Source organism: Nipponia nippon, unplaced genomic scaffold, assembly GCF_047370975.1.
Source record: "Nipponia nippon isolate SJK-2023a ecotype South Korea unplaced genomic scaffold, ASM4737097v1 scaffold_1, whole genome shotgun sequence".
NCBI lineage: Eukaryota > Metazoa > Chordata > Aves > Pelecaniformes > Threskiornithidae > Nipponia > Nipponia nippon.
In genome coordinates this window covers 76,362,608-76,506,786 of record NW_028262290.1, presented here as the reverse complement: position 1 = coordinate 76,506,786, position 144,179 = coordinate 76,362,608, and the positions used below count along the sequence as shown (strand labels likewise).

The window sequence follows — 144,179 nt, the reverse complement described above, 5'->3', positions numbered from 1 at the left end:
ACTCATTAATTTAGGATTTTGCCATGAATTTCTTCAGCATTCTCAGGATTGGAATACAAAATGAAATTTCCAGGACTTCCTAATAAAGATCTAAACCACACAAGTAGCAGTATGAAGGAATTCAATGGAACTATTCACATGAATACAATTACATTTGTGCAGCTTCTCTCATCTTTCATGTGGCCCTTTGATTCAAGAAATTATCCCTGTATAACAAAGTACTTACTTACAGACAAAGCTGAGCACAAGCACCTTGCTGGCTGTCAATTTTAGAACAGCATACACCTTGCTAAATCCTGTGGTGTAAACCTTCTCCTTTATATCAATGACCACTAAAAAACCTATAGATCACTCGCTTAACACCACTTAAACTAGTTAACTGTTTCGTTGCTGATAGGAAATCTAACAATATGCAAATATTGCAGTTTTTCAGTAAAGCAAAGATGTATCTATTAAATCCAGACATATCCTTCAACAAGAACCTTTGAGTATTCAGTTAGTCCATTACTTTTAGTTAAAAAAAAAAAAATGTTAGACTTACTCCCTAAAAACTGAACTAAGTTTCTTACAGGACCTCTATGCTTTTTGAAGAAAGAATGTCCAATGTATTCTGCAGAGGGTGAAAGTAAAACTCTCAGCTGATAAAATTACTTGCAGCTTTCTGTCATTTTCCGTTCACCAGTGACTGCCCGTCAATTCAGGATAAAAAGCCTACCCAAGATCGGAAAGAAGTCCAGTCCAGTTAACCAGGCACAGACCTGAGAGTTAGGGCTTTCCAATTTACCTACATCATGCTCTCAGTTCTCTTTACCTTCATCTCCTCCACGCACACACTCTTTTAGTATGGGGATAAGAACACCTTGTTTTGTAAAGAAGGATAAGAGCACCTTGCTTTGTAAAGAAGTAAGAAAAGCAAGGAGGAAAAGGGATAGACATAACCTAAGTGCTCCTACTATTATTCTGTATTGATATTAAAATGCGAGCTGATTTCTTTTCCTGCAAGCTCCACATTGCTCTTGCTGTTTCTCCGTTTGTCTAATTCCAGCCCTAACCTGAAGAGTTGTTAGTGTGAAATCTCACAGAACTTCCTAGCTCATTTCCATATTTTTTTGCTGACAGCCTTGCGTGGGACAATTAAATAATTTGGGTAAGCAGTCACCCCAATCAAAATATTTTCCAGTTAATTAGCAGATCAGATATCAGTGAAAAAAGCATATAATTGTATTAGCCACCATCAGTTTGACACAGTAAATATGCTAGTAGGTACACATCTCAAATAATGACACAGTCAGCAGGCTGTAAATCAAACTAATTTACGCTTAAAATAATTAGAGAACAAAGGAGAAATGACTGGAATGACTGAAGATTTCATAGAAGGCAAGCCACATCACAAATGTAAGTGATTAAAAATAAAAGTCTTAATGGCAGCCTTGATAAAGCTGCCTAAATGCAAGGTAACTCAAACTATTTACCTTATGAGTAAACTGGACAATCTCCAAGCAAAAAACAAAAAATACAAAAATTAAAAAGCGTCCACTAACCTCAGTGCTATGTAAATCAGGCTGCAGCTTTCTAATGGCTAAGGATTAGGTGCATGGAGGACAATATATGCCTAAAGCAGAAGTCATGTGGGACTTAATTACTCAAATCAAAAACTGAGATTAATTGTCCTCCCCACAATATACATCAAGCTGCACAACTGCCAGCGCATCCTGAAGTTGACCCTTTGGCCTGAAAGTTCCCTAGACACTGAGGTTGTGTCCCCACTGCTGAATTAAAACACATCAAGGGCCACTTGATGGCACTTGGGTCAAGTGAATGGCCAGTATTTGTACTGGTAACTCAACAAGACTCCAAAACAAGGATGCCACCAGTAAGAACTGGTAACTCCTGCGAATTTCTGAATTTATATCTGAGATGGTTTTGGGTGGGTGGAGAAGAATGCTGTTTGGCATGAAGCAAAAATATGCCAGACACCATGCTAAAAATCGAGTAGTAGAGCTGGTCCAGTTGTACAGTCAGGAACAGTCCCCAGTGGTGTTTAATTTGCTCACATAGACACAGCTGCAGAAATTTGCTTCAGAGCTTGCACAGAATTACCTGACACAGTGCACACATAAGCCAGATCAAGTTCCAGAAACCAACAGTAGCAGTAAAGAAACAGTTTCCCCAAGCAGCCTGTCCCCTGTGAATTAGGATATGTCCTTGGGAAGAAGAGATATGGGTAGGATTCACAACTGCAGCGGGAATAAGATGGCCATAAGCCTCAGAAAAGAATCATGGAGTCATAAAAAAATGTAGTTTGGAGTGGAGCTCTGGAGGTCGTCTGTATAAACCCCCTGTTCAAACTGAGGGCGACGGTGAAGGCAAGCTACTGGTTCTGGGCCTTGCTCAGCTGGATTCTGAAAAATCTCCACGAATGGAGACTCCGCAGCCTCTCTGGGCAACACAGTCCCAGTGCTTCCCAGCTCTCCCTGTGGGCATCTTTTCCCTGTATTGTCTTTGTTACAGTTTGTGACCATTGCTTCATGTCACTTGGCTTTGCACCTCACAGAAACCTCTGGCTCTTCTGTAACCTTTACCTGTTAGTTGAAGACTGCAATTACACCCTCCCATCTGACTCCTTCATGCTAAAGTAACCCAGTTCCCTGGTCCTCAGGCGGTGGGAGGACTCCAGCCCCACGACCATCTCTGTGGCCCTCCCCTGGGCACTCTCCAGTTTGTCAGTAGCAACCTCCCCTATCTCCAGGCATCTTCTGTCTCTTATGGTTTGTCCAGCCTTGTTGAATCCTGGAAGCCAGGAGACTACTGAACTTCCATACTACATAAAGGAGAGGTGGGAAAGAGGGAGGAAAGAAGGGAAAGGAGCTTCCACAGTTTGTTTTTGATTAGAAAGTCCCTTGCAGACTTTTTTTTTTTTGTTGTTGTACACACTATACTCCTCAGTAAACAATAGGGTTTTATACAAAGACAGTAAATATGCTGGTACGTGTGTGCATGTGCGTGTTTATATATATGGATACATATGTGTGTATCTCCCACTGGCTGGGTTAAAGTGGCTACACACCAAGTGTTTCAGACAGCCCAGCTGCAGGGTTTTCACCCGCGCCTGCGGCTCCTGCCTCTCCTTAGGCACTCTTTCCCGCATTCCCTTTTTCTAAATTAGGGTTGTGGTTTACCCTATGAGATGGGGATACCTCAAAATTTTACCCTGTGCTACCTTTAGGGCACTTTCGCTCTTTTTCTGGTTTGGCCCCAAGTGACTGCTCATTATAAGAGAATTTACATACATATTCGTTTTTGCACTGCCCTGGGAGCAGTATGTTACCTTGCAACCCTAAACCCCCCTCCCCAGCGGCAGTTCTGTAGCATGGATGCTATTTTTCAGCCCAGGACAGGGTATCAATTGACTTGCAACAACTAACCTCCTTCCGTACACTGCTCGCTGGCAGTGTGCTATGAATTTCCTTTGTATCAGCTATGCCTCGCTGTAATTTACCTTTCAAGTGGGCTAATGAAATGCAGTGCTACAGTCCAGCTGAATTAAAAAAAAAAAAACAAAAAACAAAAAAACCCAACCACCACCCCAACCACCCCAACTCTGGAGTACTGAATAGCAGAGAAGAAGAATCTAATATGACAGAGACAGGCTCCTATCGTATTTGTAAAAGTTTACCAGGAAGGAAATCCTGTCAACTTTCAAAAGTTCCTCATCTATCCAGACATTTCAGTTAGAGCTGTGTTTTTGTGTATAATAAATTGCTTCTAGTTGGCTGAAAATCATTTTTTAGCTCTTATCTCTGTGATCAGTTACCTCTGCTGTTCTTTAATGGCCTTCACCTCATTATGCAACTAGTCATTAAAAGCTTAGTATCCAGTACAATGGTAGCTTATGTAAAGTGATCTATGAGAGCTTTATATAGGCTTACCAGCCGCAGCCTTAATTTTACTCATTCGTCTTAATTTTTTGTAATCATTTTTTGTAAAGAGGGTATAATGTCAGGCATGCTTCCCTGCTACTGACAGATCCAATCTAGCAGATAATTACCATAAGGAAATTGATGCTTTAGTGTGCAGGGGAGAATTTAATTTACTCAGACATCCTACAGTACAATGCATTCCAAAAGATATGAGGATTTAAGTTTTTAAGAAATTAAATTTCACTATTTAACATGATTACTTATGTTGAACATCATTAACTAGCTTTTTTTTTAACTGTTTGATATAATTACAAGAACAGTTATTTGGTCTAAAATCCAGAGTCATCTTTAAATAAGGGTTAAGGATCCATGAAATACAAAAAAGAAGGTTGCATTCTTTCTCTACCCCTGTCCAACACCAGCCTTCCAGCAACAGCATTAAAAAATCTATAGAGATTAACTGAGCCAATGCATGAACCATAGAGCTTTTTCCAATGATGTTTTAATAGATCCTTTGTTATCAGCCCATTCCACCTCAATTCCATCAGTCAGGAAAGACTCTTTAGTCCTATTCACAAATACAAATTGCTTATAATGTTTCAAAAATGATAGAACCATGAAGGAGTTGCTGAGATCCCAATTAAGCAAGGTGATTAACTTATGTTTAATTTGGGGCATTTCATTACTTCAAGAGAAATCCATGGGATTTAGAATTAGATTAATTTAATTAAAACTGTTTACTCTCCATGAGAAAGCATTCTTTCTAACCTACAGCACATATATCTTGCAAGCAGAACACACAGAGCACAACTAGGAAGGCCCAAAAGGTTGGGTCTTTTGAAAAACAAAATTTTTAAATCCTGAAAAGCTTTCCTCTATGAAGTCCAGAAGCTTTGCTTTGATCACTGGACTTCCTTATTAAAATATTTCAACCAGAGAACTAGAGCAATGGAATTTTGTAAGCCTGCTCTTTTTTCTTCTTTGTTTGAAGTTTTGCTAAATATTTTAAGACAACTTTTCCTTCTTTCTGTTTGTCATGAGGTTGTACAGTCAGAGAACAAAAAATACAAAACTGTCAAGAGTGTATGACAAGTGTCTGCAAGTTGCAGGATCTACCAATAGAATTTGAACAGCATCTGCAGGTACCTCATCCTCATTAACTGTTGCACAAACAGAGCTAATGCTGGTCTAAAATATTCTCTTAGGACATGTTTTTCATTCCGGATTAAAGTGCCCTCTCCAAGGATAGGAAGCCCCTATCACCTGACACTCTAGAAATTATGCTGGCCAGAACCTTGACTGGCACCCCATTAGGAGTGCAGTCAGGACAGGGGGGGTCTTTGCTTTAGGCTGGAACTGGAGAAAGCCCACGGGCTCCTGACCACTCACAGTCCGACGAGCATTTCTAGATGGTACAGAGGACTTCTGATCAGACAGTGTTTTCTCTTATTCTTTATTATTTAAATAAAAGACATTTAAAAGAAAGAAAGAATTATTTCAGTAGGGATAGAATAAGGCCAACCATTGGTGCTTCAGATAATCTACTTGAAAATAGCTTCTGTCTGTCTTTTCTTAAAACATATTTGTCAAAGGCACACTTTTCATATTTGCAGAAGAGAAGCTAAGAAACTGTAAATAGGAGGAGGGAATTATATGACTCAGTATTATTTCTAAAATAAAAGGTAAAACCGTGCCATTTTTAGTTACAGCCATAGATACACGATGTAAAATGGAAAGATCATAATGTCAGCAATGACATCAGTGCTTACTTCGAAGCAGTTGTTTTTTAGAAGAACTGCACTTGTAAGAATGCTCCAAAATGCAGAAAAGGGCCAGTCAATAACAGCGGAAGCACAAAGGATATGATGATGTGCTCTTATGCAGCCTGAAGGGACTGCACATCACTGGCATCAACATCTCTCTCAGGTCACGGCTTACCTGGGGGGAGCAGCTAACAGGGATGGAAGAAGCAAGAGGGAAAGTCAGTGGCTACAGCAGACATTGCCTGCTGCGGTGCTCTGGTCAGGTTATTTCTCTTCCAAGTGAGTAGATCCACTTACACTGGAAAATATTTTCTTCTCACTTTTTAACTATGATCAAGCTTCTGCTAGCAAAATTATTCTACAGAATTTCTTAAGAAATTAAAACTATCAAAACCCCAATACTTTAAAAGGAATTATTTCACTTTCTGAAGCTTGCCATAAGTCCACCAGCTTACATAGAAGTCCCTTGCTCTGAGAAGAGATCCTGCCTGGTAGATATCTGCCTAAACACTGAGCTTGTCTCGTCTGTGCTTCAGAAAGGGGGGCCTGGGCAGCTGAGGAGATGAGCAGTTGGGGGAGGTACCTTTATCATCTGTGCAGACACACCAAGGCTTCTCTCCCACAGGTGTTTACAGACTTTAAGAAATCCCAGACCTAAAACTTTCACAATAAGTAGAGGAAAAACTATGAAATTCAATGGGCCCTCAATTGGTATCCCTAATTGTACTTCCTGAATTGTTTTCTACCTTAGAGGGTCTGGACAGGAACTCGTCTAGTGCATGGCATCCTAGCTGTGCCTTTGCCAGGCACTGTATTGCCTGCTCTCAAACATGTGATTCTCTATAGGCACCTTACAAACTTACATATACAGTATCTGTATGGAGCACAGTGCACACTTCTACACACTTAGACACATTTTTACTATATATATGTATAAACATATATATAAAACTATACATAGTGTAAAAAGTATGTACTTTATACACTAGATATATAAAAAAGTATTTAAACACACACTTCAGCTGTTCACTACAGCATGCACAGACGCAGGTTGCTGTCAAGTCCAACCCAGCAGCCTTTGAGCCTAGGAAATATTCTGCTCCTTTATAAGACTCCTTTTGCGATGATTTTTTTTTCATCTTACACCATCCCCAGAGCTGTGAAAAAGCGGTAAGGTTTTTTTAGTCCGTTTTAGGTTTTTTTTTGACAGAGAGAGGTGTGTTTTGCTTTCCCCTTATACTCAGAAGACAGTTTTACCTCACATTTCCAAAAAGTTGTAGCTTCACACAGAGGCCAGGCATGGAAATTTTTAACCTGAAGGGTGAAAGTTTGAGCGAGCAGTTTAGGTGGGTGACTGAGAAGAGTGGGTTAGAGTGGAAATTATTGCACAACATTAACAGAGACATGTAGGGGGATACCACTCCTGTAATAGACTGGTTTATTAATGAGAATATGTAACGGGGTATGCTATACCCTTTCAGCATCTAACAAAAACACTAACTTCCACCAAAAGATAATCAGAGACCATTTTTTAACTTGGTGGGTGCCCTTGTCATCTTTCTTCCTTTTTTCTTTTTTTTGGCTAAAAGAGCGAGCAGTTTGATGTCACTTTTTTTAGTCAGAGAAGGAAAGATGACATCCCCTACACCTGCACAGAGCTAGGACAGGACTCCCAGGGATTTCCATGGCAGAGCTGAGTCTCACCTCTCTGCCTGAGGTCTTTGGGCTGCTGGTGTTCAGAAGACATCATGATATCGTTCACAAAACAATCCAACAAAGTAAAAACCTGTGGTGCAGGGATATCTTCGGCTAGAGCCATGTGAGGCAGAGCCTGTCACTGCATGCTGCAGGCAGCCAGGGTCATGTCAGAGGGAGCGCTGTTTTGGGTGGAATATGGATTTGAAAGGCAGATTTGGCAACTATGAGAAAGAGAGCTGCCTCTCACTCAGGGGAGATGGGCAGACAGCTTCTTATCTTGCTTCTGTGTAAGGAGACAGCAAATATGCTGGCTCTAGGATAAGCTCCCTCCTGCCTTTCTGCTACGCTGCAGCCACACAACTCACCCTGCAGGCCCCTGGCTCCTGGGGAGGTGTTGGGACAAGCGCACAGCCGTGGCAGTGACGTTTCACCGCTGCCGCCTCTGGGTCAGTACCACAACTGGGGCACTGTGAGACCACCTGGGCTCTCCTGCTGCCCTGGGGGGAGGCCATTTTGCAGCAGTTACAAATCCCATGCTGATCCCTGCTCCCCTCAGCGGAGTCCCTGTAAAATGATGTCAGGGCCCCGAAAGCACTAATGGGTCTTAATGGCCCTGAGCAGCCTCATCTGGAGCCTTCACCCACCCCTATGCCCACAGGCTGGGGCTCCATTGCAGGCACCCAGCCTGCCCTGCGCTTCTGCCCCACAGTGAGCTCAGGCCTGTGGGGCCTGGCTTCCCTCTGTAGCAGGCCCCAGCAGGGCTGCCCCTCGGGGGTCTGTGCCCAGCTCTATCAGGCACAGCCGCCACCAGGCCCTGGGTGGCCTCATCCTCCACAGCTGCGCAAAGCCAAGGCGCAGTTTGGGGGGCAGCAGGTGAGTCCCTGCCAGTCCTCGCTCAGGTGTGGTGGTGCTGGAAAGCAGAGGCTTCATCCCAAGCAGCACAGATCTTCAAGCTGTCCGAAGGTATGTGCTTTATATTGGTTTTTTTTAAAGTATGGGGCTGTGAAAAGGTTGCTTAAAAGTTAATATTAAGTTAGTCTTAAAAAAAAAAAATATTACCCTATAACAGATTTTTCCTTAAGGCTTTCTCTGAGTTAAATTCATTTCAATTCTGGTTTTCTTGTCATTAAGTAAATGAGTTTGTGGCTTTTGATTTAATAATTATGTTTTATTATAGCTGAGGCTGTCTGATATAATAGAGGATGGGCTGGGTCTTTTTTCTTCAACTGCAAACCCTGTGCTTTTCCCGGAGCCTTCTGCAGCAGTTGTGCCAGGGCAGCGCCGCCATTTTCCAAAGAGGCAGCAGTCGCTGGCCCCCATTCTACAAATAATTATGCATGGGCTTACCTTCATGATGTTAGAGGTTTCTGTTAATTGCAACAATGTTGCTTGTTCCAGTAAATATGTACATAAGCAGGCCTAGCAAATGGCTAGATAATGCTCTTTTCTGATATTTTGACTTTGCTGGAGAGGAAGAGGTGAGGGAGAGGGGTGGCCCCAGTGAGGCTGCAGGGTTGCCTGAGGGAAAGGAGCTTTCCCAAGTGCTGGGGAACCTCAAGATTGGGACCCGTTGCTGCTTTTCTCCATGACATTATCAGCACAGCCAGGCTGACAAGCCTTCCCGTGCCATACAGTTGCTCCAGGAAAAACCCCCGGAGCGGAAAATTCAGCTGTGCCCCACATTTGACTTAGCCTTCATCCCTGAACTGCAATTACTTGTCTGCAAATTCCCTACTCAAGGAAGAAGCAGTAAGGGAAGATCGAGGTTTGGGGAAGGACAGGAAATGAGCACGCCGACGGTGTGGGAAAGATTGCAACCAAAGCGGCAAACCTTGTCAACTTTGAGAAAAAGGGAGATGCGGTTGGAAAATACAATGACTGGAGGAAGAAGTGGAGATGAGGATAAAATGACTGGTGAGAGCAGCGGAACGGTAAAGGGAAGGGGTGTAGAGGTGCATATGAGTTAAGGGGCAGAGCACAAGTATCTGTTTGTCAAAGAAGAGAAGCAAGTGCCTGGGTGTGTAAACAGGTAGGAAAGGACAGGTGCATGGGGGTATTAGGTAAAAGTTTCTACTAAGGGCAAAGCCGAAATTTGGGAATTTTCCATGGCTTTATAAATACGTGGTCTTGGGTTTGCAGAAAAAATAAGAAAAGCTATGGAGAAACTTTGCTACTACTGAATTCATTGATAACCAATAAGTGCAGAGTCGGGTAAATACTAACCACCTGAAAATCCCACACACATTATCTAGAGATAACTCTACTGAAAAATTTGAGAGTCCCTCCCCGCCACTCCTCAAACCAAAACAGAAAAAAACCCAAAACCCCAGCCTCACTAAGTTGTCTGAAATGTCAGGAAGCTAGGCACAGGAGCTGGTTTGGGGTTTTGTTTTGTTTTCTACTTTGGACATTAGCCTCAAGAGGTGGAGGAAAAGAATATCATATAAGAACTGAAACTGGAAGAGACTGCTTCTGTCCCAGTAACCACCATACTGTTTGCTATCAACATCTATAGTAACTTGTATGCTTACTGTTCTGAACTCTGACAGTTGATATGAGCAGTGGGTTATTTGATTACCACCTTGCTATTTTTAAGTATTCTTTTTCATGAATCAAAACACAGGCTATTAGAGACTGAGTAGTCTTTTTTTCCAGGCATGCACTGTAGTTAGGAGCTGTAAAAAGAATTGTTCAGATAAACGCTATGACTAATACTTGGATGTAAGGTAGATTTACATTGTTGTGGCCTAAAGTCTTACCTGTTCTTCTTCCAAAGACATGACTTTAAAATGATGACAAAAAAGCCTTATCAAGAGAGGTCTGTCCTTATTTAGCATTCTTATATCCAGATATATATTCCGATTTGTTTGTGTTAGAACTTGATTTAATTCCAATGTGGCCAACCAGCAGAAAGGCTGCTGCTGACTTCAGTGGGCTTGGAACAGGCCCATTTGCTGGCAGGTAGATCAGGTACTTGAACCATGCCTACAATGAAATCAGAGCCAAAAGTATAATATCACACCATGATACCAATTGATAAAGATGACTGCCCAGCTAGTTTCTCACTAAAGTCACAGAATTCAGGCAGTGAAATCCCTGTAGCAGTCAGTCTGCTGCAAGCTGTGCAAGTAAGTGCTGTGGTTTGATATCGAGTGGGGGGAGAAGAATCAAACTAGTGGATTGGTAGCTAGGTGCTGGAGAGTGGACAGATAACTGCTTAGGATAGTTCTTCCAAAGAAAACTCAGTTATTTTTAAAGTAAATCCATCTTTGTAGCAAAATAAAGGAAAAGATAAAAAAACCTACTAAAATTCTCCTTGCTTTCTATTTCTCCTACTACTTCCCTTTTATATGGCAATTCACTCACACTTACATTCACTTTCTTCCTCTTCTATAAGCAATTTGATATCCCAGTGATCTGTTTTTAGATGTCTTGTTTTCTAAGAAATTTCCTGCAAGTGAAGAAATTAAAATGAATCATCATAGTCTTCAGTTTGCAGATACCTAAAAGCACATGGAAAGGTTTCTTGTGTGAACTCAAGTCAATAGTTTAGAGCTTGATAAGAAAGGATCTAGTAAATGAATGTTTAATCATTTTATATTTAGTAGCCATTGAGATTTCTCCCCAACAGAGGCTCCAGGCTGGTGAGACATCTGACCCATTAATATTTCCCTAGTCCATTGAAAATGGAACATGGGATTAAGACAGCTTTAGATACAAACTGACCTATGGTCTGATCAATAAGGGACTTTCACTAGAGAAGCAGGTTCAAGTCCTCACAGATGAAGAAAACTTTCACATTCTGAAAGAATCCTGCAAGCATTTAGTTACAAGTAGGGTTGCTCACCTTCTGCAGAGGTGCTTGGTTTAGATCCCTAATTAACAACTAGGTAATGTATTCTCGAGGTGGCGGGTGGGGGGGGGGGGCAAGGAGGTTTTCTCCTTGTAGGAAAAATGCCTCATGCTCTCCTAGCTGGGGCTGTAGCTGCACTCCCCTCCTTGGCAGTTTTTGCATGTGCATGCTCTAGACAGCTGCTGGTTCTTGGGGAGGTGCCATGCTTGAGCACTTAACTTCTCTGCATGTATTGTGTAGGGATTTTGAGTGCCCAAGTCAGAGCAGTAAACTCTGCTAGATTGCAAGGTGAATGCGTTAGTGCTTTTGTTCTGCAAATTTAGCCTTTTGTCTGTCTGTCCTAATTCTCCATCTAGGGATAGAAGTACTTTCTGGTATCAGGTATTTTTTTGAGAGATCCTGATTCCTTCCTGGGGGCTTTCAAACAAAAACTAGACTACAGATGTAGGATATATGTCCCAGATAGTGACTCATTCCAGTTAGGTACACAGTGAGGACTAGCATGCAGTTTTAAATATCAGTCATTTGTATCTAGCAATGAATATTTCTAGTTTCAAGATGACTAGCATAAGGGCATCTGTGTTTCATTCTAGAGCAGAGAGAATCAAAGAAATATAAAAGAACAAGAAAAAAAAAAGATATATTTAGCCATAACTCATTTGTGTTCATTTGACTATGAAAAAATTACACATTTATGCAAAGCACAAATGGACAGGGCCACCCAGCTTCACAGCTGACCTGAACTGGCAGGGCTTCCCCTGAAGCTGTTTTGATAAGCACCTTGCCTTCACATGGCATGCAAGAAGGGATCATACGGGATCGAGCTGGTTTGCATCCCTCCACACCAGACTGCTGAAGAAAGCCTGCAACTCAGCAGTTCCCTTCACATCAGAGGAAGCCTAGGTTGGAGTGGAGCCAGTAAAGTAGCTCTGTTGTGCTGTCTGTCTGGCAAAAAAGGGGCCATGGCCAGAGAAGTGCTGTATAAAGAAGATTTCTTCCTACTAGCAGAATCAGTCAAGCCCAGAGCAAGCTGTATGGACTCTGTGCGCTGCCCCTGGGACGTGCTGTGCGTGATCACAGCTCTAGCTCTGCCTTGATTCAGTCGAGCTCAAGTACCCAATGCCACTGTAACCAAGTCAGCAAAATGTCAGTCAATGTGGGCTGTACAGATCTGCCTGAAGTCCCAGGGGCAGCCAGAGCCAGCCTGTGCTAGAGGCTGTGCTGTTGTTGCGGCACTTCTAGGCTGAAGCTGTCTTGGTTAGGTCAGTCCATACTAGGGGTCTGTATCTCCATCTGCAAATGCAAACATGCCCTGCGAGTTGTTAGAGGGGCTGAGGAGCTCCCTTATAGCAGCAGATCTGGCCTAATGTCAGTTGTTTCTCCCAGCTGTACTCTAGCACGATTTGACCAAAGGCCAGAGCCTACACTGCAAAATCTCAGGTGTGCTGGAAACATATTGCTGTATCAGAATGAAGTGTACTCTTATGTTTTATGATCCCAGTTTCAGTGTTGAAGAAATCTAAAATTTTTGTTTTATCTCCGAGATTTGTCTTTCTTCTTTGTCATTGTGTTTGTTCTCGGTAAATCATAGGAATAGAAGCTCTTGACGATGAACTTATCCTTCATAGCTTTTAAATACAAGTTTCCTGAAGCTGCCTCTCTTTTTAAGATCAACTTGACATAAATTCAGAGCTCACAGTGAACAGTGTAGTGTTTTCTTTCTGTATATATTGAACGGGAGAGAATTAATGAGGAAAAGCATAGCTAAAAGGCTTGCTGGGACTTTTATCGGAAACTTATCTAAATTTTAATAGTAGAAATCTTTCAAAATCCTGCTACCTACTGAGATTCTCACTACTTCCTTCTTTCAAACAGCCTGATATATTTCTAGAAAAATCCTTCCCACTGTATTTTTCACATACACTTCCTATTCCAAACCGAAAAGAATGTGGCACAGATTTCTTCTTGATAAGTGTATGCACAGGCAAGTTCCTTGGCCTCCCTTTTCAGGGAAATCTCTGCCTTTGTTTAAAAGCACATGTTCTCTGAGCAGATAGTCAATCATGTTTTCAGGGTGCCATCTGCACTTTATCTCATAATTCCAGGAAGGGATGAGGTACACTTAAATATTTCTGTAAAACTTTCAAAACTTTAACATATAAGACTGTCAGGCTCTTCTGTCAGTGAAAATTTGAGATTTTTCCACTTACAGAAAAATGCATTTTATCCTAGGGGTCTGTAATGAAGTTTGATTTTTTTTTTTTGTCATGTAGATAAGTATAAATGATAACCAGAAGTACAACCAAACAAAGAAATAGATTCATATCTCGGCACTCAGAGTACTTGATCTGAATCCAGCAGATTCAAACACCGTGGTCAAGCCTTTGTCCTTGGTTAGACTTACATTTCATCCAGAGTTTCTTGGTGCTCTGTATTTATGACAGAATGGTGATAAGAACCTCTGCCTCTGATACTGACCTACCTCTGCAAAGCAGCTGTTTAAAATAGTTACTCTCACAGCATGTGATTTGGGGGGAAAAAACAAAGAATGGAATCTTATCAGTTGAGAATTTTATTTCTTTTATTTAAAGAAGGCTTTGCTGTTATTGAACCTATATATACATATATAAATGCAATTTCACAATGCTTCAGACAACACATTCGTTGGCTTTAATGCATTAAAAAAATGTAATTTAATTCAAATGGGTTTTCTGTTTATGAAATGAAGTCATATTTCCCTCTTCTGTTTTAATGTCCACCCTTTGCAGCACAGAGGCAGTTTTCAGTATTGTGATTTTCCTATTGTTACCTCTCTCGCTCAACAAAACTACTGTATGTGAGAATGCTTACTGTAAAATAGAGGTTACTGAGCATCGTCATATTCAAGAATTAGGCATGCCTATATAACAAATGTCGTTTAGTGATCTGATGATCGTTACTGTTGCAATGGAGGAAATTACTATATTCCTTACTCAAAACATTCCTACAAAGTGAAGCATGACTATCAACCGTACATTTATTCGTGCAAAAGAAGCCTACAAAATGTAGGTGTTCCCCTTGCATCGGCTTATATCCTGTTGACAACTCAAATGACACTAGGCCCATTTATTAGTTTCTAGTGGTTTAACTGACAACTTTTGGTCTCATAAAATGTACTATAAATACTATCTGTAGCACAGCTTTGCTGTTCAGTGGTACGCCAAGTGTTCAGATGGTTGAGAATGCTGTTTCCCAATGGGAAATGTGGCATTTGGCAATCGCTTATTCCGGTTTCCTTTGAGGATATGAAGGAAAGATTTTACCAAAGTAATCCCTGAGTAAAAAACAAGAAGCAAAATGATTAATACCAAAGCACTGGACTATGGAATGAATGCTAAAGTGCAAACTTTATTATACCTTAAAAGTAGATAGGGTGATTGCATATTTCTGCCTCTACAGGGAAATACATGTTTGTTCTTTCCACACATGAGGCTGGTGGGAAAATTGCATGGGATTGATTTCATGAGTTTGGAAATGAGCCCTGGTGTTGAGAATGACTTCACAGCCCCAACTCTGAACTCACTTGGCAGTGCGGATGTAGGAACCTCTTGCTCCCAGTGAAGTCAGTCCTGCCAGTGGTTTCAACACAAAGAGGGTTTGGCTCGGAAAGGACAAGTTGTGATATAATGAAGTCCCACCGTGGGGTGAAAAAACCTGGATTTGTTTTCCTCTGGAACAGGACAGTTTGCAGAGAGGGAGGAAAAAACAGCCTATGCACTTACTCCTCTTGGTTCCTCTAGAGCTGTGCTGCTCCTATCTTGTCAGCAAAAGCAAGGAAATGAAGAAAGACTGTAAAGTGCAGGTTTAGCCAATGTAAGATTAACACATTTGCTGAACTTTAATATCACTTTTCCAGTACCTAAGTTTACCATGTTCCTCATCTGCAGAGAGTTTATAATTGATCTTTTTTTCTTCTCGGCCTCCTTCTTAAGGACATGAGGGTTATGGGGCTGTGCTCTTACACCACCGTAGGCAGCAGGCAACCTGGGTGGTGACTTTCAGCTAAATTTGACGTGATGTAGGGATCACAAGTATATTAAGTAAGTTCCTACCAGCCTTTCTAGAGAATTCATATCTGTATGGAGAAAAGAGCCTGAACCGAGAGAAAGCAGAGAGAAGCTGGCCCCTGCCTAGCCTAATGGCAGAGGGCAGGTGACCAGCCAGAGTGTGCGTATTGCCAGGCTGCCAACACGTGTGTCTCCTGGAGGCAGCCACCGAGCACACCACCTCCCTCTCGGCTAAGTGTGGAAGGGGTGTAGGAAGAGAGCAGGGGGAGGGGAGAGTGACAGAGAGTCACACGGGAAGGTCAAGGCAGCATATGGGGGGCTGGGGTTTTTAGGAGCAGAGCAAGTGAAGAATGGGGTATTTCATTCCAGAGGAAACAATGCTTCATACGCAAATAACTTTTTTTTTAATCTAAACTAAACATTCTGTTTCTTTTTCACAGTTTCTTTTTTACATGGCCTTTCCCTGCCCACACTCATTAACCAAGCCTGTGACAACATGGAGTTAGCAGTTTGGGTGGGCTGTACATTTTCCTTAGGAAGATTTTAACCATCACTTAGAAAAATGAATTAAATCTCTTACGTGAAGATGCAGATACAATGAACTGAAACAGTTAAATGCTGATCTCAGAATAAGACATGAGACCACAAAACCATTTTTTTCAGCCTCAGAATAATAGCCTTCCTGCTGAAGCAAACAGAAAATGTGTTGTCTGTGCAGATAAGAGAACCTTGGAGTACCTTTGAAACTGTGATTCAGCACACTGAAGTTACTACTGTTTTACAAGAAGGTGCTAACTCATCTACTAATTGCGTCTTGATGGTAAAACAATCAAAAAATGTTACTTTTTTTCTCCAGAAAAATTTAGACATTACTGTTGGTAGCAATCATGAGCAAAGAAGGGCCAGAAATGGCTTTTGGGAAGGCAAATGATTCTGCGCTCTCCAAAGCTGACTGGCCCGTGTTGGGAATTACTGACAACTCACAATAACAAATCTGATCACTGGTAACAGGAGAGGTGCTTGTTCTCTGGTTCTAGATGCTTAGTCTCTTGTAGTGTGCTGAGGAAGGTCTTAATTTGAAGGGGATCGATCAAACTGTGGATTTCATTCTGAGAAACCATTAGAGACAAAGAGAGCAGGCAGTCAGAGACAGGTTCAAAGTTATTCTTTCTGCTGTTTCATGCTTTTTAAGACAAACTGACAGGTTAGATCAATGACCAGCATTTTTTTCCTTCTTCACAGCAGCAAACAGATAGTATGTGTCCCTGCAGAGATCTACTGAATTCAGTAAATGTCTAGAGCAATGTTAAGGTTATTTATGTGAGGCTAATACTTTTCCGTCAAAAATAACACACTAACTGAAAGTTAATTTTGTTGAGAGTTCCTAACAGTGGATGCACTAAAAATCAAGGAAATGCCTGTTAAGCAGTCATTAGTATCTGGACAGTCAGTCCCAGTTGATGTAACATTCAGCATTGCAGTCTGATTTTATCCAGGACAAGTGATACTGCACTTCCCGCATATGACCACCCATACTGCAAACCTCCAGTTACTTCCACACACGTCCAAATTGACTCCAGCTTCAGTAATATGAGATGTCGTATGGAAACATGGGCTTACGCTGTGTGAACACGCAGTGTACCAGGAAGTTTTGAGCTCAGTATTCAAATTGGAAGGCAGTGCTGTGGAGTCCTCCCATCACCTGTGCCTTACTTCCTGCTTTCACACCTCCTCACAGGTTAAATACCTGTTCAGTAATTTTGAAGCCCTCCTGTGGCCTCCTTGTCTTTTCATAGAGAATTTACTAGAATGAATGCCAGAGCAGCACTCTAGAGAGATGCTGGCTACTCATTTCCGGGTTTGTAGAGTTGGTGAGGGCACCTTCTCAAAACTGACATTGTGTCCGTGTGAGACATCTGCGATTCAGTCTCTGTACAAGGATGTGGCCCTAACTAACTCCAAAATTGCTTTGGAGAGAGATGAGCTTGCTTTTATAGATAACTCTTTTGGCTGAAACGCTTCAAGAATCTGAAAGCAAAGACACAGGTTAAACTGGTATTGATATAACCTTAAATCTCTCAAGATGGGAACAGATGGTGAAACTGCCCCATGCTCCTTCTCCAAGAGTTAAACATTTACATCAAAACCACTTCTCTTTCTTGTAAATTAAACCAAGGCAGGGCAGGTATGGAAACCATGAGCAACTACCAATTTGCAAATGTCACTCTCGCTCTTCCTCTAGACCAACATATGTGCCTCACACCCAGGGAAACTGTCTCCTCAGCAGACCTGGGCAGTGGATTCAAAGTGCTTGCTCTGCATTTCTCAAAGTAAGGCCAAAACTTGCATTTTCTGTATTCTGGCTGAGCAATTTATTTAATATGTGGAAAATGATCCTACTACTGCCATTTGTTCTTTTGTATAGGACTCGCTGTACTAAGAGCCGGTGACCTAGAAGTAATATAAATCCCGCCATGGCTTGGCAGGAGTGAAGTGCTTAGCTGCTCAGAGGAATCGGGACTCTAGCAGTTGTATGGTGTGCTTGGAGGTTAGGGATTTGCCTGGAAGAAACAAAAGTACCTGTAGGGTTAGGCAGCTGTTGAGGGAATGGATACCTGTAGCGCATACATGTGGGATTCGTGTGCCCCGGTACCTCTTGTGACTCTGGCCCAAAGCTTTCCTACGTTGCCCCGCCAAAGTGCCTCAAGTCTAACCAACTGAGAGATGAGAATCTGGGTCACTTTTTATGCTTTTTGCTTACGGTTCCCTGAAGGGTTAATTAGTATATAGCAAGAATACCTCCTTAGTCTATTTACAGTACTTCTCATCAATAGAGCCCAACATTAGTTTTAGGGAAACTAAGGCAAAAAGCAGATATTTGCCCAAATTCACACATCTAGTGAGGCTTAACACTAAAGGCAGCTCTGCTTTGTGTATTGACTTTTCTTTCCACATGCCCCCAAAGTCTGACTTTGGAACTCAACACTTAAAATTCGCCTGTATTGCACATTCCTGAAGACTTGTACTAGCTAAAAATGAGAAATACCACAAAATATTGCAGAAAAAAAATCTCTCCATTGAAATTGGAAGGAACTTGGACAGCAAATTCATTGCAGCAGGATTTTAATCAAAAATAAAAACAATGCATACTTTCCCATGAGTATGTATATGATATATAATTGTAGTTGTATAACTGTATGGCATTACACAGCCACATGATACAGTATATAAACACCTAATCCACTATAGAAAATACATAAGCAGAGGACAGTCTCCATTGGAGAGACTCTTATTTCACACTCAGGTATTTTGTAATACAGACGTAGTGGTGTGCGCACTCTCCTCTGCATTTGGTTTTCATGGGGTCTATTACGAGACAAGATAATGGGGAATCATAGCCCTCCTCCATGTGCTCAGGAGAGTCACAGAAATATTAATCTAGTATTAAATCAGTAGCACAGCAACTTAATTTTTTTGGGGGGAGGGAGGGAATAAGGTTGATTTGGAGGTACATTTAATGTCCTCTTTCCGTAATTTATTTTGAGAAAACGTATTAAGCACTGGTTTTTTAATCTGACCTGTAGCTAATTCCTCAGGTGTATGGCTATAATGAAGCTTATTGCATCATGCCCTTGGTCTTGTCTTCCTATGGCAAATTTACTTTTTTTTTTTTAATTCTTTGCCCATCATGTAGCATTTCAATATTGTCTCTTTAAATGCATGAGTCTGTTGTGGTTCTTATGATGCTTTTAATTCTGCTGGCTGCCAGGAACTGCTCTAAACAGCAGCTAAAGCCTGATTTTTTTTGTCTATGCCTTGAAAACAGTTAGTTACAGCTGTGTGGCTTCTGCACATTGTTTTTATCATATAAAGACCTAAAGGTACAGTGTATTTTCTCCTCTAGTGATCTGCTATCTGGCCTTTTCATTCTCTCTTCCTTTGAAAAGCTTCTGCCTCTGCTTCCTCCTGAAGATGCTTCACCCCACGTCCGTGGCACGTAGCTTCCCACTATGCCTTGTAGTATTCAGTCCGGTGCAGGAGGCAGTAAAGCTGCTGTAGGAACAGGAGAAGCTGCTGCCAGCTTCCCGGCTGTAGAGGATCTCTGTGGAGAGGGGGATTCTCTGGGGAGAAACCACAAGCGCTTGTGGCTCCCTCTGTGCCTCACAAGCAGTACCAAAGGATGTAGCTGGATGGAGAACCCCGCTATATTTTATCTTTTTGGAGGGATATCTGTTTGAAGAATAATGTGGTGGTAATTCAGAATGTACCTCACCCTATTGAGCTGCTGCCTCATTGTTGGGTTTTGCTTTCCCTGCTGTTTCACATGGTCTCTGTGTGACACTTACACAGGCAAAAATGAGGTGTTGCTCGCAGAGTTTCCAGAGCAAGAGTAATGGGGGGTTTTGTTTCCTGGAGATTAGTTTATAGTTGGTGTGACTCAACCCTGATAAGATCAGCTTATAGGAGGGTAGCTGATCATGATTTCTGGTTGGGTTTTTTTGTTGTTTTTTTTTTTTTTAAAAAAGGTCTATTTTTGACCCAGAGTGCTATTTTATGGCTTGCATTTGTTCCTAGAGAAGCCAGAACACTATTGCAGTCAACAGCTGAAGGGTTAGATTTTAAAGGATGAGTCTTCATAATCTATGTATTGCCCTGTCTCTGTCACACGGCTTACTGAGGTGCTACTGCCAATGTGCTCTTATATGCTTCAGAGAAAGTCTGTGTCTGAATGTCTCCGGTCTGCAGGTCACTGGATAGGCTTTTGCTTTCTACCTCAAGGAAAAGAGTTGGATTCAGACACAAGGGTGTAGTCTGAAGCTACATAGGACCAGTAGCTGGGTACTCTCAAAATCCAGGCTAGAGCTCCTTCTTCTTCAGTGTCGCTTCACGTAAGGCTGTATGTATGAAGTAAGGGGGTTAAAGGCCCATGTGTAACGCTGAGAGGAGGACTCTTAGACTAGGAAAAGATTCAGTAAAGTTAGTGCAGAACTCTGTTTCAGTGGGAGCACTTTTGGGCTGAAAGGGCTGTGACCGCCAAATTTTGCCTGTATTGCTGCGTTAGTTAAGGGTGAGAAACTAACCACAGCACTGCCACATATATATGCCAGGGTGCTGCAAACAACCACCGCAATCCTTTTTCTGGCAATGTATGAGGTGTTTGAGGAAGGCAGTTTAGGAGTGCTAGCATAAGGGCTCTGTCAGCAGAGACTTTGTAGTGCAGCCAGAGGATTTAAAAAAATTATCAAAAGAATTTTGGAGAAAGTGGTTAAAAAAAGAAAAAATCTGTGGATTTCTGCTGCTGAAAGAAAATACTTACGTGCAAAATGTCCATTTCTGGTGAATATTTGGAGCGTCGAGTAGGTGGGAGAGAATGTCTGAAAAAGGAAAAGCCCAACATATGAAAAATTCCAAATTTTGAGATGTGCTATTAAAAAGCTTTTGGTTTATGGTGGGTTTTTTTGTTTGGTTGGTTTGGGTTTTTTTATTAGTTCCTCAGGAGGAAAACAATTTTCCCAGTAAGGTCTGTAGTTGAGCGGTACTGTGAGAATTGACATTAGTTATATGATATGTATAGTGAAAGATGTTTAAGATATGCTCTAAAAAGCATTTTCAAATTTAGAGCAATATGTAGTTTTTGTTATAACTACCTTTTCCCTTTGGAGATAATAAAACATTGCGTTCATAATTAAAAAACAATTCAGAGATGGATAATGGTTCAAGTTTAAGAGTCGCTCAGTAGATGAGGGTATACTCTGAAGTGTTTACAGTAAAACCATTGATGCTTAGGAAGAGCAACTTTTTCTGTGGCAAGTCTGAATGTGCTCCCTACCCAGCAGGGCACAATGCTCAATGTTCTTTTTTCCCACCTGCTGCCCACCCAGATTATGTGTGAAATGTTTGAGCGCCTTACTATATATAGTCACAACTTTATTCTCTCCTGCCGAGGCCAGTGGGAGGAGCTGAAAGCGAGATGGGGGAGGAAATGAGCCATGTGGGAGTGAGCTGGTGCATCCTGAAACTGGGAGGCACTGGGAGGAGATGGGTCAGCTTCGGCCGTCACATCCAGAAAAGCTGTCAGTGGAAGTGCAAGGCAAAGACACGGCGCAAAAATAAAAGTTGCTAATGGTTGTGTGGAGGTGGAATGGGGCATTTGCTTTAAGTGAGAAGCTTGAGCTGTATGAATGAAGCTGCAGGGGAAAGGTGGGACTGAAAGATGCGGGTTAGAGGAAATTGTGAATATGCTTGCAGCTCCCCTTTGTGAGCTGGCAGAGCATGTGCTGGGACAATCTCCATATGGGTTGTGCAGGAATGACGTAGAAAGAGTCATATATTCTGGTAGCCATATGTGATAGGAAAGTTCCCATGGCTGAAAGCTTTGTCATAGCTGGGTTAATCTGTCACTTGTAATAGGCGTTATTTTTATAACCTATGTAGTTGAACAGGCAATCTTCCTCAACTCTGAGAACTTTCCTCCCCTCAAGTTGAAATCTGGTAATGGAGAAAGACACAAATTTCAAGTGAATGCTTTTTTTTAACAGTTTTTTTTTTGTTTGGTGTTTTATTTGGGTTTTTTTTTTACAAACTAAGTTTTTTTTTTTTTTAATTGAAAGTTTCTACCTGCACTAATGATTGATTCTTACTTGCACTGAGATCTCCTAGCTTGAAGGGCTGAGTGCTTCACAAACAGGTGTAAAGAAGGAGTTCCTGCTCTGAACATCTGTCAGCCTTGGAGGCTCAGAGACAAATGGTGCATCTATTTTGAGGGGAAATGAGTGGCGTGTTAGTATTTTTTTAAATAAGGAGTTTAAATTAAAGACATATTAAACAGTGAAATTGCAGGAGAAAGCTAACGCAGCTTTGAATAGGAACTGCAATTTATTCTCCTGTAGATTATAAGTTAACTTTGATGGCTAACGATGACCACTGAACGAGGATTAAAGCAACTTCTACCTAACTTGGCATGTGCTTTTCAAAAAGAAATTCTTTTTCTCGGGTAGATGGGATTCCTTCTGTGAGGAAGGAATGTGCATCATCTTAATTTTACAATGGGAAAATGCTTGTGGTCACAGAAGAAAAGCTAAGTGAGGAACTGGACACAGGTATTCTTAGCTGAAAAGCCTTTCTTTGCTGGTTTCTTTTAGAATTCAAGGAACATTTGTGAGTTTGTATATGAACCAGGCTCCGTTGGGTTGGATAGCACCCACTTCCAGCTCAAGGAATCTTAAGCAGCTTTAGGATGTCAAACAGGCAAAATTTACATATCATTCATATTTTAGAAGAATACATGTGACTAGTATATTCATTGAGTGAGTTTTCTTTCAAACCCAATGAATGAAAAAAGAGTTGGTGTATTGGACAAGACACTGTGTTTTGGAATTAGAAAAGAAAAAAGGAAAAGTAGGGTGGAAAAGAGGAACTATTTTATTAGGCTGCAACTTGCATTCTTTATTTGGCATCTATTTCATTATCTCCTATTTCCTGACAATAGCGTAATGTCCTCTCTTTTCCTGTTACCCAAGCACTTTGCAGAACATGTGTTGCATGCCTATTGGCAATCATGGACAATTTGACATTCTCAGCTTCTTTTTACATGACTTGACATCAGTTCTTCTTCAAAATACATCCCCCTACCAGCAGAATACCTCTTCCCTTTCCCATCACTGCATTACATGCTGAAGAATGGTAGATGCTGTCTGCAACAAATTTTAAGGCAACAGGTCCGTTTGTGTGCACTTAATCTGAGCTACCGTCCTTGGCTGTTACCCTTTTGGAAGTCAGGGGGCGCTCTTGGTGGTCCTGGGGGCATGGGGCAACCTGCGCCTTTCCAAGTGTTACGAGGAAACGACACTGTTCCAACCTCTTCCCAGGGTGGGTTTTGAACAGCAGATTTAGACAAGATATAAGGTCTTCTGCAATCGCTGTGGGTGTCTCACGGTGTTTCGTGGGCAGTGGACAGGTTCTTTATGTGAGACCAAGAGACATGTTCCCTAGCTCATGTAAGCCATATTTCCATATGTAAATATAACACCGAGCTGACATCTGCTCTTAAACCTCCTGAGATGGTGCCCTCTTCCCCCTGGAGACCCAATTACCTCCCAAGCACAGGTCCAGCCCTGCCAGGCAGCAGGCAGCTCCCTCCATTCAGCAGACATGGACTTTGGAAATGTCATCAGCCCTGAACTGCTCCAACTCTCCTCTCCCACCTGGTGCTTGATCACACCGTCTATCCTGGGCCCTCACTGAGAAACAGAGACATGTTGTCGCAAGATAATACACACACTCTCCTTTTCCACAGCTGACTGTTTCTTCACTGGGAAAGCGTGCCCTGCTCAGAGCATCTGTCATCACCGCTGACTTGGCTTGACATGGCTTTACCCTTGCATCATAGCATTTTTGTTGCAAATGTGTGGGTTGTAGCTGTGTGGATCCATACCACAGGGACTTCTTTACGACACTTTCTCATAGGTGGTGACCCAATGAATCATCACTTCTGAGGTCAAATGCAGGACTGCTGAAACTATTACCTGAATCAATCCCTTCCCTATCTTTTTTTCAGGGTGTGACCAAGCAGATGCTTAGTATCTCATCCTCTCATCTCAGCTTGTCATCTTTGAGGTAACAGGGAAGATACAAGTATCTTATCATCAGCAACAATCAGTGACTTCTTTTCAATAATTGGTGGCTTTGGGTCAATGTAGGTTCATAGTCAACGTCAGTATTTTCTGACTGATGAAAGTTTTCTGAGTTCAGTGACGCATTTTCTTGTCAGGTTTGACAGGTCTTTCTGCAGAGACTCCAGTTCAGGCCGTGAAGTGGTTAGATGTCCTTTGTCACTTCTACTCCTGCCTTACGTCCGGGCATTTTTCTTTCCGTTTTTCTTTATTTGTTCCACAATATATACGCTGGATTGGGATTGTCATGCACGTGTTCTTTGCTGGTCTCCGCTTGTCCTGCTACCAGGGCTTCTTTTTTTTTTGTCTGGACTGAACAAGTAGCTATTAGATTTTGGTTTGCAACTTCTTGATCAGTAAAGATGAACTTGTTACCTGGAGTTTCTCTAGAATAAGGCTTGTTTCTTGTATGACTCTTCATTTTAAGATGAGTCTTTCTGATGTCTCCAGCAATGCTGAGTGAGGATCTGTGTGAATGCTAGCTAGCATCCTCAGGTATCTAACATAAGTATCTAGTCTGCTTTTTTTACTTTGGTTTTCAGGCTAAAATAACAAACCCAAAATCCTGTATTTCTCAGATGTCTAATTCTGCCAGTGGTCACTGCAGTGGTCAAACACAGCTACCAGGATTTCCTGCTTTTCAGGCACTAATACTGGCAGCGTTCACTACAAAACTGCTATGGTGGTTATTTAACTAACTGCCAGCATGCCCTGAGTGAGCTGCTGAAGACCACACTTCCTGCAAAAATGTGTTAAAGAACTAATATATGGCTATCAGATATTACTATGCAGAGCAAGAAGCTGATGTACCCATAGCCAGAGAAAACTGATATTTTATCTGTTATGTATAGAGCATCTATTAATCAGCAGTGGTTCCTGAATTGCTAGTAGGTGGAATTTAAACATAATTAAGTATACAGTGGGTTCTACTATATCCCCCAAATTCCCCCTCTTTTAAGCTACTTTCAGAGAGGAACTGCAGTATACACTTACTTGGGTAATTCCATACTTTTATTTTGTTTATGTAGATATTAATACATACCTTCTCACTTATGTTTCTTATTAAAGGAGGTGATCAGATGTGAGAAACACTTGTGCGGGATGACTTATGATCTTGACTGTTTTGCAGGCAGAATTCTAGGGAAAAAATTGTTATATTCCATAGATGATATCACTTTACAATATCACATTATGTATCAGCTAAACTAGCAAACCTCCCTTTAAAGTGCCTTATATGCATACGGTTGGTTTGTTTTTTTTTTTATTAAACACCATCTCGGATAGAAATTTTGTAGAGAAACAATTCTTCCACCTTATGATTGTAGAGTTTGTAAGATTCCTCTCGTAATCTTGCTGCACATGAAATCTGCAGTGTTTCAAGGGCATGGGCCTTAGCTGAGGGAGATTAATGTCATGATGGTAAGGGTGATAGAAGTGGCCCTCTAAGAGTACATCCAAACCTTGCAGCCAGGGCGGCTTTCACGTGTGAATCCTCCATTAGTTCCTAAAGCAGCAAGTGGGCATGAGTTTGAGAAGATCTGGTCTAAGAATAGAGACTGAAGAACAAGAAATTCCTGTTCATCGGAGTTTTCTGTCTCATCTGGAACATCTAGTGCTTCAGAGGGGGGGAAATACTGTGGCAATAGGCAGGTGGAGGAGGAGGGCTCTAGCTGCCTCTGCTTTTCCCCATAAAAGTACACCAGCCGAGTGCAATGATAGGAATGCGGGAGACCTGAATAAAAGAACCTCTCTTGTCCCTTTTGAACTGTGTAAGCATGGATCTTTGGCTAGAGCACCTATTGTATTGAACAGTGAGCAGCTGCTGCTGATTTGCAATTGAGAACTGAAATCTATTTAGAGAAATAATTGCTTTAGTTTCCAAGATGCTCCTGGAAATAAGATCTAAATTTCTCATTATAGTCTTACCTGGCAAAATACAGTATGTTCTAAACAATAATTAAAAATTCTTAAATGAAAAATTCTTAAATAAGCTGGGTTAGTCTTCCAGGTTTGTAATGGAGAAAAAAGTAGGAACAAACAATTCTCTTGTAAAGGGGAGAATACTAATTGTGTCCTGTTCTCTCATTGGAGTGAGAAATGGAACACCTGCGTTCGTCCTCTCCCAAGTAGTGCTTGGGACTGTATTTTTCACCAGGAGTATTTTTCCTTAAAAAAAAAAAAAAAAAAAGCAACAGCAAAAAAGAAAGAGAAAGAATCTGGATACCTTTGGTTTTTCAGTCCATCCCACAGGATATGATGTAGAGTGCTGATTGATGAAGTTTATTCCAGATTACCTAGTGCATTTGGGTAATTCTTTTTTAAGTTGTCCCTCCTTAAATTGCTTTAAGGGATAGTGCTTTTAAAATGCATGCAAAATGACAAGTAACTCTTAAAAGTGTAGCCAGCTAGCATATTTCTTGCATCTTGCTATTAAGTGCCCTTGTTGCTTTCTTATGCTGATAATCTTCAGGATTTTTCAGAATGGCAGAACTGACAGTGCACACAGCAAAGGAACACAGGTAAGGCCCTAAATACACACACAAAAAATTGTTCATATAAATATCATCTTAGAGTCACTTCCTAAATACTATCTAATACTGGGAATCAGGACATTGGTTAAGAGGTTACTAATTCTGAGAATTCATCTCCTGCATTTTATAGTTAAGAATTTCTTCCCTTTTTTGTACTTCACAACAAAGATTGTAACACTTGCAATCTCCCTTTTAAATGTGGTAGGAGGACTAATAATCTTCTCTAAGGTAGTTCAGTTGAAAAACAAACTTTCCTACATGGCACCCAAGTTCTTAACCAACCTTATATACACTATCATTTCTATATCAAATAAAAACAGATGGCTTAGCATTTTAGGGCTTCACTTCCTACCTTTTTTTTTTTCTTTTTTCTCCCCTGTTCCTACTAGCCCAGATGGGTAAGAACTGAGAACTGCAGGTTTAAACCATCAGCAACAAAAGACTTATTTCCAGAATTTTCATTTTATTTGCACAGCTGTCCTTTTAAAAGTCTTTATTTTTAAATGAAAATCCTACAGCGACTTCCTGACAATCCTATCTTACACTGACTGTTCGCCTGACTTTTTCCAGAAGTATGGATCACTCACAGGTCTCATGGTTCTCAGCTGAAAATCAGCTGAAATCTCAGTGAAAAAACACTGTTTTTGCCGAGTGAGATAATAAATGTTCAGCCTTTATGTCCTAATGCAGTGGCTGATGCCATGCAAAGATGTGAACATCAAGGAAGAGCACCAACTGGGCTTCTGCCTCACAAAGTGCAATCATTCCCTTGGCTGTTTATCACACAGGAGTAGTATGAACCACTGTACCATGTTCCCCTATGCGGTAAGCCTCCTGATGTGCTACCCACTGAACACTGGTGCTGGCGGGGGCCTTTGGGGGCTCCTGTACCATAAAGGCTAACTGTAGAGAAAGCATTAACATCTGCTGCCTGGATCCAGACACTGATCTGAGATTCCTTCAAGTGCAAGGGGGCTAATCCTTCAACCTGGTTTCAAAAAACCCACATCTTCTGAAGGCAAGAAAAATGCAGACAATCTCCAAGTAGACTAGGTGAGGTAAATATATGCCTTACTAATGACATTGGAAAAATAGCCTCCCACTACAATACATCCTGTTCCTGTGACACTGTCTTGGAAAAGGACAGTGACTATTCCTCTTTAGTAGTATAGCATCAATGTTGAGTGTCAGTGGAGCTGAAGAGTTGTTGCTCACCTGTGTTATATCACAAAGCATAATTAAGTTTTTGGAAAAAGAGAGGGAAACAGAATAATTAATAGCACATTTTTATGGGCCATCTCAGTTATGAAATCTGTTTTCATGACTTAACTGGTTTCCACCAATGCAGACAGATGAGATGGATGGCTCACAGCCTGTTTTAAAAATTGCTGGGGAAGTACTTCCTTCTGTGAGTGAAATTAGTCTTCTCAATGACTGAGCAAGTCTAAGTCTAGATAGGACAAACAAGGCAGAAAATGATTTGGAGGCCTGATCAGTTTCCCACCATAGTAGTACCCAGGTCTCCTGTGCCTGAAAGATCTGAAAAGGAAAAATATGCGGACAGTTACAGGGGCTTTGTCCTGAACAGGGAAAATCAAAGAGAAACAGGGTCTTAAACTAGTGACAGGAAGGTAACCTACCAGCTCCCTGATCTCTGGTTAGGTGGAAAATCTGTTAGCTTACCAGGTGTTAAACCTGTTCTGTAATTTATTATTACGCCCCCCTCCACCCCCCAATTTTTCATCTCTCAAACTGTTGGAGCGTATTGCAGGGGTGGCTGCAGGAATGGTGAGTTACATCAGCTAACGGTGAGAAGGGTGGGTGATCAGTGTCAAAGGGTACGTTTGGGCCCTTCTAGCAAGACTTTGATGATTGGAGGCAGAGAGCAGGTGGAAACCACTTTCACCACAACCTGACACGGAGTGCTGACTGCTTTGAGTGACGCTGATAGGGGACAGAAAGCTATAAACCCACGCTGTGCCTCACAACCCTACTAGCAGAATTGCACCAGTTTACCTGTGAGCTAAGAAAGACCCGAGAGCAGTTAATGTATAAGCAAGTTGGTCTATAATTACCCTAAGAACTAGTTTGAGAGCATTATTACTGTTTCAAAATGCAATAGCAGTATTACATAAGCAGAATAGCAATAGTACATCCCTAAATGGTCGCAGACTGCCTCTTTTGACAGCTGTGGTAGAAAATGGATCACTGGATGGTCATGAAATGAATATTTTCCCTAATCAGAATGGAGAGTTTTATTACCCTTATAATTACTTGTTTAGCAGTCACTTATTAATTTTTTTTTTTAGTCCATGAGTAATAAAATCGGCCTGTTTATTAAATAACGTTTTAATTAGGAATCATTTTTAACATGTGCCAAGTTCTTAATGCTTTCTCCTATGCAATTACTTAGATAAATGCTTGTATTTCTGATAACTCCATTGACACCATCAGCCAAACTAAGCCTCCCCTGGTATACAGCTCAAATAAAATAACAGGCTCCAGATGCCTTAGCTTCCTCAAACAGCTAATTTTTAACATATTGCAATAGAATATTTCTTATTTTACTAAATAGCTTTTACATACTCCTGATAGATACTGTGTATTTACAGCTCATTTGAATTCAAATGTACTATTTTTGCTCAGCTAAATTTCCTATTGACTGCACTGGAAAGCTTGCATTTAAACACTGTTTTAGGAAATTTCACATTTTCATAAAAATGTACCTCAGAGGCAATGTTGACAAATTGTTTTGCAAATGTCTACATACTATTTGGCAACACATAAAACTTGTTTAAAACATTATGAATGTTGGTGTAATGTCGAGTAAATATTTTAAGTGTTGATCTCAAAATGAAATAGTCATGATCATTCTGATGAAATGAAAATATCTGTCTTTTGTCTCTTTCACAAAAGCTGAACTTTTTTTTTTTTTTGCTTTTTGCTGCTATTTCTTGAATGAGGATCAGCATCATCAGAGTGCCTGCTTGTTTATACATGAGATATTGACACAGTTTCTTCTCTTGTCCTGAGACTGAAACTCTTGCTCATGTCAAGAAGAGAGATGGCTGTCTTTTCACTGACATGGAATATGAGTAGATCAGATCAAACACCTTCCGCTTGTTTGTGCAAGTAAAGACCTATTTGGCCAGCTAGTACACCTAATTTTGGCATAGGAATTAGGCTAATGAAGTATGAATTCTGGTAATAGCATGGGACCTACGGATTCCTTGCACAGTGCCAGCTGATTTTAGTAAGCTTTGCTGATTTATGCTCACCAACAATTTTGCTCTCTAAGTACATAGTTTCCACATGCTGATCGATTGCTTCCCTAGCTCTTCTGTACAGGTTTGAGGCTAAAACTGGCCATCAAAAATAGCAATACAAATTGTCTTATGAGACTCAGTTTCAAACATGGACTTGTATTTCAGTCCTTTGTCATTTTTAGGAGTTTCAACCTGTGTCCCAGAGCTATCTGGAATACTAGCCATTCAAAAGTCAATGCAATTTCACCAGGACAATTTAGCCACTGTGAGGCATCCCTATATAAAGGATGCCATGTGTTCCCTGCTTTTTCATTAAAAGCTTTTCTTTGGGATTATTCTGGTATATGCTAGTTACCATTTCTCAGTAAACACTGGATGCATAAATCCTTGTTTGTAAGTTTAAACCCGGTTTTGAAGGAAGATTGAACTGGGCTAAGGGTTCAAGATAACTGTAAATGAGAAGCACATTCTGTTCTGAAATTAACATTTCCCTTCATGCACAGGAACAAAGGAAAGAAAAGAAGAAATTGTCCTTTCCTCTGGAAAATTTCTACAGTATTTTTCACGATATGACATTATCAGTGATAAAAACATAAATCTGTGAAAGATCTACTTTTATTTATTTATTTATTTATGGATTTTGGAGGGCTCTAAAGAGAGCAGTCTTAGCTCATGTGTATACCTCAGATTCTATACCTCAGTCACTATGAGAACAGGACTTAAAAAAAAAGTAAAAAAAAAAAAAAACAAACAGAAAACCATCCATGATCACTTCTCCAGGTAGCAAAGAAACTTTGGAGAATGAGGTTTCCCAAAAATGTAAGAACCAGGTAAATTTGACTGAGGACTGGTCTGTAGACCCAGCTGATGCCTTGTCTGCACATCAGATAGATGAAACAATTTGCAAAAATAGAGGGTTTTCCTCGATTTTGTGCTGCAGATCCTTATTCCTGCAGCTTGTTTCTTCTCTGCTTTTACTTGGGTTGGGTTCTAGTCAGTCTTGAGTGATCAGTCTCACCATCCCATATGACCTTGCTCAAGTTTCTTCCGCTTACAGTTGTATACCATACCTGGTAGCAAAGGCTCCGGATCCAATAAAATTACCTGTGATTCTCACAAAAGGATAATCCTTTGACTGGCATCACTTACAAGTGAAGCCTTGATTATGTTGATATTTCTGTGTAGTTTCTTCCAGTTTATCTCATGCTAAAGGATGGTGGAACTAAATGCACGATTTTCATGTGGTTAGAAATGGGATTTGAGATTCATATCTGGATCCTGGGCCTTCTTTGGCCTTTTTGGAAATTCTCTCCAACACAAAGATGTTGCAGTGTTGAATTAGAAGGACAATTCAGAAGTTCCCTAGGCTGCTGCAAGGTAGGGCAAATATTATTGTCTCTGGGTCATATTGCCTAATTCCCAGGAGTAAGGAAAACACCATCATGTTCTGGTATCATCTGGCCTCTTTGGATGATTTCTAAGTTGACTCAGAGGTTAATCAACCTTAGTTTTAGGGGAGAGCTGTAGTGTCACTTGAGTGCAAAAGTCACAGATGACTTGGGCAGTGTTGCTAAACTTCTCAGAACAGGATCCACCCAGGTCAGTGCACGAGGAGGGAAGCACCTCAGCTCTGCTCATGTTGACTAGCTTATGGTCCTTCTCTTAATCAGTCACATATATAACTCTAGCCTGCTGGGAAACACAAGCTGGTACTTGATAGTCACAGCCCTGACATCTCCTTTGATAGTTTAGTTTTACCCTACAGTGTCTGCTTTTTTTCTGACAAAACACAGCAGAAGTTCCTTCTTTCACCCCACTTCCTGCTCTCCCCACACAAGTTTTTATCTGATAGTCCTTGTTATAGCTGTAGGAGACCTGGGTTCAAGTTCCCCATCTGCCTGTAGGAAGAAGCCTATATTATTTGCCATAAGAGAATATTGCCAGCTGATTGAACTGCTGAGGTATTGACCATTTGGGGTAATGCTGTCTCTGTCTTGCCTGTTAGATCCTAACAGCTTTATACAAGTGGAGAAGAGGCTTGAAGTTAGGTTCTGTAGCTCAGTGCTTTTCATTACTTCACAGGAGTGCATGGGAGTTGCAGAGATTCAGCCAGCAGGGTGCACAAGTAAATCTGAGTTTGCTCAGGCAGAGAAGAGATGTCTGTGTGGACGTACAATCTGTGTGCATGGTCTAGCTGCTGGCTTGTGGGGTAAAAGCAGGGTGCTGACTTCACTGGGGAAACACAAACTGAGGGGCTGCCAGATTGAGGTGGCAGATGAGTCTTGGTTTGAGACTCTGGATTGTTCTACCAAGATACGTAAGCATATAACAGCAACATAAATGTCAGTTTAAGACCTTTTGTGCATCAGCTTCCTTGACAGTTGGATCTGAGGCTTGGACCCTGCCTGTATCTCAGCTTCTTCTTCCTCTCTGAAAAAGCCTCCTGATGTGAAGATTGCCTTATCATGACAACCTCAACTCGACTGAGTGTTTGGAAACATTCTTTAGACAAGATAAGTTTCCTTTTTACAAGAAAAAAAAAAAAAAAAGAAGAAAGAAAAATGAGGAACACTGGTGCACTAAGGATTAATAGAAGTTTTTCTACTTAATCAGTTTTAAAGTCTTAGAGGCTGCTACCATGTCTAGATGTTCTGGTTTCAAGGAGAGAGGCAAACAATGCTTGTCAAACTTGACTCTGAAAAGATGCTAGCTTTTTCTGTGGTGGTACCCCTCAGTTTCCATTGCACTGGCTTGTCCTATTTTAAATTTGTAATGAAAGAAAAAATTCTAAAGCTGGTAATCATGCGCCTTCCTTGTATAAAAACACATCTTGTTTTTATCATCAGTAACCTGTACTACACAAGAGCTCTGACACATACATTTCAGGATAGATTAGGAATTGCCTGCTGCATTTACATAACATTAACATCACTGTCTAGATACACAAAATAAAATGAATACCTTCCTGATTCTCTAGTATGGGCTTGCATGAAAACGATTTTACCTTGCTTTCTTTTTTTTTTTTTTTTTCATGAATGCAACAGCCCCTCTCTTTATTTAGTAGGTTGGAAGAGAAGAATTTGATAGCTGAGTGAGGGGACACCTATGTAATTCATTTCTCTGGCAGTCTTGGACAGCATGCTTACTGCATTTAAAAAAAATGGGGGGAAAAAGTGTTGTGAAAAAGCATATGGAGTGTATGACGGCCTGGCCCTATCTGACTCCCCATCATTCCTTGCAGCTGCCGGAAGCCAACCGCTCGTCTTTCCAAACCACAGGCTCATGTGGGTAATGATATGATTTCCTCTGTCTTGTGTTTTGTGTGTGTGCTTCAAGAAAAGTAACCCTCCTCAAAACTCTACACATCCAGTTATTCAAGACAGTACTGGCTTCTCTCATCCTCCTGAAGTGATTCTTGCAGTGCTGGGACAAGCAGCTGGAGTCTTCATCTTCTGTCCCAAGCAGAGTGTTCGTCATCATTCTCATTTTTCTTGACTGCTTTGGGCTTTATCCTTCATCTCACTACTAAATAGTGCCCTCACCAACTGAAAAAAAAAAGGAAGTGAACTTCATATAATCTGGTTTCAGACTACTATAAAATCTTTAGTATTTCACTTTGTTGGGAAAATTATTCACATATTACAAGAAAAAAGGCAAAATCAAGACTTTTTTGTTGCATTTATCATCACTGTTCTCTATTGAAGACCTTTAAAATGCTGCCTATATGTCTATAAATGTTGGAAATAATAGATGTTTTACCAAGAGAAGAAAGGCTACACTAATCTTGTTGGAAGCATCCATATACCGATTTCTTATCATTGAAAATACCATACAGTTTATTCTTCAAACAACAGTCTTGTAGTCCACATGAAGCCTTTCCCAGTATGTTATAACTATAAATTTCAGTGCTTTTATGACTATTAAAAACTGGCTGTTGTTTTTAACTTTAAGAAACAGTAATTTTGGTTTCCCACAAGGCCATAGGTGAGAACTTCAAAATAGTGAAGGAAAGGGTAGAATCAGGAGCTGTTCTCAGTGAGGAGCAACATGGGAGAGAGAACAAAGGTTCTTGTTTGAAAAATAAAATGCTGGATGGTGGAGGCAAGTTTCAAAGGCCCACTGAATGTCAGGACTTACATTTTGATAGGCAATGAGAGATTATAGGCCAGAAAAGACTCAAAAAAACCCCAGATTCCTTCCTTTTTTAGGTGATAGAATGACTCTCTGATGGAGGTATCTAGGAAAAGATCTAATTTTGTCAAAGGGGCAGGCAAGCATAACGATCTCTGTAGCCATATTCTGAATGAACATGACTGCAGCTAGATGTTTTCTGTCATGATTAGAAGAAAGAATATTGCAGTAATCAAGACGCAAGGGGATGAGAAATTGGAGTTAGCTGTTATAACTGTTGGATGTATAACCGAGATCACTTTTAGAAATGTTCTAAAATAGTTTTCAAGTATTGGCAATAGCCTGAACGTGAAAAACATGAGAGAGTTCTGAGTTGAGGATGAGGTTTTTGGGTGACAGTCTGCGTAAAGAGGCAGGATGCTGATTTGGTGTACTATGATTCAGAAGGAGGTCGTGGTTAGAACTCGAGGGAGAGGAATGACACCTATTTTGGCACTGTTGAACTTGGGCTTAGGGAAATATTCACAAAGACATGTTAGAGGAGGCTGAAGCCCCAGTTGTTGAAGAGGTGGCAGTCACCGACCTGCTCCTCCACCTGGATGCACACAAGTCCATGGGGCCAGATGGGATCCACCCGAGGATACTGAGGGAGCTGGCAGAGGAGCTGGCCAAGCCACTCTCTATCATTTATCAGCAGTCCTGGTCAACCGGGGAGGTCCCAGATGACTGGAAGTTAGCAAACATGATGCCCCTCTACAAGAAGGGTCGGAAGGAGGATCCCGGGAACTACAGGCCTGTCAGCCTGACCTCGGTGCCGGGGAAGGTCATGGAGCAGGTCATCTTGAGTGACATTACGTGGCACATGCGGGACAACCGGGGGATCAGGCTCAGCCAGCATGGGTTTATGAAAGGGAGATCCTGTTTCACTAACCTGGTCTCCTTCTATGACAAGGTGACCCGCTTAGTGGATGAGGGGAAGGCTGTGGATGTTGTCTACTTGGACTTTAGTAAGGCCTTTGACACAGTCTCCCACAGCATTCTCCTGGAGAAGCTGGCTGCTCACGGCTTGGATGGGTGCACTCTGCGCTGGGTTAAAAACTGTCTGGACAGCGGAGCCCAGAGAGTGGTGGTGAATGGAGTCAAATCCAGTTGGCGGCCGGTCACGAGTGGTGTTCCCCAGGGCTCAGTACTGGGGGTGGTCCTGTTCAATATCTTCACTGATGATCTGGATGAGGGGATCGAGTGCACCCTCAGTAAGTTTGCAGATGACACCAAGTTGGGTGGAAGTGTCGATCTGCTGGAGGGCAGGAAGGCCCTACAGAGGGACAGGCTGGATCGACGGGCCGGGGCCAACTGCATGAGATTCAACAAGGCTAAAAGCCGGGTCCTGCACTTGGGTCACAACAACCCCATGCAATGCTACAGGCTTGGGGAGGAGTGCCTGGAGAGCTGCCTGGTGGAAAAGGACCTCAGGGTGTTGGTTGACAGCCGCTTGCACATGAGCCAGCAGTGTGCTCAGGTGGCCAAGAAGGCCAATGGCATCCTGGCTTGTATCAGGAATAGCATGGCCAGCAGGAGCAGGGAGGTGATAGTGCCCCTGTACTCAGCACTGGTGAGGCCGCACCTCGAGTACTGTGTTCAGTTTTGGGCCCCTCACTACAAGAAGGACATCGAGGTGCTGGAGCATGTCCGGAGAAGGGCAACAAAGCTGGTGAAGGGTCTAGAGAACAAGTCTTACGAGGAGCGGCTGAAGGAGCTGGGGTTGTTTAGTCTGGAGAAGAGGAGGCTGAGGGGAGACCTTATTGCTCTCTACAACTACCTGAAAGGAGGTTGTAGCAAAGTAGGGGTCGGTCTTTTCTCCCTAGTAACAAGCAACAGGACGAGAGGAAACGGCCTCAAGCTGTGCCAGGGGAGGTTTAGGTTGGATATTAGGAAAAACTTCTTCACCGAAAGGGTAGTCAGACAGTGGAACAGGCTGCCCAGGGAAGTGGTGGAGTCTCCATCCCTGGAGGTATTTAAAAGACGGGTAGATGTGGTGCTTGAGGACATGGTTTAGGGGTGGACTTGGCAGTGCTAGGTTAACGGTTGGACTCAATGAGCTTAAGGGTCTTTTCCAACCTTAAAGATTCTATGATTCTATGAAATTTCAGTTTGAACAGAAAATGACAGAAACCAGACAGGAAAGTCTGGTTGATAAGTCTGTCAATACACAATATGGAATTGTTAGCTGAAATTGTAATTGCAAAAGCACCTTGCATCTTCTTATATTGGAGGTATAGGACAGAGCCCAGAAGCCTCCCCAGAAAAAATGGTTAAATAACAAGAGGGGCTTCCAAAAAGCTTGATGAAGCTAGGAGGAGGACCAAAAATCAGCACTGGTTTTGAAGTCATCAAGAAAAAGAAGATCATGTAAAAGGATGCAGACAGGACAAGAGGGAATAGAATATGCACATTCTGGCTCTGAAAATCGGCTGGAAAGTGATTATTAGAGATTTTGACCAGAACAGCTCGGGGTGGTGGGGAGAATATCACTATATGCTTGCCCATACTGATAACACTTCACAGGCATCTGGTCTCGTCCACTGTGTAAAACAGTATATTGGGTTAGATGGTCCTCTGTTCTGACCAAGTTCAGCTGTTCTTAATTTCAGTGGAGTAAAAGGTGCAGAAACTAGATTAGACACTTTAGGGTGGAAATGGAATACAGGAAATCTTATCGGTGCTTGCAGACAGTACACTCAACGTGTTCAGATATGAAGGGGCAATGTAGGAGGTAACTGGACAGGCAAGGGAAGTCAAGGATGGGAGAGAATGGTGCAGAATTGGCATGGGAACAGGGAAGATGGATTATACAGAAAAGTAATGAAGGGAGTGAGAATGGGTGTGAGGGAGATTGAGGGATGATAGGGTGGATAGGGTTACTGGGGAAACTGGAAGAATTAGAGGAAAATAATTGCAAAATTCCTATGCCTGTGGGAGTGGTGAAGGAAAGTTGCAGGACATGAAGGAGACAAAGTGGTGCTACTGGGAGTGTAGAGGCCATACTGGGCCAATTTGCAACTGTTACACCTTTGCAAATTGTGAACAGGAATAGCACAGTGAAGTGTAATTGAAGTAATCTGTCAGTTTTCATGCTTTTTATTAATAACAATGAAATAATGCATGCAATGTAAGGAATGTTATGCACTTACAACTTGCAGCGCTTTGGTCAAACAGCTGTACACAGAGATGACCAATTGCTGCAGTAGCCTCAGAATAGGTAAAGAAAGTGTGATTCCCTCAATGCTTTCCCACTCACCCTGGGGGCTGCCGGGTGGGCTCCTCTTCCTACGCCCCCACTGCAGCAGAAGCAGCAGCAGCCAGCTTTCCCTCCACTCAGTCTCCACCTCCCTGGTCAGTGGGAGACTGGGCGCGTAATTTGCTTAGTCCTGTGCAGTCTCACTCAGGGCTCAGAAATCCAGGGTATAAAAGGGATTGGCAAGTGCTGGAAGATGTGTATTATATTTTGCTCTTCCACTGGAAAAAAATATTTTGGGGGACTATTTCCCCCAAAAGGGCCTAAGTGATTTAGGAAGGCTGTGCCATGTACACTGGCCTTGCTTTAGACAGTCTGAAAATTCCGTCCTGGCAAAAAATGGCAACCTAATGGCAGACTAGTCCTAGTGAGAGTACCTGCCACGTAGCAGTCAATCAAAACTATGTAAAATCCGATAAGATCACAACTCATTTGGGGAATATGAATTTCAATGTAGTAGCATAAATGTATCAGTTGAACTGGAAGGTGTTTTAACCTGGTAGTACTGGAAACTGAAAATCAAGGTTTTCCCGCAAAAGACAAACTCAGCAGACAGTTTCTGAATTTGGTTACGTATTACTGCAGTAGGAGAGAAATAAGAACCCTAATTGCAGTTCTTTAGAGGGTAAAAGTAGTTTTTTGTTATTTTACTTGGTTATGCATTTATTCATAAGATATATTACAAGGTGTGTATCTTCATGAATCTTTTTACTTCCCCTGCCTTAATGTAGTTAATAATCTTAAGTTACTTTATTTCTGTAAAACATTTCTGTTCTTAAATTTTCAAAATGTAGCAATGTTTCTAGGATTTGTTTCTTTTCCTAATTCTTCATGGAAAAAAAAAAAAAGAGCTGCCAGAATAACCATAAAGAGTTTTTGTTAGTTTGTTTGTTTGGTTTTGTATATTCAAATACTATTCTTAACTTTGTTTCCCTATGCATTTTCCATGAAAAATTACCATTTTCAGACTGAGATCTAATAGGCCAAATTCTCACTTAGTATAGATCTGACTAACACTTTCACAGCTGGCTAGTTTGCCTTACTGAAGTGTGGAATTTATTTATGTGATGGAGTTTGGGAGTGGTGAGTGAGTTTTGGTTTTGCTTTTTTACTAATAATAACATGTAGCAGCAATGACAAGAACAACAAAGTGGCAGAAAAAGATTTTCTGCATGTATTTGGAATAAAGAAGAAGAAAGATGACAATTCCCAGATTCTGAAAATGATGAGGTTCTGGAATAATGGTCAAATTCTCATTTCCTCTCTTATTTCAAAGTCAGGCTATCAGTTGTAACTGAACAATAGTTAGGATGCAGAGCTTGAACATATATAATGACAAAACAGGTTCCAGGATTCCCTGGATGTTCGTACCAGTTGTTTAAACATACACACAAAGAAATACTCCAAGAAGTTAAAAAAAAGAGAGTTAAAAAGCAGAGAGATGTATGTGGAATATTGACTGCTTCAGCTGAGTTCAGCAAGGACCATTGTTTTCTGATTAGAAAACTGGGTCATATATGTGGATGTTTATTATATTAGCTCAGCAGATGTGAGTGATAGTATTTTCTGAACCTCATATGCAGCGTTGTACATGTTCAGTCTGACTGGTTTTTAAAACCCTGAGCCCCACAACTGTTGGAGGTAAGCAAGAAAAATGTTCTCATTTACTGTATACCCATTTTTTTCCAATTATGAGCCAAACTTTTCCTCTATGTAAGAATAAGTACTTATTGATTTAAGAAGAAACAGGCATATTGATCCAAAGGCAAAATACACTGTACATGTTGATCAATATTTACCTTGCAGGACAAAACATCCTGATATTCACTTCAAGGCATCAATATATACATATTACTGCATGTTTGTGTCATTAAGTCAGGTAACTGGGCTAATTTCCATCTAACAGTATAAACTCTCTTAATGATTATTTTTCTAGTCAAATATTAGTCTCTAAAGGGAAAAAGGAGTTAGAGGACCAGAAAAAGAATAATTGTTCACCTCCCTTGAGATAAATAATACTTTTCATTAAACTCAGCTGATGCCTATCAAGAGCCACTAGACTGATTATGTAATATAAGCAGTGAGAAGTCCTCCAAATTCCTCCTAAAAGTATTTGCCTGTACCAAGGTAAAACTGGAAATCTAAGCATATGTGTTTGAAGATATTTAGGTGCCTAGCTTGTAATTAGTTTGATGTCAATGAACTTGTACAAGAAGGAGCTGTTTCCTTTTAATTTCCGAAGACAGAGCACATCTGAGTTCCCAGAATAGCTTTAAAAATTCTGCGCAATCCAGGCATCACCGGCTCTTCTTTTTCAGCCTCGCTGCAGGCCAGGGGTTTCTTCTTGCTGGAATTCATTGACATAGAGCTAACCATAAATTACAAAAGATAAACTAATTATAGTGTAATGGGGCAGTCGTGGTACACATTTTTTTTCTCTGACATTTCTTTTCTGTCCTATAATAGCTCTAACACTGGGTTAATCATTTTTATTTAAATGTTTTCTTTATGGTTAATTTCACCGTAATATCACCCGTCTCCATCTTGAGTCTCCTGAGGCGCTCGGTATGAAGGACACACCCAGGGAAGGAGCAGGCATGGGACAAAGAGAAGCTGTGACAGCTACACAGTTAATATGTATTCTTGACATGATCAACTCCATGATAAAAATGTGTAATACATGTTGCTTCAGACCAGAATAAATAACATGGCCATCCCTTCGAACCACCTTTATTGTCTCCTCTAAAGAATATGCCTGAAAGCTGTGGATCCTTTCTGTATGACTTTGCCCAGGTGGGGCCCTTCCTAAGCCTGCCCATGGCTGAAATTCATGTTTAAATTCTCATCATCTTGTGTCTCAGTCACCTTTCACCTTGTCTCTCACCCTTGGCAGAGACAAGCCTATCTTGTCCTGTCCTGTTCATGTCCATTCAAAATACTGGAAACATCACTGCCTTAGCAAATGGTTTGGGAGTTTGTATCTACTCCTGGGTCTCCATCCTGGGTTTAATCTAAGATTTACTTAGCGTACTTCTGCTGGGAAGCTCTTGTATCCCTGACTGCTCTCCCCAGCCTGCTTGTTCTCTTTTCAAAATGGCACTTTGTCTGGTTACTTGCCAGGATGGGAAGGATGTATCTATACATACCATCCTGGCTACTTCATTTCTTCCCTTGAACCAGCTCATAGCTGTTATCCCTACAAAACTTAATAACAACTACAATGATGTTGTGCTTCAAGCCCCGGCCTATTGATTTGCCTGATAATATCTCACCGTTTCCTTGAGTTCCTCATGTGTAGCTGTTTGTTATCCATTGTCTGATTAAATATAGGTCATGAACTGTTTGCACACTGCCACACATGATGGGCTCCTAGGCCCTGAGTGGCATCTTCTTGTTTTCAGGTAATGCAAATAATAAAAATAATCTGAAGTACAGCTTTTTAGAAGGCCAGGTTGTGAAAGGCTTCTCACCTGCCAAATGGACATGCCTGCACCCGGATGAAGGGAAGAGATATGATGTTCCCTACCTATGCTGTGCATCCGCTGGAGTAAGCAGCTCTACACTGGGAGTCAGACAGCCATGCTGCTATCTTCAGGCTAGCATCAGTGTGGCTATTTGTCTTCCAGCTTATTAGGTTTACATGGCAAGTTTTTGGTAGGAGGGGAGCTGCAGGGTTGCCTTCTGTGGGCTGCCCATGTTGGACAGAGCCAGTTCCAGCCAGCTCTAAGACAGACCTGCTGCTGGCCAAAGCTGAGCCCATCAGTGGTGCTGGTGGCACGTCTGTGATAATGTATTTAAGAAAGGGTAGAAAATGCTGCACAGCAGCTGTGAGCAAATGTGAAAGAAACAGCCCTGCAGATACCAAGGTCAGTGAAGAAAGAGGAGAAGGAGGTGCTCCAGGTGCTGCAGCAGTGATTTCCCTGCAGCCTGTGGAGAAGACCATGGTGAAGCAGGTTGTCCCCCTGCAGCCCATGGAGGACTTCAGTGGAGCAGATACCCACCTGCAGCCCATAGAGGACCCCACACCAGAGCAGGTGCATGTGCCCTGAAGGAGGCTCTAACCCCATGGGAAGCCCATGCTGGAGCAGGCTCCTGGCAGGAATTGCAGTCCGTGGAGAGGAGCCCGCACTGGAGCAGGTTTTCTGGCAGGAACTGTGACCCCATGGGGGACCCAAGCTGGAGTAGTCCATTCCTGAAAGACTGCAGACCACGCGAAGGACCCATGTTGGAGCAGTTCTTGAAGGACTGTAATCCCATGGGAGGGACCTCTCACTGGAGCAGGGAAACAGTGTGAGGAGGAAGGAGTGGCAGAGCTGAATTGCTATGAGCTGACCACAACTCCCATTCCCCATCCTCCTGGACCGCTCAGGGGGGAGGATGTAGAGGAGTCTGGAGTGAAGCTGAGCTTGGGAGGAAGGGGGCTGGAGGGAAGGTGGGTTTCATTTTGTTTTTTTTATTTCTCACTGTCCTATTCTGTTATTAATTGGCAATAAAGTAAATTCATTTCCCCAAGTTGAGTTTGTTTTGCCCATCATGGTAGTTGGTGGGTGATTTCTGTGTCCCTATCTCGATTTAGGAGCTTTTTCATTGTATTTTTCTCCCCCTGTCCTGCCAAGGAAGGGGAGTGAGGGAGCATCTTGGTGGGCACCTGGCAGTCAGCCAAGGTTAATCCACCACAAGCTCACAGCTGGCTTGTCATCTGGCCAGCTCAAAGTGAAGGCAGAGAAGCTTGAGCCTGCCTTGTAGACATGCCCTTATAATGGATTATTTTATCACACTTCCTGGTGTCCTCTGAATACCCTTGTGAAATAAAGAAGTGTTAACATTGCCATTGTCTCCATAGAACTATGATACAAGGAGACCGAATGGTTCACTCAAAACTGCACAACAAACACTGTGTGAGCCTCTTGCTTGTAAACTGTGGCACTAATCTCCAGAGCTTGCTTCATTTCTCTGTTTATTATAGGAGAAAGCTCCCCCTTGGATTCCTTAACAGAAAGTCTTAACTGCTGCTAAACAAAAAAGGTTTCCAACAAGTGATAGAGATCACAACGGCACTCTGACCACAACGGCACTCTGACCACACACCTGTCATCATTAACTATAAATAAGATAATCCAGAAAGGAGGTATACACTCTCAGCTATACTGAAATACATTGGAATAGGAAGGCACAAAGGAATATAGTTTACTTAAAATGCGTTTATTTCTCCAGACTCAGGATATTTGGCACATGTGTGCAGCAAGAATCAGAAGTTATAAGCCATCATTAACTATATCCAGGGATCTTAATGGACAGTCTCCTGAGCAAGGTGGGGCCTGTAGAAGATGGCAGACCTCATAGACACCAGTGTTGTTTTCTAGGGCCAAATGAGTGCCCTTATTGTAAAGCTGAATTGAATTTTATTAATAGAAATGTTCAGTGAAAGCAAATCTCTCACAGAATGAACACTAGATTCAGTAGAATGTGGATGTTCTTGCCACTTTCTAGCAGTTCAGAAACAACATTATATGTTGAACCACCATGCAATGCAAGTGTTCAGAGATCTTCACTGAATAATTATCAGTAATAAATTAACTTGGAAAAATCAGGATTTGTTACTGAAGCTTTTGCAAGCAGAGAAGTGGGATCAATCCTTCAAATATTAACAGTACTACTAGTAGCTTACTCTTTCTGAAAATCGAGTGTAACATACTTCTGAATCTTTCTAATCTGACTTCATTAGAGCTTTGCGATTTGAAAAAATAGCCAAGAGACTTTAAGAGATGGATTTCAAAGAAAATGAAAAAACAGACCTCTATGACCAATACATTGGTTCATTAACACAACTTTCCATTGCTTCCTGCTTCTTAGTAGACAGCATCGAATTGACAGCACACTTGTTTCATTTCACTTTTACCAGAAAATCAGGCAGATATCTACTTTCAAGTTTTTCAGTCTGTCCATATGATTTTTTAGGGAGTAATCATAGGAGTGGTTGTGGAAGAGGGTGAACTATCCATTTGCCAGTCAACTATCATTCTGAATTTCTAGTGTCTTCCTTATCTTATTAAGTCAAGAATAAGGCCATACAAAAATGGACCTATATCTTTTTCCTATTTCCAGTTACCTTTTCAGGTAGGATTAATTTTGGCAGTAGTCTCTCAAGAGAAACTTTTGTCAGCTCTTACACAACTCTGTTAGTGGAGAAATGCCTGATTAACAATGTGGATCTTGGAATAAATCCAGTATCTGACTAGGTTCAGGGACATCTTCATCCCTGCTTGGGTAGATTAGGTCCTAACCACTGTGATCTTCACCCTGTAGACAGACAACCATAGCACCTCCGTGATACAATATGTGTGGAAAAAAAAAAAAAAAATCTTTGAACCTCAGATGCAATGGATAACATGAAGGAAGTGTGATAATCCCTCTTAGTTCTGCCTCTTTTGTATACATAGAAAAGTTTTACCCCTGTTTTCCAAAATGAAAATTACTTGAGAAATTTTAACTGAAGTATAGCTATAGCTATGCTTTATGAATTCACAAGTTTGGAAGGGATCAGTAACAGGAGAATTAACATGATAGGACATTTCCTTTTTTAAATTTATTCATAGATTTAATGATCTCTGAAAAGTAGATGATTGCCTTTTTCTAATCACAGGCTCTTGAGATCATCTTGTCCAACCTCAAGCAGGGTCAGCCAGAGCTAGTTGCCCAGGACCATGTCCAGCTGGGTTTTGAGTATCTCTACAGATGGAGACTCCACAACCTCTCTGGTAAACCTGTTCCAGTGTTTGAACACCCTCACAGTAAAAAAGGTACTTTCTTGTGTTCAGGTGAGATTTCCTGTGCCTGTTGTCTCTTGTCCTACCAGTGAGTACCGCCGAGGAGAGCCTGGCTCCCTCTTCTTCATCCCCTCCCATCAAGTATTTAGACACATTGATAAGATCCCCCTGAGCCTTCTCTTCTCCAGGCTGAACAGTCCCAGGTCTCCCAGCTTTTCCTCAAAGGAGAGATGCTCCAGTTCCTTTGATGCCCTGTGCTGGACTTGGCATGTTTTCCCTCATGTCTGGTCAAAGAGTTCTGGAGACCTTATGGATATGTATTAGTAGAGAAATGATTGTGGTCCTGTTCTGAGGCATTTTAAGTAAGAGAAATATAAAAATTTGTAACTGACTAAAGCATTTCTGTTCTCAGTTTTAACGTTGGAAATCTAGAGTAACTGTTGGACTTCAGTAGCTGTCTCTAGATGTAACTGGATGTTGAATTTTTTGTATATTCTATGTAAACCTAGCTACAGACAAGAAGCATAAACTAGACCTATCTTTTAAAAAAGCTGAAGCAGCAAAACTTTTTTTCCATAGGGGGCATTTCAGAACAGAGAGACAAAACTTTGGCTTCAGTTACATTAGACTAAATCCTACATGCCATGTTTTTATATGCATAGTAATTGCTGGGCGGTCTTTGAAGCAAGAAGTGTGGTTCCTGCAACTCTCTAGTTGTATCCTACCTGAGGCTGCTGTTGCTGAGAGCAGCGCCTTAGTCTTCTGTAGTCAGAACTTTCTTATTGTAGAAGGAAATTCTGTCCTTCCCTCCTCCCCTGACACACAGGTATTACTGTATATAACCAAGTCCCTGACAAGACTGATTAGCCTGTAATCAAGAATGTCCCATTTTGCTAGATAGGCGAGGCAATTCACGTTGCCCGAGAAGACAGCAAATTCCTTGGAACAGCTTGTGGTAAATTGACATGTATTAACTAGCACCTCTGTGCACTGCCTAAACGTAACTACCAATAATTACAGGGTGTCTACCCTATGAAATGGAGTGGTGATGTGGCTGGTTCCTATCTCCACCGTACTTGTCCTGTAGACAGACCCACCGGCCAGTTGTTCCACTGACAGGTTCTTCAGGTTACCAGAGCCGTCTGAGCGAAAATGCCAGAGATCAGGCAGCAAAACAAGGAGATAACAGGCTGGATGCGAGTGAGAGCTCCTGGATTTGTCCTGGGTCCGCGTTTAGCTTTGGTCCAGATCTGACTATGAGCAGCAAGTTTAGAAGGGAAGCTTTTCAACCAGTGATATGATACAATGTGTGGGACCGATGATGTCTTTGGTACGCCCCTTCCCAAGTGTTTTGTGCATGTGTGCATGTATGTGTGCATGTGTACACCTGCAACCAGAGTGTTTAATTCGACTAAAATCACAAGTAAATATAAACTTGAGATGCTCCTTGCTGAATAGCAAATGTCATTCAACTTCACGGTTCCCCGTCAGTCAGTCGGTCACTGGTCATACAATAGGTACCTGTCCTTGATGCCAAAAAATGTCTGCAGTCACATTCAGACTATTCCATTCCCTTACTGTAAAATATTCTTCTACCTTTTTTTAAAAAACAACCCCCCCTCTCTTTTCATTTACTATTCCTAAAACGGAAAGAAGTTAACAAAGGCACTGATGACAAGCTGTTAATTTTTCTCTCTTTTCACCTACATACAGATTAAAATCTCACATATCTGATCAGTTGCCATCCACATTTCCTTGCATTATTACAACAATTATTTATCTTGTGTTTGTGGTAGTGTCCATAAGGCACTAAGAGTTTCTCTGGCCTCTAGATAAGAAGCTCACAAAGAAAGAATTGAGAGGCTGAGGTACAGAAAACAACAAGAAGGGCTTTCTAATTGTACGCAGGTGAATCAAAACCAGTAGTACAGTAGAAGTCAGTGGAAAATGCACAGACTGGAGAGAGCAAGGCACTTGTAGTTGAGTTCAAGGAGGTCAGTCAGTGAAGAAAAGATATGTGGGAAAAAAGCCTAGAGGCAATTGTCTGAAATGCTTATATGTAAATGAGAAATGAGAATGATGGGAGAGATCAAGTAAAGGACAGTGGGAAGCAGATGCAAGATAAGTTAGGAGAGAGGTGAGTATTAAATACGTTGCAACAATGGCTGAGGAGTCAGCACAGCAACGCAAAGAGGAAAATGACATGAACAGACTGAGGGGAAAGAAGGAAGATTTTGGTGGTGATATTTTGTATTTATATGTGAGTAGCACAGGTTGTATCTCCCATGATGTGTAAGGAGAGGAAACCATGGACCTTCAAGATGTTTTTGAGGTGAAAGCATTACAGCTTTGCTAAAAGGTGACCGAGTTCTTTTCTGAAGTTAAAAAAACTGAGACTACAGTTTAATGGATCAAAAATTATAAACTAAGCAAGATCTATTAAATGTTAGACATTATGTGGAATGGGAACAGTGATCTGTATTTCCTAGGTTATATTCAAATAGCTGCCAATCAGCTGTTTATTGTGAGGTCCATGATATCTTCTGAAGCATTTCTGGCACTGCAAAGTATGAAGAGCCATCTGAGAGCAAAATAGCACTGGGGGGGGTTTCTCGGGGCAGGGAGACTAGGTACAACAAGAATTGTAAAACAAAGCTGCTCACAGTATTATAGTAGAAATCATGGTTTGGGGGACATTTCTGGCTGTACAAAACAACATCCATTACCCTTTGGTGCTTCTGGAAATTTACCATGCTTCAGGTGATAAACCTTCACTGTCCTCATCTTGATCAGAACTTCTGTTTTCCAAACTGAATGAGAACTACTTACCTGATAAGTTCACAATCCTGCAAGCAAACCCTCTGGACACTGTGCCCAGGCTATTCTCTGAAGAATTAGGACCACAACATAAATCTTGCAGTGGAAAGGCAAGAGGAGCACCTGCCTGGCACACTCCAACTGTTGTAGAGAATATTCGTCTTCTGTGCTTAGAACTTTTTTGCTGATTCTCAGTTTGCAAAACTTTTCTGTTGTATTTTTGTATTTAATTATCATCACCTGCGTGGTAATGGACTGAAGCAGCATGAATGCGGCATGCTGTCCATTTTGAGGATTCAGAATGGTAAGACTGCTGTAGGAAAGCCATAAATGGGAAACGGTAATTCACAGCAGTAGAAACATTGTACCTCCTGCAATAACAATTACTATTTGTGTTTAAGAACAACTCTGAAGGAAACCATTCACTGTGCAGCCTTGTTAGATGCTTCCCGCAATAGAACTGACAGCAGCAGAAAAGTTTCTTTAGTAGATTTAGTCTGAGATAAGATTTAGCTGGCAATGAATTCGACAGCTGGAACGCCACTTAGGTATTTTTGCTATACATTGCTCTACCCTATATCCTTTACAACCCACTTTGGCTCATCCAGAATTCCCAATAATGTCAGTGGAAACACTGCAAGAAAAGGATGCTAGAATCTGGCTCCTCAGGCGAGTGCCTCAGTGTGTATCTGCAACTATACCTTAACAGATCTGCTCGAACTAGCTCTAGCCTTGGTAAGCATCACTGGGACAGTGGGGCTCTCTCCAGGCTACCCATGGCTGCTCTCCCAGCAAGAAACTTGCTGTACATGAGAGCAGGCTGCCAGCAGTGAGCTCAGTGCTGCCGTGACTATACCGCTAGTAATTCTCAAGGGTGTCAGCCATAGAAGGGTCTTCACAACATCTTCCAAGTCCTGAGAGCTCCTATGAGCTGTTAACAAACCTAAGCGCAGCAAGTTGCAGAAGATGCTTAACATCTCACAAGATTTGACTTCAGCAGGCTCAGCTCACACATGTCCAGCAACTTGATTCTGACTTTAAAACCCTTATCACATGTTTAATGAGAAATCGCGGCTTGCACAGTGTGAAATCTGCCTTTAAAAATACGTGCCAAATCAGCTCCCCCTGGTAGGCTGGAGCACGCTCAGAGGCACTGGCCTGCGGGTCCTGCAGCAGCTGGAGCACGGGAGAGCGCAAACAGCTCCTGAAAGCGCCGCTCCTCGGTGGCGTGTCGGTCCTTTTACTTCACAATATGCAGACAGACGTATCTGTGGAAAGTTGCCGTGTTCCCTCGAGTTCACCAGCTTGTGCTTTTCAAGAAGGTGGCTGGTGAAGCTCTCCCTGCCTGTATTTCCCATGCTCGCTGAGGCAGAGCTCTTTGGGCCTTCCTGGAGAAAGGTACTAACTGCTAAGTGTATGGTGGCACCTTTTTGTGGATCTTTTTTTTCTTTCTTTCTTTTTAATGCTGGGTGTGATTCTACCGATCAAATGCTCTTCTTTCCCTGTATGCAAACCTGCTGGAAAATGTGGGGGTATTCTGGAATAAATAAGAGGAGAATTTGGCTATGGGTTTCATCCCTATCAGATCCATAAGGTCTGCTTATAAGTTGCAGTAAAAGGAGGGTTCTGCATCTCTGTAAAGATGCAGTGAGAAAAATCAAAAAATTGAGAAGCACTAAGTACACCTGGTTCATCTCGAGTGTACCCAGGTATTACCCTAGCTGGTGAAGCACACAGCAATCACATCTGCAGGGCTTCTCCAAGGAAAGGGGTGCCTGAAATAAATCCCCACGTTTCTCGACATTTCTGTTTTAAAAGAAGCCCAACTTAGCGCTGGAGACCTCATTTCATTGTACAGTATAAACTTTTTTTAGTAAGTAGTAGACAATTTCTGTTCCAAAGAGCTTGCATTATAAGGAAGGCCCGGATCTTGCCGATGCTTATGGGTGTGCTTAACTTTGCATCTCTGAATTGACCCTTTTAAGTCAATGAGATTACTCACACGCATAAAGTTATTCGCATGCCTAAATTTTTTGTTAGACGAGAGCGCAGATAAAGATAGGATGTGAGTAAAGGAAGTGTTATTATCCTCATCTTGCAGATGAGGAACTGAAGCACAGCAAAAATGAGATCCTGATCCTCCACGGCGTGTATGTGCGCCTAATCTTTAGGCACACGCGTAATTTCTGTCAGGTTCGCCGTGCCCTCTGGACTGAAGCGTAAGGTCTGCGTTTCAGTGACTGGCTCTGCCGCCGATTTTCAGTAAGTTACTTAAGTTCTGATCCTGCGGCATTAAATTCAAGCGCTTAAAAAGCGTGGGACACGTTTTGCATGGGATGCGACGACCAGGCTGAGATAAAGGAGGACGGCCTGACCCCTTCCACCCTCGCTCCGAGGCGTTACAGGTGGATGCCCGCGTCTGGCGGCGGGCGGCATCCAGCCGCGCCGCTGTGCCTGGGTGCTGCCCGCCGCGCCGGGAGACCTCAGCCTCCCGGCCCCGCCAGCGCCCGGCGGGGCGGCGCGGAGCCCGGCCGCTCTCCCGCGCCCCGAGCCCGGCGCCCCGGTGAACCCCCTCGCCTGGCCAGGTAAAACCCCGCCGCGGAGGCCGCCCCGCCGCCCGCCCGCCGCCGGTCCCAGGCGGCGGCGCCGGCCTGCGCGGGTGCGGAGCGGGCGGCGGTGCGGGGCGGAGGGCGGGCGGGCGGGCGGGAGCGGCGGGGGAGGGACCGGGCGCGGAGCCGCCGCCCGCGGGGCAGCGCCGGCACATGGAGCGGCGCCGCGCCGCGCCGCCACAGCTGCCGCCCGCCCCGGCCCCGGCCCCGGCCCCGGCCCCGGCCCCGGCCCCGGCCCCGGCCCCGGCCCCGGCGTAGCAGGTACCGCGGGGCGGGGGGTCCCGGGCGGGCACCTGCCCCAGCCGCCGGGGGCGGGCGGGGGGTCAGCCCCGAGCGGCTGCGGCGCGGGGTGAGGAGGGGCGGTGCGGAGCCGGCGCTGCCGGGGAGAAGTTGCCGGGAGCGTAAAGTGGGAGACTGCGGAGCCCAGCAGGCAGGTCCTCCCCTCCCGTCCCGTCCCATCCCGTCCCGTCCCGTCCCGTCCCGTCCCGTCCCGTCCATCCCTTTCTTCCCCTCATCCCCGTCCCACCCGCTTTGGTTTTTTTTTTGTTTGTTTGTTTGTTTTTTAATTTGAAAACATTGCGCCGCAGTTTGGGTGTAATCCAGGCGTTTTGGAGCGCTTCCTTAGAGTTTCAGAGATGAGCAGCCATAAGGAGCTGGCCGAGAAGGGATGCTCATTGATTCAAAGGGGAGGGAAGCGGCGGGGCGGTGGAAACCTTGCCCCCACGCCGGAGCGGGTGCGGACCGGTCCCTTCGCCTCCTCGGGTCAGCTACAGCACTTCGGTTCATTCAAAGCCTGAGTGCAAATTGCTTGCGCCTGTAATTTGCAGAGGGGAGGCAGGCAGGGAGGTTGTAAAAGCCATTGGGAACTCGTAAAATTAGCAGCCCCTGCGCGCTTGAGGGGAACGGCGTTAGAGGAGAAGTTGCTGACTTCCGAATAGCGGTGCCACCAGAAGTTTTCCTCCTTGCGATACAGCCTGTCACAGCTAGAGGTTTTTTTTTCGCCCTGCTCCGCAAAGTTACCCTCTCTGTGAAGGGACGGTTTCTCTCTGTAGTCGTTATTAAAGAAGATGCGCGTAGTTAAAAACTGGGTGTGTGAAGAAACGGCTTCCCGCTGCAGCAGTCGATTCTAAGGAAACTTTTAATTTTGTGCTTCAAGAAACCTGATTACTTCTTGGATTACTTTTCTACCTTGGTCTAGAAGGTATGGTAACACTGCCAGTCGTTGTGCAAAGCATTCTGCTTCCAAAATTGTTAAAAGTTAATAATACTGTCTCAGAAAAAAATTGTAGCTTATGATTGCAAATTATCTCAAAAAAGTGATGTTTTGTGGAATGTGAGAATTTTTAGACTGGTATGGCCACTGGCTTAAACTATGTAAATTATATTAGAGGAATATGATGTTATTTCTTTTTTTTTTTTTTCTCTTTTTTCTTTCTTTTTCTCTTTTTTTCTTTCTTTCTTCTTTTTTTTTCCATGCACTGGGTCTGCTTACACGTATAAGTGCAAGCAGTGTTTTCAAAGGACTTTGTGTGGGGATCAGGAGTTAGAATGAGAGCTTCCTGACTAGGTGTTTTTCTTTTCAATAGCTAGGTGCTACCAAGGTTACATCCATATGCATTTATTGTCCAGCCGCCCAAAAAGACCCCAAATGAAATAAACCAGGTATCTAATCCTGATTATATTTCATGCATTCACCTTAACATCCCATGTGCTAGAGTTTAATAGTCTAGTTTTAAAATTGGAAGCTGCAATGCATTGTAAGGGCCAAATCCTTTAAAAGACGCACTCTGTTAGCTTCAGTTGACTGCTCACATCAATTGTAACTCACATGCATACTGGAGTACCATGTACTATGACTCTCTATTAAACATTATAAACGATCATTGAAATGTAAAGAAAAAGCATATTAATATAGTGCATTTAGAAACAAGTAGTAGAATTCCTTCCAAAGACTTGGAAAGACTTTATCTGAATCAGCTAAGCAGGGGCATGTTCCAAGTGGCTTGCGGCACTGCTCTCTCGCCTTGCTAGTGAATCGCATAGTTTAAGGTGTTCAGGGTCTTAGTGAAATAGAAAAATTAAGGATGGGATGGCTTTCTTATATGAAAATGTAGTTGCTTCTGAATTTTCAAACCAAATTTTTGCCCTTAGGTAACTTTGTTTATTCTTCTTTCTCTTCTCTAATGAGGGAAACTGTAAGTCAAAAAAGTGAGAATGGATTTGTTCATGTTACCACGAAAATGTCCAGTACTCCTCTTCATAGGTTAATACAACAGTAGCATACAGTAGTTCATGCTGTGTCCCTTTTCCAAAAGGTGTCATCACTCGCATGCAGAAGCTTCTTTCTAATATTGACATGCTCTGCTTTGATTTTAACTCACAAATGTTTGCTTTCAAACTGAATAAAAAATACAGGATATACTGCTTAGACTGCCATATATTTCCTGCCCCCCCCCCCCCCAAGATACCTCAATACTTAGCAAAGCTTTGCCAAGTTTAGTTTGATGGCTGTATGCCTTATCGCTTTATCAAACCCTTTGAAACTGCTGCACGTGGACATGAGAAACTACGTGTAGACCAAGTGAAAGACCAAGAACTTTTAAAATGATAGCTGTCCTTATGATAGCTGTCCTTAGCAGAACTGCGTGGGGGAAGTGTCCAAAATACTGCAGAGCTCTGCACTTTCTGTAGTTCATGTTTCTATTATCCCAGACTTGCTTCCAACCTTAAAGATTTTCTCACAAATATTAATATTGGTGACTATCCTTTTTTTTTTTTTTTTTGAGTAAAGTAGCCTAAACTCAGGACTTTATATACTGCAAATCTAAAAAAAAAATAAGACATAGAAATCATATCCCTAACAACAAAGTAAATTTAAGATAAAAAGCCAAGGAGAAGGCAGGCTTATCCACCAAGTGAGAAGACTGACCAGACTGAAGTCAATAGAGGTTCAATGCTGGACATCCTCAGGAGCCAGGATTTCAAACCTAATGCACTGATACCTGCAAGAGTCCTCTACCTCCTGGGTACAGCTTCCAGGGGAAGCGACAGGAAGGCAGAGGCATAATGTGGAATTGTACTGACTGTCCTAATTCAGTCAGGCAGGACTGGTGGGTCCTGGTAATTAAAGAGGGATCACCAGTCTCTCTGGCCCAAAGTAATGATGGCAAGACAGGGCAAAGGACTCTCCTCTCTTTGCCCTTCATGCTCCCCGTAACTGGAGAAGCTTAGATGCTGACCTGTGTGCATCATTTATCCCAGCTGAGTACTTCTCAGGGTGACTACCTAGCTCCAAGTGAGCAAAGTGAGTTGGTGTATTTTTAGTTAGGTCCCATACTCAGGAGTTGCAGTAGAGATACAAGCTTGTCATACACCTGTGACTTTCCACCTCGGCTCCCGGCTGCCAGTGCTCACTCCAGTAATGGTCTGGTTGCATGTTTCCTTATATAAGCATGAATGACACCTTTGTCATTTGTGTTACATGCACTGTACAATAAAAAATGCAATAGTCTCCATCTCGGCATTACTGTAGCAGTTTTCCTTTCCCTTGTGGACCTTAATACCAAAAAACCTGGTCTGCTTGCCACTTCCACTGCATAGCAATGCAGAAATGTAAGTGGAGAATCAATCCACAGAGTTTTACAACAATTCAAAACTTGTTTCTCATCATTAAAATTGGATAACTCCAAAATGAAGACAAAAACATTTCCAGACATATTTTATTTGAGCTTAGGTACTTCTTTCACTAACGCCACAGTCTTGCAGAAAACAAGGAAATGAGTCCAGTCTGTATTTCAGCAACAGAAAACAAACAAGGGCATAATGAATCGTATGCTGTTCTGGCAGATCATTTTTGGCAACATTTTCTTAAAAAGTCCAAAGGATATCAAAAGTGATGGATCACAGCCTAATTGTGTGGCTCTTTGTCAGGAAAAAGTTCCACTGAAGACTTGTGGGATTTTTTTTTCTCCTGTTTTATGTGCAAGAAGAGCTGGGTCCATAGTGAATTTTATTGTTTTTCAGTCAAGATTCACATATGTACTTGATTACATTTTGACCAGTCAATACTTTCTACTATTATTAAAAGTAATAGAATTAGACCAAAGAAAACGTAGTAAAGTAGTAAAACATAGTGTAGCAATAATGGGATCTTTGGAAAAAGTTGTCATCCTTATGAGCGTAAGGCGGGATGCGCTGCTGGCACTGTAGTGGGCTCCCCCGGAATTCCCCTCCCAAGCGACAAACCCCACTTTTATAGGAAGTATAAAGTCACACAGAAAGAAAGGTTTGGGAACGATTTTTTCTTCTCAGAATCCTTCCCCCAGAAAAAGAAAGGGAAGGGGAGGAGGCTGGGCTGCTGGACAAACACCGTTGGGTTAAATGCAGTTGCTAGATACCTTCAGAAGGACACCAGGAATACATTATGTCAATTGAGGAGTGGAAGGTAAGGGCTCTCATCAGTTTTTCTGGGACTATGATTTTTTGGGAAGCATTTTAAATGCTTGCAACTCAATGCAAGAGTCAAAAGAGGAAAGACCTATTCCTCAACTGGTATTTTTTTCTGTAATCCAAAGATTTTTTTTTTCTCCTGCTGGAGAGGAACGGCATTTAAAGTGTGAGCTCCATCTGAGGCAAGATAGGCAGCCTCGGTCTTGTCAGCTTCATGGCAATTTTTAAACAGGAGGCTACTTTAAATACCTTCCACTCATCCGAAGTAGCTGCAGGAGTTTTATCTCCCTAGTGGCTCTCCAGCAAAACAGACTGACTTCGGCTGGAAAACTCCCTGCTTCCAAGGTCAACTGTGGTTTGTTGTCCCTACATCTGTAATCTGTACATAAACATAACCACAACTTGGAGTCAACAACAATTTGGTTTGCTCCCTAAATTTAAACAGAATTGTGTTAGCCCCCAAGAGTACGTTGTGATGCATCTTTATTAAAAGCCCAGCAACAACTGCCTCACCCTTCTCCTTTAAGACACACCTTCCTCCCTGCTTTAAGCTGGTGAACAAGAAGAGATTGCAAATTTTTTTGCACTGAGCAAGTCACTACCAACATGGTGTGGTGACTGCAAAGGTAGGTCCTAGTCCTGAAAAGATATATGCATGTTAGCTTTATTTGTGCCATTGCAAAATCACGGGGATGGGACGGTGGGACCTGCATGGCACGCTCGTGCTTCTTGTAGAAATGCCTCGAAACGCAATTCAGACTGCAGTTTCTGAAGAGCAGTCACACTGAAATTGTTATATTTTTAAGCAATGGGAACTGTCCACTTCTTTAGCTTATTTTGAAGTGTATTTTATGTGAAAGATTTACATTTCTTCTTCTGATCCCAGTTGGTCTAGCTTTCTCAGTAAAAGAGAAACTTGCTCTGTAAGATAGATCTGATTCCCCGCTGCATTGCTTCATTTTTCCGCTCGTGTCAACTCACTGAAAACAGTGGAGCAATTGCAACATGAAGCTGGAATTGTCCGTAGTGGATTGGGTCCAAAATATTTGTAAAAGCAGAGTGAGTTAACTGAAACATGTAGTATGGAGAAACTTGCTAATTCATTTCAATTATAGTAATTTTAGGAGTTATTTTTAGGTTTATTTAGGGGGGAAAAATCACACAGATCTCTAATATGCTTATTCAGGCTGATAATGTCCTTTAATAATCCGTAACAGCTTGAACAGTTTGAAGGGAAATTAGGATGCAATTCTGTGATCATGAAGCAGAGTAATTGAAACCTCCTATAATTTGGACAAATCGACTACTGATATATCATTGGGGATACTTGGCAATAACAATTCTAGACATAAAGGGATCCTTTTATGTTTTTTCTGTTGCATATTTAGATATGCTCTGCGAAGGACATCCTATGCTTTTTGAATCATATATGTATATATGGATACAAGAAGTACAGTTTTGCATCTGCTGCTTGCCTTCTCTCGAGTGAGAGTCCTGGAAGAATATCCAAGAGCTCAATTTGGCCACTTGAGAATGTGCTATGTTCTTAGATTGAGTGCCTTAATTTACACACCTCACCTTTTTTCAGTCAGTTTATTTATATGATGGAAATGCGTGCATTTTCTTTGTCATGGTGAATTTATTCCACTTTTCTGCTTGATTTTTAGTGAATAAAGGTGACAGAGTTTAATGAGTTAATAAAATGTGGCCTTAATTAGGAAAATTACCTTCATATTTTTCTCATATTGTGGAAACAATTTATAATGACTCTGGCTGCAATTCAAAAACTTGAAAAAAAGAACCTTTTTCATATTTGCAATGATATCAAGTTCAATAATTTGCACACAAAGTCAATGAAAGAACATATTTTTTTATTATCTCCTTTAACAATGAATTGTTACATGAATATAGCTCAAACACAGTAGAATGCTAAGAAGAGTGCATATGGAAAACACATACGTGCATACAAGATGCACTTTTTATCATTTGTCAGTGCTTTGAAAAAGAATTCCCAAAGAACTGAGAATTATATAGGATCTTTGAGACAACTTTTTTTATGCCCTCACAATTGTTCACTAACACGGAAATTAATTTTACATGTGCCAGACATATAAATGTTCCACATCTGTACTGTTAGCTGAGTTCTTTTCTTAATCTTGTGTGTTGAATTACAGTGCTTCCTTCATTTTGCAGACAGGAGCTCTCCATTGAAATTTGACTGTATGCTCATAATTGTATTGTCAATTCATGTAGTTAACCAGAATTTACACTAGGCAGGAATAGAGAAATGACTGAATAAACTAAACATCTCCCTAGACTTTGTAGAAAACACTGAATATGGAATTAGTGTAGAGGGAGAGAAATTGATCCACTTAGTCTTAACCTTTTTTTCTGTTTTAATGCAGCCCTTTAAAAGAGCTGGAGGGTTTTTTTAAAAACAGAAATGGAAGGACACTGAAGTGCTTATTATGACTCTCAGTTTTCAGAAAGGACCACCCCTCATCTTTGTAGTTATTATTTACGTTGAGCTGTGTGATGAGGCAGAAATTATAAATAGAATTAAAATGGTTCTAAAGTAGAGTAATTCACAGAGATTGTGAAGTCTAGCATATTAAATTACAATAATAAAGCTAATTATCAGCTGCTTGCCGAGATATTGGATGCTTTTAATTAAAACTAGTTTGTAGGATTCTAGCAATTTTCTTCAAGTATTTCCACTGGTTGTGCAATACATACTACCTTTTACCCACGTTTAACAGACTTCCTGTAGTGTGTTCAGTCGTATGTAGCACATTTGTATGTGAAGTTAAAAGTCTATTAAAAAAAAAAAAAAAGATTAGGTCTTTTCTTTAAAAGAATACTAAATGTTGAATGCTTTTACAGGGGTGTCTTTATTCATCTCCTCTCTTGGTTGTTGGTTCAAACTCATCGACTTCAGTGGATGCAAGAGGCTTGGTTCTGCTAGGTCAAGACCCTCTGGTGCAGTTAGAAATGCAGCTGTATTATCATTCTGCAGGTAGATGCAACTCCCAACTTAAAAACAAAAAGACTGATGACACATATTTGATGATACATATGACTCCTAACCTGTTGTTAATGTGCAAATTCTCCTGTTGAGTATGTTAAGGGCTATAGGTGTTCAACTGTACTGTGTTTTTCAGGCTGCAGTCTGGTTTTGCTTTATTAATTTATTTATTAAACTTCTCTTTATATGTCGTGGGTGGTTGAATCTAGGACCCGTTTTAGGAGCTTTTCTTCAATTTAGGTTGTAAAGTGGGCTGGGGTTTTATGTTTTTGGTTGTTGGTTTGGATTTTTAGTTTGCTAAAGCTGCAGCCTGTGTGATGAGGAGCCAATGAGACATGTCAAAGACCACAAAGACGAGACGTGCTCACACACGAGCACCCCGTTAGGGCCAGATGCTCCAATGACCTGTGCGAGTGGTCCCTTTTCCTGCCGCGGGGCTGCTTGCACAAGCGGGGGTTGCGAAATCGGCCCTTTCCCTGCGGTGGCTGTGGAAGCAAGGCTGGGCTTTGCCTCTTTGCTTGTTTGTTTTATCGCAGTTAACCCAGAGCTGCCACCGCTGAGGAAGGCGCGTTCCCCTCTCTTTTTATATTTGCAAAAGCAGCTGCAGAACACCAGGTCCCTTGTAGAAGGTTTCTTCACCCCCCACTCCAGACTTTGTGAGTGCTCATCTTTTCTGCTCTGAGGCTTCGTGGAAAAACGTACCTGCCCCCGCAGGGTGCAATCAAGACAGAAGTGTTCCTTCAGGGACCTTTCTGTCTGCTCAGCAAGGCTACACCTACAAATAGTCAGGAAACATGCAGCTGGACGTGGTGTACGTTCGTGGACTCCTTGAAGCACCAGAAGTAGAGCTATCTGTAGATGTAAGGACAGCTCTGAGTTTAGGTGTGAAGCACGTGTTGTCCCAGAGAAGTCAGTACATACATAGCTTGGGAAACAAAGAAGAAAGCAAAATAGCTAGTCTTTGGCATTGGATTGGGTCATTGCATTGAATTATATCAATGGCCCAATCTTGCGATCTTTTAATATCCTAAGAAAGCAGGGCTTGTAGAAGGACTGACATGCGTGCATGTTTGTTTGAATTGATAAAACACTGTATAAATGCTAAGCATCCATTTTCTTGACAAGGAGGTTTACTTTTGAATTTGCATTGTAAAACAGGAGATGAAATAATAAACCAAGACTTGCAAATAATTAATTTGCAGTATTCTGAAAGATTAGAAAATCTTGACCTTGCAATGACTTCTTCCTATTTACACCCAGAATCCTAAAAGGTCCCAAATCCACTTCTTGTTGTAACTGACACCAGGTATAAATGAAGCAGTACCTCAGTGATTCACGGGGCATATTTTGATATATTCTTAAGACATAGCACAGGTTATATTGCAGAGAGAGTTGCAAGGAGGGAAATCGGTCACATGTAAATTTTCTTTGGGCTCAGAATCGTAACCTGAACAAATGCTGACTAATTTAAATCCAAAATTTTTGTGTGAGCATGGTCGGTTAGGTGCTTCCTTATTTAAAACAAAATCAACATAGCCTTTCAGGGTTTTCGTGTGTTGATTATTAATTAGCTTAAGATTGCAACATTTTATTCTTTTTCCAAAGCATTATGATAGCTTTATCTGTGAATCTGGTATTTGGAGTCTGAAGAAGAAAACATACAGGTTAGAGTTCTGTATCTGAAAAGACTTGAAGAAATAATTTTATCTTTTTTGAAGGCACCTTTGTAGCTCTTTCAATAAGGGGCCAAGCTTTAAAGCTATTTGGATTCCCAAACAGAAGAAACAGCTATATCACCTAGGTGCTGATCCCTTTCCTGCTATAAATGAGAGCTGCACACATTCAGCCTTTGAGAGCAAGATTGCTTTGGTCAGCTGCCCACCCAGCTTTTGATTTCTAACTTCAGGCTCCTAAATTAGCTGCTAACCTAAATAGATGCGGTTGCATTGAAGACGGTGAAGTCATACACACTTCTTATGCTAGTGATAAATTTGATTCTGTAGATACAACATACAATGAAAAATTGCAAAACAATTCTTTTTCTTGCCAAACAGACAGCTATTTAGGGTTTCATGTCATAAACATTTCTAAAATAGTGTTCTTTTATCTAAATCTTTGTAAAGATCTATTAATTTTCAAATTGATATCAAGTAGATACTTTGGTGCAAATCCTTATATCCGTACATAGGGCGCTCTTTCTTTCCCGGAAGTCAGCGACAATGTTTCTGGTGATTCTAGAGCAGAGGACGAAAGGGATGAAAAACAGGGCATAGTTTCCTGTTCATAGATTTACCATACAAAAGGCAAAGAGGTAAATTCTACTCTTAGCACTTAAAATTTAGCCCAAGACATGTTATGCCCAAGTCCAGTGTGAAAAACCTTTCAACAGTCACAGAGCCAAAGCCAACGCTCTGCTGTCATTGCAGAATTGTGTGTGTGTGTCCTGTCATGTATTCTTTGCTGATACAGAGCCTAAACTGAAGTTAGCTGGGATTTCATTAGTATTTACCAGATACCATGGGATACTATAGTGTTAGAGTACAATTTTCCCCTGGGAGGGATTCAAAACACCCTTTATGATTTTTTGAAGTTCTTTTTTTTTGCTTTTTATCAATTTGCTTAGTGCTTGTGGATCTTAATCTGCATTTAGGAACTATGCTTAATTGTTCTAAGTAGTCACTAGGGGGGAAAAAATCTTTCCCTCATCACTTTTCCAGCAGCTCTATTTTCTCTCCTTGTTTCATCCTCAGGAAATGGATCAGCTTTGCTGAACGTCCTAAGATCAGCTAATTCAAGGATAAACCCTGAAGTCATGTCTTTGAGAACTGAGGGCATCTGTTTCAGGACAGGCAGTCACCCAGCCTCACAGAAAGCAAGCCTAGGAGTATTCCACTAAAAAAAAAAAATAAAGCAAACTGTACTTCAATTTACCTCCATTGAAAAAAAAACAAACAACAAAACCCAACAACAATCTGTACTCTAGTTTACCTCTCCATTTAAGAATTGGGAAATTCTGCCTGATGGCAGCAAGAGGCAGGAAGGAGTACAGCTGAGAAGTGTGCTGCTTAAGTTGCAGAAATGCTGAATGCAGGGCTTGTCATGCCAAAGGCAGGTAAATTCAGGAATATGAAAATAGAAGACATTTTCTCCTTTGCCACCTTCTCCCCTTGTTACTCCCAGTCCTGCTGAAGCCCTAGCCATAGGGAGAAGGCAGGTGCAGTCAGAATAAAGTGTCCTTCATGAGCGTGGCTCCCTTCTGGTGGGTATTTTCTTGGGATGTTTTCTTTGGTTGGTTGGGGTTCACTGCACTCTGTAGAAAAATGTGTAGTAATCAACTGATTAATAGTAGCCAGGTGACCGTAGAAGGCAGTAATAGATGCACGGGCATTTCTTTTTTTCTTCCTTTGTGTTCAGTCATGTTTGCAGGAGAAATAAGGGACTATACCAAGCACTGGTACCATACCACCTGCCATAAATACACAACATTTCCAGTAACTGAGCAGGCTACCATTATAGGGTTTTCCCTCCTGCAAGAGAAGCTGCATTTCCCACTGACTACTTCATTAAAAATGCACCTATTGAGAGCTCTTCAGTCCCATAGGAACTGATGCAAATTGTTGAGCCGTAGGTGGCTTTTTGCGTTTTGCATGGCTGTAGTCATTTCTGAGAGCTATATATAGACGTTAAACAAATTGCTTGTCTGGAATTAAAGTTTAAGAGCAGAATAAATCAAGACAGAGCATTATTGGTTATTAAACAGTGCTATGGTACATGTGCAACAGGCAGAATGCTCTACAAGAGTACCAAACTTTTTTTGCAAACTGCATAGACCAAAATCTGTTCCCCAACCTATCTGTCTGCAGTCTTGCAGTCTACACACTCTCTTTTTGCAAGTCTAGCATGGACCTCGTGAGGGAAGCCAGCTTTTGCAAGGCGGGGGGCAGCAGTATATTGGTTCTCAGATGTACTGATGACATTCAGAAGCAAGTGAGGAGACCATAAAGCTTATGAAATGAATAAGTATGACCACAGCTATTATGCTTTCCCACTGCAGCTTGTTGGGTAGCAGGTTGAAGATTTTTTGGGGAAAAAAAAAGTTATGGAAGTTGGGCTAAAAAGGTTAGGATAAGGTTTTAACCCTTTCTGTAGGAACTCAAGCCACATCCTCCTCTGCTTCCAACTCTCAAGAAAATGCATCTTCTTTAATTCCAGGAAACAGGGTTGATGGGGCAGGAATCTCAGTTATAAGGAACAGCAAAGAGCCAGCTCCTCTGCTTGGTAGGATGTGAAGCCAGCCACACCAGCTAAAGACGTGACCTAGCATACCACAGCAGAACAAAGAGCTTGTAGGCTTTTTGCCCTCTCCCCACCTGAGGCTGCCCACGCCATATTTCAAGGTGGGGACCAGGTTGTGCTGGGACTACCTGCTCCAGCAGCACATCTGTTATCCAAGGGGCCACCAGCTGTCTGCAGCCGGCGCTCGAGCCCTGGGACCTGCAGGGTCCCCTTCTGACTGAAAACCTGAATTTTGTTTCTACCCCACTAACCCTCCACACGCTTCTCCCTGGTGCTTGTGGTCACTGGTCACTGGCTCCTCGGAAGATGGTGTGTCGCAAGCGGAGGGCAGGAGCTTCCCGGTATCGCTCAGCACGCCGTGGAGCCAGCCATCTGTCAGCAAAACAGGAAGGCACGGGTTCCCTTTCTCTCCTGGGCTCGTTTCACTATTTTCGGGAGCTGTACTTCTCCCACGCGCAGCACCGGGCCGGTGCGGTCTGAAGGAAGGGCTCCTGGGCGAACGAGGGGCCAAAGCCTGAAGCTGCTGCTCTGCCCATCTGCCGCGGCTGGAGGTGTATTCATTATTAATGGAGGTAGTGGCGGTTGCTGCTCAGATATGCAGCCCTGCCTGGGTAAATGAGACATTCTTCAGCAAATTGCTTCGTTTTTTGATTGCTGATTGTACGCGTGTCACCAAGCTGACTCAAGGTTCATCGATGCATGCTCAGTAAATTAGAAAGAACATAACTATGGATCAACCAAGAGAATGAATTCTGTGCCTACAATGACCCAGGGCCATTTAATTTTCTGCTTAATTTTGTTGCAGTCAGTTTGCATTTTGGGTTATTATGCAGTAGGAAATTAACAATAAATAACAAATTTGGTCCTCCTGTGCTTGTAATGATATTTTTATAAATCTTTGTAATGCTGTTTTTAAAAGGATCAAGGTCTGTGCTAGTCTGATACTCTAGGAAGTATGCAGGGAGGAAATAAAGAGAAAAATACATTATTCTTCCCAGATAATCTTATAGTTAAATAGCAAAGGGTTTTTTTTTTCTTTCCCCTTCTTTCTCCTTCTTTCTCCTTCTGTGTGTGGGGGGGGTTGGGTTTTTTTTCTTTTTGTGTGTGTGTGTATGTGTGTGTTATTTTGCATTAACTTAAGGCTCTTCCTTTCTTCTCAGGTAACTTGAGGAAAATGGAAACAGATGAGGCTCAAGATATGTCCCAGGTTTCAGGTGAGGTCCTTAACGAATACTTCTATAAAGAAAATCCTAAATTCCTGCTCATCTTTCTAGCACAGTACAATGTTTTTCTTGTGGTCAATAAAATTGCTTTGGGTCTTTTTTAAAACCAGAGAGGGAATTGAGATATAATTAATGATATCACTTGATATCAAGCCCAGCAGTGCATGGATTTTTTTAAAAGGAACTGGGTAAATAAAAAAGTCAAGGGAATATAGAAGCATAAATGTAATTTTGCATTAAACCTGTGGTAGCGTATCCCTGAAGCATGGTCAGGTGCACATTTACACTCTTTCTTTTGGGAGCAAAATTCTCATTGTTACAAAATAAATATAGAACAAACAAAGTTCACCAGATGGGAGGGGGCAAATACTAATTAAAAGCAAACAAACGGTATTTACCACATAGGGTTATTTGACTTTTTCCAGAGAGTTCAGTTTTACTTATAAACATTTTAAAAAGAAAAAAAGGAAAAAAAATGACTGATTGACATGAGGCTTTACACTTGTAACTGTTTTTGTCCAAGATGACAATATTTCAAAAAATTTTAAACAGCAGAGAAGTTAGGTTTCTAAAATTTGCCCTATAGTGGCATGGGTAGGATTTTGCAGTCTTACCCCATATTGATATTCCTATGGGGGGTTTTATTCTTAACTTCCTTGGAAATTGGTTCCTTAAAAAATTGGCTTAGCAAGATAATACCTATTCATACCGTTGTGCCTCCACAGTTGAAAAAGGACAAGTTAGTCTCTTTCCTAGTTTCCCTAATATGTTGGCAGCTGCAACGGTTAATGGCTTTCAGTTTTCACTTTTAGTGTTCACCCTGGAGCACGACGGTCCCATCACCTATGCTGCTCCCAGCAGATACCTGGGTGTGTGGCTCTTTCTTAAGAGGCAGCTCTGGGGCACTGCTGGCTCAGGACCTGGAGGCCAGCTATAGGAGATCATGAAGGTCTGGGTACAGTGTGGGTGGCTAGGTCACTGGGTTTTCCTGAAATATATGAACACAATTCTCTTTTTTTTTTTTTTTTTTTCTCCCTCCTTTCTAAAAATGTTGAGGAGTTTTCTCAAAAATTGGAACCCAGAACTTTTAGTGTCATCTGAAAATTGAAAATCAAAGACATTTTCTGTCTGAAAAAACAACAATATAATAATCCTTCATGCCAACAGAAGATTATCAGTTACGTTTAGTATAGGGAAGTCATTCCTAGTCAGCCCTGTAGAGGCATGTTGCACTCCCCTCCTCAGGTAACAGTTTTAAAATTGTAACTGGATATACTTACACATCAGTGTTTTGTCGCATGCTGAAACAATTTATAAATGAAATAAAACCTGTCCTATACATGCTGTTCTTGGAGCATGTGTGGCCCTAGCAGAAAAAGCAGTGGGGTTTTAATCCTTTATGCAGACAAAGCACTGTGGATCTGCTTGGAGCGGTAAGAGGTGCCGTGATTCGAGCCCAGCTCCTCTGCCTGCTGCAGAAGCCCTTTCCTGCTTGCGTGAGCTCCTGGGAGCAGGAGCACTGACCTCCTCTTCTCTGCAGCAGCACAGGCTCCCCTGGATACCTACACCTAACCTCTGTGGTACTTTTTACAACGGTGTTAATCTGAGCTCTACAGCTGCTACATCTTACCAGGGCATTGCTTTTTTTTTCTTTTGACACGGGGAGAAGCAGTGTGGGAAATGCTACCTTGAGTCAAGGAGTGGATTAGAAGGTCACACACTTTGCCTTCCTTATGGTCTGCCTCATCCCTTGAGAGGGAAGATTTGCAAGAAACTTCGTCATTTTGAATGTTTGTGTATATGTAAATATATACATAATATATGGATATCCATGTATAAAATTTGTAGCGCTCAAAGTTTTCCAGGATTTGAACCACTGTAGTACTGTGCCCTTTAGCTTTTCTAGCAAATCATGCTGATGAGAATAGTACTCTTCTGTGATGAGAGAGGGTTCTCTTAAAAAAAAATATATCAGTGTAAGAGGAATTTTACCTCTGACAAGAAGTAGACCTACTTAAACAGATTACAGAAAAAAAGAATCTGCTTTGAACTCTTCCTGCTGTTCCTGTCACTGAGTATCTGATACTTTTCCATGAGCAGAGGCTGTGAATTGGATTGGGTTGTTAGGTGGATTTGTGAACAACTGGCCAAAGAAAGAAATTGCTAATTTACTTTCATTTATGATCTAAGTTGTGTGTGAACTCAGCCTTCTGGAAATAGGAGTTTGTCAGATTAGGTTCCAAAGATATTGGCTTTTCATAAGCTCTTACTAGACCTCAAAAGTAGAGTATCTGAAGGTACAGAGATGTTACCTACTTCTTTCTCATAGGCTGGCAAATTCAGAAAGGAGTTTCCCCCCTCTTCTCTGCCTTCTGGGGTTCTACATTCTCCTAGGATGCTTCCTTGCATGATGAGGGAGCTCTACTATATACTGGGAACAAGTTAGACAATTGCACAGTTTCAGGAGTATGAGATTGTCTTGTCAGCTGAAAAAACCTTTGATTTATTTTTCCTGCTCTGTGAGTAATGCTCATCAGGTGTAGCTTACTCTCTGAGGCTATGGAATTAGGTGACTTGGTTCACTAGCACTCTTGGTTGTTTTAAAAAAAAAAAAAATAAAATTAGTTTGGGGGGTTTCTTTGGGGTTTTTTGTTTTGTTTTTTAACCCAGAAATAAAATAGGTCTCTAGAAACAGTCTTCTCAGCTCAAAAGCGGTGTGTTGCAGCCATGTGCTTTATGCAGCTGTAGCTGACTCAGGTGTAACAGGGGCGAGCCAGGCCAAGAGAGTATAAAACTAGTGTGAGTGAGCCAAACCCTACTTGTGTACAGGCATTCCTGCTTCTGGGAATCCAGGCATGGCTGGCTCCTAGAGGAACTGAAATACTGTGTGATTAGTGCAGAGTTCACACTTTTTATTTTTCTCCTGAAAGTGATATTTCATGAGGCAAGCAGTTGCAGTTCTGAAATGAGGAGAGAGCTGACATACATTTAACCAAACAGTATCCGGCACCCGTACAAGAGAGTCAGAAAACACAGATAATATCTCACTTAACAAGCAGTATTTTTCCTGCCTTTTTTTTTTCTTTTTTTTTTTCTCAGTTCTAGGGCCTAACAGTTAAGGTGAAAAAACAGTACAAATGTTTCCACATCTAACATAAAAAGATCCCCCTAGCACTGACCAGGCTGTGCCATGCTCTGCAAAAGCAGGAAGAAGGGTTTTGCATTTGATGTTCTTGCTAGGTCCTGGGAAGGTGGAAATGAGTGTATCTTGGGCTGGTATTTCCCACCTGAGAGCCTGGCTCCTGTCCCAGAGCAAATCTCTTCCATCACTGGAGGTTTGAGGTTCCACTAGCGAAAAGGGGACTTGAGCTGTGTTGTGACTCTGATCCAGAAAAATGCGTATGTTGCTTTTCTTGCATAACTTCTCCAGTGATTCTAGTGTTTCCATAGGAAACAATCCTCAGGTATTAAATACACCCATCATTAGTTTGTGAAAGGATAGGGAATGAGATTTCTGTAAGAAATCCTGCCCTGGCTTTCTTTTAACAGCCATGGCTCCAGCAGCACCATCCTTGGCATGAACTGAATTGCTCTCAGAACTGAATGGAGATGTTAAAGAAACACCAGGCTACAGACTTTGGTAGGAATAAAGGATGAATGAAACTTTACTGGGCTGGGTAATTTGTTCCCTTCCTCTCTGTGCTCATGTCTTTAACTATATTGCTAGGGCAGAGATGAGGAAACTCAAGTAGAGAGAAGTTGAGGGTCTTACCAGGCACCGTTGATAGGTCAGGCACTTCTCTGACGATTTTCATGCAGAAATGGCAGTGTTTGGAAATCTGAGACCATCTTTCAGAGCTTTCAGGATGAATTGGGGGAATGTATGATACAGCCTGCAGTTGAAATTGTCTCCATGTGTGACTTAACCAAGGGCACCATGAATCAGTGGCAGTGCCAGAAACAGAACTTCAGCTCCACAGCTCCCTTGTCTTTTTTGTTTGACATGTCAGGTGGCTCTTTATAAAAATTTAAAAAAAACCCGAACAACTCCTCCACCCCAAGACTAAATTGCATTGTTTATGCTTCACTTTTTATTTTTGAGCAAAAATATAAAATGGGAATGGAAAAAATCTATGGTACTTTGCTCTGTTATGTGACATTTTAATAATTTACCCCAGTACTTGCCATTAGTAAGGGTTTTTTTAAGCTCCATTTTTTAAGGGTTTTTTTAATCTCCATTTAAGGTTTTTAGCTCCATTTAAGGTTTTTTTAACCTCCGTTTTTTAAAGTATTTTTTTAGCTCCATCCCTTCGACCAGTTATTGTTCTGGACATGCCTGTTAGAAATTAAATGGGAAACTGTTCCCTCCTTTCCCCCACCCCCTTTCTATTTCCAAATTCACTGGCAAAAGGATGTTAGTGAGATTGCATATCTGTAAGATTACCATGCAGTAGTGAACTTATCATGGTGTAACAATTTAGATGTAGTTAAGGCATGAAATACAAATATCATGCTCTAGAATCCAAGACACAGAGCTCAACAAATATATCTATTTTAAATCCACTATTTTTACCTTGCCTTTTTGCATGCAGAGATTTCTCAATCATGTGTAACAGGAAGAAATCAAATGATATGAAATGAGTCATTAAAACCAAGTTTACTAAGTTTTCTTAACTGCATTCTCCTGCAAAGAGGAAAGTGTACCAGATCTCCAGCTTCTGCCCCACCAAGTCCATGAGGCTAGTCTGATTCAGGCCACCTGGGCAAACGGCTATTAATTTAACAAGTACACGATTGATATCTGTTTAGTGAACCATAAACTGCAAAAGTACTGATCTACTAACAGGTTTCTATTCCAAAAGACTGCTTTGACTTATCTCCAAAGCATCCTACTCAGCCTGCTTATTGTAGGATGTCTAATTACATACTAAGAAAGTTCTGATTTTGTTTGCTATCTGTTATCTCATAGGTCTCATATTATGTGTTTATGTTGGTTTGTAGCCAAAAAAACCCTTCAGGTTTTTAGGGTAAGTGTTCTTCTGAATCTAGACTAAATCAAAGCATCAACTTCCGTTGTTGTAACTGGGAGCACAATTTGAACCTTGGAAGATGCAGGTAGTTTTTGATTACTATTATTTTTTAACAGATTTCCTTAACCTACATGTAGTGTCAAGAGAGCTGGTTCTGACCAGACTGCCTCTTGCCCTCTGATTAAACATCTGTTTTTTTGGTTTTGTTCTTGTTTTTCTTTTTGTTTTTGTTTTGTTGGGGGGGAAGTGTTGAAAAAGCTGAAATATTTCAGTTGTCTCTCCTCACCCATGCATCCTACCTGTAAGAGATACCTCAGCTTGGCAGAATAGGACTTGCATTGGAAAGTTGCTGGCAGTTCTTTAAGTTCCTTACATCCCATAAAAATACTGCAGAAAACTACAGGAATAACTAAATAAGGAGCTAAACAGTGAATGGCAAAACCTGTTTTAATGAACTTACTTCCTGCTTTTACTTTCCTCTGCTGTAAAATTCATAGTCCTTCATTTCCATTTACGCAATCCATCTTCACTCTTGCGCTCACATCCAGTGGGTGTGATTTTGCCCATTTGAGAATACCCCGCAGAACCTGGAGATGGGAGGGACCTTACGAAATCATCTAATCCGTCCCTCTGCCAGTGCAGGACTGTTTCTTCGTTATCCTCAAGTCCTCTGGCTGCAGTTTTAGATGGTTCACTTGATGCTGCTCCCACCACTCCTGCTCAGAGATTATTCCACAGTCTGACAGACGCATCATTAAGAAATGCAGTCACCCACTCATTTCGTTCATTTAAACTTAGATTTGTGCAAACAACCCAAACCAGCTAATTTGGAAGATGACTTAAACCTACTTGTCATTTCCCCCATCATGCTCGGTATAGATTGGAAAGCACAATGCTTTGCTCCATCCAGGAGGTTGGGAGGAAACCCTTTTTCTTCTTTCAGGTCAAACCCATAACTGGCATCACCAGACTGTTGTCACTTAAGTAACCTATATTTGTTTTAATTTTTTCCTTTTCTGAGAAGTGATTTCAGAATTAATTAATGTTTGTGTGTTAATGAGGGAATTCTCATTAGAAAAAAACACTAATTTGCTAGGTCTTTGTGCCATGAAATTACTGCCCTTGCTGGTGTGCTGATTGCCACAGGATGTCTAATAGATTGCATCAGTGTAAATTGGTAACATCTCCATTTGGGAGACAAAGGTCTTATGTGAACATTACTGAGTTCAAATCCTGCTCTGGGCCTATTCCATTCTTTGCTATTAATGCAAAGACCAGCCTTTTAGTAATAGTTGATGAAACTAATCACTTAGATAATTCTTTTGGTAGTTGTTTCCAAGGCATGCTTTGGTTACAGATGTGCGAAGTCATTTTAAAAGCTCTGCAAGACAGGGATAGTACTGTGGGCAGGACATGTATGCTGTGACTGAGACCTAAACCAAGAAACCTCACCATATCTGGAAGTGCAATACTTAGCAAGAGAGTAATTTTCCTTATTGTACTGCATTCAGCACTGAAACAGTTTCATACAACTTATAACATGCTAAAGCACCAGGCTGTTTTCTTCTGCAAAACTTTGTGTACACAAGATACTGGGGTTTGTTTCCTCTTTACAAATAAGAGACCATAAAAACCTTGAAGTCATGTTTTGACTGACCTCTGCTAATTGTACATGTTTTAGGAAGTCCCAGGAGCTAGGACCAGCCAAAGTTTGATCTGTGGGTATTAGTGAAGCTTGCTGAAGATGTAGTTGAATTTTTAGTTGGAGATAATGTTTTTTTGGGGGGATAGTTCTGTTAGAGCTCCAGAATACTTGTGGGCTAGACTTCACTATGTCATTGAAGCAAATCCAGATGTGCCTCAAGGAGCATTTGTAGAAGAAGTTTTTACAAAAGATGACCACTTGATAACCTTTGTAATCTGTCAGTCTACATTTGGCTAAACTGGATCTTCTGAGCATAGCAGCTGAAAAATATCCGTGTGTGTTGTAAATATCCAAAAGGGTAAGACTGATAACGGTGTATCCAGACTTTAGTAAATTTGGAAGAGACATTAGCCATGCATTTTTTTCACAAATACAATTCCCCTGTATTCAAAAGAATCTTTCTCTGCAGGACAGCAGGTTTTTGTCCTAAGAACACCATGCTTTTAGTAGTGTTTAGGTTTTTTGTTAAGTTTTATTGGTCTGTTGTTCCTCTTATGGTATTATTTGAAAATGAGGCTATTCTGATGACTCACTGATGCTGCTTTCTTCACTACTAGGAAAGGAAAGTCCTCCAATTAGTGATGTCCCAGATGATGCAGATGAACCTATGCCTGTACCAGAGGACCTTTCAACTAGTACTGGAGGACAACAGAGTGCTAAGAATGAGAGAGTCTTGGGTAAGATGACTAGTCCACTCCGATAAGAAGTATTAGTACATAATAGAATATGCCAATAATGTTAAAGTACTATATAGCAAGCTGGTATACAAGCAGGTCCTGTGCCTTTTCATCTTGTTCAGCACAGGATTACTGAGGTGCTTAGTGGTTTTTGTGCAACATTCTCTTTGGGAAAGGCATTTTGAAGGACAGCAAGCCTTTTCATCCACAGAGAAGTTATAAAGGTCCTACTATTTTTTTTTTTTCTAAAGCATGAGAGATTTCATGAAATTCTCCCCAGGAAAAAGGTTTTTCATTCTGCGTAGGAAATGGAATTAAATATGTGGTTCCAGGTCAAAATTATCTGAACTCAGATTTGATAAAAATTCAGTAAACTCTCAGGTATTTTTGTTATTAGTTGTATTATTAATTTGAATGCTATCTTGAATGTTATCTGCTATTCAGATTTCTCCAGAAATGCCATATTAGAACACACATAGTATTCATATGTTTCAGATTCCAATATCTGATCTTCATTTACCCTTGATGTATTTAGCTGGGGGAACTTTAGAAAACACTTGAAATTTGTTCTTCTATGCAAAAATCCACAATTGATAAAGTCTGTTGGATTAAAATAAATTACTGTCCAGATATGATTCTTCAAAATGCTGCTTCTTCTTAGGGATCCCAGACTCCACACCAAGGACTAGCAATGCTGCTGACTACTGCATGCATCAGCTCGCATGTAGTCCACTAAAAAAGACTAGATGATATTACTTGAGCACAATGCTTGTTTACTAGTAGGGAAAAAAAAGAAAACAAAAGGCAAACAAAAGGCAAAACAAAAGCACAATGACTCCCAGAATGCTGTGATTAATGCCCTATACGCTAAAAAATGTTTCAGGAGATGAGTGACTACCAAAATTTGTTTGTTTTTCCACAAATAAAAATATTTCTCATCATTTTTACATTTCCATTGTAAGAATGAGGGTCAGAGTGGAAGACTATTTGCACAAAGGTTGCAAATGCCTTTAAATGTTTATTGTCTAAGGAAGTCCAGCAAGGGACACTAGATGGAAAGGGAGGCACAGAAGGCAAAATAGACAAGTCAAGGTAATACAGCAGGATGGTGTCAACATTAGGAATAGAGCCTACTCCCAAACTCCAGCACTAGCTAGTAGAGAATGCAGCATCCTATGCATCTTCACTTTGTTTACCACTTGATCCCCTCTTACCAAAAATGTGAGCGTAAAGTTCAGCTCCTACATGCATATTCACATATCTTATGAACAAATTAATTTTTAAAAATGCTTTTTAATAATCTGATCACTTACCTAGTGCTTTGTTTCTCAGTCCAAAGCTCTTTGGACAAAATCTTGCCTTTACTGCTTGTGTCTCAACTCAGTAAAATGAGTTGAGCCTCCTTTCTCCCACAGTAACTAAACCCTACAGAATATTTAAGCCTTGATTTAAAAAATAATAATAATTTAAAAAAAAAAAAATCCCATGTTCAAACCCAAACAAACACACAGGATTTTTCATTGCATTGAATTTACTTCACCTCGCAAATATCATACAGAACCAGCAAAGATGAAATTTACATTTGCTGATGATGTAACGATTCTCCCAATAGTTCAATTATATATCAATATAAACACCTATTAAAAGTTACTGTAATAAATGAAAGAGAAAGTGTTATCTTTGGTGTCCTAAATATGATAAGTTCCATCTGTTGTTCTCATTAGTTTTACTTTGTGCACTCAGCAATAAATTAGATTTTCCATGTCCTGACTTCAACATTTTTTCTACAGCCACTTTCTCTACCCACAACTCTTTGGTTTTGAAGGGTCACATCTTGTAGTGAGACATTTACCACAGTCAACAGAAACAAAGACAATTCATAGTACTCTGTTTTATTGATGATCTTAACTACAGGTATCAACTCCAGCACTTGCAATGTTTGTCTTTTCTGTAAAGCTGCATATACTCTTACCTTTTCTACTGCTTCTTTTTCTAGCTTTAAACTAACTTTTTGATACCAGTATACTCAAAAAATTAATTCTTCTTTTTTACAAAAAGGGTCTGAACACATGCCCCAAACATATCAGGAGCCGTATGATTGCTATGCACATTCTGGATCATCGTCAAAAGAAAATCTGTCAGGGATAAACCAATGCCCGAGGAGTGGTGTTTGGCCTATATGATCCCATAGATGTATTAGTGATGAAGGAGACTGTCTTTCTATGTAGGCAGTGGCATGGCAGTGTAGTGCAAACAGACTTGGTGTTCAGTGCAACACTGTCATCTCTAAGTCCTAAGATCTGTTTCTCACCTCTATTTATCACCAAACTTAGGTAGAAAAGGATAATCTGAAAAAGTAGTTTGAAGAGATAGGCGGGAGAGTATTGTAAAGACCCACTGATATATATATTTCGTAGCTGGGAGATAGACTGTGGCCTATGATAACTGACAGGCGATGCACATGAGCAGATACGACCAGGCAACAATTTTTCTCTATATGACTTTCCTAATGTCCCATCTGCTTCCTTTGTCAAAAGGGAATCCCCTGTGCACTTTGCTGTATTTCAACATATGATTTACAGTGCATTCCACTTAATCTGTAATGCCCTGAGAGATCAGCTGTCCATACAGCATGCACTGAAGAAGGGTAATTTGAGTCAGACGTTTATGGAAGAGGGCCACTAGGCTCTGGGGGACTTTTTTGTACATGTAGTGTTATAGAGGTAACAATGGAAATTGCAGGTTTGTTAAATGAAAAGAGTAAGTATTCACCTCATATTACTAAAATTAGGTGAGAAATCTGTTTTTAATTTTAATCAGCCTGTGAGATAGAAATGTTCAAATGACCATTTGCTTACTCAGATTTGTAGTAACACTTCATGAAACCTTTAACCCTGGAGTCAAAAGATTAATTACATTTTTCATCAATTTAGCATTTTAAAGGTCAAAGATTAGGGGAAATAAACTATTTTTAGAAAAGAAAGATAGGCTCTAGCTCCTCTGCATGTTTTCAAAAATCTCTTTTCTTGCTTCTTCCAACCCTAGACTGAGATGTGTATGTGGTGCTATAGCCCTGATAGAAAGAACTATTTGAAACATCTCTCTTGCTCTGAGAATGGCGGTGTAGTAGACTTCAGAAGTTAAAATACTCAATTCACTTGCCAGATTTCATTGGGTGCCTTCAGATTTTGGTTGTCTCACTTAAAATGACTAGGGAGGGTGCAAATTTCATAAGGGAGGTGTCCAGAGGTTCATGAAATGTATGCTTTGACTTGTGTCCCCAGACAGAGGCACCCAAGAGATGGCTTGCTTCTGACCAGTGCAAAAATGATAAACGGGTGTGAAAAGGTCATTTGTGGAAGTAAAGTCATCAACAGTTTCTAGTAATAACCCCAAGCAGCACAGCAAAGCAGAAACATATTAAAAGACGTGTTCTGGTCACTGCTATGTCTCTTCATTTCCTTGATGAGCTTGCTATGTTTTTAATGTTGTAACTCCCAGAATGCTACTATGTGTTGAGCAGCTTCCTCCTGCAAACTTCATTTCTGCTGCTCTGTCCACTAGATCTTCTTCCTTCCTTGTCCTCTTCTCCACCCCAAATTTCCTTCTCAGGCTGATCTGGCACCTATAACTTCTTTACTATTTTATTTTTTTACTCTGGTCACCCACCTGCTCTACATTTAGTTTTTCTAGAAAACACAGGGAACGTTTTCAGACAAGCAAAGAGCTAGATTTTCACAGCTCTTTAAGGTACTAGAGACTCTGTTTTACTAAGTCTCCTAAATATCCTTTTGAAATTTTGATCTAAGTTATTTAGAAATACACACCCCACTGAAATTCCATTCCATTAAGAATTAGTGCTTTGCACCCTATTTTGGATGGACAGCCCTATTTCCCATGCTAACCTATAACATAGGAGCTGATTTGAAATATCTTCTGCTGATTCTTACTGTCTCTGTTCAAGTTTCAGGTTAAATGTTGCGTGCACCTTTTGTGGATAATCAGTCCTGAACATCCTGTATGTGGCAGACAGCTGCAATTTAAGGCTGTTTCTGTCCTGGGACTGTATCCTAATTCAAGCCATGTGTGGGAAGCTAATGATTCACTGAGCTGTAGGTCGGACCCTACTTCATGCAGAAAAAGCCATTTGCTGCAGTGGTAGCATTTGCCTAGAAAGGCAAGCAGTACCTTCCTTTATCCATAACTGCCCATACTGTAGCTGGCCATCAGTGGGTAAAAAACCAAAAAGCCATCTCACAGTGTTACTGGCCTCAGAAAGAGGCTGTGGGCTCACTATTTCTGCACAGGCAGCTGTCTGATGCTGAAGATGACCATGTAGACTTCCAACACAGAAGTCAAGGGTTTCTCACTGAAAAAAGTGATCACCACCATAGTCACAGATTACAGTCTGGACCTGCAATATATAATGTGTACAGATATGCTTTCTGAGAGGAAGAGGTGGGGAGAACTCATCTCACAAAATCGGGTTGAAACTGTTGGACAACTGACAGAAGATGCCCAAAGTAACAAGTCAAGGTGATCCTAGACATCAATAGAAGACAGATAAGATTTATATTGTTAGAAACTCTCTATTTGTTTAAAGTAAAGGACACTAGTATGGGAAGAGACATTAAAAGGGAAGAGCTTTTTGACATTTTTCTCCTCCAGTGGGAATTGTCAAGTGACTGATGTTACCTCCCTCCCACAAGCCTGCTATTGAAGCAGAAGCCTGTGTAGCTGCAGAGCCTTGGTGCCTGGCATCACTGGGAACCTGGCATTGCCTTCGCATCCTGGGGTCTTCCCTCCCGGCCATGGGCATTCAGAGGTGGTAACCTGCAGAAGTAGCCAGTTACTGGTGCAGGCAAGTGTCCTCACTCTGAGCTGCTTCAGTGCTTTATTTCCTTAAAAGGAGCTCAGCCATTTGAAAGAACGGACACAAGCATTGCTGAGGGGCCACCAGGCCAACCACAACAGCTTGCCATTACATCAATCTGCTGCAACTCACACATAGCTGGGTGGAGGCAGAGTGAAAGGGTGGAAAGGCTGCAGAAGGAGGGGAGAAGGGAGAAAAGCTAAAAGGGGAAGTGCCCCACCCCAGCTTGCAAAATCGGTCCTGTTGCTTGGGACAGGTCCACCTCACTGCTGCCCTGGCACTTCTGTATGGCAGGGAAAGGGGCTGGGGAAAAAGACTGCCAGAGCTAAATATCTTTGCGCGCTCCTCCTGTAGGAGTTCAGTGGCTATGAAGGCAGTGTGTTGTGTATGGGTAATAAAATGCATGTGTGGCATGTGTGCACGTGGACACGTAATCATTCAGAGAACTAAAGTAACCTGGAGGGCTGTGTAATGTGTTCTCCTTGCTCAGGTTTCAGATGGACATCTCTGTTGCTCAAAGGTATGAAAGTGTGTAGGAGCTGATGAGCCGTTGTAAACAATTGCTGATAAGTGCTGTCTCACCTGATGTAGCCCTACTGGCTCTGAGAGCAGAGAGAAAATTTGTTTCAAGATGGTTTGGGCAGCTTTAAGAGTTGTCTTTAACCCTCCACAATGAAACAGGGCTTGAAAGTCTAACTGAGGAGGCTTCTGAAGGAATTGAAAAACTTGTAACTAAGATATTTTAGGAACTTTTAAAAATAGGGAAGTTGGGAATCTCCCCTCTTATTTGGTCCAAAGCCCCTATTTCTAGCCCCAAAGTAGCAGTCCCCAGTATGGACTGGTATTGCATGCCTCGAGACCCTGCCAGTATGACATATCTGTTTTTAAGGGGAAAGCAGGAGATATTTTTGTCAGGATTATTTTCATTTTGTATGCAAAACTCTTCTGGGAATTTGTATAGAGGAGGGTGGGGGTGGTTTAGTGGGAGAAGGCATGTGACGAATTACATTAATGCCCTTATATATGCTGTATGGGATATACAGTATATACCAGCCTTCAGAGGTATGTTTTGCATGTGCATAGTGTGAAACAGTGTGCTAGAGTGAGGTGCAGAATACCCAGGTATACGGGGCCATTGTGAAGCTGAGGAATTAGTCACACTGCCAGAGACAAGCTCTGCTCAATGTAATGACTTAGGACTTTGCAAAATATGCATGAATTTTCACAAGGCCAGTGGAAACCAGCCCTCTTACTGAAGGCAAATTCCTTTCTCAAATTTAAAAATGCTTGCTGCAAGTAATGGAAGGTGAACATTTTCAAAACAAACTTGAAAGTAGTTTCTCGAAGGGAGGGTGAGCCAGTCTGGAAAGGAGAGCCGCCGCAGTCCCAGCCTAGGCTGTGCTGTATTCGCGCAGTTAACTCAGCCCATGCAAAGCCGGGGCAGAGCCACTGTGTAAGCAGGCACATAAAAATTTGTCCTCTGATGCAACCAGAGCGCGTGACAAAATCAAATCCTTGAGAACAAAACTGATGCTAAAAGAGAGTTGTACTTTTCCAGTGATTTCTATGTAGTTTCACGAGGAGTTTTTCCACTCCTGGCCCGTTTGGTAGAAGTATGGTTTCTGTTGCCACTGTGTGGCAACATGACGTTGCAGTGGGTGGTGAAGCTATGGTTTTCTTCCCTTATTTCTCCAGAGCTGTGTAGCTTGTGGAGCTGTGGCCAATTTCACGAGCACCTGCTGGGTACTGCTATGTTTTCAGAGGGGAACATCAGTGCAAAAGCCAGGGAAAGCCTGGGAGCTGTGCAAGTTTTGTTTCTTCAGCGTTGAGAAAGTGGCGAGCGTTGTTTGAAGTGGAGCGATGCAGTGTGTTTAGCTGTGTGGCTTTTAGGTACGGATACTGAGCCTGCTGATCTAATCTGCAGTTAGAGGAAGTTGTCTTTATCTGAGCAGAAGAGATGTGCCTCAGAGATAAACCCTATTCTAGCTCGGGAGTTAAAATTATCTAGCAGGATCTCAGCCGTGGCTGCAGCACAACTCAGAAATACAGGGCTCTGGCTGGAAGGGGGGCATATTTTAAGCTGGGGAGGACCTCTATAATGGCAGCTTGCTAAACCTCAGGTTATTTTAAGGGAATGACTCTGCATCAAAAGGTTGGATGGAGCTCCCAACATCAGCCATCCCTCTATTATCTATTTTTCTTGCCTGCTCTTTGTTGTAGGCTTGCTTTTTCCCTTGAGCAACTTCTCGTTCAACCTGAGTACTCTTCAGGAGTGCACCCTGAGTGAAAAGCTTAACCGCTGGACTGAGGCACCACCTGCCTCTACAGAGGTGCCGTTTTGGAACAAGCTGCTGTTTTGATTTTGTTCAGCCTCTCCTCACATTTCTGTAATTTCAACTCCTGCTACGGTGCCTTCCTGGGAGGAGACGGTTTCTGGCTGCAGAGGACCTGCTCTCCCCTCAGGTGCGAGCTCCCCAGACTCTGTCCCACAGCAAAATGTGCAAACACAGCATCACTGTGACTGCATCCCTTCATTAGAGATTTGCAGGGAAGGATTTACAGCATGGCCACGCCACCACAGGTTTCCCCACTGTAGAAAAAGCCCTTTATGGTAAAGAGCGGGAGAGCTCCTTTTTGGAGATGTAGTCCTAAAGCCAGGAGCAAACACCACTCATTGCAGCAGGACAGAGGTTTGTCCCCGAACCTTTCTCATTGAGTTCACTATGTGAGGTTTCTTGAAGCCTCAAAAGATGGTCTCTCCAGAAGAAGCTTTGCCCCACGTGCAGTAGGTAGGTATGCCATAGCAGCCAGCGCAGGCTCACTCTCAGCGTGTCATTTATGGTGAAGAAGTGTGACCACAACAAGCTGTTAACTTGTGATAGTGGAGCAGCTAGCACCCCAGGATTTTGGCCTCCAGAGACAGCTTGTTGGAAACTCTGTCCTGCCTCATCTAGCTGCCTCCCTGAATAAGCAAGCCAGCAAAGCAGCAGGCCAAAAGCATGTTAGACCTGCAGCCTGCAATGTGAGACACTTTCTGCTGCTCCCTCCCCAGTAAGTGAATTCTGTGTTGTAAAGTAGCACGTGCAGGCAACATAATTCCTAGTAAAGCAACCCATTTGGTGTGTGCTTCTCTTTCTTTGGTTTTACACATTTTTAAGTTAGGAATAGGGCCTAGTTCTTGTATCCATTGCAGTTTAGGGACATGTTCTCCAGAAGCATTTAGGTGTCTAAGTTATAGGCATAAGAAGAGATCCCAAGAAGGTATCTAATCTATCATTCCACCATCAGCCATAGTAACACCACAAGCACCAAATGGGATTTTTGGAAGTGAGTAACTCCTACTCCTTTGATGTAAATAAGATTTCAACCCTAACATACCAAAATCCATACCTAAAAATGGGATTAAGAACCCCACTGAAGGTTTGCAGAGAATTAGTAGATGCAGAGCAAACACAGAATTACTCTCAATTTCCAACCAAAACAGGACTGATCCCCAAAAAAAAGTTAAGGACCATGTTTTGCATTTTGGTTTTCACCTTCCATTTCCCCCATTTCTCCTCCCCCAAAGATAGTCCAAAATTATCTCATTTGAGAAGTGTAATAAATGTAGCAAAAGTGGAGAAATGCGACAGAATGAATTGACTTCCACTCTTCTGAGCCACATATCAGAGTTTAAAGAGAAAAAAAAAGAGAAGAGACTGAAGAGTAAGGAGAACTTTCACATAAGCCAGTTTTTTTTACCCTGGAAATGTTACTTCTAAGGAAGTGGCTCTTACCAGAGTTTTCAGTAACTTCTAGATTATTTTATGGAACGACATAAGAACTCGCCTGCTCCCTGACCCCTCCTTTAAAAAAAAAATAAAATTGAGAGCTTTAAAAGGAATGCTAATTCCTTCATATAACAGAGAGTATCTGCACATGATTTTGCCCTCCCTGCTGATTAAGTAACGTACCAGAAATGTTTAATGCAATGGAAAGGTGGGTTTTGACTGAAGTTGGCGACACTTTCAGCTTGTGTTGCAATTAATAGAAGAGGAAATATTCATTCTCCATATTTCATCATTTAAAAGCATCCTGTATTTGTAAGAAGCTGTGATCAGCCAACATCCCCGCTATGGATTTGAACTTCCCAAATCTTTGGTGGTTTTTGTGTTTTGGTTTTTGTCTAAGCTAAGAGCTTTGCATTCTGATTTTTAATGAGGGCTTAGGGTTTTTTTGGAGGGAGATCAGTCCGTTCTCATTCACAGTATTGTGCACCTCAGCATTATATGAACTGAGTTAGTTATTGAGCCTGTTTTTTCCTGCTATGAATATGTGTTGCAATGCTCGGAAGTGGTGGCAGTGGTTGGTGTTGAAGCTGGATGGTTTCATTAGCACCAAAATGGCGACTGCCAGCTAGAGAACACTGCTGTTTCTGCACTCCTTGTGCTGCATCTGGGTTTTGGAGAAAACTTTCTGGGTCTTTCCTTATAAGAATTTATTTTCAGGGGAGAACAGCACATGCATATATAGAGTTCATTATGAAAAGTTTATTTGCCTTATTGTGGGGCGGACTGAGACCCACTGCTCAGTTTTTGTGCCCAGATTTGCAAAGGGGAAGAAACACGTAGGTGGCTGAGGGAAGTGTCAAATTGTCCATGACCCATTTCTACCCCGACCCCCAGCTGGCTGTATTCACAATTCGGGCTATGAATGTCTCTGTCTTTCCTGAGCAGACCACCCCTCCTGGTTTCCCCAGGCTGAAGCCATGAGCGAAGGGGTGAGAACATCCCTTCCGCACTGACATGGCGCCTTCCTTTCTGAGTCGGGGTTCATCCTTTTTTCTCCCAGAATCCAAATCATTTTGTAACTGGCACCTCCTGTCGCTAGACATTGGAGGGGAGGTGGGGAAGCTCTGATTGCCAGCGTAGTCGCTGGGACTTTGTCTGCTGCAGGTGTGGACCTACAACAATTTATCTAGAAGTCAAATGGGAACTACGCTTTTCTGGGGAGGGGTTGAGATTCCTCCCCATTTGTCCACATAATGGCAAGTAGAAATAAAAATGAGAAATGACAATTGTGCTAGCAAAACACTTCAGTGGCTCTGGAACCCAACACATGTAAAAGACGAGGAAGGTATAATGGTAATGAGGCATTACCACTGGTGTAGCAACACGTTTGTTTAATCTTACCACCACATTCCTAGTAGATCCTAGTAAAACTGGTATCCTACCACAGGCTTATTGTGGTGTTAAGTGGATTTTTTTTTCTCCTTGCAAAACAGACTAGAGAAGTCTGATATTGTTTATTCTGTAATTACACATTAATGAGTCTGTACATTCGCTATACAGTGTAACCATTGTCAATAAGCTCTACCATGAAAGAGACTTATTGATACAATGCATGATTTAGCCCTTGGTGTTAAGGAAACAATGCAAAAACATTTTTCATTTTTAAAACTTTTTGTAATTCATTTCTTCTCTTTAATACTCCCTTTGAAGTTTGAAATGCCAATGTATTTTCCAGCCATCAGGAGCCATTTATTCAATTTTCTCTCTTTCACTTGTGTAAATGCACACACATACACACATGTACATACAAAGATATGTCTGTCAGCACACATAAAATTATATGTCTGCAAAGTCAAATTCTTCTTTGTGTGTGTCTGTGCAAAAACCTAAAAACCAGCACACGTATGCAAAAGAGCATTTATCTTGAAAGCTGAGCTTTTCATTCTTTTTAAGAGCGAAAGAAACGACCTATCAAACATCTACGCTGCAAAATAAATGCATGTCATAAAAATATTTTTTTTTCAAACCTAAAAGAGGAAAAGGTTAGTTCCTGCTAATTTGTCTGTATCCCTATAAGAAACCTAAGTGTAAATTCCATTTGGGAAGTGGGCAGCAGCTGAGGAAGACTGGCTTGTACCCGTTGTGGCTTTGACCGTCTGTGTAGAGGTGGCTGTGAAAGCAGACAGGGTCATGGTACTAAAAGGACCACCAAGGAGTTCATGAAGAAAGGGGGAGCTGGGGAAACGAGAGAGAGACACACACCCCCCCTCTCAATCCTTTCCGCTAGCGTTCCTCATCCGAGGCGATGCCCCAGAGAGCTCTCCTGCCTGCTGCTGCTGGCTCAGCAGTGAAGGGGTACATGGGCTCTCGGGATCCTCCCCCTCAGTTCATAAGTGCTGTTCCTTCCCATGTTCAGATGTTTTATTCACTTAATTTCTTACAGTGTTACTCAGGTAAGGTCTATAATGGAGAGTGAGGGATACTTCGATGAAATGGTTTTTCCAGAACATTCTTTTACAGTCTTACACCAAATCTGGGATTGCACAGCGAAGCTTTGGGGGATGTCTGGTCCTCACAGCAGAGGGATAGATGGCTGACATATTGAAATAATCTAATGGAAAATACAGATATAATATCTTGTATCTCTCATTTGAGATACAGCTTTCCACTAAAAACTGATGCATGCCTAACTCGATAACTTTCTTAGAGATGTTTCAGTAGCTAACTGAATAACGAATGCAAAAGCATAATTAAAAGAACCACTGTAACAGATGTAGTGATGGACCCTTCTGCTCTCCCGTCCCAGAAAGCAACAGTGATATTCAGGGAATCTCCTTATGCACATCTTGGGGAGCTACAGCTGAGTGCAAAATATAACCCCTCATGAAGGCCAGGCTAGTTGAGCAAAATGCAGTCCCTGGCCTTCCTGTGTGAGGACTGGTGTTTGCTGTACAATGGTGGTTTTTTTCACCCCTCTTTTTTACCCTCAGTGAGACAGAGCACAAATAGTTATATTAGTTGCATACTTCCTGAGAACACAGCGATCCACACATTCTGGGCTGTGGGTTGTGTTTTTCACATTCAGGCATAGGATGGGAGTTCATCAGATAGCAATGGGGAGCTCTAGCAAATAGCACATTTGCATCAGCAGAAACAAATTTCACAAGACTTGCTGGGAAGGTTTGCCGCAGCATGCCACAGTCCTGCACTACTAACAGCCACTGCACATTCATTCGATAAAAAGGATGACAACAGAAAATGAAACTTTTAACGTTCTCTTCTACGAACACTTGAGAAGCACGTTACCCTGAAGGTGTGAGCCTGTGGCTCACATCAGCTTCGCTGGGACTCCATGGTGCCTTTGAGGTAAAGGAATTTGAAGCTGTGGATGAGCCATGCTTCATTTGTCCTGGTGGCAAGGAGAGCTCTCAGCACTGCTGTGATGCAAGTGACAATCTTGATGTCTAACAGTTTCCAAGAGTCCAAAGGCCTGCCAGTAGGATACTGGGATCACTGGGATTTGAGTGGCTTATGTGCTCAGAAATACTCAGCCAACATGATTTTTTCTCTTTGTGTTGGACAAGGCAGAAGCAACTTTCCTTGAGATGCTCTCCTCCAAATGAACAAAGCATCATTCATCAGTCCCATGTTTTGTCTCTGGTTGCTGACCAGTTTACCAGGTAAAGGTTAATTTTCTGAAGACGAAGTCTGCACACTTGCTCTGACAAACTTGCCTGGCCATGACCTGGTTCAGCCTGTATAACCCAATAGCCCAAACTGTGTTTCCAGATGTATGTGTTCCTAGGTGGTGGAGTTAGCAGGACTTCATTTGCTTTCTCGACCTCACACTATACTCCACAGTGCAGCATGGCCATGGCACAGATATCAAAGTTTACCTTAGCTAATAAGAAATAGCAACTTCTGTAGAGCTGCTTTGCATTCTAATGGGGAAGATTTCTCACACTTTCCATTTGCCTCACTCTTAGTCCAGCCACACTGTCTGGGTGTTAGTATGAAATGTAGATGCATTATGAATCCTGGATTGAGTAGTACTGATGCACTCTCTCTGGCTTGGTAGCAACAAGCAGTTGCAACTTGGTAGTTCATGGGAAAGAAGAAGGTTTCCTAATGTGTAACAGGTCAAAATGTAACGCAACGTCTGTTCCTTTGCAATATTTGAAAAGTGCTTTAAGCATAAACTGGGCAGATGCTTTAAAAAGCAACAAAAGGATTTCTCCAAGTAAAAGGCACTTACACTGTCTAGGACACGCGACTAGGAGCAGAGAGGAAGTTTGACAGAAACTTTGCCTGCTAGACACTTTCAAATATTCCATAAATGCTGAGAGGGCAGGAAATGCCAATGATGACAGCCTGGACAGATCATCAACACTTATGGGAGGCCAGGTTTTGATCATTCACTGAATGCCTGGCACCAGTTTTTCACAGCACAGATCTTGTTCTAGTTGCATATAATTGCGTGTCCTCTGTCCATATTAGCTCTTACTGTTTATGTAAGACTGGGAAGGGGATTGAATTAAGCTTTGGGTGTTTCTACTGCCATTTCTCTCCAATTGTTTTGTTGTTTTTATCTATCAATTTGTGTTGTGGCACAGGGTTCCTAGAAAAGGAAGAGTTCTGTTGCTCTAGACACTGCACAAACACCAACAGCACGCCTCAAAGGGTTTACAGTCTAATTAAGGCTATATGTACATGATTGATTAATTAAGCCTTACAAGTCCTAGCTGAGATAAGTGTGAGGTAGGGCACAATGAGATGTAATCAATTGTGCTGTGGAATATAAACCATAAATAGTATTCTGGAGACCAGAGAACAAATTTGTTTTTCTAGTAGCTGCAGCAAAAGAGTCTTGCGTGTTATTCCAGGGTGCAGCGGGATTGGTTTGGTTCAAAGTACTCATCTTTGTTTTAAACCATGTGTCACTTTAGCTTGAAAAGTGAGATTGAAAAATATAAAACAAGTAAACATAAATAAATGAAGGATTCGGTGATGGTACATGAGGGAATAAAATAAGTATTGGCAGTGAATGATTAGATCATTTTGGGAATCAGGAAATAATTAATTTCCTGACTTCTAATTAGTCTAGACCTTAGTACGGAGGAGCAATTCATTGTATCACTTGGACTTTTGGAAAAAGGGGAGGGCTGATTTCCAGCTCCGTGCTTGATTTGTACAGGCAGGAGTCCTGGATCATGCCACTGCAATGAGTGGAATTACAGCCTGGTGCTGGTGTGACAGAGCACTGAGTGAGGCGGGTCCTGGGAGGGTGAGCAGCTGAGGGTGAAGTTGGGATATAAGCCCAAATTTCAGAGGATCGAATCCATACTCTCGGCCAGGCTTTTCTTTTTGCTGAGATGTTTCCGAAGATCTTTTGCATTACAAAAAAAAAAATACTGTAGCAGTTTGTTTTTGGAGTGAGATTTCACACCTCATAACTGAACATGTATGAGAAGCGCTACGAAGCTGAACTGGAGATGACACATTTTTCGGTATTTAGTCATTTCCTACAAAAAAGGTACAGGCTGAGCCCCTCTCTTGTTTCCTTTCTCAGACCACTGATAACTTCTGCCATGCTGACTGCAGTGTGGCGGGAAATTAAAAACTGGTTTGGATATTTTAAAGAGCTTATGCTTTTTTTTTTTTTCTTGAAGTAGTTGCCTTTTGGATTCTTACATCTCTCTTGGAACAGAGTGGTAGCATGGAAAAGGCCAGCTGAGGAAAAATATCATTCCTTTCCCGCTCCTGCATCATTAGTCTGAGGAAGAAAAAGCCTACTTTTTGACCTTGAGCAATCTCAGATAAGGGATAGCTGGCTGAGGGCTCCAAGCACTTGATATCCAGTATTTTATGGGTGTAACCGAGGTTTATTAAGCTGGACAATAATTACACCTTTGTATAATTCTGTAGGACACATTACAGATTTTGGGCAGCATTTTCACAAATACCTAAGTGATGCAGCCTCTCGAGCTACAACTGCTGCCTGCCCCATGGTCCCTAGTCACCTTCTGTGGGACACATGCCAGGACAGTGATCAGTGCACGGCCAGATTTCAGCCTCATGTGTTAGGACACCTGAAAGGCATGTAGGATCACTCATGTAGGAATCACTCTAGACAGCAACATAGCTTTTGAGCTTCCTCATTAAAAAAAAAAAGAAAAAATCTTATCCCCATTAAAAAAGAATTGAAAAATGTGCAGATAGGGAAGTAAGGGCACATGATGGATTAAGTGCCTTTCCCCTGGCCACACAGGAAGCCTGTGGCCGAGCTAGGAATTAAACCTAGATTTCCTCAGTCTGCATCCAGTGCCTTGTCCCTCTTTGAGGCCATAAACTTTTGTTTGTTGTCAAATTCTCTATAGGCTGAAGCAGAAGGCTGCTCTTTGTGAGGAAGAAAATTATTAAAAGATAAGTACTATTTATAATCGGTGAGAAACTGAGAATAGTTCTGGACCAAGTATTGCCCATTTCTGTTGGTATTTAACATTCTCCTTTTTCCAAGTTTACATCAGCAAAAACCCCCTTGTGGTATTGCTCCTTAACCAAGCAAACTACTCATGCCTTTCCTTATGGCTAGGATTGCAGTAGAGGCCAATGCTAGCTGTTTCCAGCTGTCCTGGTTTAACAGTACGTAACGTTATGACTGGCTTGACAGGAAAATGATCATATTTCTGCCTCTTTTGCGTGACATTTCTCATCCAAAATCAAATAGAAAAATTGCATCCATTTGCTGTGGAGAACATCCATAGCTAAGTTCTCTCTTACAATACTCATTTGACTTGACATAGCATTGTTTCTTGAACAGCTGCATGACTGGTTTTTGTCTTTGGAAATGCTGAACTAAATCAAGACGTGCTCCACTGCAGTTAAAACCAGACCAGAACTAGTAAAGCCAGAAGAAGGCAGGTCATGGCCCTCAAACCCAAAATATACACCAGCTCTTCTCTGTAATAGGTAGGACAGGACAAGCTAGGCCAAACCTTCACAATGGTCATAGTTCCTCTCACATACGTGTCCATGGGTATTACATGGTTTGGTCACCCTGCCATCCCTAGAAAAAGAATGCAGTCTATAAACAATGCCACTGTGAACTAGAGGTAATGGTGCTATATCTGTAGGGAAGTGGAAGAGCAGTCAGAGCTGCAGGATGGGACATGCAGTGCAGGTCTCCAACAGTCACAACATCTAAGGGACTGCTGCTGTTTGCAAGAGGAAACTGCTAACTCCTTCCTACGCAGGTAAAGTCATCTCTCCTCTGTCCCGCACGTCCCAAAATACATTAACTTTAGCTGGAGAACTAAACGCTGATGGAGTGGCCCAGAAGATATTTCCTAATTCACAGATAAATGGTAGGGAAAATAGCTGAGCCTGTTGATATTCTCTGTGCAAGAATGTTTCAAAGAAAGTGAAGCCTCACTAATACCCATTTCTTATCACCTCCTGACAGCCTCCTTTGTGGGGGAATAGCCACAAATGGCTTTGAACGGGCTCTTCCAACAGGGTAGCTTTCATGCAGTGATGAACAAATAATTATACCGCAGTACACCTTTGTGTCACACTCCTGTCTTCATTTACATGTGGGATTTCACCACTATCTTCCTGAGAAACTACAAAATTCAGTTAGGCACTGGATAAGATAAAGACTGGAGCTTGACTCAAAAGGGATGCATAACTGTTAGTGTTGTGATATCTATAGAAGGTAATTTCTCAAGTTTTGACTTTCTACTCAGCCCTTTATCAGACAAATTCTTGCTGAAAAGTACCTGAGAAATGGGAGAGTGTAAAAAGCTGGGTCCCACTCTGTTCTTAAAGAGGTTCATGTTCTGCTTTGTATTTCTCTTGCCTGCAAATGGAGAAGAGAAAATTCTTCATGTGAATTTCAAACGCTTTCTGCTCTGGCCAAGTTTCATTCTGAACGAGCGGGACAGAACGGTACATGATCTCAGTGGAAGGACTTCCTAAGTGTCTTCTCCATCCGCTGGCAGCCGGGCAGGATTGCCCAGTTAGGCAATCCCTACTCTGCTTTAGTCAATTTCCTTCTGTACTCTTCCATCACTCTGTCTTCCATGGCTGCCTTCAGCAAATAAGACCATTGCCTAATAGAGCCTTCCCACCCTGAGGCTAGGCATTTTGAGGCCTTTTCTTCATGTTTGATTTCCCTCTTCTCTTTCTGAGAGTGATTTGAGGAGTCCCTCCTCTTGGTTGATATGAAGATAAGGACGGAGGTGGTGGTTGGTTCAGGTCTGGTGAATTCCAGCCACACACAGAGCAGCACAGTTTGATAGCTGTCTTAAAGTAGGTGGGAAGGGGAATACAGGTCAAGTGGGCGAAAGTCGGAAAGGAATAATAATTTAGAAGATTGCTGCAGAGGCAGAAAAGGCTAAGCCTATATATTTTTCGTTTGTTTTAAATTTTTTTTCTGCTAAGCCACCAAGTATAATTCCTGGTCTGTGCTTCCCTTTCTGTCACTTCTCCATAATTCTTAGCATTTCAGTTGGGCTGCTGTCTCTCGGCTGCTTCCTCTTTTCCTGCTTTCCTATATTTCATTATTTGCCCTTCTTCCTCTTCGAGTGCTTTTACAACAGAGTGAGGAGGATGTGGAAACCCAGTTACAATATGACACACAAACTGCAGTGTCACAACTGCAGCTCTTCGGTTTCACCTCCGGGAGTGTGCAGAAGCAGGTCAGGGTGGAGAGGCAGGAGTGGGGCACTGAGGGAAAGAAGGGAGAGATTTATAAATAGGGAAGGGAAATGACAGAAAGTCACAAGGTTTCCAGCTCGGGAACTTGGGACACCGGCTTTCCACATAGTTTAAGATAATCCCAAACTGAATCATCACTGTGTCTTTGAATGCAAAGGGGAGATGGCAGTCTGTGTCAGTCTAAGGGTCTCCCACAATACTGCTGCCACAGAGGAGATATAGCCCTGATGTGTTTCTGAACTTGCTTGTGGAGACATGAAAGCTGAGCAGACCTCTAGGCCTGTATTGCGCACAGCTCATAGCATTGCCCTTTCAACAAAAAAAAAAAAAAAAAAAAGAAAAAGAAAACAAAACTCAAAGGAAAAATTTTTCTTAGTGCCCACATCTGTGTGTGAAGTAAACGTTTGGAAGATACCATGGATGAAAATGAGGTGGTGCTGTAGCTTTCTTGAGATACAAGACAGCTGGGAAAACTCGCTCCCATGGACCTTGCTCCAGCTACTTCCTAGGCTACCCATTAATTACAGGTCTTTTCTTTTCTTTTCTTTTCTTTTCTTTTCTTTTCTTTTCTTTTCTTTTCTTTTCTTTTCTTTTCTTTTCTTTTCTTTTCTTTTCTTTTCTTTTCTTTTCTTTTCTTTTCTTTTCTTTTCTTTTCTTTTCTTTTCTTTTCTTTTCTTTTCTTTTCTTTTCTTTTCTTTTCTTTTCTTTTCTTTTCTTTTCTTTTTCTTTTCTTCTTCTCTTCTCTTCTCTTCTCTTCTCTTCTCTTCTCTTCTCTTCTCTTCTCTTCTCTTCTCTTCTCTTCTCTTCTCTTCTCTTCTCTTCTCTTCTCTTCTCTTCTCTCTCTTCTCTTTTTTTCCCTTTTTTTTTTGTCTGGGGTCCCCTAGAAGCCTTTCAACTCTGATGATTTAAATTTACATCATAGCAACTGGTGTAGGACTTGCTCCAAACTTCTAGGCCATGACAGATGCTAAGGAGGTAAACAACTGTGGGTTGGGAGGAAATGGGTAAAATGTCCAGACTGCTCTGTGTGTTTGTGGAAGGAGTTAGAGGAACAGTAGATATAGGTTTCCTGTTAAGCCGGACAAGGGGGAAGCTGTGATGTTTCTCAGCTATGGCTGCGACTGGACTCAAGTTCAATAGCATTCTCAGTGTGGGTTTGCTGTTTCTCCACCCTCCATGAGAAGCTCAGGTTGTTTTAAAAATCTGAATACCACTAAAAGTCAAGGAGACTTAAACTCCCAAATCATTTGGATAGTTCAAAATTGCTCTCCACTGCCGCACAGTTGCTTGCAGTCTGTGGGGTGCTGAAGTGGAACAGGGCTTTGATAGTCTCCCTCTGCTGCAGATTGGGAAGCAATGCCTGAACTGGCTCTGAGCTTTGAAATCAGAATATGCCAATACATGTCTTTTTGTTAACTGCTTCTCCACTGATCAACTTAGAGGTTATGGCAAACAGAGTTTGTGAGTAGCTAAGAAATGCCTGCCTGCACGTGCATGCTAAACAGAGGGTGGTCCTGATTTTCAGAGGTGATTGGATGCCTAGAATTCAGATATGGGGCTTGAGATAGTGGTCTGATTGCTCTGTGATCAGTGTTTTCCAGGCTGATCTGTTTTCTGACAATCTAGTTTTCATTAGCGTCTGAAGTTGGAGAGCCCCAAAACATTAGTTGCTTTTGTAAAAATCTTTTGTTGATGGACAAATGTTAAAATAATTGGTAGGTGTATTGAAATGAGTGGAAGAGTTTAGTGAAATTTAAGCAGTATTTGAATGCTGGTTAAACTATATTAGATTATTCTTAGATTATATTAGATATATTAGATTATTCTTATTATATTAGATTATTAGCTGGTTAAACTATATTAGATTATTCTCTTCTATACCTCAGCCAGAAATGAAGGCCTTGATGGAAAAATTTCTGTGGTCTGAGTTATATAGGTTTCTCCTGTTCATAATAGTCAGTTTTGGGCTCCTTATGAAAATTTAGTCTAGAGTGGTGCTACTGGAGACCATTTAATTTGACTATTATTTTGAAAGCCTTTTCCCTTGAAGCTCTGCCAGCAGCATGTTGGCTTGGATGCTTTGTTGATCTATCCATGTTAAGAAAACGGTTGCATTTTGATGTAAGATAGTGATATTCAGCATGGTGATTGTGATCTTGACTGTGTTTCCAGTGAGTTTCAAATGTCATATTACACGTTCAAGAGTGGTAAAATAATTTTAAAACCCTTTTACATTCACCAGCTTTAAGCATTGCTGAAGATCTGTTCAGAGTTTGAGGAAGCTGTGCCAAAGTGCATTGCCATATTGGCCTTTCTCCTCTGGAAGCATGATGATACCCGCACCAGAAACCCAACTAAACCTCCGCTGGAGTTCCCTTCTGCGGCACGGTTCCTTTCTGATTTTGGACATACCCTTCAGGACAGGAATAGGGAATCCTAAATTCAGTAGTTTCAAATCACAGCTGAGGTGTGTTTGCAGAGCAGAGCTAGGAAGTTCAGCTAGGATTCTCTTCCTGATGTAATACCTTTTACATATAGAAAATTGTTTAGCCTGAACTGTCATATTTTTCCCTACATCTTTCTGAGAAAATGGGATTTTTTTAATAATCTCTCCTTCTTTTTGAGTCAGCTGTTGTAGAAAGCTAGTGAAATCTGGGTTTTTCTCTCAGTACTGTGTTCAAAGACCCAAGGAAACAGTATACAACTTTACAATTGTTGGATGCCTCACAGAAGAGGCATCCAATGTCAGAGATGACTTCTCATAGTGCTAATATGGTTAAGGCTGGATTCTGTTCAGGGAAAGGAAGGAGGGCTTGTTTTTCCTGAGGTAAAAACAAGGAAACAGCAGGCATGAAAAATGGCCAAGGAAGTGAGGAAAGACAAGAAGTCTTTTAAAAATGTGGACTGAACTGAGTTTGCTGAATGATTGACTCATTCAGCTGACACTCAGATCTCTGAGTGTTTGAGAGTCTCCCAGCATCATTTGGGGTTTCTTGCCATTTCAGCACAGAGGACTGATTGCCTGAGGGGGACTCCAGGTCCATGTAGGAAAGCATTGGCTGCAGTACATGGTGGGAAAGAATTAATTTTGTCCTGACATTTTCCTCCTCAGGAGCTATCTTGTATGTCCATATTCAGAGAATTTCTTTAGAATTTGTGTAGAACAATTTATGCCTCTTCCCCAGAAGATGTAGATTAGGGTTTCCTTTCACTGGACTGTTGAGCACACTGTAATCAAGTAAACAACTGTTTACATTGCAAAACCTTCTGGCAATATTTCCACAACCCAAAAAGAAAAAACTTCAATAGCCTCAGATGGATACTTCTAGAAAAATAACTGAGCACTCAGGATTAACAGATCTAAAGCAGGCTACCTCAGGATTACCTTCTTTGCACGAGAGAGAGATCATCTACTTTATCACTCATAAAGCGATGACTACATTTGATCTGCTTTAGTCTAAAATGAACTTTCAGTATCCCTGAGGTTTTTTCCCCCTGTCTCGTGAGGGGGACACAGAGGACTCTGCTCTGCCATTTGTTTTCTGAGTAGGCAAGATGATAAAATTGTCATAAAGTATTCCCTCTCAAGTGCTGAAATGGTTAGGTTCCTCTCCATTTCATCCTCTGACCTCTTCTTGAAAGAGGAGACTGACAGTGCACAGCCTTGGCACAGCACCCATAGGCACCTCCCAAAACCTAAACACAGCTGCTTGGTCTAATTTTAGATCTACTGACCCTTTGACAGCTGGGGAACTATGGACACTTGTGTAAAATAGCACTCAAGACATCATCATGGTAGCTAAACAGTCCCTGGTAAAAGTCCCTGCATCTGTCTCACTGACAGCGAAGGCATAGCACATTAAACGTTCGCATGGGTGGACTTGCGAGGGCCTGATCCTGAGCCAGGGTAGCTCTGTGCCACCCACTCCAGGGACAAAATTAAAGACGTGTAAGCAGCTCACTGAGCTGGAGCATGAAAAGGGGAAGGTTTGCAAGGGCTAATTTTGCATTCAGCGCAAGGCAAATTTAGGTGCTCTGAAGAAATATACAAAACAGTTCATCTCCCTGCCTGTCCTTGTGCCTGCCCACGCACCGCGCTGGCTGTACGGCGAGCCTAGGAGCTGTGTCCTCCCCTCCCTACTGTAGACCCAAGGACGCTTCATTGCTCCCAAGTGGTAGCTTTCTTCTGCGGTATAACGACTGCTGTCTTCAGCTCGCATAGGTCTGACCGATACCCTCTGTACATGTTCAGATTTCACAAGGTTTTCTCTTGGTCAGGCAGGCTTAACATTCCCTCTCCAGCTACAGTTCACATCATTTGTATGTAACTGATCACCTTAAGTGTATAGCTGTGCTTTACTCATATTTCTGCATTTGTTAAGCCCTTTGCTTTGGCTAGGGATCCCCACAGTAACCCCTGGGTTTGCAGCAGGGTAAGGACAACTTCCAGCCAAGACAGCAAGAACCTGCCTGCCTTTCCCATCTATGAGGAGCTTCTTTGGTCTCCCTGTTAACTCTCAACATAGTCGCTCCTCTTCTCCAAAACACTAATCTTTGTGGGTGCACACTCTTTTCACATTCTCCCAGGCTGCCACATGTGACTGCCATTAGCTAGAGTTTTGTTGCATTGGTTGAGGACAGGTTAACACCCATGAATTTCACCAAAGCACACTTTGTGGAAGGATTAGAGAAGGAGGATGCCTTATAAATGTTAGATTATCGTATGTCTGAGGCTCTGCTTCTCTTGGGTAACTGTTGCTGTGTGGGGAAGAGCATAAGCTGCAATGTTTGTGCCTATAGTGTTTCTGGAGAACACAGCTTCACAGGTACCAGACATTACTTTGCTTTTTAAAAATTTCTTGCTAAATGCCCTTTTGCTACTTCCTCATCCTGTAATGCCCACATCAAAAATATTTGATGGAAGCAGAAGAGACAAAGACGTTGAGGATGAGAAGCTCTGTTCTTGCCATCGTTTGTCAGCAAACCTTTCCCTCCAGTTTGAAAATCTTCCCAGCTTACTTCTCAAAACAGAAGAGTGTCAATAAAGTCTGTTACCGGCAAGCCTGCAGCAGTTCCCTTAGCTTCTCCATCATGCAGCCAATAAAAGACGCAGAGCACTTTGTATAGAGGAAGCATGGGTTACACATGCATGTGGAACTTGAGAAATAGGTTTAGCATGGCTTTTCTTGATAATGCTCTTTCTCTCGCCTTTAAAACTTACTTTTACTGGTAATTCAGAGGATGAACATCAAGCAAGCAGGTAGTTAACAATCCTTTGAAAAAACAACTTAAATCCAGTACAAAACGTACCAGCGAGTAGCACAACAAAGACAATAAATATGAACTAGATCAGCCCCTTGGCTTGGTTACAGATGGTTTCCTGCTGAAACACAAATTCAGAAAGATACATTAAAAGCACTTAGCTTTAAGTGCGGGAGTAGATTTCAGGGGCATTGCTTGAATCTGTCTTTAACCTGTCCATCTTTACTGGTGCATTAGAGGATTCCCATAGGTAACTAACGGGAGGTTACTGGGAGTCTGCACCATGGAGCAAGAGCCACTTTTTGTACCTAGAGAGGACATACTTTGTCGGTTGTTTTGTTCACTTGTTTGCATTCCCTATGGTTTGATCTCATTGCAGCCCCCGGAAAACCATGTTGATGTGTTTTGCAATGAAGTGAGCACAGCTCCCTGCTCCTCGCAGCTGAAGCCGAGCCGTGCACGCCGGCAGGCGCTGGCACAGGCTGTGGGACACCGGGTACCTCCCCGCGGGCAGCAGCGGGGCGCCCAGCAGTGGGAGGAAATGGCAGTGGCGGGCGATGACATGGGTGGAGCTCCTCACACCGGTTGTCCCGCGGGAGATAGCTTATCTGGGGACGCCTGTGTTTCTGGAATTATATACATTTGATTGAAAGCCAAAATTAGAGTAGGGAAGAAATTGGCTGCCAAGGGCTGATTGGCACTTGGAGTCAAAGGAGGGGCAGCACGGACCCCGCAGGGAGGATCTCCTTATCCGTCAGCACCAGTCTGCTCTACCTGCAGGTGTGCCCCAGCAGTTCCTGCTACTACTCTTCTTTCTGTTATTTTTGTTTCCCTTTTAAAAGCCAGCTGAGAACTCTCATTAAGAAGCCTTCAATTTTATCTGTTGCCCCCTCTTCGCCATGTTGCAGCCTGTGGTAAAGACTTTAGCTCTCTCAAGCAAAACGATAAGGCGCCAGCACCGCGTCGCTGTGCTGCCTCGCCGGCCTCAGACGTTTGCCTCCCGCTGTGCTAGTGGTCTCTCTGTCCTGTGACACAGTGAATGCTGGGTCTTGTTTTAACAGAAGCCCTACATAACAGCTTGTGCACCATGGGCTGCATGCAGCCCCTTTTATTTATTGATGTGTTTCCTTTTGTCTATAGCAATTAAGTTGCATTGTAGGCTCTAACCTTTTAGGCAATTCTAAGCTGCCTCTAACTTTCAGCATTTTACACATGCAGACACCACAAATGATTGATTAACTGGGCAATGCAGTGCTATATGTAGAAAGCAGAGGGCAAACAAGTCATTTTTAAGAGCACTTCAACGCATTCGCTTTTTCTACAGCTAAATAACTACTGAGTTTGAATGAGTCCCACCTATGTTGTCTTGTGCCTTCTGCATTTTACTGAAGAAGGGCTGAGACCATTGCATAACTAATTATGGTTGCTCTGCCCAGACCTTTTGTTGGCCTTTTTTACATCTACATGATTCTTCATGTCACTTCAGAAGCTCATAAGGGAAAGATACTATTAATGGAAACATAATTTAAGTTAAAGGATTTGTGTTTGTCATTGTCAAGCCTAGCCAGTGAATACTGACTCCTTAAATATTCTGTGGACAAGCAACTTGCTTGTGTGCCTTACATTTCTGAGAATGGCATCCTCCACCCACAGTGCTTTTATGTGGTGAGGACAGAGCTGATGCCACAGTAAATGACCATGATGTAAAAAGAAAAGGGGGAAGGTTTGGATTTCAGGTCATAGCCAAGTGCTAGGATATGGTGCACTGTAACAAAACAGAATAGCTGTTATGTCTTATATCAGAAATAACAGGTGGAATTGCTGGCAATATTCTGTTTTCTGTTTTTTGCACCTATGTAAACAGGAAGAGATCCTGGCTGCTTTTGTTGACACGTGTTGGCGTGCTGAGGTGATTTATTTTGGCCTGATAGGCTTTTTTCATCTTATTCTGCCTTCTTAGCAACATTTTCTATAATTTGTTAGAAAGGATGGTGTTAAAGGTTTTCTCCACCTCACCATAACAGTGCTAATCCACTGTTCAAATCAGCCAGGTATTGTTGCAGCTTCATCTGTCTGCTGCTTGAATAGTTATGGTGCCTTCATGAAAAACTCTTGTTGGACTTTAAAGCTACCATTTAAACATCAACTAACATCAACAAAATACTTATGACTTGTCTTGGAATAACAGATGAGCCATTCAAACAAAAAATTGCATGCACCAAAATTATTTGAAGCAACTTGAAGAGGGGTCTTGTCCTTGCTGCTGGCTACAAAGTATGAGCGAGACATTGCATGGACCAAAAATCAGGTTATCGTGGTTATTTTCAAAGAAAGGCTAAAGGATAACTTCTTAAAGGCACAAGATACAGTTGAGTACCTGCTGGGATTAAAGTACTAAAGATGCTCAAATCCTATTAAAAATCAAAGGAAGTTAGGAAACTCTGTTGTTAAAATGCCCCAGAAGCTTCAGTGTGATTTATCTTTCTCTGTTTTTCTTCTCTAAAAATCCCACTGGAGAAGAATATGACTTGGGAGGTGAATGCACCCTTCCAAATGGGATTTTGGCCCGGGTACTTAAATCTGTGCTGGTGCCAGTCTTACAAAACTGAAAGGGTTTTACGTCTGGGAGGGAGTCCCATAGCTATAAGAGAAGGTAAATTGGCAACGGACTGAAAACAAATTACTAATTCTTCACATGCCTTTTTTTCCAGCTGCCTATTTCTCTGTCCTTTAAAAGCCACCCTCCACGTCCTGTTCCCCAGGAGGTCTGTTTGGTTTCTCCTTTCTCCCCACTACCGACTCTTTCACTCATTGCAAAATGCCTCCCTTCCTTCCCCACATTGCTCAACTCTTTCCAAGGAAGGGTGACTGTCACTTCGCCCTCCATCCTGCCTTCCCGCCTGTCCCAGCCTGAGTCTCATGCTAAGCCAGCTACACTGCTCTTCAGTGATAAATCATATCATCACCCCTTTCCCCTTTGATATATCAATTCTTTTTTTTTTTTTCAAAGACTTGCACAAACCACCTTTAACCATAGAATACAGAGCAGTCTTTGTAACATAAATTTCAAATGCTCTTCAGAAAATCCTGAGTGAAGCTTCCAGTAAGCATCAGAAAGCACAAAAGGCCCACCCAGTGCCCTGCTTTTGGGTAACTTTTCCACACGCTGGGTAGGTAAAAAGGGAGCGAGGGAGAGCTGGCAGTTCAGTGACACTGGTGCACTCCACACTCCTTGCACAAAAAAACCCGCATTTGGATTAAACTCCCCTGAATTGCAATAATGTGTACAAAGAGAGTAAAATACAAAGCCTTTTAAGGTCATCTTCAACAAATTGAAGTAAATTAATTAATGAGTAATGTCTTAGTGGTGTTAGAAGAGCCAATGAGAAATTATTACCATGAATTATTGTAGAGCTAATTAATGTCTGCATGTATGAGTACATAGACATGGATGTGCACAGAAATTATTTCTACAAAGACTATATCGAGTAACTGTTTGAGAAACCTATACAAATGCTGAGTATGTTCTTGATCAGTGCATCTGAAAAGTCTGATTCCCAGATATTTGTCACTTCATCAGTGCTTCAAGAGTGATTTTCCCCACTATAGCAAGGGAGGGACAGGAACCTCTCTCGCAAAAGAAATAGAAATACTGTTGATTTTTATTTTCTGCCTAAGTCTCTAGAAAAAAAAAAATAAATTATAGCCTGCCTTCCCATTTCTCATTCAGATTTAATAAAAATCCTTAGTATTTCTACTGGAGCGATTTCTCTCTCCTGTTGCGTATCCTACATCAGTGGGGCTTTTTTCACTAGTTGTCATTTGTAAAACAGGTTTGAAAAAAGGGCTAAGTTTGAATACGAAGAGATTTTGTTTGTTAATATGACCTATAAAATCTCTGTGAGGACCCAGGGCGAGGTGGGTGGCCTCACTGTCCATCAGCTCTCACTGGCAAAGTGAGCTCCGCACCTGAACTGAGCCCCTGCCGTGAACGGCACTGCCAAATGGATGCGCTTGTAAGGGCATCCTGGATGCTCGGCCTCATCTGCATGGGGGCATTCATTGAGCAGCACAGCTACAGCCGTCCAGGGCATAGCTGCGGAGAGCTTTAGGGAAGATTGACTGGATCAATATCCCTATCATTGCTTATGTCAAGTAATGAACTCCATCATTACTTCTATCAGTGTGCCCCATGGCATGTTAATTTGCACGTGGCTACTCATAATATGCAGGGTATAGTGTGTTTGTGCAGCTACTTTTGTGTAGATACATAGTAAGGACAAGCCTTAGAAATACAAACAAAAAATATGCAAATATACACAATAATATATATATAAAATTGAATTTCCTCTTCTTCCGTTGCATAAGACCAGCAGGTGTGAGAAGAAAACAATGCAATTTCACTTCTTATAACTGCAGTGACTAGAAACAAGGACGTATAAAGAAGAGATCTCTGGCACACAAAGAGGCCATGTTGGCAAAAAATAAATCCTGAGAGGAAGATTGCACTGCAGGGGCCCGTGGTTTCCCTGGCTGCGGGAGAAGGCTGTGTTAGGTGCTCTGCTCCCGTTGACCCTTTTGAGACACTTTAGCAAAAGTTCCTCTTGACTTCCGCAGTAGTTAACCTGGGAGCAAGGGGAATACCCACGAGAGGTTATGCATTTAGAAAACATGACAAAACTTGTTGGATTCTTTGGAAAAAAAGGGCATTTTTACAAATGGGAATTGTTCTGGGCAGGTCAGGATTCCCCTGCCAACTGTTCTGTTGCTGTTCCTGCTTCCTCCTAAACTGCTTGTGTTGCTTCTGTGATGATAGTTCTGTCTTTCTCCTAGGTATTTCACTTATAGCAATAATGCCATCTTCTTTTACATTTACTGCTAGCAGTACCACAAACCAGCATCCTGTTTGCCTTCTTTATTGCAGCTGCATACGGGGCAGAAGGCTTTAGGGACTTTCATGCAATAATTCCCAAATCTTTTTCCCGTAAGTATACTGCAAACTCAGCTCACTACAGAGCCTTTCCATCTAGTTCCTACTTTTATGATTTTTTGTTTGTGTCATTTCGCTTCTCAGTAATGTACATTTGTCTGCATACGCTACCAAAGGACTTAAGTAGCCTGATCTTTTTGCTTTTGCTTCGTTCACATGTATTTTGTTTTAACTTAACATAAAGCCTACTTCAAAAGCCACCTTCTCCAAATCCCTGGCAGGCAAGGAGCCTGTAATTGTTTTGTATAAATATATTTACATTCAAATTATTATTATAATTAAGAGAATAAAATTGGTGTGTGAATTATGGAAAATCTGTCATATGCTCAAGCCAAATTATTCTATTGCTTCCATTTGCCCTGGTGAAAACAGCAGTACGGGGTTGTAGTCCACTAAATTTGCAGAATAGTGTAGATCACTTCTGGTTAGCCAGTCATACCATCTTTGTAAATCACTGTTTGGTCATTGATTTTTTTTTTCCATATCTCTAAATTATTGCCCTTTTTAGGGCATACATTGTAAAGGAAGAACTGCTATTTATGGTGTGCACTCATTCTGTCTTGCCTATGATTTCTATTAAAAATGCAATATTTGAAAAATCATTAAAATGCCTAGATTGGTAGACTTCATAAAAGATGTCCAGTCAAGCAGTGTTCAGGAATGTGAACACCTTTACACTCAACGTGTTTCCTAGTAGGATTTTGAGTCAGATACTCTTGTTGGTCACATCCATGCAATCCTCCTGGGACACCTGGGAGGCTGCAGGGTGTAGCAGAGAAGAGTTTGTCAGACCTTTCAATTTCAAATGAATGTCAAGGTGTTTCATCTCTTGAGGTAATTATTGCCCATAGCTTAATTATGTCATTGCTACAGCACCACTTATGAATAAGGCTAGCATGAAACTACTGTTCCACAAAAAGAAAAGACCTTGTCTTTATTGGGTGAAACAGACCCCTTGTGTACTCAGCTAGACACTAAAGTAAATGCTTTCCTTTTTGGGGTGGGATGGGGTGAAGGAAGAGGTTTTTCACTGAAGGGAAAGTAAGATTTGGGGCAATTAAATGGTCTTTTTCAGACTAAAAAAGAACTGTTTTTTCACCAAAACCATCAGGTTAGAAAAGAGGGAAATAACTGTAAAGATGATTTATTCTACACAAAATGTCATATAGTCCTGTGGAGAGAAGAGGAATGAGTACTGGCATTAACTGATCTGAATCTTGGCCCTTTTCCATAACGTTTAGGTTTGCTGTGTTCATATCAGATCAAATTTACCAACCTACGTGTTATCACATGTAGTAAGGCTATGCCAAATTTATATCTGAATTCTTCTTCTAGCTGCAAGCAATTGTCACCTATGGGATTATAACACAAAGGACTTCTTATCCAATAAAGTCAAAACAGTTTTCCCATCCACCTTTGTTGATTTGACTGTTTTTTAATAGTAGATCATGGCTGTAGAGATCCTCTCCTCTTACTCAGCGATCCTAATCCTGCTGTCCTAAAAACACAATTATCATTCCTATAATTTCCTGTAATGCTAGTTCTTGCTCTTAAACTCTTCCTTCCAACCTTCCCCACCCTGGTTTCTCTATCAGTGTTTGTACTCTTTGCTTTCCCGTTGTGCTTGCTTACCCCATAGAACTGCAAACCAAATATTTGGATTCAGTACAACCCTCGGGATCTTCCTGCCAAGTGGAGAATGTTGCCTTTTCAGTTCATTTTCGTCCATTGTCTTTGATGAGTTACTGACTTTCACAATTGTTTTAGACAAATCCATGTGAAGTGGATTCATTTTAAATTTCATTCCAATTAGCCTGAATGTCAAAATGAATGTTACAAATGCAAAAATCTCAAAGTGACCTAGGAATAGACTTGTAATGTTGTTTGGGTTCCCAGCTCCCTGGATGCCTTGTATTTGTCTTACTGATATTCACTGTTCATTGCTCTGTGTGTTACAAACTCATCGCATTGCCCATAGAAATGTAGTCGTGTTTGTAGCTTTTGTTATTTAGGCATATTGTACATGCTGTTTAGAAGTTATCATCTCCTTTGATGTGATTGTTTCTTTGCCACCATATTTATTCTGTAACAAAACTGAGTGGCATCCTGTATTGTTTTTTTCAGCCGGTAATATTAAAATAGAGACTCAGAGTGATGAAGAGAATGGGCGTGCCTGTGAAATGAATGGGGAAGAATGTGCGGAGGATTTACGAATGCTTGATACCTCGGGAGAGAAAATGAATGGCTCACACAATGGCCCAGGCAGCAAGGCTATGTCAGGAGTTGGAGGCATTCGACTTCCTAACGGAAAGCTAAAATGTGATATCTGTGGGATAATTTGCATCGGTCCCAATGTGCTCATGGTTCACAAACGAAGCCACACTGGTAAGGCCTGCCATAGTTTTTCCTTTAGTTGACAAGAATTGGCCACATATTAGGAACTAAGACTTATTTTCTGTATCATGCTCATGTTCCCTCTTGTAAGATAATGCAGCATCGATGGGCGTTTGGAACTTGGTTATTTTGTTATGCCATTTTGGACAGCACAAGAACTGAGATTTCTTCTTGATGGAAGTCCATCTATTGGGCTAAAAATTGTGCAGTTTGGTTTGAAGCTACATGAAAAATTCAAATTTAAAAAAAAAAAAAAGTAAAGAAGTCTTGTTTAATTTCTAAGAAATTTCTAAGAATTGCTGAAGAAAAACCCATTTGTGGCTAACTCTGAAATCGACCCAGTTCTAATGCTTCCAACAATGCAACAAAGCTCATTATGGATCAGTGATTATGAAAGTAATTGGCAAAACAAATGTTAAGGGAACTGTACTGGCAGTCTCAGTAAAAAAGGGGTTAATTTTATGTCAAATGTTTCATGAAGTAAAAACAAGTATTGTCACTAGTCAAATCTGGACTAAAGGTTTTCCACTGAGACATGTAAAGATGTTGTACTCCATAGGGATGGCTTTTCATTATACAGTGCTGTGAATTTTCTTGCCTCAATTTTCTAATTCTAAATAGTCTCAAAGAGTGCAAAAAATGAAGAGGCTGAAACAAATGAAGAAGTAAAGACCAGGGTGAGTCTCATCTTACCTGATACAAGCTGTCTAAAAATTAGGCTTCCAATCTAAACTCTAAGGTCATCCATAGTCAAAGGAGAAGAACTGAACTGTACTGTTGTGCTACGCAAGTTACTTTGAAAATAAATTAAAAAAATATTTGGCATTTTTCCATGAATATTCAAATGAGAGGGAACTTTAAAATATTTTTAAGGTAAGAACGACCTGTCCAATGGTTAGATTCCACTGAAATAGTTATGCTAGTGAACACATAGATACTTTCTTCCTTTGCATCCCCCCAATCATGCTTACATGATTTCCCCAGAATTACTAAGGAGTAAGATTAGGAAAGTGTTTTCAGAGTTTAATGGAGAGGATCCATGAAAATACCCCGAGTGTCATCCATCCGCCCCAGTGCTAATGTCTGTCATTGTAACTGTGGCTGTTCAAGCTCTGGAAGGGTGTGATCTGTTAGTGTAACGTTGGTTAGCCATGTTCAGAAGCAGTGCTGGTGATAGTTAGCAATGCTGTTACATTGCCTACTTCAAAGTACTCTTCAATTCAATATGATAAATCCCTCTGTCAGAGAAGAGCACCTAATTATCTTTATTGGAAAAGCCACAACTAGTTCTCAGAAGAGAGGCTGCAGCCTACTTCCTAGATAGCATAAAGTGCTCGTTGCTTGATTGTTTCTTTTTTTTTTTTTTTTAATTGAATGTTAATGTGATCCTTTAAAAGCTGATAAACCATAGAATCATAGAACCATAGAATAGATTGAGCTGGAGGGGACCTTTAAAGGTCATCTAGTCCATCCCCCCTGCAATTGGCAGGGACATCTACAACTAGATCAGGTTGCTCAGAGCCCCATCCAGCCTGGCCTTGAATGTTTCCAAGGATGGGGCATCTACCACCTCTCTGGCCAACCCGTTCCCGTGTTTCACTACCCTCATTGTAAAAAATTTCTTCCTTATATCTAGTCTGAATCTACCCTCTTTTAGTTTAAAACCATTACCTCTTGCCCTATCTCTATTGGCCCTGCTAAAAAGTCTGTCCCCATCTTTCTTATAAGCCCCCTTTAAGTACTGAAAGGCCATAATAAAAAGTATATGGAAAATGACTTGGACATGAGGCCTTTTAAACAGACCCATGGGCTTGAAGAGGATGCTGTAGTAGTTGAAATAAAATGTTGCAACTTAAAATGCATTTAGAGGTAGAAGTCTTTGTGCTCGTTTAAGGAGGCTGCTGTTTTATTAAAAGTACACTGTTGCTGCTTCAGAGGAGCTGTTTTGGGTCCCTGAGGGTCAGAGGCAGTGCTTGCCCCAGGGCTGAATGGCCTGTGTGGGGACACACCTGATCTTAGGGAGGCGGTGGGCAGCGCTGCCTTTGTTTCTAGTACGCTGGTTGGTACCCGGCAGGCTGAGTCTCCAGAGGATGAGCTGGGCTGCCTGTTCCCTGTGGCAGCATCCCTGGGGGCTGCCTCACTGGTTTCGCTGGCACAGGCCCCCAGCTGCCCAAACTCCCTGCCTGGCAGAGGGACTCATGTGCCTGCCAAGGGTGCTCGGGGTGCTACCATGCAAGGGCTGTCACTCCGAGACTTCTACGCCCTTTGCAGAGCCCTCCCCTTGCCAATGGGACCCTCTTTTTAATCCGGGAGCGTAGTTAAAACCTACAGTGGAAGCACCCCACAAGCTGCACTTCGCGCAGCAGGACCCCCTTCTTTTACACTTAATAAAAATAAAGGGTGTGAGGTTGCGCCCCTGAGCCTGAGTCCTTCCATGGAAAGAAAGCCTTTGCTTTCCCTTCTGCCTCGCCCTCAGCTCCTTTCCCGAGCAGCCTCTTCGGGTGAGCTCAGGAGGTTTTCTGGGGGCTGGCAAGGAGTGGAGGCTCGGAGCTGGTAGTTTAAATTAAAAGGACGTCATAAGGAAACAGTGGTGACTGCTTTTCCTTTCAGCTGCACTGTGAAAATTAAAGTAGAAATGGAATATACTATTACAGACATTTAACTGACTACGCCGAAGCCCATTTCAATACATGCCCAGTGAAGGAATAAGACTCGCAAATGAATTACTTTGCTGCTAATTCATGTAAAACCTGCATATGCAGTGAGGTTTCCTTAAATAAATATTTGATAAGTGAACAAAACTCTAGCACACTAAAGTGCCAAAATAAAATGACTGCCTGGCCTGATAAAAGGCATAATTACTTTTAATGAATACACCTGCCAAGTGCAGATATGCAGAGCAGCACCTGATATTTCTGCCCCCTCCTGTCTGCAAGCAGCTGTACAGCACTGACTGCTTCCTAGTGCCTTACCTGTTGCTCCCGTCTGCAGAGCGAATCCCACTCACAGATGCCCAACTCTCCTCACTCTCCTTCCCCATGGCTTTCAGTACATTGATTTTCTCCAGCTTGCTGCTGTCTTGCGCTTGGTGTTTAGGAAAAAGGAGATCTAGAAAGGAGAGAGAAACTCCCTCCTTCTCCCTGGTGCTGAGACCTCAGGGTATAGATTCAGGCTTTGCTTGCTCAGTGTGCACATATGTGTGTGCATGTGTGCGCAGGTATATATGTGCATATACGTGTGTGTGCATAGGTATATATATATTCCCTCCTTATATGTACACTCCCTTAACTTATGTCACCAGTTACTTCACTTATGTCTTGTTAGTTGAGTCTGAATGTCTCAAATTTATTTAGAGAACTAATGCCCATTGAAGAATGAGCATTAAAAAAAAAAAAAAGAGCGCTATGCATGTCTCTGAGTATTAGGTGATTTTGTCATTATATTTTTTAAGAAATTAGAAAGATATCAATGAAGATGATAAATATTCTTCACTGAATGGGCCCATGCTCCCACTAAAGCTTGCAAATCACTGCAATGGTGGTTGATTCAATTCAGGGTCCCATTGCAGTTTTTGCTCCTGGACTCATATTCATCCATAGCTACACACCGTGCAGTGAAATCTGCCCAGGATAGACATGTGCTGTTCAGAACTGGTGAGAAAATAACACACAAAGCTGACTGTATAAACAAAAGATGCATTACGTATTTTTTTCTTTCCGTCCGGTCCCTTCCCCATTTTTGGGGGATAGCACCACACCCAATAACCTTCCATCAGCAACCGTCTCCATCCTAGCAGAGCTGGGAGCTTTGCTGGGCTCACAAGGCAGGCGTCCCCCACCCTGGTAGTTGCAGCATGGATGACCAAGGGCCGGCCAAGCTACACGTAGTTTCAGGCTCTTGTGGTGGTGACGTCTTTTCCTTTGTACAGCAATGTGTGTGCAGGTTCCCTTACATTTGATCCCACTTTAAGTTTCGTAGAAATATTTGGTATGCAGCAGTCTCGTTTGAAATGCTCCATCTGTCTGTCTTCTCCACCCAGGGCAAGACTTCACCCTGTAATTGTGAGAGCTGTAGGCTGGAGATACGCTCCCTTCTTACTCTGCTTTACATTTCATTCTTGGAGTACTTCTGCGATTGTCATTTTCTCCTCTTATGCTCCTCTGAGTAAAAATAACAGAAATGAATGCTAGAAAAGCTGTTTAGTAAGAATTAACCATTTCTTCTGAATTTGTGCCCCCGTGACAAACTGACTTCTTCATTACTGTTTCAGTCCATTTCTGAAAAATACCTTCCACGCTGAGTAACTGCCCCAAAGATTAAGAGGTAAAGCAGACAGACTCTTACCAATTTTCTTTTTCCCCTAACAACTACTGTACATGGCTTATGAAGTACATATTGCAAAATCCTGTAAGGCTAATGCTGACATTTTTGTGGGCCACCCCAGTTGAACCAGTTGCTGATATAGTTTAGATGAATACAGTTACTTGATGGACAAAGAGAGTGAGCTCATTTGGCTTGACAGGGACTATGCTGACCTGCTTGAAGCTGTTTGACCAATGGAAATATCTTGACATAAAATAGATTCATTTTATTGTTTGCTGAATGCTAAAGCTGCCAGCCCTCATGGTAGATTTTGCAGATTTTGGGGTTGGGACTGTGCTGCTGTCTAATTGATTTCCAGCTGTTCTACTGCACTGCCCAAAAGTAAAAAATTATCGTGCTGCGTATATATGCACACGTATGGACATACAAGTTGGTCCTAGATGTGCAAAATAATACATGATGGTTAAGAGACAAGGAAGAAATTGTTTAGCTTGTTTGGGTTTTTCTAATATTTTAACTTCAGCACTGACATTTTATATTCAATATTATTGTTATAAAAAGAAAATCAAAACTAAGAACAGGTCATATCTGGGCTGTTTCTAACATTGTCGATGCATTTTAATTACTATAGCAGATTATATTTATGCCTAAGAGAAACAGAATTCAGCAAATGAGTTTCAAAAGCTGGTTTGACTTAGTTGAGGGCTACAGAGAAATGGGCGTGCAGGAGCGGTTCCTGTTGATGGGAGTGCTCTCATGTATAAATTTTCCTTTACTCCTATCTGGTTCAACTGGAAACATATTTTATTTCCCACTGACTTAAGAAAAGGCCTCATCTATCTTAAATTTTAAAAAAACAGCTAAGCGAATAAATGAGCATACTGATTTTAAACAGCACTAAAAAGCAAACAGCAGCCATATTAATTTTTGCAAAGGCTATTGATTCATTTCCTTGATAACAGGCACCAGTTTAGACAAATCAACGCTGCGTCTCTTCAAGTTTTATCCTGTGTCTGTCCAAAGCGTCGACCAGCAGAGCCCATTTGTGCAGCTCCTCTGTTCTTACCTAGAGAAGGGCTGGGACTTTGGCATGGAAGTACAGGGCTTCCTTTGCACTGTCTTAACTTCTGTGATTTTAGTCTCTCTCTTTCTCTTTCTTTCTCTGTCTCTTTCCTGATTTGGCTGCTTAGGGACAGACAGGTAATGGAGAAGAAATTGAAAGGGAAAATACAGGGAAAATGTAAATGAAAAGAAGTTATTATAACTGTTATAATGAAGTGCCTTTCATTTAAATATAAGAATGTAACGCTGAAATGAACTTGTGATCCTGAAATGCATTTTTAATGAGTTTCCTTTTTATTTTGCTGCTTCAGTGGCATATTTTAAAGACCCTTTGAAAAAAGCCACATTAAAAACCCCACCAAATGCCACAACATGCAAAATTGGATATTGGTTTATTCCAAAACTGCTGATCAGGAAGAGTGGCTCTTCAACACAAAATGTTGCAGTCACTTTATTTAAATGAGTTTGAATTTGCATTGTGATGTGCCATTCTGATTTAGAAAAAAAAAATTAGATTTTCAGATCAAATTGACCCAGCCAGTGAAGCATTAAGAAACTGGCAGGTTTAGTCTGAAAGCCTCATGTTATATCAAACCTGCAGCCGGTGGAAGTCACAGAGCAGCAGTGAGAAAACAACTTTCTCACTGAAATCTTTCTCTTGTTACCACATAAGATTTTTTGTTCTCACATATTTTCTTCTTCTCCCCACAGGAGAACGCCCTTTCCAGTGCAATCAGTGCGGAGCCTCCTTTACACAGAAGGGTAACCTTCTGCGCCACATAAAGTTGCACTCGGGTGAAAAGCCCTTCAAGTGTCACCTGTGTAACTACGCCTGCCGTCGCAGGGATGCCCTCACAGGACACCTGAGGACTCACTCAGGTAAGTGAAGGTGTGAGACCGTCCAGGGGTGCTCGTCATCACACCCGTTGAGGAGACAGGGGTGTTCGCGGCCTGAGGTCTTCTCACCTTGGGGAGTCGAGTAGCCCCGTGTTGGGGTTAACCAAGCCGTGCGCTGGCCGCAGTGTTTGAGCAGCAAAGAAATTACTAAACTCATCTCATGCTCATGATCCTTCACCAGAAGAACTGGGTTTTTTTCCCATACTTCTTGGCTGATTAAAAATTTCTGTATTGGGGTTTCATCTTACAAGCCTCATGTGAGTAATCCATTTCATGGAACTACAAACATGAATTAAAGTTGATGAATGTTTTGGTGTTTGGATGGCATTTATCCGCATGTAGAGATAATATAAGGTCTAAACACAGTAGGTTTTAAGTCACGAAGTCTCAAAAACCTCCAGTCTGGTAGTCATTCTCAACCTAAGGAGTGAATACCACCTACAGCATTTAGCAGCAGTCATTTGTTGCACCTTGTTATTACAAGTACTTTGAAAGAGAAAGGGGGGGGGGGGGGGGGGGAGGGAGAGGGGGGAAAAGAGAAAGACAATAATCTGCCAAAAAAGAGGACTCTGCTAGAGTTTGTCAGTGTTTTGTCTCAACAGTAATATGGAGATCTGAATAAATACTTTTGAAATAGTTGTGCTTTTCCATTACCACGAACCCCTCATTGTTTGACAGAAGCCATAGTCACAAACCTTCTGTGAAGCAAAACCAATTCAGCACCTTTAAAGTGCCTTTAAAAGCAGAGTGTTGTCTCATCTATTTTCCCAAGCTAAGCTGGAAATGCAAATTGTTATTTGGATAGGAGACCTCCAAAACACACTGCTAGAACTGACACTGGTAACTTTACTTGCAAAAGTTGGCTTTGGGACCAAGTTCTGGGTAGCAGAAGGGGAGCTCTCAAAGTGACATTTTTGTGTTGCACAAAACTAAGGAAATTCTTCTCTAGCACACACATTAAATAATAAGATCCTTAGTGTTGGTCCCGGATGTCCAAAATAATTTCCATTTCTCCTGTTTGGTCCTGGCCCGGTTCAGGAAAGCACATCTTTAAAATACTCTTTTGCCTCCCTCTCCCTTACTGTTACTGATTTTCATGACTGCAAAATTTTAAACATAATTTTTCATATACTCATGAAATTACACCTAGACACTTTTGGCAAACTCTGAAGATTCTGTAGCTAAAGAGACAATGCATAAATTGTCATTTTGATTAGTTCCTGCAATTAGCAAATTGACATCAATACATTATAAAACAAGTTGGATATCTGACTCTGATTTTCACCTGAGAATTTGTAAATAAAATTCAAAAGTTAAGCTGCGTAACCATCTAAAATTGTGAAATGACATATAAGGTGACAGTCTTGTCATGCTAAGACAGAAAATTCAGGTCCAGAATTCCATGAAACCATATTGTTACTGCAAAATGTCTGGAACTGCCTACATATGGATTGGTGTAATACAGAAAAAATTTTGACATGCCATTTCTCTTGAATTTCCAGAAGCAGAGGGCAAGAAACCATGTGAAATTTAACATTGTCCTAAAAGCGTTGAACTGGTTCTGGTTACATCAGAACTGGCATCCAGCCGTGGGCAGGTGTCTCTACCTACACCACCAGTTCCCCTGTTGGCAGTCTCTGTGGGAGTTAGGTACTAAAGCAACTATGCTCAGACCTTTGAAGGTGTCTCAGTTTCTAACTTGTGTAGATGCCGTTTTTGAAGATTTAATGTCGCAGTCCTTATCTGATGTGAATCATCTGAAATCAGCTTGCAGCACCCACAGAATTGGCCTGATGATGTAAAGATACACAACTAGTTTTCCATCAGTTTAGTTTTGGGGTTTTTTTTTGAATTGACAAAATCTTTCTTCAGTTCACCACAGCATGGGTTTATTTTTGGGGTGGGCTTTTTTCCTGTTGTTCTTACCATTATTAATATGCTGTTGAATACCTCATCTAAATCTCTCAATTAACTGTGTTTTCTCCAGTTGGCAAACCCCATAAATGTGGATACTGTGGTCGCAGCTATAAGCAGCGCAGCTCTTTGGAAGAACATAAAGAACGCTGTCATAACTACCTGCAAACCATGAACATCTCAAGCAGCCTTTATTCAGGTAATAAACGTGTCCGTTTGGGGATTAATGCTGTCCCGTCACATGCACAGAAAAAGGAGTGCAAAAGGAACAGTAGTACCATTTGTGGCATCTTTTGCACTGGGGAGGCACACACACCCCCCATATGTATGATATTGCATCTGTATTTATTCTATATTTGATAAATATTTGGCTGTTGTCTCATTTTGTTTAGCTCAAACAAAAAGCCAAAGTAAAACTCAGGCATGTAGCAAAACACTTGCAAGACCTGGAAAATTTCAGTTCACCATCTCAAGACAGTATGACCACATCATCTCACCACCTTTCCTGTTTGCTTGGAGTCCTATACTGTGGTGCTCTTGTGGATGTCTTCTTAATAAAGACTTACTATCAGTGCTCTAGGTAGGGCTGCAGAATCTTCTGCATTACACACCTTCTGCCCTTCCCAGGCACAGCTTAAGGGGCTTACTTGACCACTGGGACCAACTCATCTAACAAGGATGAGCCATCTGTCTTTGATCTCACTCTTCCAAGCAAGAGGACATGAAGCCAGAGGCATTTAATTTAGCCAGTTTGACTAAGACAGTCCAGAAAGGCTAATAATTTGTTGACAGCCTTCTACCCAACCTCCCCTTTAAAAAAAAACTGGGGGTAGGTGAGGAGCTGCTGTGCTTCTCTGAAAGACCGGTCTTATGATGAAGGTAAAGTCCATTTCTTGGAGAATATGAAATCTACAACTATGCCCAGAAATAGCGCAAGCAGATATTGGGGTTTGGATTTTTTTTTAACAAAGATTCTAAAGATCTATATGGGATTGATCACAGTAAATAGCCATACAAAATCCCCTTGCATGTGCAGTATTAGATAGAGAATGTAAGATCCAGCTTCTGTGGTGGAGTTTAGGCCCATCCAGTAAGTTAGGTTTCTTGCATACCTTTTTGATCCTGTCAGTATATGTTATTTGGTTTGTCAAATGACAAAAATGGAAGGTTCTCTCTGACCTATTTGCAATGATGCCTCATTTAATATTTTATATCTGGACAGAACCTGAATATGTTTTTACATGCTATCAAATAATGTAAAGTATATGCACATAATGATAGCAGTGAATACAGCTGCGATGCTGCTGGCAGACAGCATGTTAGAGCAGCGCCCCTTCTAATTTTATTGAGGGGCCGGAGAATGTATAAATAGAAAAGCTCAATGTAATATACAGTAGGCAGCAATACTTATTCCTCAAAGAGGTGATAGGATTTAGAAGTAAATATTCTGTCTTGGGATTTGCATTTTCAGTGTCTGGCACATTGATTTGAATGCCTGCACGCAGAACATGAAAATCTGCGTGAATGAGTAGCTGAACTACTACTAAAGTCTCTAGTAAGCAAAAATGCCCAGATGAAACTGGTGTCAGGAATCATAAACTTTAATAAGAAATAATAGAATTTTAGAGATGGACCTTTGTTTATAGCAAAACACGACAGGAGAGTTTACACTAGCTTAGGACTGAATACCTAATATCTCAGTGGGATGAAAACTTGGGAAATTCATTAATACTTTGGAAGAATTACTTCTTCCTTGCATATACTGAAAGCATCATATAAATGCATATTTGATATAATAGGAGTGCTTTTGCAAATTAGGAAAAAAATTAGAGGACTAACTTCAGGGTTTAGACTTTGTATCCAGCCAAAGACTTCACTCTAAAAAAATTCAGCACTCAGTTAATAAATCAGTTCTTTACATTTCTAAAAAATGAAATTTTCCTGCATTTTTCCTAGTGTTTTGCATTCTAATCTGTTCTACTTCAATGCAAACATACCATTTTGCCATGTTTACATTATTTCCCTTATAAACTCAAAGATGAAAATTTACAGTGAAACAGTTGAGAATGAGTGGGTGTCCTTCTGCGATTTTTAGTGCATTCTACATTACATCTAGAAAAGCAAGTAGCTATACTACCACTGTTCTTATAATATTTCAAGGTGTGATATGGAGCTATTAGAGCCATAATTCAAGCGCTTTTTTTTTTTTTTTTCCCCAGACTCAAAAAAGTTGGTACAAAAATCTGCTAGGGCATCTGATTTGACATTCTGCTACAGTGGGATTGCTTTTTACAGCATTTTTAAAATACTTTGTGCAGTATACATAAAAAAAATGTCAGTTGAAAGGACCTAAACTGGTAGAAGCTTTCCATCAGCTTGTAAATCTAACAAATACAACTGAGAAAGTATTTAAATAAGGGAAAGATCCAGCAATGAGGAGTAAGGACGGGAACAAGAGATAGTATTTATATTTTAACTTTTGTTTGCTTTCTTTAAGAGGAGATTAAGCATGAAATTAGGAACCTGCTGAATTTAATGGCAAAATTCTTATTTTAGAGGACTGGAATCTCACTATGTGAAATTCTTCTCTTAGAGATTTTTTTTGCATTTGAGCTGAGTGGAAGTGTGCTGACGTCTTACCAGGCCTATATAAAATAACAGAAGAAATAGTTTATGAAGTTTAAAAAGGGTCAATTTCAATTCTTCAGTCACTTGTCGATTTTCATTTGGAAAGATAAAATGATTTTTTTTTTTTTCAGTTCACAGACACCAAATTACAGAAAAATAGTTATCAGGTTGGTAGCAAATTTCAGGGAGCTTCATTCACAAAGGCTGGAAATTAGTACATAATTCAGTTTCCTGTTTTTTTTTTTTTTAATAGCAGTTTTAAAAGTTTGAAAGTTGAATACATAACTTACGCTCTCTTGAATTGATTAGAAATGGAATGTTATTATCTCCTAAACAGATATTTCTTGATCATTTCAACTTTTAACTAAAAATTCAATCTCTTTTTTTCCCTGTGGAATGCGCTGCTTTAAAACATTCTCTGTAAGTCTTTTCCTGAAGTGGTATCTGGAAGCCTTAGCCAGCACAAGATGCTGGCGTGTGCTTGTTCAGTGATGACTAGGTACCATCAATGCCCTTTACTTTTCTGCACCTTCACGACCAAATGCTGCACATATCTTGCACTGGTCACAATCTTTAGCATCTTATGGGGCTGGGGCATAGTTCCATGAGACTCGCTGTCACTGCAGTATGTGCTGCTGCAGCAGGGACTCAAGAACCAGTTGTGTACTCTTCAGTTTGGTAGTGCAGAGTGGTGTCGTCTGGGACACTTCACCCACTCCTTCCAGTTATCCATCAGACCCTGATTTCACATCTTTCAGGAATAATGAAACTTTCACAACCATCCTTTTATGGCAGTGGTATATTGCCAAAATAACATTGCATAGGAACGGCGTGTTCTCAACTATTGAGAAACACCCAGGTACCAGAGTAATGGGTTCTGTGAACCATTAAATCCAGTGACAAAACAAATTCTCAGCAGGCACAGAAGGCAAAATGTAGCAGAGTGGTGCACCTAATTGAAATAGTTTTCAGAATCAAAGTCTAAAAATCATCTTTTGCTTCTCCCTTTAATAGCAACTCACAAGTGCAGGAAAAAATATCCATATCATAGTAGCAGGTAAAAGTAAAAGTAACCCCTTTCCTGTCTCTGACCTCCCTTGCCAAAAAAAAAAAAAAAAAAGAAGAAACCAAAAAACAGTTATGCTATGATCTCACTGCATATCACCTTTCCTTTAGATGCTGGAAGTCAGAAATACCTTTCCACACATTTTTTCATAGTCATTGTTTTTGACAGTGCATTTTCATACATCCCTTCTGTTTCTGCAGAAAAGTACTGAAGTAAAATGTAGGGAAAGTGAAATAGTCTCCCTTCCCCAGAGCCTCACAGCTAAGTTCCTTTCTAATTCTACAGTGTCTCAGCAGCAGCAGGAGGTTGGGAAACAGGTTTGAGTATTGGAAATCACTGCTCCACTATATATGTGACTTTAGCAACTTAAATTGTCATTTAAAGTCTAAAATTTCATCAAGGAAGTATAGAAATACTTACTAGGGGAAAAAAAAGGGGAGTGGGCAGAAGGGTTGCTGTAGCTTGCAAACACATCTTCCACTGCTGGAATTGAGAAGTTTGTCCATTTTTCCTGCTAAAGAAGCAATGATCATACAGGCAGTTCCATTGGGAGAGGTGCAGAGGGACGGTGGGAGGTGACAGTGGGAGGGTGCAAAGATGAACTTCTTTGTGTCCAGTATAATGTTAGCACCTCATTTATTCACGGAAATGCAGAGTGGCTGTAGTACAAGGGCGGAGTGATTACGTTACATACAGGCAGACGCCTTGCAGTTGCAATCTCATTTTTGTATCCTAAACGAGGGAAACATGAACATGTACATGATTAATCAGCATGAGGGACTTTGTTACGAAGAGTCAGAATCGTCCTGTGTCTGCAGTAGTGAGCTCCTCCTTCCAGCTGGTTGGGAGCGAAAAGACATTAGCTGAGACACAATAACCTGAAGACAATGGTTCCATTAAAATGGAACAAGCGTGCCTAACCCTTCTGATGTCATTTGATTTCAGTCATAAAAGAGGAAACTAACCAGAGTGAAATGGCTGAAGACCTGTGCAAGATAGGGTCAGAAAGATCCCTCGTGCTGGATAGACTAGCAAGTAACGTCGCCAAACGTAAGAGCTCTATGCCTCAGAAATTTGTTGGTAAGAGTTAAACGTTTGCTGTCTACTAAAAAATAAACCAAAATAAAACCCAAAAAACACCTCAGAGGATTTTTACTTTTGCTTTATGATTTTACTTGTTTTACTAAATGAGCGATATCTGTCTCTATAGAAGCAGATATAGCGATGTGTTGGGGAAAAAAAAAAAACCAACCAAACTTCTCCAGCATACATTCCTGCATGTTTAATTTTCCACATCTGGAGATTGATTTTAAGTCTCTTTCTAATGCTTATGAACCAGATCATTACAAGATCTGGACAGGCTCTTGAAGTTGTCTTAAGAACCTGAAGATAGAAATAGAAGTTTCCTATTGGGAAAGCATTTGACCACATTTTCAGGGTTATTTTATTAACTTCTTGGATGACATCCAGATCTGGGCATATTGGTGTTTGTGAAAGCATTTGTGAATAGTTGAGCGTAGGTTGGATAATATTCTTTACCCCTTCATAAAGTCTGTATACTTTTACAGCCCAAAATGCTCATGGAAATAAATAAACCTAGGCCTGAGAATAATACCTAAATGAAAAGATCTTTGGGTACATTCTATAAATGACGCAAAAACTGCATGCCATTTGCACCTAGTAGTTTTTGTCTTAACAATGAAAAAATGGAGGCTACACCTATATTGTTCTGTTTGGTAAACCTGTACCAAGTAGTGGTTACATCAGTTTTGTAACAGTGAGACCCACAGACAATATTTTGTCAGCTATGTAGAGTTAGTCTTAAAGGAATAAAAACATGGGAGATCAGCATATACTCATATCTAGTTAGATTCTTTTATAATTCTCTGCACGTTCACTTATAATATTATTCTATAGGAAACAATCAGAGAAAACTGAAGTCTTTGAAACAAAACACACATTAAGAAGGTCTTCAGTCAAAAGTCAAGGCAAAAAAAGACCAGTTTATGGGGCAGAAATTCCAAATATACCTTCTTCAATGAGGACACAAGGGTGAAAGGAAAATTAGTATTTCTGAGACAAGGAAAGGGGAATCTCAGCTACGTCAGGAGGTGCAACAAAAGGTTTGAAATGACAGTCCAAGATTGTTTTCAAGTCCAAAGGCAACAATTCCAGGTGGTAGTCAAGGATAAGAAATGCTTATGCTTATAAAAGGACAAAAGTTGTAGTGGAGGTAGTTACGAAAATGTATCAACTATGTGAGGCAAGCCTGATTTGTTTAGACACTCTAGTAACTGATTGCATTAGGCAAAATACTAATTCTAGGAAAGCTCCAGGAAGACCAGAAGTGTTAAAATTTAAAAGGTACTAGCAAGTATCTTATATGCGATGTATCCGTGGGTGTGGACTAGCTTTTTTGTTCTCCTTTTCTCTCTTCACCCTGAGAAACAGTAAAGACGGCCAGTTTAACTACGAGTTTTAGGAGGGCAGAGCTTCCTGTCAGTTAGTTATTCAGGGTGTGGTGTAGGAAGACAAGCTACTGACAGAAGATATTTATGGAAATTTGCTAACCTTCAAAAGGATGAACTTTTCTGACAAGAAAATACCCCCAAATCCTTTCCTTTCCAATCCTCACCTGCTGCTTCATGTAATAGGTACATTCCTGATTAACGCAAGGTTGGGCCGGCTGGTCAGGAGAGCTTTTGGGTAATAAAACATGTTTATTGCTCCTGTAGATTACCATGTCGTCCCAATCCCCGTGCTGAATTCCAGGGAGAAGGAGCAAATGGAATCCTTCGCATAAGGGAAAGACTGCCTGCTGCTTCACTTGTTTTTCTCATGGCTAAATTCATTACCTTTCAAAAGTGAGATTGTTCACCAAATTAAGCCAGTTATCTGTAAAATTCTCTCTGTATTCCAAACTGGAATAGCTCCCAGACCCAAAAGCAGAACTGGGCCATCCAAACTAGAGAGTGAGAACTGCAGGCAAGGCTGACACACGTTTATCGTGTTAAAACAATAGGCAGCAAAGAAAAGAGAGGGGTTAAAACAAAACAAAACAAAACCACAAAGGAGAAAAAAAAAGAAGAAAAAAGTACCCACATGCACTGAGTGCATTTTTGCTGTTTAGGTACCTGCTGCAGAACCCTGAGCAGTGCGAAGCTTGAAGTGCATCAAACCATTAGCAGTTTAATTTACTTATGCTCTAATAACCACAGAAATGAGCTATTATTTTTAATGACTGCAAGTATTACCTGCATTGTCCAGATATAGAAATGATACCTGGCTACCTCAAGTTTGTGTCTGTTTCAGGCACTCTGCTTGGAAACAAATTTTTCTTATGAGCACTTGATCCTCTCAGTCCAACTACCAACTAGTTATGCTACATAAAGCAAATGCTACCCAAGAAACAGCAATTAAAATCATGCCTTCTGGATGCCCAAAATTTTGTGTGTGATGAAGACCAGTCCCACTTTTCACTGGTATACAGTGCCCATGGAATATAAACAATTTTGACCTATTTTTTTCCTCCTTGAGTCAAGGGTATACATTTGTATTAGAAGAGTTTTTCTATATTTAATTCAAGAGTTTTTCACAACGTCTATTTTGAATCTTAAGCCTCAAGCTCTGCCTGAAAACTGTAGCATTAGAAAGGGTAAATCTGGAAGAAAAAAGAATGCACCCCAGTAGAGGGGTGCTCAAATTGCCAGAATAATAGGGAAAGGAACCAAGAGGAAGTAGAAGCTTGTGCAGCGCAGCTAGAAGGTGTCTGTACAATACATCCCTTATAGGAACTTACGCAACGCTCAGGGTGTTTCTTTCTCTGCTTGCAGAGCATGGACAAACTAGTATGAAACCATATCTTGTGGGAAATGTAGACAGCAGGACTTTCTACACTTTAGCCCCATCATTGCAATAGCGTCATGCTAGAAGTTTTCTGGGGTCTTTGCTGACTTTGAATAGTCAACTTGAGTAGAAACTGGGTGGGAAACTGTTGATAAATTAATTTGCAGATCTTCTGGTAAATTTTCCATGCTCCTATTACCATTTCTTTTAGACAAATTAGGACTTTCTGAGGCCTACCAGCAAATGTCATGTCGATTAGGAAATAGTGACAGCACCTCATAGAGATGTTTGTGGCTTTCAATGAATTTCCCAAGATCTGCAGAGCTAGAAAATCCATCCGGACTGTAAACAGTGTGTTATTGGTAGTCCCTAGGAACCTGTGGGAATTTTTTACCCCTTTGCATTTGCATAAATTTATTAGGGAGCTGATAAGAACGCTGATCATTTACACTGTTTGAGAAGACTGTTCAGGTTCATAAAATCAGCATCTGTGCACTTCAGTAGTTTGTCTGACTCCTAACTTTTACCTTCTACATTTTGCTTAGTCTTATCTGTCCAGGAATTTTGAGAAATTGTAGTGAAACTCAGCATTCAATACTAGGGTATCCAGCTAGAGATATATTAGTACAGTCTGATTTAAAAAAAAAATTGACAGCTCCCCCTTACTTTTGGCATCCCAAATCAGAGTCAAAGTTACAAGTAACAAGTAATCTTGCTCTGTATGGAGCTTTTTACCTCATAGGAAAAATATATTCCAACTACAAATACACTTAAATTTTTTCCATGGTTTTTGGCTGGTCCTGTAGATGATAACTTTTTGACACAAAATTTCTAGGAACATGAGTAGCTTCTGGTAATGTATCTATCTAACATGGCTTATTTAAAAAACAAGGTGTGTGGGGGAGGTGGCAATATGAAAATTTAAGGTTTTGTTGATTTTTCTCTGAAATTACATATGACCACACTGCCAATGTGGGTTATTTCTAAGAAACTGAAGGTCTAAAACTAAATATACAATTTCCAGTCTAAAACTGTAATATTTCAGGGAAAAATATTGATAATGTGCTTCATGCTGTGAAGCATGAAGACCAGGCTCACTGTAACTGTGCTGGTACACTGTCTTCACTAACCACAAAGCCATCAGCCCACTATAGGAGGCAGATGAGGGAGTCCAGTTAGAAAGGAGAAAGAAAGGGTGAAGCAGTCAATCTATAGCTCCCACGAGTCCCCATATAATTATTTCCAGAGTCTGTTTTCATCCATTTGCTTTTCCAAAGACCTCAAATTATTCTGCAGGTTAAAAAAAAAACCATCAACCAACCATTTTTCTAGACCAGCTATATTAGAGAACTATGAATACCTCCAGTGAATTTCAGAGGTGGATTTGATCAACTCTTTTCTTCCATGTTGCTGTTTTATTAATCCATGACGTTCGGTCCCTTAATTATGCAGAAATCAACCCTCTAACTCCTCACTGTTTTTCACTGCAGGTGAGAAATGTCTGCCTGATCTTCCATACGATGCCACCACCAACTATGAGAAGGAGAATGAGATAATGCAGACGCACGTTATAGACCAGGCCATTAATAACGCCATCAGTTACCTGGGGGCAGAGTCCTTGCGTCCCCTTGTCCAGACACCACCAGGTGGTTCTGAGGTGGTGCCTGTCATCAGCCCCATGTATCAGCTCCACAAACCTCTCGGGGACAATCAGGCTCGCTCCAACCATACAGCTCAGGACAGCGCAGTGGAAAACTTGTTGCTGCTTTCCAAAGCCAAATCTGTCTCCTCTGAACGAGATGCCTCTCCCAGCAACAGCTGCCAAGACTCAACAGATACAGAGAGCAATAACGAGGAACGCAGTGGTTTAATTTACCTGACAAACCACATAGGTCCCCATGCAAGAAATGGCATCTCTATAAAAGAAGAAAACAGGCAATATGATGTCTTGAGGGCAGGTACTGACAATTCCCAGGATGCTTTCAAAGTGATCAGCAGCAATGGGGAGCAAGTGAAAGTTTACAAGTGCGAACACTGTCGAGTCCTTTTCTTGGATCACGTGATGTATACAATCCATATGGGCTGCCATGGGTTCCGCGATCCTTTTGAATGCAACATGTGTGGCTACCATAGCCAGGACAGGTACGAATTCTCTTCCCACATAACTCGAGGGGAGCACCGTTTCCACATGAGTTAAAACTCCTCCGGCACAGATCTAGCCTCAACAGCTGCGTTACTGGAGCTGCATGAGCCATGACAGCAACAAAGCACAAGTCAGCTGGACAGTAGAAGTAACAAGAGAATCAGAAGTTCAGCTATCTTCTCCCACAAGAAAAGATTTTTCCTTTTGGTAGCATGCATTGCAACTCAGTTTTCTAAAATGAGTACTGAAGTTTTTACTGAAAATATTTGATCACCAAAACCCTTTAGTAATGTAAGTAGGAGCTTTTGTAGTCATAGCTGAAAGCCCTTCCCTTAACAGATGCTTCTTGCAAACCTCCCTTGCCAAAACTGTTACCCATGCAGAGGATGCAGCACATGGACAAGGATGCAACAGGCAGCAGTGGCCAAGTTTTCTCTCTTAACACTCTGAGTGTAGGGCTCTTACACCAGATGTATGGTTTTTGACTTCCTGGTATTATTTGATTTTTTTTTAAGATTAAACTCAACTAAAGACGGAGGGGGCCATCTCAGATGACTTCATAGCTGGGGTGGGATGGGCCCCCCAGCCAGAGGGTTCCGAGTTGTTTTGGTGGCAAAAAGTAGAACGCTTCCACCTGCAAGGGTGCTGCTGGTATTGACATCATGGCATGCCTTGTTTGTGTCACTAGGAGGGCGAGCAGGTATGTGAAGAAACACCCTTGTAATATACTCTGTGAAGTATGAATGGCATTTAATGTATAGAAAAGGGTATTGTGGGCTTTTCTTTGAATAAATGTTTTCTCTCCCTATCCAGTAAATCCCCACGTTTCATTAAGCAACCCCTCCTCTCTCTGCATAAACAAGTTACAATGTATTTAATTTTTCTTTCTTTGTTTTTTAAGTTTTAGTTATTTAGAAAAGTATGGTGTACAGTTGAGAAAAGCACTAGCTAGAAATATGTGTGGGGAAAGTCTCCTTATGCACATTTTTCATCTTTTTAAACTGCCTGGAAAATATCCAAATGTCCCTCTCTTACATATGGAAAAAAAATCCCATTTTGCTTGCACAGAAGATGTCCTCTTGTCCTAGATTTTGTGGCTCTACTCGTAAGTGTTGCACTTAATTATTTTTAAAGCACTGAGCTGAATTAAACCAGCCAGTTGAAATTTGTAGCCTTCTCCTTTTTTCCCAGCACCTGCTGTTTAATGAGGGACCAAGTCCTGCAAAGGTTCTGAGAACCCTGGCTTCCTATTCAACAAATCATTTCACCATGTGCTTTAAGTTACTTTTATTTCAGTGGAACTAATCTTAAAGTTAAAAAAATGGTGTTTTGCTGAATGGAGACCAGAGACTGCAGCACTTTGCAGAGTGCAATAAAGTCCACCAAGAGCTTTCTCCATGGCGGGTTCTGCTGCAGGTACTGTAACTTCAGTTAGAATAAAAACTTCTATGACGAATAGATTTTAACCCCAAACACAGCTGATATAAACAAACCCTTTTTTTTAAAGCTTCTGCTTAACTTCCTCTTCCAAATAGTTCATTCCTCTCCCTGAAGACTCTCGGACTTTAAGACTGGGCAATAAAGACATTTTTGCAGCTGCATAAAAATCTGTCATCGGTGCTGCAATACTTCCTGGGCAACATTCGTAAGAATAACTCATCAACTTAATATATAAATACTTCCACTCTGCATAATAAATGGATATTCTGCAATAAACACAGTCATACAACCAACAAGACTCGCAGTCTTGTCGTACAGTTACACATTCTCCATTCACAAGCGCATGCAAGCACATGTATTTATTATAAAAGAGATTCGATGGAACCATGAATGCTTGTACCTAGGCCAATTTGGACTGATATGTGTAGCTATATTTGATATACATTTCCTATACATACATACTGTTACAGGCACACAGAGTTCCTTCTTCTGCTTTCACTTTTGCAGGTGTAAGTCAGGAGCAACAACACTGAAGTTAGAGGAAAGATACTGATGAAATAATGAATTACAAATATGTGCTTTTAGAATCTCATGTCTTAGCTTTTCATGCCAGCTGTAAGACACTTCATATGACACGTAGGCACAGAGGTGTTTTTACATTGAAAGTGCATGCCTGTTTAGTAGCTCTCTCACCAGATGTGAATGCTGTGTATGAATGTCCGTAGACTGATGCATATACCTATAACAGTGACAAGTTAGGAGTACGTGTTAGGTAGGCTAGTACGTACAGGATGGCCAATGACCCCTAAAAAAATGAGTGATCGCCTCTACTCCTGCATTGTAACTCAGTTGCCTTAAGAGACATTATTGCGTGTTACCTTCCAGCCCGAGACACTGTGCAGGGGGTGGGCACAAGGAATCGTCGGCCACTTTCATGCCCCAACTATGGTTTTGTCATCAATGCCTGCTACACAGTCAGCTTCAAGACAGACTGTACCTGGCAACGAGGTACTACCAAGTATTTTGTATAGGAATGACCTGAAGAGGACCTTCAAGGGGGGAGCTTACAATGATGCGTTTCCTTTATTATCTTTTTTTAATAAAGTTGAAATGGGTTCATTTTTTCATGGCTAGTAGGGATACATTCAGCTGTTCTTACCCCTCTCCACTTCCGATTGATACCAACCAAGAAGGGACAAAGCAGTTCCCCAGCCCTGTTGCAATGTCCTGTGTGAAGTCAGGTGTTGGCTGTACAGAAACATTCTGCTTTTATTGCTCTTACACCTCTTTCCTGCTGTTCTTAGATTTACGCCACTATATACCTTATGCCACAATTCTTTTTAACCCTTCATTTTAAGACACCCCACACTATAAAGGGGAGGGGGACAGAAGCTTACTCAGGTGGTTTTGTTTCTTTGCTTTTACTAAAATCCAGCACAAATAAAGCCACGTTCATTAACCATGTAAACATGCATAGCTCCAGTGGAGTTTAAGACTGCCTTGAACTTAGCTTTTAAATGTGATTTCTGGATACTGGGTAGGATCACTGCCTTTGTGACATCTCTGTGCAGACATGCACGTGTATGAGTTTCTGTGTCGCTTTTCTTGTCGACACGCACATGCCCTACCTGTGGTTTTGTGTATCGTTAATATTTTATATACATATTTATGTGCGCATATATCCAAAATGGTTCATATGACATGATGATGCACTGTCAATCACAGTGGGTTTGTTTCCTGGGTCTGGACTTTTGTTATTTATCCTATAACAGAAAATGTTGATGTTGTATATTAAACAATACAGTAGTATGACTAAATTTATTAAGACAGTGTATCAGAGGGCATAGTCTAAAGGCAGGAGCAAACAGCATTCTCTGTTCACGAGGGGGCTTTTTTAGGTTTGCCTTTTTTGGTGTTTTTTTCTTTTTTGCACAAAATCATCTTCAATTTGTTTAGAAACAAGTGTTTCAATAATTTAATTTATGAACATATGCAACAATGGCATGAAAATAGGATGTTGTGTGTGTGTACATCGACACAAACTGTGCCCTCAGAAAACTAGTTTAGTGTAATCTCCCTTTTTCTCTTTTTTTGCTGTGGTGCAATACCCTGATATGGTTTAGCAAATCCTAAAACAAGTAAATATGTTCAATGGCTTTAAGGTTATATCTGTTTTAAAAAAGTAAAAAATACCCGCTTCCCAGCCCTTCCCCAGACACTGCCCTTTCTAATAGAAAAGTCGTATTTACACACTTTCTTTTGCTGTGGTTTTATATTGTAACCTCATTTTTCCTTGAGAACATTGTATTTAAAAGAACCAAGCAAATTTCATTAAAATTGACAATGCTACTAGATTATGTCTGCAAAGTGAGATGCATCTTTTAAGAGAAGAGAACACGGTAAAAAACCCCAACCCCAGAAGATTTCTGTCACTCTCCTAGTGGGAGAAGAAGCCGCTGGGTACAGCTGCTGGTGACTGCGTGTGCGCGTGGGCCGTGTCTGGTGCGGTGCAGGTAGACAGCGCCGTGGGCAGCGAGGGCGCGCGCAGCATCGCGCACGGCCTCAGCCTCTGCTGCCACGCCTCCAGCCCGCATCACGGTGAGTGCATCCTTGCTGCCCACGCAACCCACCTTCTGCGGCCAAAAGAAGTCACGCTGCGCCACTCACCCTGCCCTCACCAGCTACGTGAAGCCGCCTTGCTAAGCCAGCTCCAGCTGAAGATCAAGTCCTAAACTGGCTACCTCCTATCCACAGCGTCCCCGGCCAAAACTCACACAGCTCCTGCGAGCAGCTGACTTGGAGAAGGCTGCTTCCTTTCCAGCTCTCTCCTCTTACCCTTCCCTCCCACCAGCCAGCCAAAGTCATTACAGAACACAATTACTTCTGCATGTAGAGTCATGGTAATTCAAAATAAAACGCTGAGAAATTATTTCTACTCTTTGCCATAACAAAGGTGATTTCTCCACGGGTGTCCCCGTTTCCTTCAGATTCCAGCACAGTAAATTTCACATCACATATTTAATGCAAACAAGAATCACTGTTTTGCTTAGAAAAAGCACTCTTTATAAAGTTTCAGAAATATTTCCATTTGTAAAGGTGTATTACTATGACCAAAACAAGATTAAAAAAAAAAAAACAAACTCTAATGGTATTGCAATCAATTCTTTTACAGGTTCCCAAAATCTAAAATTTCCTTGAGTTACTGTGATATGGTTTCATCGTAAACTATGACTACTTTTTTATAAGAAAGAACCTTTTAATGTCCTAATTCTTTTGTTCACCATCACAGCTAGTTCTCAGTAAATGAAATGAACTACAAATTTCTGTCTCAGTGTGTGACTCTTCTGCAAAGTAAATATGGTCTGTTAAATAGTAATAACAATAATAATAATAATCACAAAAATAGACCAAATGTTGTAAATCAATGTTATTAAATCCTTGAACTAAAGTAGAGACATGCACAGTTTTAAATGCAAGTTTGTGTACCTAAAAATCTATTCGGGGTATCTATCTATCTACATTTCAAAGACTTTCTTAAAATCATCATATTTACATTTTTTCCTATTCCAATAGCTTGATTAAATTACATCAGAAACTGTTGTAGGTGCCAAGATATGAATTGTTACACAGACACAAACATACGACTACCAGGGGTGAGTATTTTCAGCCTCGAGTCCCCAGACAGGCTTCCCAACCCATGTTTAAGCATCTAAACACCAAAACAGCATTAAGGTGTGCTCAGCAACCAATGTTTTCTAGTCAGTCTTTGAAATCAAGAAATACACTAAAACACACAAGATGCTTTTAGTAGATAGCAAAATGAGAACTCGGAGCCAGACCTGGAGCACGCAGACCTGATAATGTAACAATTTCCTATTTGTTTCAGGGCGTGGGGGGAGGAATCTCTCAACATCTTATTTGGGGAAAAGGGATTAGAAATGCTCCTGACTTTGCCAATACACTGCGGATATTGCACTGGGTTTGTCAGCTTTTGAGATGGTAAAAAATAAAGGAGAAGCTTTCACTGAAAGCTTCAAGTTTCAGCAGCAGTAGCAACAATTTGAAAGCTGGAAATGTTGCAACTGGAAAACCAAAATGTTTCATTTCTGAAAAAACTGTTCCTGCCTGTCTTGTGGGTCAGAGCTCCAGGGCATCCTTCCCTGCTATGGGCCAGCCAGGTTGTATCCACCATCACGAAACACAGTCAACTTCTTGTCTGGGAGGAAAATGGGGCATGAAAACAAACTGAATGCATCATGAAAGACAAAAATCCCTCAGACCAAGCCTGTGGAAGGCAACAGAAGTCTTAATCTTAACAGGAGATCCATTATCCCAGTTTCTCAATTTTAATTTGTGATGCATCTTTTTTTGGGGCTACGCAGACTTTGAATTTTCAGGGCTGCTGAACATGCAATTCTCATTAAAGTCACTGGCAGCTGCAGACATGCAGCGTTTCTGCAATCCTGCCGTAATTGCCAGAAGATGGGTATTCAAAAAACAGGAGGGCCAAAAATTTGCAGTTTCACTGAAAACGGGATAGACGGGAATGAGAAATCCAAAGCCAGGCTTCAGACAGCAGGAGTTCATCACATTTAAACAAAAACAGGGTGCAGCGAGCGTGGCTGAAACCCTGCTCTTGCTAAATGAACAGATCCCTGTTAACTGCAGCGAGACTTTTGCTGCATTTAGCATTACAACATTTTTTATATATATATATATTTTTTTTTTTCATATAAGGTAAGGTCTCACTGCTCTAAAGCCCGTCCCAGGACACGGAACAATTCCTGGTTTTATCTGTCCCGACCACACATATGAACCATGTGAGTGATAGAGGGCAGCTGCTGCTGTTGCTGCCGCTGGTGGCGGCTGCAAATCACACAAACCAACGCCTTCCTGTCCCTTGGGAGAGAAGTGAAGGTTCTGGTTTATAAGCAGTTAGAGAAGAAAAAAAAAAAAGAAAAGAAAAAAAAAATCTACACCTTGCAGCAGACAGTGAGCCTGGGGCTGGCGGGGTGAGGAAGTTAATCAGCACCAAGCAGGCTGTTCGGGATGAGGCCAAACAGATGGCTCGTCTCTGAAACGGCAAAACGGGAAGCAGATGTGGCCACCGCTTCTCCCTACACATAACTGGGAACCAGCCGGTTGGTGAGGAAATTTGCATAACAAGGATAATTCGGTATCAAAACTGTCCCTAGAAGTGATCTGAATGGATCTGGGCACAGTTGACAGTTTTCACTTCTTGTTTCCCACTCAATGTTCAACCAGATTAAATTTTAATTTTGAACCTACTGTTTGCCTGAGGTTGCTCTCAGCTATCTTCTAGGGAAACCTATGATGCAGGCAGGGAGGACTCGGCGGGTCTCTACTGAAGTGTTTGGGGCCAAACCCCTGATCTCTGTTCAGTCGGTTCAGATTCTAGCAACTAATTTCAGCGGTCTCTGATTTTCAATTTAAATCCATAAGCTTCACCTCATTCTATGAACAACCAGCAAAACTGAGCCTGAGCTAATATCCTCTATTTGCATGTACTGAAATGCATAGAGCCTGGATGTGGGTATGCTACAAGCCTGGGGCAATGCCCTTTTTCAGTTCCTTACTACCAAGAGCAGAGCCAAGAGCCCCAGCCGAGCCCAGCACTTCTCCCCACTGCCCCGGGGGAGCGGGGGCCTCCGACTGCGATGCCTCACCAGCCTGTCAGAGCCTGTGCACCTGCCAGCCTGCACAAAAAAGCTTTACCAAAAAACCTGGGAAAATAACATGAATATCGAGGGAGCAGTTTAACACGTAGGTGTGATGTACGACAAGTAAAGGAGGGGTTTCTTTTTTTCTGTTCCTCCCTATTTTGTTTCAAAGGAGATGGTAATGTCTGTTTGACTACAGCTTTTACTTTATAGTGTTCCTGTTGCATTGACAAGGACTAAATACACTGCAGCCTTAATACATCATATAAATTAAAGCAGAGATCCAAAGAGCTCTTAACATTAAGGGAGGTTCAAGTCTGGATTCAAACACTCCGGTTTTGTTTCACTGACAACTGTAGTGTACAGAAAAGTACCTTTATCGTCTCAGGGAGATTCCTGTGCATAGCCGTGGGGGAGAACATAGGCTCATTCTCCACTGTGTTGGAGAAAAAGAAGAGTAAATACTTGCTGAAAACATATATTTGTGGGCATGAACAGGAGCATTGTTACATGAATTTTACTTTTATTTTTAGCACAGCACATACGCGATTTACCTCCCCACCTCAGAAGTCCTACTCTGAAACATTCACAAACTATTTTTGCATTGCATCCAGTCACTTAGTTCTAGACTAATAATATATATAGTATTTTATTTGCATAGTCTAGCAAATGCACATGGGAAATGCACTTAACACACTTGCACATGTATGTAGGGGGTTTTTTGGACTCATTAAATATTGGTACAAATTAGAATGATTACTTCTGCTTTGGAAACATCTGTCTCGCTATCCCTTTGTAAATGTAAGCTGGCTGAGACTCAAACCAGTTTTATAAGGTCTAACGCTGATATTATGATAGTACCTGACAGGAGAATTTCTACCGAAGTAACCAGAGTAAACTTGAATAAGTGAAAATAATTAAGCTGCTGAAGAACACACAGTACTAACAGACCCTGTAGTTCATGCACGTACAGCCTGCTGCTTCTCCCCAAGTCACAACCACACTGCATTTCACTGACCTTTAAACAAAGACTGGATCCTGATCAGCCGAAAGCGTAGAAAAACACAAGAAGAGAAGCTAGAGTGGGTTTAGGAAGACAATGAAATGCACATACAAACAGACTAAGAAATTTAAAATTAAGCATTTTCAACAAAATTCTGAAGTCCAAACCAGGAGAAGGAGACTACAGGCATCTGCCTGAGTTTTGTTAAATAGTTCTTGATAGCTGAATCATAATTTGGTCATTGAAGGTAGGGGCAAATGTACCAGAAGTAATAGAAAGACCAGAAGGGAAATGAAGGGTGGTGGAAGATTGGGTGGAAAAATTAACACATCAAGTTCAGCAGTGAAGAAATTACTCTCTACCATAAGGGTTATTACCACAGAATTAAGAAAAGCCAAAACCAGTGCATTTCAGGGAAAAAAAAAAAAAATCTACCATTCTTAATAGTTGCATGCCTTTTATACTATTGAAGAGTTGGCCTCTTCTCTTGATTATCCTTAAATCTAAAATCAATTTGTGAACTAAAACTATTTTTTGTTTGGATTTTAGCAACTTCCCCCCCCGCCCCCGCCAAATCCAGACAGCCAATGCAGGTGTTCTCACTATACATTCATACTTCCTTTTTTCTTCAATACCTGACAAAGCAAGCAGAGAATCACATAGTGTAAATCCTTTTTAACAATTCCTTTCATGTTGTCATTAACGTTAAAAAAAATTCTCTTAATATCCCAGTCTCCAGAGACACACAGTTCTGGAGAATATCCATTTTTGTTTCAAATACAGGAGGTGTGTAGCTCTGTTGACTGGGGGTGGGGGTGTAAGATTACAAGAAGTGGAAATGACTCTGAACCAAGAAGTAATATAATTTCATCCTACTATCTTTAACTCTATTCTATAGTTTCCAAAATCCAAGATACAATTTCTGAAAAGCTGGTACACAGCAGCACTACTGTGAAACTATTACATCCTTCCCCCTTCCCTGAAAGGGAAATTGTAGCACAAAAGAAAAAAGCTGAAATTCCTTATGCAAGATCATGCTATGAGCTTTTGACAAAATCAGGATTGGTAGCCAGGTCTTCCAACATTTGCTTATTCTCCAGCAACAACTAGGCTTCCTCTTCAGTGGGTAGGAAACTCAGGAATCCATATTTGCAGACCATTGCACTAAGCTGTAAAAAGGCCACAGGTCTAAGAACTCAGGCTTTAGATTACATCGAAGCGCGTGTGTGTGTACTGTATGTGTATACACGATATGTGTGTCTAATTGAAAATATTCAATAATTTATGTATTTTAACCAACAGTTGCCAGTTTTCCTTCCACTTCTTTGTTACTGAAAACATGTTACCTAAATTTAACAGAATATTTTGACCAAACATACAAAGATACACAATCCTTTCTGTGATCAGTTGTTGAAGTCAGACAACTTCTGCCTTGCAAATGTCTTTAAATGATGCACAGATAAAAAGGAAAGCAATATTGGGAGCGGGGCCCTCTGTCTGATGTACGGCACTGTGGGCCCTCTCTCAGTTTTTCTATGGACACATAAGGAGCTGCTCAAATAACAGTTTTGTGGTAACCAACGGATTTAACTGGGATGCTTTCCTAACCCTTAAAAACACCATGCAAAAATCACTCTATTTACCCTCCCAACTATCTCAGGAAAAATAAAAAAAAGAAACAAAAAACCTACAGGGCAATATGTGAAAATACTATGCTCCAAAGAAAAAGAAACGTATGATTGCTTTAGGTAGCAGGCTAATTTACAACAGAAAACAGAAGGCTCGCTGGAAACTTTGCACAAATACCAACGTGCAAAATAGAAACTTCAGATAAGCTGTGGAAAGAGGGTGGGATTTCCAGAAAATAGGGAAGGACTTGTTACACCCTCCTTGTCAAATTTTGCAGGATCACCAGAGCTTCTCTGGAGAAACAGTATGTGCAGAGGGGGAAAGCTAAGAGCTTTCCTTTTGGTTCTGCTTCTCCTAAATAAACTGCTTGCCTAATTTCCTTTGCAATTAGAGAAATATTTGACTCAAAACACCATCCTTTCCACATCTTACTGTGCCGTGTACATTTGCCACTGAGCCTCTGGCCGCTTCCATCATTTTTTATTATGAAGATGACAATTATATCAATACCTTACTTTGTCTCAAACCCTAGGCTGCACTAACCTTAAGCGAGGCAAAGTCGCCGGGGCAGTGAGAAGAGGGAGGCCGGTGCCATTTGCCAGCTCTGAGCAGAGCCTCTCCAAAAGGCGGGCAGGGACGGAGGGACGAGTCCCTTTGCCATTTCATGCCACGCCAACACGGGAAGTTACACAGCCTGTCTTTCTCAGTGTGTTCTGAGGTCATCCTTGGAGCTTTTTCGCCAGCAGAGCAGAAGAAATGCTTTGCCGTAGGTGGGCTAGCAGGGTCTTGCTTTCAAAGCTCTCCCATCGCCACTGCCTCCTGGCAATACGCCACTCAGAGCCCTTCCCCAACGTACGCACGCCCGGCATCTTCAGCCTGGGGCCTGCCCTGCTGAAGCCCATCAGCTCCTCGGGCGTCCCAGCTGCAGCAAGGGCATGGGACTATGCAGCAGGAAAGCAGGCAGCGCCCCAGCCCTGGCCCTTAGCCATCAGACAGCCGCCTCAGGGGCATCCGTCTGCCTCCAGCCTTAACCAGGCACCTCGAGACACCCCATTTCCTCAGCAGGGGTGTATTCAGCCCCTCAGCACACCTTGGCAAGTTTGCTAGCGTGTAGTGAGAAAGGAAACGCCTAGAAGGAACAAACACACGGAGGCTGGGTGGCAGTGGGGAGGGGAAAGTAAATTCACACAATCTAAAACAATATTTGGGGGGCAGTAAAACACAAAAAGTAACTGCTTCAGAAAATTGCACTTTGCTCATTCTTGGCTTCTTTAGACTAAGCCTGCCTCTGCAGCAGGAAAACACTGGGAGGAATGAAGGCAGATGTAAAAAACACTGGCTTTTGCAGTGAGCTTTCTAAAAAGTTTCACTTCAGTGAGAAGAAGAAGAAAAAAGACTAGTACAAATGCCATGTACTATCAGCATACAAACAGTGGGCCTGGAAACAGCTCCTGCAAAAATGCATTTTTCAGAGAGGGGTTTTATTATCTTTTTTTTTTAAGGTAGCCTCATATGAGTTTCAAGTTTAACTATGTGTCAGGAAAACACAAAAGAGGGATTCGGATTGACTTAGGCAAGTCTCGAAAAACTACGTAACAAATTCCCGGACCCCCCAGGGTGCCTTAGCCTGCTTCAGACACAAAAGTTAAGTACGGGATCCGAGAGCGCGCCTCTCTCCATTCGATAGGCAGGACAGCTGTGTTACACGGCCTCATCCCAGACGCCAAGAGGAGACTCCTCCAGCGGTCACCCCTAGCAAGATTTCAGCAGCAGCACGTTCAGACCCATAGGACAGAACAAGGGAGGGATGTTATCGCCGTTTCCTCTCTCTTCCCTCAGACGATTGGTCTTCAAAGCGAATGCTCCCTTCGAAACAGGCAATTGCAGCGGCATACGGCCTTCCCCCCGACCATCCCTGCCGCCGCCCTGTGCCACGGCCTTTGCAGGGGTTTGCCGAGCGGCGCTACCGTGTCGAGGACCGAATCTGTAGTCCAGTAATTGGTTGGTTCAACAACAGGCACGGCTGAAACAAGCTGCCTGACTCAAAGAGCGTACGCTTCCTGTTGTTGGCAGAAAGCGAGACTTCGCGCTGTTCCCCCTTGCTTCCTTTAAAAACAGTGCCAGGAATTGATGTAAATTGGCTGCAAAGCGTCTGACCCACAAAGCAGGGAAGTGAGAAACTGTAGGACTCGGGAAGACAGAGCAGTATCAGCCACCTCTGTCTAAATATATATGGGGCTTTAATATACTTGATCAAGGATCACGGGTGGCATCAGCGAGTTTCACTTGAAATGCGCTCAAGGGGCTGGAGTCTTCAGCAGCCCCGGAGAAGTCTTTCTCTGGAGAAATCAGTCGAGTGGTTTCTTCAGTCACGAGAACTCTCTACAGCACCGACCACAGGCGGGCACGCCTTACGCCGCCCAGACACCTCCGTCGAACAGTAGCAGAGGGATCGCCCAGAACGTTAACAAATTGCCCAGCCCGTAGGAGTTCTGTCTGCTGGGACTTCTGTCCGGTGGGTCAGGAGAAGGTCCCTGCACCACTGGGCTAAGAGTGGTGCCAGACGTTCGACCCTGTTACCATAGCACTACTGATTTTTCCTTGCCAGGCCACGCGAAGACGGCAACAAAGGCCACCTCCTATCAACTAAAACTCAAATGAATCGAGACCGTCGAATTACCTGGACTCAGCTCCTCTTCCCTACCTCTGACGTATCTACATTTCAACCCATTTTCAGGGTCTTCAGCCTGGGAGGCTGCTCATATCTGCTCATTTACTCTGCTATTAAAATGCCAAAGAGCGAGGATCAGTTTCAACACAAATGCACTCTGCCGGGATTGTCACCACTTTTCCCAGCCCCACTGTAATCCTACAGCCCGAGACACAAGGCAAAATTAATCTTTAAAAATCCTGTCTTTCTTACATAGGCAGTTCTGGAGACGTCAGGCTGCTTTTCACAGCTCCCTCCAAAAAAAACGTCTCAAAAATCCAAGTCCACCCAACGAATCCACAATAATCCTTAATAAAATGCCAGTAACAACTCATTAGTACCGGGTGATTTTAAGTGACAAAACAAGGAAACATAACTTTGACTACCCTTGGGCTTTCCTTAAGAAACTGGGTGGACTTCTTTGGGAAAAGATCCCCATCTGGTGGCAGGCTGTAAAAAAGATCAAGTCAACACTACAGGTGCACTACTTTCCCTTGAAAAGCCTGCTGTTACTAGAAACGGAGTGCATTTGTTGTGGACAAATTTTTCGCCGTCCATTTCTAAACCTTGGGTAGGATAGACTGAGCAAGGCATCTTTTAGTCATGCTAAGTCTGTCCTAAATGCACGCCTGGCAAAAACATTTGAGCTCATCTGGCTCACGTAGCCCATCGCACAATTTTTCCTGCCTACAGCGCTGTGGGAAAGACAGCCCCAGGCTGCGGATGATGAGAAGCAGCAGTGCCGCTGCCACCTGCATCTGCAGGCAGATGTGTCCAGGCTATTAGGCCTCACCTGCAGACAACAGCTAGATCCCTCCCTAGCGATACAAATACGGCGGTACTCCCCTCCCACTGCTGTAAGGGCAATAAGACTCTTGAAAGACACAATTTTTTACGGGGATTACGTTATACCGATAAAAGGTAACCTTCCCTGGTATAAATTACGCCTACTCTGGGGTGACTAGAGGCGGGGGTTGTACCACCGTAACTATCTGGGGAGTTGTACTACCATAGCTATTTTTAAAAGCGCATGAGAAAAAGATTTCACGAATGGAACTACAGTGGAGCCGTCCCCAGCATGCTCAAGTTTGTCCCTTCTGAGACAGTTACAGACAGAATGTTAGCGTGTATTTTTAGCAGATGACAGCAAAAGTTTCTGAAAATTTGATCTTGAGCTCTCTTGCATTTCTTTGGTGCAAAACTTCTGGGTTTGGAACGACTTCTCATATCGCAATGTTGTAATTGTCACGTTTCATTTTCTTCGGTCAGCTACAAGACTCACTGTCACACGACAGCAGGGCACCCCATTAGGCAGGGTGGAACCTTTTAGATCTATCAATAAAATTGTTGACAAAACTCACAAGGGATGCGCAGAAAATAACAGACTAATCGCAGAACCCGGGACCAACTTACCTCTTACCTCCTCCCTTGTCACTCCAAGCATATTTTCCACCTCTGCCTTCTCTCCAGTTGTAGCTATACCAGCCCAGAGATTCTGCGGCCTTCTTGAAAGCAAAGTTTTTCTTTTGTCTAATTTTATGCTGTCACTGCTAAATGTATGCTTTTACACAACATTAAGCCATCAACAGATATTGGAAAAATTATCATCATTGCCGAAATAACATCAAAGTATACACGTTCATTTGCATCTTTACATGTAATCAATCGCCCCACACCACTTTTCAGTTTTCTCTGTTGATTCTTTCTGAACTGTCTCCCTTTTTTCTAGGGGGAGCTGGCACCAGAATAGCTTGCAGAAACCAGCTTCTGGAGTTCGTGCCCGCTCTGGAAAAAAATTCTCCATAATTTAAGAAAAACCAGGGGTCTCTATCAGTCCACTTACATGGCTATATTCTTCACTATAACTATACTCTTCACTATATCAACTATATTCTTCACTATATCCATTCTGTAGCGCACATAATTGGCGTGCAAGAAATACAATAGATCAAGAGCATTCGAGCTCCCTATGTCAATCTCTCACACCTCTTCTTAGTTCTGTTCTTTTCATGCTTGGGAAAAAAAAATCCATCGGTGAAATAATAATGAAGGCCAAAGTTCTCCTTCTTCAGAACATTGAATGAAGTACATGAGCACAAGCTATTTCATGACAACTCTTGTAAGCATTCAGATTGCAGTATTCCCGTTCCAAACACAGGCAAACTAATCGGAAACTGGCATTTTCTATCGGCACAATGTAAGGAAAGCCGCAGCTCCCGGACGCTTTTCTCGCGTGGCTTTGCTGAAAAGCCTCAGAACAGCCCAGCTGTATTTCTAGCTTGGATGTTTGATTTTGCTGCGTACACCGGCAGCCAAAGGAAAGCGTGGTATGTTCAGAAGTACGACAGAACACAAGATGCCACCCTACCCCCGTGAAGTCTACAAACTAACTCAACTCAAACAGAGGGGCACTCTCAGGCTTCGGGCGTCGTTAGGGAATCTGAGGGACCATCAAAGCCGCGCACATCCAAGTCAGGATCAACTCCATGGTTGTGATGCTACAGCCAAATCCATGACAGCAGCAGCCTCGCCCCTGCTTCAGCTTCACAGCTGAAGGTTCCCCTTTTCTGGTTCCCGCCTCCCTGCCCAGCTAACGACTCCAGTCATGCCCGGGTGGAGAAGCGGCAGCCGTTCCCCTTTCCCCCGTAGGCAGTGAGGAAGCACTGCGTCGTCCCTCTGCCAGCCAAAAAGCAGATTCAGTATCTTCTCAGCATCCTTGCAGCTGCCACTCACTTTCCTTGACCCTCAGCTTCCGAAAAGGAACAGTATTGCCTTTTGCTTGCTGCTGCATCTTCCTCCGCCACAAGAAAACAACCTAATATTCCTCTAGAAGAGGTGATGTGCCTTGGCAATATGGGAGTGTGAATACAGGGCATATCTTACCTTCTGTGAGTCTTTTACAGCTCTTGCATGATATTTTCTCACATGGGTCTTCCCTGCGGCACTGTCAATGGTTTCATTAGTGACTGAAGTGATGGAAGAAGGAGGCTCCACTGCGTAACTTTGCTGTTGAAACCAAGCTGGGAAAGATGGGAAAACAGCAACTTCATAACAGCCTTTGCCTGTCTTCGATCTTGCTAAAGAAGCATCCAGGCAAGAAAGCCATTTTACTAATGGTTAACATTAAGCATGTATCAGCTTGTGTTTGCGTACCAGCATTTACTGTGTACAGGACGTCCTGAGCGTGATCATATCATCACTGGTAGGGGTATGAACATTCAACAGTACAAACGGCTTAAGTCCAAAAAGGGACCAAGGTTTCTGTAAGTACTGAATGTTTTAAAGAACAAACTAGGCAAAACGTGCACCAGGAATCACAAAAAGTGATTCACCCGACATAAAGTCAGAAGTTGATGATTTCTTAGAGTCCTTCCCAGACCCATACCTTTGTGATAATGCAGATTTGGCTTCACAAGTATGAGCCGAGATTATATGAGGCTTCTGAACTAATGGGACAAAAACAAGTACTAGAGATCGATCAGTACTGCAACCGCTTATAGCTGCAGCCCCGTACATGACGGCTTCTCTGCAGATGAGATAAAGAATGGTAAGAAAATATTAAAAAGTAAGGCTAAGAAACCTAGTCTTTGGGAATTTTATGTCGGTATCTTCGCCAAGCACTGCAGTTATGTGAATTGTTCTGCTGAAGGCATCTATGCTGGGTGCAGGCGTGAAGGTTTTCGTAGTGGCGGGGGCTGCAGGGGTGGCCTCTGTGGGAAGAGGCCAGGGGCTGCCCCGTGCCGGGCACAGCTGGGTGCAACGGACCCATGGTGGAGCAGATGTCCACACCGCAGCCCATGGACAGCCCATGCTGGAGCAGATGGATATTCCTGAAGAAACTGGGGTCCACGGAGTGCCCGCACCAGAGCAGAGGAAAAAGATGAGGGGGAAGGAGCTGCAGCCAGAAACCGCTGTGCACTGACCGCAACCTCCCACCCCCTCCGAGCACCGTGGCGGCACGCTAGGAGAGCTGGGAGAGAAGTCGAGTCTGGGGCAGCAGGGAGGAAAGGTGGTGTTTCAATGTTTGTTGTTGTTCAGTTTCTCACTACCCAAATCTTTTTTAATTGGCAATAAGCTAATTTTCCCCAAGCTGAGTCAGTTTTGCCCACAACGGTAACGGCTGAGGGGTCCCCCCGTCTTTAGCTCGACTCAGGAGCTCTCCCATCCTATTTTCTCCCCCCGCCCCACTGAGGAGGAGGAGGAGGAGTGAGTGAGGGGCTGGGTGGGCAGCTGGCTTGCAGCCAAGGTTAACCTCCCAGAGCATCTCTCTAGGGAAGAAAACTACTCATGAGCCTACTTTCAAAACTCTCCCAAGCCCCAGCTTTCATTTCAGTTTCAAAGGAACGCACACTCGTGAGTCTGAAGACAAGTGCAAGCGTTGTTTGTATAGCTACGGTTCAAAGCATCTTCTAAGGCGTAAGAAATGTAAGTGCTCACCAAGACCAATCCCTCACTGCCATCAAAATTAGAATTTTAACAGGAAAAGTGGTTGTTTGGTTGGTGGGTTTTTTCCCAAAGACATGTTGCCTTGGGAGTAGTTCCATAATTTCTATTAGAAAAACAGAAATTGCCTTATTTCAATAGGACAAACTGACCGATGCTCTTAGAGGCCAGTCCAAGAAGCAGAAATAGTGCATTTATTTAAAAGAAAAAAAACAGTGAATCTATTTCTTTCATCCACTTGCCATTAGCAGATGAGGATCATTGCTGCTTCATCAGCTTTTCACCTACTTGTGCTAGCAGAGCTTTCTGCAAATGAAAATTCATCCGGGGATTTCACACTGCTCCGAGACAATTTACCTAACTCAAATACAAGACGCACTGAGAAAATGAAGAGTCTGAATTGCCTTGATTGTTGATAAGACCTCACCTTTCCAGGACTGCAATTATTTACCTTTATTTAAGAGAAACTAAGAGATTGTGCACCAAATGTTACTGAACCACAAAACCAGAAGGGAGTCCTGCACTTCGCCTTGCAAAGTTCAGCCAGCCAAAAAGAATGAATGATGAAGTACATCGGTTTCTGCATACACTAAACAGAGCCATTAAGGTGGATTTATCTGCACCATTTCCCTTAAATTACAGTCATGCCCTACTTCTGTGCAATTTTCTATGTTTTGTGAAATTATCTTGCCGGCGATCTAATCTCTTCTTTGGTGGCACTGTTACGGCGGGTTATGAAACACGTATTGGGCTAATATTGGAAGTCCTGCTGACGTGTGAGTCCTGCTGCAAAGCCTGAATATTGCTAGATGGCTGAAGAGAGAGTCATATTACCTGCACCGTTACTAAAAAAGAGTAAACTTTACCTCATGTTCCCTTTCACTGTTCCTGTGTGTTTTCCAAAACAAAAGCATGCTCACGTCCTTCAAGAGAGTGCCAAGCAATGAGTCACGGAAGACGCAGGAGGAAGAATACTCCTGCCTGGGGCTGAGGTTCTACCTTTTCTCTCGTTCCCAAGTTTCACTTAGCAGAAGACAAACAGAGCGGCACAGCATTTCTCTCCCAGTCCTTGCCATTTGAGGAGGCGTTTTAGTCTCTACCACCACGTGCACTCTCACCGCTCCTGTCAGCAGAGCCATTCCATGACAGTATGGATATTCAGATACATAGGTGAGCACGCTACGCTCACATAGCATACCAGAATAATCCCCAGCAGAAAGAAGGCAATTATTTAATCGTACCCAAGGGTTTTATTACCCTGGAGCAACCCTCAGGTTTTACTAAGCAACTAAAATTCTCTGGCGTTTTCATTCACTTGCCTGAGAAAAGATTTTAAAGAACAGGTTTTCATTAGGGTTGGAGAGATGTTTGGAGACAGTAAGAATCTTACCCAGTACGTGTTTATAGCTCTCCAACATAAAATTCGGAGGAGCATATTTAATCTTATAATCTTTACCCAAGTGGCACAAGTGTCAATCAGGTTCGACCACATCGCACATTTCTTCTTACAAAATAATCGAATTATTCCACTTTCACTACTCCAGAAATTAAGATACATTCTCATACCTGAATTTTTACATTGCTGAAAAACAGTTTCTAATACATACTATACTTTACAAAAACATAAGCTAAGAATAGAACTGACTTTTTTTTTAATGTTTAAATCAGGAAGAGCTCCAGGAAATGCCAAGTTTTCCAAATTATTCTGAACTCAAGGTTCACTATAGTCTCAGGGCCCCTGTAGTTCCCAAATGGCTTTAAGAAAATGCAAGCTAAAGAGCATTTATCCACTTTCAGAAAAATCTAAGTACGACTAGCTTTTAAGCTCTGCAGTTTCCCCAAGAGGAGAAAAAGTGCTTTAGAGAAACTGAAGATAAAGCATGGACACCACCGAGCCAGCTCTGCAGCACTAACAAAAGAATCCAAAGGAACGCTTTTAGTTTATTTTCCATTCATAGTATCATAGAATTGTTTAGGTTGGAAAAGACTTTTAAGATCACCGAGTCCAACCGTTAACCCCGTACTGCCAAGTCCACCACTAGACCATGTCCCTAAGAACCACATGCACATGTTTTCTGAACACTTCCAGGGACTGTGATTGCACCACTTCCCTGGGCAGCCTGTTCCAATGCCTAATCACTCTCTCCATGAGGAAATTTTTCCTAATATCTAATCTAAATCTCTCCTGACATAACTTGAGCCCATTTCCTCTCGTCCTGTTGCTTGCTACCTGGGAGAAGAGACGTACCCACACCTCACCACAACCTCCTTTCACTTAGTTGTAGAGAGCAATAAGGTCTCCACTCAGCCTCCTCTTCTCCAGGCTAAACAACCCCAGCTCCCTCAGCCGCTCCTCACAAGACTTGTCCTCCAGACCCTTCACCAGCTTCATTGCCCTTCTTTGGACACGCTCCAGCACCTCCATGTCCTTCTTGTAGTGAGGGGCCCAAAACTGAACACAGTACTTCAGGTGCAGCCTCACCAGTGCCAAGTACAGGGGCACTATCACATCCCTGGTCCTGCTGGCCACCCTATTTCTGATACAAGCCGGGATGCTATTGACCCTCTTGGCCACCTGAGCACACTGCTGGCTCATGTTCAACCGGCTGTCAACCAGCACCCCCAGGTCCTTTTCTGCCAAGCGGCCCTCCAGCCACTCCTCCCCAAGCCTGTAGCGTTGCATGGGGTTGTTGTGACCCAAGTGCAGGACCCAGCACTGAGCCTTGTTGAACCTCATACAGCTGGCCTCAGCCCATCGATCCAGCCTGTCCAGATCCTTCTGTAGACCCTTCCTCCCCTCCAGCAGATCAACACTCCCACCCAACTTGGTGTCGTCTGCAAACTTACTGAGGGTGCACTTGATCCCTTCATCCAGATCATCAATAAAGATATTAAACAGAACTGGCCCCACTACTGATCCCTGGGGAACTCCACTCGTGACGGGTTGCCAACTGGATTTGACTCCATTCACCACCACTCTCTGGGCTCGGCCATCCAGCCAGTTTTTAACCCATCAAAGAGTACACCTGTCCAAGTCATGAGCAGCCAGTTTCTCCAGGAGAATGCTGTGACAAACGGTGTCAAAGGCTTTACTAAAGTCCAGGTAGACAACATCCACAGCCTTTCCCTCATCCACCAAGCAGGTCACCTTGTCATAGAAGGAGATCAGGTTGGTCAAGCAGGACCTGCCTTTCATAAACCCATGCTGACTGGGCCTGAGCCCCTGGTTGTCCTGTACGTGCCACACGATGGTACTCAGGATGATCTGCTCCATAACCTTTCCCAGCACCAAGGTCAGGCTTACAGGCCTGTAGTTCCCCGGATCCTCCTCTGGCCCTTCTTGTAGATGGGTGTCACATTTGCTAACTTCCAGTCATCTGGGACCTCCCCAGTTAGCCAGGACTGCTGATAAAGGATGGGAAGTGGCTTGGTGAGCACTTCTGCCAGCTCCCTCAGTACCCTTGGGTGGATCCCATCCAGTCCCATAGACCTGTGCACGTCTAAGTGCAGGTCGCTAACCATTTCTGCTTGGATTATGGGGGCTTCATTCTGCTCCCCGTCCCTGTCCTCCGGCTCAGGGGGCTGGGTACCCTGAGAACAACTGGTCTGACTATTAAATACTGAGGCAAAGAAGGCATGAAGTACCTCAGCCTTTTCCTTGTCCTCTGTCACTATGTTTCCCCCCGCATCCAATAAAGGATGAAGGTTCTCCTTAGCCCTCGTTTTGTTGCTAATGTATTTGTAGAAACATTTGTTTGTTGTCTTTTATGGCAGTAGCCAGATTAAGTTCCAGTTGGGCTTTGGTCCTTCTAATCCTCTCCCTGCATAACCTCACAACATCCTTGTAGTCCTCCTGAGTGGCCTGCCCCTTCTTCCAAAGGTCGTAAACTCTCCTTTTTTTCCCGAGTTCCACCAAAGCTCTCTGTTCAGCCAGGCCAGTCTTCTTCCCTGCCTGCTCATCTTTCAGCACATGGGGACGGCCTGATCCTGCACCTGTATTTCCTTCTTGAAGAATGTCCAGCCTTCCTGGACTCCTTTGCCCTTCAGGACTGCCTCCCAAGGGACTCTGTCAACCAGGCCCCTAAATGCGCCAAAGCCTGCCCTCCACAAGTCCAAGGTAGAAGTTCTGCTGACCTCCCTCCTTACTTCTCCAGGAATCAAAAACTCTATTACTTCATGACTGCTGTGCCCATGACAGCCTCCAAATGTCACATCACGCACAAGTCCTTCTCTGTTTGCAAACAACAGGGCGCCGTCTCTAGCTGGCTCCCTCACCAGCTGCGTCAGGCAGTTATCTTCCACACACTCCAGGAACCTCCGAGACTGTTTCCTCTCCGCTGTATTGTACTTCCAGCAGGCATCCGTTACGTTGAAGTCCCCCACGAGAACAAGGGCTAGTGATTGCGAGACTTCTCCCAGCTGCTTACAGAATACTTCATCCGCCTCTTCATCCTGGTTGGGTGCTCTACAGCAGGCTCCCACCATGATATCTGCCTCGTTGGCTTTCCCCCCGGCTCTTTCCCATAAACACTCCACCCTTTCATCACCATCATTAAGCTCTAGACAGTCAAAACACTCCCTAACATAGAGGGCTACCCCGCCGCCTCTCCTTCCTTGCCTGTCCCTTCTGAACAGTTTATGCCCATCCATTGCAGCACTCCAGTTGCGCGAGTCACCCCACCATGTTTCTGTGATGGCAACTATGTCAGTTTTCCTGCTACACAATGGCTTCCAGCTCCTCCTGTCTGTTGCCCGTGCTGCGGGCATTGGTGTAGATGCAGTTCAGCTGGGCTATTGCTCCTGCCACCTTTTTGGAGGGAGAAGCCCCAATTCCTACATCACCATTCTCAGGCGCTTATGTGGTTTCTAATACATCCATAGCCCGTGCGTCTTTGCTACCGCATGGCTCTCCATCCCCTGCCTCCACCGAGACGGCAGACCGAAGGACCTCGCTAGCACGCTGTCCCTCAAACACTGGCATGTCGCCCCCCGGCTTATCTCTAGCGAGCCTGGTTTTATCCCTTTCCCCCTTCAAATCTCTCGTTTAAAGCTCTTTCAATGAGCCCTGCTAACTCCTGCGCAAGGATCCTTTTCCCGCTTCGAGGCAGGCGTACCCTGTCTGATGTTCAGAGTGATGGCGTTTGTCTTCCTAAGTCACCGTTACGCGTGATGGAGCCCTGTTTTCCTGGGGATGGCTGAACACCTGCCTGCCCATGGGAAGCAGTGAATGAATTCCTTGCTTTGCTTTGCTTGGGCACGCGGCTTTTGCTTTACCTATTAAACTGTCTTTATCTCAACCCACGAGTTTTCTCACTTTTACTCTTCTGATTCTCTCCCCCATCCCACCCCCAGGGGGAGTGAGTGAGTGAGCAGCTGTGTGGTACTTAGCTGTCTGCCAGGTTAAACCACAACAATATTATACTCTGAACTGCATTAGAATTATTAAATTTCTAATTTTCTCTTGCTTTTAAATATAACATTATCCTCATGGTTGTTGGTTGTTTTGTTGTTGTTGTGTCCTGTAAGGATACCATATCTGATGAGTAGTACTCACATTGCAGTTGCCTTACAACAGCAGTCTAAACCTTGAGACGTGCGTAAACTTGAATTGCTCAAACAGAGGAGCAAATGAGAAATAAAACTGAGAACCCTGAAAATCAGGGTGGTGGGGGCAGATTAAAGAATAATAATAATAATAATAATAGTAATAATTACAATATCTATGTAGCATGTGTAGAGCCAAATGGAAAAATAATCAGATGCTTAGTGCTTTTTTATTATGATTTGTGAGCTGTCGAGTTCCTTTAAAATATGTATCCAAAGCCTGTTAAACAGACATGTAGGCTTTAATTGGCAGCGTTAATAAATGGAAACAAAACTATTGACTATTGTCTGTCTGTGCTATTAAGCAAGCTTTTCCCGTTTTATTCATGCCAGACGCGTTGTAAGGGGTCCAACTTCCCCACTCAGGTCCCGTCAGTGCCCTGCTTTTCACCATCGGTGACTTGCTCTCAATGTGTTCTTCGAACAAGTTGCTTTGCCGATGAGCGTTCCTGCGGGAAGTTTCCTCCTCAGCAACACGAGTCTGAAAAACGCCCGGCCATAACCGGGGTCGACGCCGACTCTTCCGCAAAGTTCTGCACGGTCCTGCAGCTGTGTCTGCCGCTGGAGCCAGCCGCCCAGCTTCGGCTTTGGTTTGCGGCTCGGGCGCAATCCGGGCGGACAAGGCAGCGGCCCGTTTCATTCGCCCTGCGGCCCGTTTCTTTAGCCCTGCCTCGCTGCAGCCTCTGTTCCCGAGGGGGCTTGCAGCTGCAGGCTCCTTCGCTCCCTGCCCCTGTGCAGCCCGAGGGAAATCGGGCAGGCACGCCCCGGGGGAAGGCTGATGGCAGCAGTGTTGCCAACTATAAATGTTAGCCCAATTCGGTCTCAGATGATAGCTTGCGTAGTAGCGTAGACAGTTTAATACGCTGTCTGCACTAACGGTGTAACAAGCTTGACGTATAACAAAAGCCTGACAGTAACTGTAAGGAATGTTTCTCACGGGAAATTAAATGCTCGCCCACACAGACGTGACTATGTTAATGCCAGAGGTTTAACTGCAGCACCGTGGCCAATTTGCATCTAGGTTGGTGCGCTAATTTCAAAGTGGGTTGCCGTGATCCTGTGCTCCTCCAGCCTCCTCCAAACTGAGTGACGGGCATCCAGAGGGCCTTCTCGCCGAAAGGAGAGACACAAACAGCGGGGCATGCTGACGGGAGGTGGCCACCCTGCTGTTTCAGGCAGCCGCCGAGCTCGACATGGGAGGAGCCGCAGCACTTTGGCTCCTGCAGCCACCGAACACACGTAAATGCCAGGGCACGCCTCCTCTGCCTCTCAGGAAGGGTTCTTCTCCGTGTTTCCCGTTTAAACACTCTCAGAATCATAGAATCGTTTGGGTTGGAAAAGACCTTTAAGATCATCAAGTCCAACCGTTAACCTAGCACTGCCAAGTCCACCGCTAAACCATGTCCCTAAGCACCACATCTACTCGTCTTTTAAATACCTCCAGGGACAGGGACTCAGTCACTTCCCTGGGCAGCCTGTTCCAGTGCCTGACTACCCTTTCGGTGAAGAAACTTTTCCTAGTATCCAATCTAAACCTCCCCTGGCGCAACTTGAGGCCGTTTCCTCTTGTCCTATCACTTGTTACTTGGGAGGAGAGACCGACCCCCACCTCGCTACAGCCTCCTTTCAGGTAGTTGTAGAGAGCAATAAGGTCTCCCCTCAGCCTCCTCTTCTCCAGGCTAAACAACCTCAGTTCCCTCAGCCACTCCTCATAAGACATGTGCTCCAGACCCTTCACCAGCTTCGTTGCCCTCCTCTGGACACGCTCCAGCACCTCAATGTCCTTCTTGGAGTGAGGGGCCCAAAACTGAACACAGTACTCGAGGTGTGGCCTCACCAGTGCCAAGTACCGGGGCACTATCACCTCCCTGGTCCTGCTGGCCACACTATTGCTGATACAAGCCAGGAAGCCATTGGCCCTCTTGGCCACCTGCGCACACTGCTGGCTCATATTCAGCTGGTTGTCGACCAACACCCCCAGGTCCTTTTCTGCCAAGCAGCTCTCCAGCCACTCCTCTCCCAGCCTGTAGCGTTGCATGGGTTTGTTGTGACCCAAGTGCAGGACCTGGCACTGAGCCTTGTTGAATCTCAAACAGTTGTCCCTGGCCCATCGATCCAGCCTGTCCAGATCCTTCTGTAGAGCCTTCCTACCTTCAGGCAGATCAACACTTCCACCCAACTTGGTGTCATCTGCAAACTTACTGAGGGTGCACTTGATCCCCTCATCCAGATCATCGATAAAGATATTCAACAGAACCGGGCCCAACACTGAGCCCTGGGGAACACCACTCGTGACCGGCCACCAACTGAATTTAACTCCATTCACCACAACTCTTTGGGCCCGGCCGTCCAGGCAGTTTTTTACCCATCAAAGGGTACACCCGTCCAAGCCATGAGCAGCCAGTTTCTCCAGGAGAATGCTGTGGGAGTCTGTGTCAAAGGCTTTACTAAAGTCCAGGTAGACAACATCCACAGCCTTTCCCTCATCCACCAAGCGGGTCACCTTGTCATAGAAGGAGATCAGGTTGGTCAAGCAGGATCTGCCTTTCATAAACCCATGCTGGCTGGGCCTGATCACCTGGCTGCCCCATACGTGCCACCCCCCTCCTTCCTTCCCCAGGAATCGAAAACTCTATTACTTCATGACTGCTGTGCCCATGACAGCCTCCAAATGTCACATCACGCACAAGTCCTTCTCTGTTTGCAAACAACAGGGCGCCGTCTCTAGCTGGCTCCCTCACCAGCTGCGTCAGGCAGTTATCTTCCACACACTCCAGGAACCTCCGAGACTGTTTCCTCTCCGCTGTATTGTACTTCCAGCAGGCATCTGTTACGTTGAAGTCCCCCACGAGAACAAGGGCTAGTGATTGCGAGACTTCTCCCAGCTGCTTACAGAATACTTCGTCCGCCTCTTCATCCTGGTTGGGTACTCTACAGCAGACTCCCACCATGATATCTGCCTCGTTGGCTTTCCCCCCGGCTCTTTCCCATAAACACTCCACCCTTTCGTCACCATCATTAAGCTCTAGACAGTCAAAACACTCCCTAACATAGAGGGCTACCCCGCCGCCTCTCCTTCCTTGCCTGTCCCTTCTGAACAGTTTATGCCCATCCATTGCAGCACTCCAGTTGCGCGAGTCACCCCACCACGTTTCTGTGATGGCAACTATGTCAGTTTTCCTGCTACACAATGGCTTCCAGCTCCTCCTGTCTGTTGCCCGTGCTGCGGGCATTGGTGTAGATGCAGTTCAGCTGGGCTATTGCTCCTGCCACCTTTTTGGAGGGAGAAGCCCCAATTCCTACATCACCATTCTCAGGCGCTTATGTGGTTTCTAATACATCCATAGCCCGTGCGTCTTTGCTACCGCATGGCTCTCCATCCCCTGCCTCCACCGAGACGGCAGACCGAAGGACCTCGCTAGCACGCTGTCCCTCAAACACTGGCATGTCGCCCCCCGGCTTATCTCTAGCGAGCCTGGTTTTATCCCTTTCCCCCTTCAAATCTCTCGTTTAAAGCTCTTTCAATGAGCCCTGCTAACTCCTGCGCAAGGATCCTTTTCCCGCTTCGAGGCAGGCGTACCCTGTCTGTCGCCTGCAGGCCTGCAGTCCTGTAGGCCGAGCCATGATCAAAAAACCCCAAATTCTGCCGCTGACACCAGGCTCGGAGCCAGGTATTGATCCGCTGGCTCTCCCTGGGTCTTCCCGCATCCTTCCCCGCAACTGGAAGGACAGAGGAGAACGCTGCTTGTGCTCCGGCTCCCTTAAGCCGTCGTCCCAAGGCCCTGAAGTCTCTCCTGATCGCCCCCGGACTTCTGGCTGCGACTTCCTCGCTGCCCACCTGGGAAATCGATAACGGACAGTAACCTACGGGCTGCACCAGGGCGGGAAGCTTCCTCTCCACGGCTTTAACCCGGGCCCCGGCAGGCACCAGGCCTCCCTGGGCAGCGGCTCCGGCCTGCACACTGGCGGGCGCCGAGCGGGCCGCGCCGGGCAGCACCGTGTCGCCACCG

General features: G+C 42.3%; 1 protein-coding gene across 15 annotated transcripts; it reads left to right on the top strand.

Annotated features, from left to right (window-relative positions):
- The first annotated feature begins 48,927 nt into the window (after positions 1-48,927).
- On the top strand, positions 48,928-121,453 carry IKZF1 (IKAROS family zinc finger 1). Of its 15 annotated transcripts, none has more exons than XM_087760179.1 (10): positions 49,562-49,629; positions 56,701-56,833; positions 62,299-62,352; positions 69,654-69,773; positions 97,321-97,380; positions 99,511-99,771; positions 105,877-106,044; positions 108,050-108,175; positions 112,616-112,750; positions 117,007-121,453. In XM_087760179.1, the coding sequence occupies exons 2-10, from the start codon at positions 56,809-56,811 to the stop codon at positions 117,711-117,713; spliced, it is 1,656 nt and encodes a 551-aa protein (XP_087616305.1). In that variant the 5' UTR covers positions 49,562-49,629; positions 56,701-56,808; the 3' UTR covers positions 117,714-121,453. The 15 variants fall into 15 exon arrangements, with proteins under 15 accessions (XP_087616352.1, XP_087616328.1, XP_087616305.1 ...); XM_087760190.1 differs by lacking the exon at positions 49,562-49,629 and adding an exon at positions 49,934-50,569; XM_087760226.1 differs by lacking the exons at positions 49,562-49,629; positions 56,701-56,833 and adding an exon at positions 48,928-49,021.
- Positions 121,454-144,179: the final 22,726 nt, after the last annotated feature.

What these genes read in the sequence shown, in the direction of transcription:
- IKZF1 (XM_087760179.1), top strand. Translation starts at nt 56,809, where the DNA reads ATGCAGCTGTATTATCATTCTGCAG. An exon ending in AGATATGTCCCAGGTTTCAG is followed by an intron (nt 62,353 to 69,653) that starts GTGAGGTCCTTA and finishes CTTCACTACTAG; the next exon opens with GAAAGGAAAGTCCTCCAATT. An exon ending in TATGCCTCAGAAATTTGTTG is followed by an intron (nt 112,751 to 117,006) that starts GTAAGAGTTAAA and finishes TTTTCACTGCAG; the next exon opens with GTGAGAAATGTCTGCCTGAT.